This window comes from Puntigrus tetrazona, chromosome 4, assembly GCF_018831695.1.
Source record: "Puntigrus tetrazona isolate hp1 chromosome 4, ASM1883169v1, whole genome shotgun sequence".
Taxonomy (NCBI): domain Eukaryota; kingdom Metazoa; phylum Chordata; class Actinopteri; order Cypriniformes; family Cyprinidae; genus Puntigrus; species Puntigrus tetrazona.
The window spans coordinates 27,825,685-27,928,163 of NC_056702.1; the positions used below are offsets into that span (position 1 = coordinate 27,825,685).

The 102,479-nt window shown below is 37.7% G+C and overlaps 2 protein-coding genes across 5 annotated transcripts; both read left to right on the top strand.

Annotated features, from left to right (window-relative positions):
* The first annotated feature begins 7,155 nt into the window (after positions 1–7,155).
* On the top strand, positions 7,156–79,184 carry LOC122343426 (glutamate receptor ionotropic, kainate 5). 4 transcript variants are annotated; one of them, XM_043237887.1, is made up of 20 exons: positions 7,156–7,286; positions 43,013–43,186; positions 44,270–44,434; positions 45,631–45,728; positions 46,978–47,143; positions 48,855–49,033; positions 49,407–49,460; positions 51,985–52,146; positions 53,156–53,308; positions 54,726–54,830; positions 55,213–55,320; positions 57,136–57,318; positions 60,820–60,933; positions 61,994–62,103; positions 62,215–62,388; positions 65,734–65,899; positions 67,312–67,537; positions 73,062–73,190; positions 75,151–75,317; positions 76,302–79,184. In XM_043237887.1, the coding sequence occupies exons 2-20, from the start codon at positions 43,063–43,065 to the stop codon at positions 76,908–76,910; spliced, it is 3,192 nt and encodes a 1,063-aa protein (XP_043093822.1). In that variant the 5' UTR covers positions 7,156–7,286; positions 43,013–43,062; the 3' UTR covers positions 76,911–79,184. The 4 variants fall into 4 exon arrangements, with proteins under 4 accessions (XP_043093822.1, XP_043093823.1, XP_043093821.1 ...); XM_043237888.1 differs by having other exon boundaries at positions 57,136–57,339; positions 75,151–75,272; positions 76,302–79,183; XM_043237886.1 differs by having other exon boundaries at positions 57,136–57,339; positions 76,302–79,179.
* A 4,560-nt stretch (positions 79,185–83,744) lies between these two features.
* Positions 83,745–97,525, top strand: si:ch211-264f5.6 (carcinoembryonic antigen-related cell adhesion molecule 1). Its single transcript, XM_043237769.1, has 10 exons — positions 83,745–83,868; positions 84,077–84,130; positions 84,504–84,788; positions 85,321–85,602; positions 86,684–86,953; positions 89,515–89,793; positions 90,302–90,556; positions 91,386–91,506; positions 94,417–94,451; positions 94,930–97,525. The coding sequence occupies exons 1-9, from the start codon at positions 83,820–83,822 to the stop codon at positions 94,433–94,435; spliced, it is 1,614 nt and encodes a 537-aa protein (XP_043093704.1). The 5' UTR covers positions 83,745–83,819; the 3' UTR covers positions 94,436–94,451; positions 94,930–97,525.
* Positions 97,526–102,479: the final 4,954 nt, after the last annotated feature.

Sequence of the window (102,479 nt, forward strand, 5' to 3'; positions counted from 1 at the left end):
ACAGAAAGAGAGGGAAAATGAGACAGACAAGGGACTCACAATAACCAATTCCCTACAGGGCATCACTCTGAGCTGGAGCAGAGCGAGAGAGAAAACCGTGTGTGTAAATGCATGTGATTGAATGAGACAGTACATGAGAGACTCCTGGAGTGATGAGCTTAAAGCCACTACCTTACACGCTCAAATCTGAGCGCACGCTCTTTTGCATACTATTATGTTTTAAAAAGATCAAAATTATTATTTTATTATGGTTCTTCCTCAGTTGTCGTTCCAAACCTGTATTTGTTTCTTTCTTATGTAAGGACAAAATAAGACGTTTTAAAATAAATTTAATCCAGCTCATTTCGCTACAAGCATATTACGGTGCACGCTCCGGCTCCGAAACCAACAGAAAAGCACTATTAGCATATTATGACTTGTGCAATACATTATAAGATAGTAAGACTGTGTTAGGAACAATGAATTTAAAGTTGTGTTTTACTGAAAATAAATTCTGAAATAACATAAAGGTAAGGGATGAATTTATTATTTTTTTTGAGTGTAATGTTCCTTTACTGTAGATATGTGTATCTAAATTATTATTATTATTAGACAGTATTATTGATTTTTGAAGAAAACGTCCGCTCGTGCACATTAAATATACCATTGTTTAATTAAATATTAACTGCTTTAGTTAACTGCTTTAATATGAATCAACTCATTAAATGTATTTTCTACTAATATTTAATGTTAAGGGTATAAAACAAAAAATATACGTTTATAAAAACTAATCATTTAAATATTTAATGAAATATTACATATTATAGCACTATATACAGTAGTTATGAAACCTACTGGATGAGGATATTTAAAGCTTTGTGTAATAGCTGGCACTTGTGACTGAATGTCAGTGGAGCTGTACATGAATGTTGCTTCAGACTATTAACACTTAGAATTCACTTCACATTGTGACTGACATATTCCTTAGCCGTGGTAAATTCACTGTAACACACAGCGTCTCACGGCTTATTGATTCAGTTTTTATGTATGTGCATGAGTTACGTGCATATATCCATGAAAAGCTGCTGTGTGCATTCTTGAAGTCTTCCAGCTACTGTGTGTGAATGACGTGATTTTCAGGGTAAAGTGCGGTCAAACTAGACTTCGCACGCCATTGAATTCGTGCCGCATGCAAGAAAAGGGGAGTCGATGGTACTGTAAATTGTGTTGTTTATTATTTGTGATTTATTGTTTACTATAAACAGAAGCCCTAGAGCATGACATCACGTCTGGCTTGTTGTGTGAATAAATTCCTCGGCTTTAGGCTGAAAATACATTATGTAATTAAGGGATAAAGGTCACTCTCAAAAAAATAAACCCCAGCAGAGCATTCGAGAATATGTATCTGATCGTAATATTTTGCATAATCCTCAAGGTTTATTTTATGATATCCAGGTTTTTTAAAAGAGCGATTAAGTGACAGGTATTTGATCTGTTATTTATATTTAAATCATTATTTTACAATGTACTTAACGCATGGTATAAGATTAGGTTTAGGGTTAATTTCTAGTTATTGTAGTTGCAGTATACAGTATGTGTATGTGAGTAAAGTGCTACCTTTTTTTTTCTTTTGAACTATTCATTCAGACTGATTAATGAAGGATCACGTGACACTGAAGTAATGATGCTGAAAATTCAGCTTTTTAAAATGTATTTGAATAGAAAACAGTCATTTTAAATTGTAACAATGTCACAAGATTAACAGTATTACTGGACTACTTTTGTACAATATTACTGTATTTTTTATCAAATAAATGTCGCCTTTGTGAGCATTGGAACCTTTTTTTTGGTTCTTCCTGACTCTTACTGATTTTTATTTTTTATTTTATTTTTCAACGTTTTACTCGCATAATAATGCCAACTTCAAGGTTTATGAAGTTGACATTATTATGTGAGTAAAAAGTTGATTTTGGAAACTGTGTGCCTAAAACAGACAATTACACCATTAGATCATAGTTTATTTTGCTTTCTGTAATGATTTAATATTGTCAACCTCAGCAATGCTTTAGAATAGGAAAGACTTATTGACTATAAACTACGACTTGTACCTCAATAAATTCCTGATTTGCTGCTTATTAATAGTTAGCTACGTAGTTGTTAATTTTAGGTATTGGGTAGGATTAGAGATATAGAATAAGGGCATGTAGAATAAGACATTAATATGTGTTTAATTACTACTAATAAATGACTAATATTCTAGTAATATGCATGCTAATACGCAACTACTTAAAAGTAACTGTTACCATAACTTCTAAATGTTTCAATCTATCATTTCTACCAAGGATTGTAGAGTAGTGTATGTGGAAATCATCTTTGTCGTAGGGTGTGTGTGTTTTGATGGCGCATAAAGCTCAGGAGACCAGTCTGACTGTGATGAATGTACATTTCGATGTTTATTTTACAGTATTTGTCGAAGCGAGAGGTATGAGTGAGAGAGACAGAGAGAGAGAGAGAGAGAGAGAGAGAGAGAGAGAGAGAGAGATGTGCTTCTGATTGGATTGGAGGCAGTGCTGAAGAGGCACTGAGACACAACGAGAGAGTGAGAGAGAGAGAGAAAGAGAGGGCACGAATGCAGTTTACACATTAGCCCAGCTGCCAGAAATTACAGCAAGCTCAATTCTGCCGGACTGGAACAGGGGGGCGTGAAACGGGAGGATGGCAAGGACGCAGAAAATCAAGAGAACACACCATTGCATTCTCTTGGGAAATGATCTGTGGTGAATAAACAGAAACCGCAGAAGAGGCTGAGAGAGAGAGAGAGAGAGGGAGAACGGGGGGAAGGAGGAGGAGGGGAGAGCCTGGCGTCCTCTGAGGTAGCGCCTGTGGAGCCTGTTCATGCCGCTGCGTGCATGTTGTGTGTGTGAGTGTGTGTGTGTGAGTGCATGAATGCTGATGTTGATTTATAGCCGCATGTGTAATTCTCCAAGACTCCGATTAGCAAGTCGTTTTGCATTTATGCTTATGACCGGGACTGATGCGGCGAGCTGCTCGGACACTTGAGCTCCTCTGATATCTCCGTCTGATGTTGTTCGTTTTCTTTCTGGCTTTTTTTCTTTTTTGCACGCGTTCATAATATCAGTCCTTTTGGCATTCTGTTGAGGTCTATCTGATTTTCTTTCTCTCTCTGCCAGGGCAGTAGACTTACAGCGTCGCAAGTGAAGGAAAAGAGCCATGGGTGAGTGTGTCTCGCTTTTCTCGCTTGCTCTTCTTCATCCCCCTTTTCCATGCACGATGCACTATGAGTTGACCGCAATCATTTTCCTCACCCCTCTTTTTTCCCCGAATTCCCTTTTTCTGTTGTCCATCAGCCATTTTATCCCTTTTCGTCGTCTCCTCCTACTCTTTCTTTCTCTCTATCTTTCATTCTTTCTCTCATCTGTCACGGTCCCCCCTCCGCTCCCCCCATCGGTCCCCATCTGCCCATCCCTCAACAGCCATTAACAACTGTCTGTGTCACAGGAGCGCTCAACCTAAACCAATGCGCTCAGGTCAAACACATCCTTCACACATGCTTCGTGCAAACACACACACGCGCAGTACTCGTATATCGTCACGGCCGTATATGCGTCTGCCGGTGAACTCTGCTTGTATTTCATGGGTGAGGCAGCGTCCGTGCAGATTGATGGTGATTGTGACAGCTTACCCACGATGCTGTGCTTTTTGCTGGCTATGCTACCATTGGCTCCGAGCGTGTGAAGGTTATTTAACTTTAGCTCCTGGGAGGAAGGGGGAAGCATATAAGCACATATATAAAACGCTCATTTTGAATGCAGCAGCTTTTATATGCTGCACAAAGTTGTAGTGAAGAAAGCTCCAGAGGAGTTCTCTTTAATATCTCAGGAGGTTCTCTCAGAGAGACTAAATGGAGACCAAACGGAGAGTTTAAAAATCGCCAGAGTTTAAAAATCAAAAGCCAGGGATCTCAGGGTCAACCCAATTTCAATCAAATTCGAATGCTATTCACAATAAATGAACAGTATTGTCTTATTTGTATCAATTTTCTTTCTCCTCAGACAGCAAGACCTCCATTAAGACTTCTGAGCGATGAAAGAGCAACCGCTGAGCAATAAAACTTCCTGTCAGTTGCTAGTCTACAGTAATATGACGATCTCCCACCTCTTGACAACGCAGATATAAGCACAAGCTTTCCTAAACTATTGCGAAAAAATAACAAAAGTATAAAGCGGCGATGATGAGAGAGGCGATATACTGGAAACCGCTTTATCGCCCAAGTGACGTGATTCATAAATTACCGTGAAATAGAGTTGCATGATATCACGGGGTGAAATACTGTTGTTGTCTCTACCTCGGTGTAACTGAGATGATGCAAAGCGTCGGATTTATCAGGGAAATCTTCAGAGTTGTAAATCCTTTTCAGAGCCGCTATCTCAGACAGAGAGGGGAAGGAATAGAGGATGACAAAGCAGACCGAATTATGTTTCACTGTGCCAAGCGCGAGAAGTGCAAGAGAAAAACGAATCTCGTTTTCAACCTCTCACCTTCGCTTGGTTTCTTGGCACGATGCTCTGACTCGCTCGCGGAAGCATTAGATCACACAGAGAAAAGTACAGAATGTGATCTCGGCGCCCTTTGCTGAAGTCTTTGTTAATATGTGTGCCGAAGGTACGGAGTTTGATGTCTGCTAGGGCTCAGACCTATTGATTTAACATGACGGCTTCTAAAATGGTGTAATAAGGCTTTGAGTAGACAAAAATGGATTGGTTTGGCTCCACACACAATCAGATAATACTAACAAGTGTCTTGATTTACCTGTGATATGGCATGTTTTTCAAGGACAAATGCACTGACGTGCACTTGAAAGGGAATGTTTTCCCTAGAGAGAGACGTTTCGATTGTTTTCTCATGTAAAACGCATTGGCACAGCTGTCGCACAGAAACCAGCACGGCGGATCCCAAAATCTAAACAGATTCGTCCAAATATTTGTAAAAGTTTGCAAAAGCCAAATAAACTCAAATCGTGGCCTGCAAATACCTAATTATATTTGTTTCAACGAGTCAGAACAAATCAAATTTGACTTGAGAGCCAAAGCATAATGTATTTTAATGGCTTAATGTGTTTACAGCGTCAAGCACCGATTCTCATTCCATGATGTAGAAAGCATCAGCTTGTGAGCGTTCATGTTTAAAAGCACAGTAGATTGGTAGATTGGCAGATTTAGAAACATGGCAACCACTTGACCGGCTTCCCCTCTCTCTTTATTCCAGCTACGGCTAACAGGCTTACATAACGTTCAAGCACGCAAGGAGCCAGTGTTTCGCTAATATTTATCACAGAACATTTTCTATACGGTCCCTCGTAACACCACTTCACTCTGTGAAAATGTAATCGCAGCGATTGTTCTCTGTTTAAACCATTTGCATTGGCTTCTCACGTCATCTGAACAATCGGTTGTAATTACTTTTTATATAGCAAGAATTGTGCTTGAAGCCTGTATACAGTGGATAAGAGGCAAGACTGTATTGAAATATTAGGGTGGGAACAAAAGGGTGGGAATGCTGGAAGGAAGGGACTTGGGAAAGGTAGAATGTCAGAGGAAGGACATCACAGAGTAAGAGGTGTGGATGATGCGACTGCACTCATAAAATGAGCAAGTAATGGAAAAAGACCATTTCGGGCCACTCTAGATCCCTGGCATTACATCATTATGTCTTTTCCTGCTTTAATTATATGTTCCTAATTGTCTGTTCCTCCGGCTCCAGGCTGTTTCCTGCTCTGTAAAGGCCCATTTCTCCACCCTTGACGCGTCTTACCGCTCCTGCCTGCTGACAGCAAGTTCTTCTTCCATACATCCCCAGACGCCCTCAGAATGCACCTACTTTCCTGCCAGCAAAAGCACGGTGACAGGAGCACAGAGACCTAAGGATATCTGGCATTAAAAAGGAAGTAGGACCAAAAAGAAAGACAGAATCCTTGATTGGGATTTTTTAAAATGAAATCATTCAACGTTTACTACTCCAAAATCATCCGGCGTTTTAAGTTGGAACGGACCCCTGGGGAGCCAAAGGAATAAGTATCATCCAATCACACGAAGATCCTTTGATTTCATATCGCACAGAGAGGATCCTAAGCGATACCATTCAACGGGAGATAATTGAACTTCCTGCCTGGCAGGCAGCTGAAAATAGAGAACTAGAAGTTCAAGTGGTTTTTCTGGGGGATACGTTCAAGCACCCCGCCACTCAGAATCAGATTGCAGGCCAGCTCTGATGGTGATCTTCTAGCGATCTGTGGCCTTTGGTGGTGTTTTTCCATAAAACTGTTGTGTTGTATTAGACCTCAATCAGATCTCAACTTTTCAATTGACATTCAACAATTTTACTGTGTAGATCTAGAAAGAAAAACAAAGAAAGAGAGATCAGATAATGACAAGGCCACTCTCCTGCAATCTGGGGCAAAAAGGAGAAATGTATTACATTCCTTAGTTGCACTATTCAGATTCAGGTAAATTGAAAGACAGAAGGAGAACAAGACCAAAGAAAGCGAAAAGGGGAGGGAGGGGGCCAGATGCCACAGATCGTCGCCAACTCCTACCTTTTGATAAGTTAAGCTTCTTTTTCCATTTTCATCTTCTTTTCATCTTGAAAATTAGATTTTTTTTGTTCTTTTTTTCTTTCAGATGACCCTTAAGACTGTAGGGCAGATCGTAACACATTGCAGTGACTGAGACAGGGTGGGGAAAAGGAGGAAGAAGCTTTTTTTCCCCCCCTAGCTGAAACAGAATGTTCTGTTGGCTTCTTTTTTTGCAGTTTTAGGTATTTATCTTGTCACTCCATCTCCGTTTTTATCCCCCTCTCCGTGCCTCGGGGAGAGCAAAGGGGAGAATTGAGTTATTTCATCTCCGCTGGATTTTTTTTTTTTATTTGCCATCCCGACTGATTTTTCTTCTGTACTCCTGTTTACCCCGGACAAAATGCTGTTGTATCTCAAGTCAGAATCAGGAACCTGATAGCTTTTTGGCAAAAGATTCCACAAGGAGATCCAGGCAACAAGAACAAGAGACGGAAATCTTCTGAAGCCTAACCTCCGATCTTAAAAAAGCGTTGAGATCTGCTTTCGCCCTCCCCTCTCCACCACCACCCCCCCTTTCCCATCCAGTTTCAGAGGTGTCCTCGGATATTCCTTCCTCTTTTTCCCCGGAATCTGTCAGCATTCCCGACGGGACGCAGCCAGCTTGTATCCGTGCCAATCCTTTGATATTAGCTCCCGGTGTCGTCTGCTTCATTCTGTGAGTAGATCGCGCTCTCTCCGCCTGTCTGTGCGAGTGTGTGCAGTCATGTGTGCGTGTGTGTATTTGACTTTGGCTCCATATGGTGTTCAATCCCCTGTGTAGCTGTGCTTATCTATCGTCTGTTTATGTGTGTACGTCTGGGTGGGTGTTTAACTTGGACGTGTACGCTGCGCGAACGTAAAAATGAGTCAAGGTTAATGGCATGGGCTTCTTTGCTGGGCTACTCGTGCAAATAGTGCATAGCTTGTTTTCTGTAATGGACAAATATATGTTCTGCTGCAGATACAGTGTGTTTGTAGAAGCACGTATATAGCAGGTGTCACAAGCATAACGTTCTTGTGTGCACGCACCTTTTAAGCTATAGGGTGACACCAGACCGTGATTAGTTCCCGGAGGTTGTGCTCTAATGAATGCAAATTGATGTAGATATGCTCACTGGATGATAAAATTCTTTTGTGGAACGTCTTTTCATAAAACAAGCTCAACAGAGTGGCATATTTATTCTCCGTACTAATGCATGTGTCTTCAGCGTGAAGTTTACGTGACGATAGCTATTCGTAATAAATGTGACTGACAATGCCGTTGCGGCGAGAAATGATTGTATTTTTTTTCCTGCTTTGCCCCCCAGATTGAACAGCTGTGGTCTCCGTCTCTTCTCTCAGCCTTTTTCCCATCACTTGCTCAATCAGTGTCTGGACCTCACTTGGGGCCGGCCAATAATTGAAAAGCTATATTGATATTCTGCTCGAGGGAGACAGAGAGGAAAAATACACTTTTATTTACAGTTAATCACATGGAGTGCGATACAAAAAGCACTTGTGAAACACATTAGGGTTTGAGTATCCTTTCTGGTTAATTGTTTTAATGCTGTTAGCTGGGCTTGACAATAACTAGAAGGTTTTTTTTTGCTTTACTGTGGGCTGACCATGACTTGTTGTCTGGCTGGTAATAAGCTTTGGGGAGATGAAAAATGATGCTGACAGGGCAACAATATGGACAAAACTGGGGGTTTTGCGTGGTGGGCCACAGTTCAAGGAGGATGTACATCTCAAATGACAATTGAATTGAATTGAAAAAATGTTGCAATAGTGCTGATGTGGAGGTGTTCCTTTCAAAGAATCTGTTTTGGGCCAGAGATGTGATTCATTTGCCACCTACATTGTTCCTAATCATTTAAAAAGGCTGCTTTGCTCTTACAGGAAAAAAAAGTTTAGGGTTATAGTTTACGGATAAGCTTTGTAAATGTCTTCATTCTCATGCTTTTCCTGAGGAATGACACCTGTTGGTTTGCTGCATCCTGTTGAAAGTGTGTGGTTGCTAAAGTTATTGGTAATCTCACAGTCAGAGCGGGCTCTTTCCCAAAATGCCATGTGTTCCTATCTGTAGTCCTGGCACTGCACAGGTCAGCTGTTGCCATACCGGTCAACATCTGCTGCGCTCTTGATCATAGCAGGTCCAGGCTATATTGCTTGCAAATTGCATGTTGATATTTTGCTCATTCGTTCCTCTGCAGGAACTCTTGCAGGAAACTCTTCATGCAAAAGTAGACCTAGATATTGCAGTATACCACAGCACATAATAACGATCACAGAATCGTAACGTTTGCTCATACGGATTCTGAATCTGTGTAGCTCTGCCTACACTAAAAAAAAAATTCCAACTAGAATTATAATATTTCCACAATATCTAAAGTACTTGAGCAGTGATGTATTTTTGGTATGTGGTTGACAGCTGTAATAAAATAAAAATGACTTGTTATATATACTTCAGTTTATCTGTTACTGCCCACATATGCTATTTTTATAACTTACTTTAAAATCATTTGTGATTACTTTTTAAAATAAATTTCAACAATTATATACAGATTACACTCCTAAACAGCAGCTTAAAGCCACAAAAATTTTAAGTAGAAAATAATTGTTTACTATATTATTGTAACATTTTTTTTTCTAGTTTTTCAATGACTGTTTTTATAGACTTGAAATGTATTTATTTTTTTTCTTCTTTTTACTCATGAATGTGGCGTACAAACAGCTACCAGTAGACACGCTGGATGAATAAATCTGTCATCTGTAGCTTTGTGGGTCTTTTGGCCAGATATTCTGGTTTTTGTTGGAGGAGCAAATCTCAGTCAACAGTGTTCAATTGAGCGAGACGCTACTTTTTTTTCCTGTCGCCTGTCCTCTCCACGTCTTTCATATTCTCCATTTGCCTTTGCAGCCACCATTTCTTTATTCTTCAAGTCTCTTTCTCCGTCTAGCTTTTTCTTCCAGTCCATGTAGAATTCAGGGGTCAGAAATACACATATTCTTGCTGTGGTCACAGACTGTGCCACAGAGAGATGAGAGGGAAAAAGAGGGAGGACCAGAGCTTGAGAGCTAATCCATCACCGCAGTCAGTGCCGGGTCCCCTTGCGTGTGTTTGAATGAGAGGGAGAGCACACAGACACCATATGAAACAATGCTGTCCAAATACTAAAGCCCTGCTTTAATAAGCTTTGTCTGCACCTCCTGGATTTGTTACAATGGCGATTATAATGTCACACAGAAAAGTCAGTACTATAGTTTTTCCTCACTTTTCCATCAGCCTTGAAGAGCTTGCCCAAAAATGGAAATTCTTTATTTACAAACCCTCATGTCATTCAAAACCCATTCGGAAAAAAAAAACCCTTTCTTTCGCAGCGCACAAAAGAGCTGCACTTTAACGTACAATGAAAGCGTACAGTGACCACGAGCTGTCAAGCTACAAAAAGGAAAAAAAATGTACCATGAAGGCACCATAAAAGTAGTCCATATGACTCATTCCAAGTCTTCTGAAGCCATGCAATACAGACTAAGTTGTTAAAAAGTTCCCATCTGCTGCAGTTCTCAGATCTCATTTCTGTCCATGTTCGTTCTTGTACAGCATTCAGGTTTGGTATCTGTGACACCAAATGACATTGGGTCTTGTCTGGCTGCTCATGATATGCCAGGTATGAATATGTGGGCTAGCAAATGAATTTTGAGAGCTATGGCAGAAAAGACAAGGCAAGCTCCAAATGGTGTTAATTCAAATTCAAAGCATGTATATAAGATTACTTGGTTTTCATATTCAAATACTGCGCCTGTATTTAGGATGCCGTTTATCTAGCGAAAAGTAGAAACAGTTCTATCAATCAGTTGCTACAACTGTCAATGGAAAACAAGTCAGTGTTCAAACACAGGAAAATGTGTGTAAGATTAATACACTTTCAAACAACTGCTTTTAATCTCTGCAAATTGTATGTATAAAAACAAATGTAGTTCTGAAACCACATCCTGACTGTAGGTGTACAAAAGTGTTTTGGTAGATATCAAAGCACATTATTAATAATTAATCCTGCTCTGCTGGAGCTACATACTGTTGAACAATGAAATCTGCTTTAGTGCTAATCACCAGACTTTTACCACAAATGAAGAGTTATTACGCTAACTCTTATTCTAACAGTTACACTAAAGAAAAAATGGGAGGAATGCTGTGACTTATAGGTAGTTTACAGTAGATACAGTACTGTTTAAATGTAAGCTATTTTGCGCTATTCATGGCAGTGAATTGCTCGAGTCATGATATACTGCTCCCTTCCTTTCGTAGCATTTGAAATAAGCATGGAGAACTTTTATTGAGTGAGATGTTCATTGTCGAGTAGTCTTGAGAAGGCTCTCACATACTAAGGGCTTTGAATACAATCTTAGTGTGAGCTGACCTTACCCATCTCTCTGTGCATCCTCTTATTAGCATACATCTTTTATACTTTCAGCAAAGTTTGCCTGCAGTTTGAGTTACCAGTTGCCCAAATTCAACAGGTCTAGTCTCAGTTGCTTACAACTGATGGATTAAAAACTGCTATTGATTAAGAAGACACTTCTATAGATTTTCTCCTGACCTTGTCAGGTCTTGGTCTTCATATCTATATTTAGGCGCGTGCATGAATCTCTACCGCTACCGAGCCTTCACTTTTCCTCAAATAGCTCAGAGCTAGCATGAATCTTGTTCTTGGCGGTTTTTGGTCCAGTAAATGTACATGTATTTTTCTACAGGACAGGCACTAGGGTCCATCTCATTCACCGTGAGGCAGGCTGACTCCAGGCTTTAATTACACCAGAAGATCCCAAGGCTAAGGACAGCCAATCACAGGTTCATCAAAACCGGCCTTGGAGTGCAATTCATATCCATGTGTGGAAAGCAGATGGAGGGGGAGTAAAGGCCTTTTGGGATGAGCAGCACAAAAAAATCAATATGTGCTGTCTAATGTATACACGAGCAGGGAGACCATCCCCACCTACCCAGAGGCTTACGTTTTAGATCAAAGGACCTAAAGAGTCTAATGTTTCTGCTGGTTTAGGGTACGATGAAGCTGAGAAAAAAACAAGAGAGAAAGGGCGTAAAGCAGACAACAATACAGTGTCAAATAAAGTCAACGATATGGATTAAAATACCCCTATTATGGATTTTTGGAAATGACCTTCCATGCAGTGTGTAACACAGCTCTAAGTGAATGAAAGCATCCTGCAAAATAATAAATGAAAAAAGTTTAAATCTGAAAGAGCACCTTGTATAAAGTTATTGTCTCTCAAAAGAAAGAGTAGAAACGAGTCATTTTTACAATTAATCTTAAGTCATTTCATGTTGACATCAACATGAAACATTTGCATATTGCCCGCTTTACACAAAGCAGCACTGCGCTCACGAAGCCAGCTTTATCAGGCATTACAGACTTGATGAAATGAAAATGAGACAGACCAGGCCAATCACCGCAGATTAGCCTCAACGCAAAGGAGGGGTTTGGAAAAGGGAATCATTAAACAAATCACTTGGGAGTCGTTGAGTACGTAAAGTAAAACTAAATGCTTATAAGACAGTTAAACTGTTTTTTGAACTTGCATGTATTGTTGGGAACTCCCAAAATCTAAATATCCTTTCATTACCCATAATAGGGGCACTTTAACACTGCACTTCCACCATGGCTTGTTTTAAGATATTTTATGATGCAAGCTTGACACAAATTGTTATGTTAGGGCTGTGCACAACTTTTTATTTTTAACAACTGAATAGGTGTGGGTTGTCTTAACAACTGTCGTGGCTAATTGATATGGAATTGGTAATCTGTAGACTATCTGTGTAATTAGGCCAGTTTTAGGCTGAACACGTTTATTAGGAGGCGTTTATATAAGGACTGCGACCAAATGGGAAAATATGCAGGGGTCTCTAGAGGCGGTTTGAAAAGTTGGAGTATTTTTAGATTTTCTTAAAGATGCAGGGTTCTCAAGAAACCACGTCCGTCTGAACGAGCATGGAGGAAGTTTAAATATGCACAGCTAAAAACCACAAAGTCATCACGCTAATTAAAGCACCACTGCTGTCAAAGATAAAATAACATATATGATATAAATATCGTAGTAAAAAGGATTAATTTCTTATTTACAGCATTCGTTAATTGTGCTTCTGCACTGATGTTTGGCATTTGGTTGCATAAACATGCTGTGAAATGAAGTTTAGCGTACAATCTAAACAACTGGCCTATAAACAGCCTAATGGAAATAATTTGCTGCTAAAACCTGCAGGGAATCTCATCCTATTATAAGACTGTTAGGATATTAGCCTGCTATAACATACACAATTCCACCCGCCTAAGCATGTTCAGTGGACAATGTCATATTCGCTCCACCACAGAATAAAGAACCTCATTATAAAACACCATGATGGGTCATTTCACATCTATCAGCAATTTTCCAGCGTAAATGAATGCCTTCGGTGTAGGACGCACACAGCATTGCCAGCCTTAGATCGTTATAAAGTAAACCATGTGTGCTTTTATATCCGTTCTTTTCTCATATTATGTTCCTGTGAAATAAGGCTTGGATTATTTTAATTAACCTTCTGCATACATAACATAATTTAAGTTTCTACTCATAAACCCATATCTATAGGATGCGATTGGCACGCAGACACATCAAAAGTGCCTGCTGTTATCCAGCATAGACGCACAGATATAGAAGGATTGGCTTCTCCTCAGTGACAGCAGAGTAATTTGGGACGCAGACCTGAAGAATCAGGGACTTAGACCCGAGTCCTCCTGGATGATAGTCCCCGGGGCCCCATCTCTTCCTCCGTCTCAGCCACCTCAGATTTCCCATTGAGTTTTCGTACAATTTGAAAAATATAACAGGGATTGCTAGTTAATCTTTTGTTTCGTATTTTCTCATCTCCAGCTTTAGACTCATAAAGTAGAGCGTGCTCTGACAGCCCGCGGCACGCAGCTCTAATCTGGGGAGGTTATTCCAAGGATGCTCAGTACCAAGCGAATTTCCCAGTGGCCGCAGACCTCTTTAAGCCAGGGCCTGGCGGAGCCATGATGGCACCCAATCAAAACGCATCGATCTGCTGTCAGCTTGAGGTATGGGTTGGAGAATAAGTAGAAGCACCGGCCTGGGTGCAGATTTAGCTTTGCTTCACACTTAAGGACGGCATGATCGAAGACCACAAAAACTGTTCTCAGGTCAGGGGAAAAGGGGCAGCTTTCAGCAGGGGACTTTAAGTGCCTCCTCTCTTAACTTTATAGACTATCTACTGTACGACAACAATGGAACTTCATAAAGATAGTATGTTAAGTATGATTACATATAGACAAAGTGTTTCTTTCTTTTGCTACGCTTGCGTGAAATCAAAATGTCAGAGTACAACTGACAGTTCTTTCATGTAATTGTGCTCTTTAAGAGCTCTGACTAAAAAGGTCTGTCTGCACTGTAGAAACGGTACACTGTGACATCTCTTTGAATGTGATGTCTTTGTTCAACAATGTTTTTTTATAGCTTAAATCACTGTCGTAATTGTACAACAGTCTTCTGTAATTTTGCTGAGTATGAATGCACTGTTCAAAAGTTTAAGGTAAGATGTTAAAATGTTATACCAAGGCTGAATTTATTTGATCGAAAATACAGAAAAAAAATGTTCTGTTTGAATATGTTTAAAATATTGTGTATTCCTGTGATGAAAAACTGAATTTTCAGCATCTTACTCCAGTCTTCAGTTCTTCTCAAATGAATATGCTAATATAATTAACTTGACGATTGGCTGCTTAAGAAACGGTTCGTATTATGAATGTTGAAAACCATTGTGCCGCTGAAGAATGAATCAAATTATTTTTGTAAAATTTGGTTTTTCAAAGTACATTTTCCACTGCAGCAGACAAACCAGTGTTTTTTATGAGCCAAATAATTTTCTGAATCAAAAACATATTATATAGACCCCCTTTTATACAGATTTTTATCTTAATGATTTTATTTTATTCCAGTATGTTAAGACTACTTCATTTGGCAACAGATTCTCTTTCTTAAAGCATTCATTGAGCTTTCCCTGCATGTCTTTATCAGAAGTACTTCTGTTAAGGAATCATTTAGAATCTGAATGATTATAATTCCAGTGCCTAAATATCAGTGTGATATAGAGCTAGCATTTTTTTATGCTTTTAAGCTTTTAGAAGACGGTAGCATTCGAAAAGTAACTAAATGTACTGACTTATTAATTTTCAGATCAGATTAAATTACCGGGTCGCTGACAGCTGACATCAGGCTTTGCCAAACATGCATCAAACTTTGCTTGCCTTGTCTAGTTAATATGCATTAACAATTTAATACATTTACATTGCAGTGTAAATATGATTGGAAATGTTAATGAAGACAAAGTGATGCAACAGTTTAGTATGCATAAACAAGCCCCTTACATTAATGTGCGACACAGTTCGCGTATTTGCTAAAGTAATTGATTTGGTTAATGACGATGCCTACCTCTGATAAGCCACTGACATTTCATACTTGCTCAGTGTTAGTGTAATACTCAGGTTTAGTTAAAAGTCTGAATATAAGTCATATTTCTCAGCTGTTTCAGTCTAGCCTCAAGGTGTGATTACAAAGACAAGTTGAGACTGATATGTAACACTGGAAAGAAAATCAAGTGTTGCTTTGCACAGTGCTAAAATGCTTATTTTTCTCTTAGTTATATCATTAATTTGGGCTAAAAGTTGTTTGAAGCAAATTTACAAACTGTTACATGACTGTGTATCTGGCCAGAGCATCTGTGATCATTTGGCAGGCATGGTGTGGTTTGCTAAATATAATGCAGCATCAGATGAGCGCATTTTTAAGTTATGTGCTGTGCGCTGAGTTAATTTTAAGTTTGTACAATTTCATTCTGTAGTACGTACAGTAAGTATGAAATAACCCAGTGAAATACTTTTGGAGAGGTTATGTAAACACACAAGAGTGAAACAGTCATGTAGAACAGATTGACTAGATCTGTTGGTACAAAGGTACTGTAAGGCTCCCATGGGCGCTTCAGGCTACAACACAAGACATTTTATAGCTACAAGTCGCCTTACTCTACTAGTATGGTATAGTATTTTCCGTATGTGTTGTTGTCTGTAACATTTTGCCATAGTTTCAAAGTGTATTTACTGGTGTGGGTGGTAGAAACCTTGCGAAGAGACATGGCCGGTTGGCTCAGCGGGTTTCAGATTTGTTTGTACGTAATAAGGCACAGGGAGGACATCTTGAGAATTTTTTTTTTCTTACAGCTGGACTGTTCTTTGAAGTGCTCCATGTTGGGGTCTCATACATAAACATGAGCAATGTTTGCTTTTGGCTTAGAAGCAGCTCGCTTGTGTACATCACTGTTTTGGGGCTAAAACAAGATTTGGCACTAAAAAATTGCTGTATCGTTTTCGGTATGAAAAAAAAATCAATGAGGAGGCTATTCCAATTATTATTCCGTTGTCAAAATAAGTCAGTTAAGGCAATTTTGCATTGTTTCCAGTTCATTTTCAAAGGGCACTGACAGTGGCACTGCTTGTACACAAAATCCTGCTGCTTTTGTCGTGCATGACTATTAGCAGCACACACTGCCTAAGATAAAAATATTTTATTGTTTTACATCTCCCACATGTCATTGATCAATCAGAGGTCATTTTATGGCATTGTCCATTTTCAAATAGAGCAAACAGCCAAACTTGTTAGCAAAGGCTATTGTCACAATTGTCTTCTCCCACTGCTCTGATATTTTAACTTTAGTGCAAGATGCTATTTGTTGCGTTTTTTTATATTTTGCTAACAATATCTACCAGTAAGATATTTTTGAAAGAGGTTAATACTATTTTATTCAGCAAAGATGCATGGAATTGGTTAGTGTAAGGTTACAAAGGTTACTATAAAGACTTAGATCGTTATGTATCGTTAAGTAATAATGCTGAAAATCCAACCTTGCCATTAACAGAAAACAACAGTTATTTTATTGTATTGTATTAGTAATTAATATTATGGTTGTACTATAGTTTTATCAAATAAATGCTGCTTTGGTGAGCATAAGAGATGTAAGAGAAAGTACCCCAGACTTTGGAATGGTAGTGTAAATTGCTTCTCCTTTTACACACTTGCCTGGCTTATTGCTTTTTTATGGTCTGAAACAGCTTTAATAAATGATTTCCCTTCAGTATGTCTGTGCATCAGTCATTTAGGTCAGTTTCTGATTAATGTGGTTTTACTTAATTCATTTTTTCATTAGCTGTTACTTACATGCAAACCAGATTGCAATATTTACAGTAATAACCTCAATCAGAGATGCGGTGTGTGTTCATAGCAGGCAACATCACGCTTGAGCTGATGTGTGTACAATCAAATTTCAATAATGGACTCTTTCTCACTGAATATTCTGTTCACGTTCACGCGAAATTTGTCCAGATACACACAGTGTGTTGCACATGATTTTCATGCTGTTTTGAGAAATCGAGCATAGGAATGTAAAATGCCTTTTAATCAATGAATCATTTTCTGCAAGCTACGCTGATGAGAGCTACACCATCAGACTTGAGTCGATGGACATCACATCTTTACGAGATCATCTCATCTGCCTCACAAGATCTCAACTCATCCATGTGATGATCAGATCAATGAGCATGTGTAGTGGACGTTCTGCATTGATTCTGTTCAGTGGAAGAGCTTTTAGTGGTCTTTACAAACTCTGATGGCTTGAGTGGTTCATTGCGCAGCCAAAAGCAGAGTCGAGTCACACCCCCGTCGTCTCTAATATCTTCTATAATGAAACGCTGACCTCACCTCCAATCCTAGGGATCAGGTGTCTCGGTTTTAGTTTCTCTGAAGTGAAGAATCAGTGATAAAAAGTTTTTTTATTCTTCAGTAGAGATCTGAAAGCATAGTGATTTATGATGCTCCGCTGCCGTTCTGGTTGATTGGATCAATACGAGGGGCAAAGCTGGGATCTAGCCATTGGTTAGTCTTCATTTATTGCCATTAAAAAGGAAACCCGGTCTTGTGATTCTATAGGACTCTTAATCCCGACTTTAATCACATTAAAAGTGTGCCAAAGCTCAATAACCTCTCCTAACACCAGCAAAAATGGGCTGTGAGAATATGAGAAGGAATACTGCAGGCCTTATCCATCACATATGTGCTCATGTTGCTTGTCACATCTGTTATTCATGTACCATGCATACATTAATTTGAGTACAACAGAGGTAGACTGGAGCTTAAATAATGCGTCACACTCAAGGCAACATTTTTCATCCAGGGCCAAAAAAAATGCTTTTCAATCATAATTAAGCCTGACTTGAGATTTTATACAAGGCGATCAGCTCATAAGTCGGCTGTTAACACTGTGGAGGCGTCAAATGTCAGTCATTGTTCTCCTCTCACTAGCATTCAGACTTTGCAAGAAAATGAAACGCCAATTGCAATGCATTTAACTACATATTGTGACATTTTTATGTGAAAGTGAACAGAATGTTTAGCATGAAATTAAGTAGGCTGGTCGTTGATTTCTGTTATTATATCTATCTGTCTATCTATAGATAGACAGATAGATAGATAATTTCTAGTAGAAGAGTGGCAATTAATGACTTAAAAAACAAACAATATATACCTTTTGTATTGTGTGATAACTATTATATACTTTATAAATTTTTAAGTGGCATCAGTTATTCAACTATAAAAGTGTTTCGAAATCCATGGGGGAAAACTAAACTAGTTGCAGGAACCAGCAGTGGAGAGAATTGTGTGAGATGCTGTACAGTCTACAATGGCAAGAAATTCATTATCCGCACAATACTGTCTGTCACACACTGTTTTTGAATTATTACTTTACATGCTGTGTACTATATCCAATTCCCAATATAATCTGCCATGGCCTGCAGACCAAAAAAAAAAAAAAAAAAAAAAGCTGTTGTTTCCAAGCAAGGTTCAGATCTCCAAATGTTCAAATGTTTCAAAATCCTGTCAAGATAAAATCCCTGAGAGTGAAGACGCAGGATGTGACCAGTTGTCCGTAGACAGTTTTTCCTCCTTTTGTCTCTTTATTTTGTGAGCTAGATTCCTCTTGGCAGTTCCACCAGATTAATTGGTTGTGACATGACAAGCCACACTGAGACTCAATTTCAAGACAAGGCGAACATTATGAATACTCTAAAGCCTTAGATCTGATCTGAGGATTTGCGCATGGCAAAGCAGTTTTGAGAGGCTGTGATTCACCAGGATGACGCGTTTGTCATCACCTTTGCGTTCTGCATTACAATGACAATACAAATATAAATACATTTTCTAAAGAAAACAAGTGTGGCGCTCGCCTTTGAAAAATTTCCGGCAATGTGAATGGTTGCCAGAGTGCTGCTATGCCTGTTACCAGGGTGTTATATGTTCTGCTGGTTGCTAGGGTGTTTTAGATAGTTGTTAGGATGTTCTGATGATAGGGTGTTTTAGGTAGTTGTTATGATGCCCAGCGTGGATGATAGGGAGTTTAAGGGGGTTGTTAGGATGTCCAGGGTGGTTGATAGGGTGTTTTAGGTGGTTGTTAAGATATCCAGGGTGGTTGATAGGGTGTTTTAGATTGTTGTTACGATGTTCTGGGTAGATGATAGGGATGATAGGGTGTTTAAGGTGATTGTTAACATGTCTAGCGTGGTTGATAGGGTGTTTTAGGTTGTTACAGCGTTCTGGGTAGATGATAGGGTGTTTAAGGAGGTTGATAGCATGTTTAGCGTGGTTGATAGGGTGTTTTAGGTGGTTGTCATGATGTTGTGGATGGTTTTGGGCAATTCTTGGAATGTTTTGTTGGTTGACTAAAGCATTTTTAGCTGATTGTTTGGATGTTTTTAGGAAGTACAGCCCTATAAGTTTCAGAAATCAAAATGTACTCAATCTAAAAACAGTTTATATTGAAACCAAGCTACCAAAACGTCATAGTGAAATCAAATGCCTGCAGAAGAAGATCGGCACGTGTTTCTATTTGCACATGTTGTAGGTAAATAACGAAAGAGAGGCAAAAGCAGGTTTTCTCAGCAATTGCGAGATGGCTTTGAGGACAAGACGCTACGCAGTGCAAAGTTGTTGGAAAACATTAGGAAAGAGTGGATGAACTGTATTTTTAAGTACCTGATTGTGTCAGTAAGTACCTAGCCATTTGTGGACTTGTGAACATTACAAGTGGACCACATTTTTTACAATCCCTAAATCTAAGTGTAAGCAATCGTCAGTGATGGTTGAACCAATTTTAAAAAAAGAGTAATGTATTTTAGTTTAACGACTGGCCAATAAGACAAAGTGTGACGAATACAATGATTTTTTGGTATTTTACTTCAAAAACATTTTTGTGGCCATCATCCCAGTCTTTACCAGCAGGAACAGCTTGGGGTTTGTTCCACACAAATGACTGACAGACGCAATGTCTATGAGCGGACCTTTTTTTTTTTTTCAGAGATTCGTTGGCAGACTGCATTCGTGTGTGTGTGTGTGTGTGTGTATGTTCATGTGCACACAGGTCTAAAACGTGTCCGCTTTTGACAGAGCTGGCATGCAGCTTGTTGTCCTGGAGATATCTATTATAAGTCAGAGACAAGCTAAATCTGTTATCTTAATGATCAACACTGTGAGAGAGAGTGAGACAGAGAGAGAGAGAGAGAAGAAATGAGATTGAGGGAGGGTGAGAGAACAGAAGAGAAGGATTAACGCTGTCTGAACCCTTTGGGGACAGAAATAAAAATAAAAGAGAAGCCACATAAACGGATGTGAAAGAAAGAAATCAATGAGACTAAACTATGAGAAAGTAACTGAATGGAGCAATGCTGGGAGAACAGATGGGACAAACATAAATAAGAACAAATATGTGCTTAAACAAGTTTTTGGAACTGTATCAGCTCAGCAGGTCGCATACATGATGCTTTTTTGCGCTACCTATGCCGTAAAGTTTACTAAACTGGCTATATTTGAACAACATCTTTATTGTGTTGCATTCCCGCAGGCTTTTTCTTCTAACAGTGGATGCACAGGGCAAACATCAGGTCTAATTTGCAGTAATGAGCAAGCGTATTTGGATTCCCAAGAATTGTTTGCTTAGCTGTGTCATTGCAGATGCTTGTTTGTGGCGCTTGTATCATGTAGATGTTGCTCATAACAGCCAGATTGGACAGGAAATGAAACATGCGCACAGGGAGAAGGCCAGGAACTTCAGCTTGAAAGGGCTGAGCATAAAAGTACAAACATCAGTCGCTAAACAACGTGGTTTCCTTTGATTAATGTATGTAGTAACAGTCTGCTTCTCTCTTGCTGCAGTCAAAGAAAAAACAGCAAATATTTGACCCCCAGTGGCAAGGAGAGAAAAAAAAAAGTGTCATGTACGATCGATCCTCCATAAAAAAAAATGTTACGCTTTGAAACACTGACTGCCAATTGATGCGCTTAAGAAAGAGAGATGCTACAGCAGACTGAGGGTATTTTCAACACCATAAACTCACATATAAACACATGTGGAGACTTTTCAAAATCACACTGCTGTTAGACGCTTTTCAGTATTTATTGTTTAAAATGTTTATACATGAGACTCGTGCTGCCAAAATGAGTCAGAATGAGCAAATTTAAGAAATAAAAATAAAAACAAAGATCAAGAGCAGTGAGTGATTCTGTCTGTTTGATTAGCCTCGAAGCAGATCTATATTAAGACCTAACTGTAATGCATGGATCTAATATAATGCTACACTTTCCACAACCATTAACTATATGTTCATGGAAGACATAACAGATTATGTTTGTGTGACCATCGTCAAGACATTCGTAATTGTCTGTCAGCGCGATCATTTAGTTTTCATCTGTATTTCATTGGTTTGGACTCGTGTTATCGAGAATTCAGTATGAATATTCACAAAGCTGGAAAGCTGAGCATGCTGTGAGCAGTCGTACAGGAGTGAGCAGAGAAAACCTCCCAGAAAACACAAATAAAGATTAGTGAAACTGCCTGCTGTTCTTCAGAAAAATCCTTCAGGTCCCACAAAATGCTTTTACAGTATTTTTCTGTGTTTGATCCCTTGATAACAATGACTGTATGATTTTGAGTCCACACTGAGGACAACTGAGGCACTCATGCAATTATTACGGAAGGGAAAAAAACATGCATTAAGGGCTAGGGGTTTAAAACTTTTGAACAAAATGGAAATGTGTACATTTTTCCTTTTTTGCTTAAATGTCATGTTTTTTCATTTAGTACTGCCCTTCAGAGGCTACAGAAGATGCTTGCATGTTTCCCAGAAGACAAAATAAGTTATATTTACCCTGATCTTCACTTTTAATGCATGTATTCATTTATTTTTCCTGCATTTTTCTATCTGTTCAAGTCTGCAGTTGATTACCGCAACATTCCCTCGTTATTTTGCACCCTATCGTTCACGCATTTACTTACATCTCATACTCTGTCATGCTCTTTTGTCCCTTTCAGTGCATTCTGTTCCTTCTTTTATTTTCCCCTCCCTCTCTCTATCTCTCTCTCTCTCTCTCTCTCTCTCTCTCTCTCTCTCACTGACTGCTGCCGTGGCAACAGCAGACCAGAAGCTCGAAAGATGAGATTGGTGTCAGGGCTTGGCAGCTGTGTGTGTGTGTGGAAAGGAAGGGTGCAGCTGGATCATGGCAAATGTGTTTTTTGGTGCGTGTGTGTATGTGTGAATGTACCCAGCGTACTTTGATACATTTTGACCTTTCTCCTCTGTGTGCGTTATTGTGTGTTTGTAAGGGAGCCTGTTGAACATTCTGCCTAACCTTACAGAGCAAAGCTATAAATGGCCATTATCTACATCACCACCGTCTGAAACCACAGACGCAAAACAAACACTAGAAAAGGAATTGCTGATATAATTAGCAAAACTATAGAAATAGTTCTAACTAAAATTAGAACTGACATCATTTGCTCACACTCATGGCAACCAAACTTTTTGTAAGCAGAATGTTTGATTTTACCATGAAGTAGTGCAGAAGAATTTTGCACTACATTCCGACTTTGTTCATGGAGCGGATTACATTTTTCTTTTATTTACAGAAAATGTGATCTCGTTCAAATATAAATATAGCAAAACGGCTTGCAATGTGCCAGGTTGGATCTCAGCAGTCACAACATGTCAGTATGGATATGCGAACTTGCAAATGAGATTTGCAACATGTGGGAAGATTTTCAGAAACTTTTTCACTTAAAGCCTTCATGACTTCAGAAAACTTTGAACATGTTGTACGTTTAAGTTTTTTTTTTTTTTTTTCCAAGCTTGATATAGCACCTGTATTAAATATGTTGTGCTTCAAAGTACACTACTGTTCAGAAGTTTGGTAGCTGCTAACACTGAATTTTTAAAATATGTTTTTGAAAAACAAACAAATCTCTTATGGAAAAAAAAAACAACTTTCACAAATAAACACAAATATTGTGAAATATTAAAACAAAATTTAAACAAAGCAGCAATTCCTCAATTTCTCTTTTTACCCTTTATAAATCATTATAATATGCTAATCTGGTGCTCAAGAAATTGTTATTATTATTATTATTATTATTATTATTATTATTATTATTATTATTATTATAAAATGTTGACAACAGTTGTGCTGCTAAATGTTTTATAAAAAAGTAATATCTGTCCCTATTCTTTGGTCAACAGATATTTCAGATGAACAGCTTTTATTTAAAAAAGATTTTCTTTTCAACAAAATAAAACACTTAACTGTCCCTTTTCATCTGAAACGAACGTATCATTTCTACTTCTTCAAAACAATATAAAATAAATAAATAAAGAGCAATGACTCCGAACGTTTGAACGAAAGTGTACGGGTTTGAAACGCGAGGATGAGTAAATGAAAATTGAACTCGGGCTTTTATCTGTAAGCGTTACCTTCTCTTTCCGTGAGTCTGAATATCTAAATTCAAATAGAAGAGAATTGAGTCATCTGAAGTGTGTAATTACACTACAGCAGTCGTGTAAGAGTCCAAAGTTATTATGCATTTATTCTGCTCATCGCTGGATCAAAATACATCATCCACTCACGACGCAAAAAGGCCAAATATTTAATGTGTGTATCCCTATATGTGTGTGTAGCATTTCTGTCTAGGCATTTTTGTCACATATAGGCTGTACTGAAATGAACTAGAAACCTAGACGGCAATTTTAAACATTCAAAGATGCCCAAAAATATCATCTAGGGAGACAGCTCACTAGGTGTTGAACCACAGCCATATATTCTTGGAGAACAAGGCTTTGCTGCAGCACTCGGATTAGCAGAGGTGTTGCGGTGTGGAACCGTGTGTTGGAGTAAGATCCATGTTTGGGTGTCCTTATTTATTGATCCATTTGCTTTTGAAATGCACTGCTCTCTGCCTGCTCGGCCTGTGTAAGTGTATTAAAGAGAGATAGAGAGGGAGCGCTTGGTCTTGAGCCAATGCAGGTCTGTACTACAGAAGTGTCCTACTTTATGCCTGATTTGACAAAAGGTGTCGCATGGGAGTGTATTCTCGCAGCCATGTAGTTCTGTGCGTGCATGTACGCTGCGCGTGTGTGTGTGTTTCGACACAGAATCTCAATGAGCCGTCTGCCGCCTCTGCTGCTGTGTGTCTGTGATTCAGCACTTCTCACAAACCTCCGTCCGCACACATACACATGCTTCCCGCATCCCGGCAAAGGCCGTCCCTGGGGACGTCTCTCAAGGACCCCCTCCCCGTTTGATCAGAGGTGCGTAATACGGATCCTGCCAGAACAGTAGACGCAGCACAGAGGCCAGATCCTCACATAAGAATAAGATAATGAGACAAAGAAGCATAAAGTGACCCTTTCATTGTCTAACGCCGTGATGTTCGTTGCATAAGAGAATAAAAATATCAGGATAATAGACTGAGAATGTGGGAAAGAGTGTTTTTGGGAGCAGATCCGTGCTCAATTGACCGAAAAGTTCCATTTTAGGGCTTTTATAGGAACTTGTCTTTTCTGTACAGATTTAGTTTTAGTTATATTTTAGTTTCATTTTTTTGGTGTTTGTCCCGGACAAGTGGATTAGTTTTGATGCGGTTTTCTGGATTTAGTGTGATTTAAGTAACGTACTTATCACAGAAATAGAAAGACTTTTAATCTGACTCTGAAAAGTGATTTGTAAAAGTAACAATGATTTTTTTAAAGCCCTTTAATTTAATTCCAGTTACTGTACATGTTACATACATTTTTCAAAAACATCGGTATTTGAGCGTTGAACTATAAAGTTGTTAAAAAAAGAACTCCTTTTGTAGGTGGATGAACATAATCCTTGCAAAATTTCAAGCCTGAAAAAGAGGCTGCATTTATTTGATTGCAAATTCAGTAATTATATGAAATATTATTACAGTTTAAAATAATATTTTATGTTAGTCATGTAAAACTGAATTTTCAGCATCCATTAATTCATTCTTCAGTGTCACATGATCCTTTAGAAATCATTCTGATATGCTGATCTGATGCTTAAGAAAAATTCCATATTAATATCTTTGTTGAAAACAGTTGTGCTGCAAATATATATTTTTGATATATTTTTCAGGATTCTTTGGTGAATATAAAGTAGAAATCTTGTGTAACATCACTTTAACACATCAATTTAACGTGTTCTTCCTGAGTAAAATCCTTTTCTCAGTTTTCTCAAAAAAACAAAATGTTAGTGACCTTAAACTCTTTCTGTTGCCTTTGCACGTGTCATGCAAAATTAACCTGGTTTGCCGGCTTTGACGGTTTTACGTTGTCATGACAACCAACTTGGAAGACTGGATATAATGCTACACAGACAGTCAGCAAGGCTAGTAAGCAAATTTACGTCATGTTAGCACATATTTTAAGGCTTGTGGCATTTCTGTTGGAAACTGTCTATTTAAAACATTTTATTATGTCCATGTGTACTTTTCCAACAGCCAAATAGTGCGACGTGAGTTTGTAAAGTGACAGATAGAACAAGAGTGAGAAAAATCCTTTGTGAGATTTAGAATTGATTAAAAGGACTGCAGTGGCTTTTTATTTAAACAAAGGCAGTGTTTAAACAGACTGAAGTGATCTGACAGTCTGTGCATCATACGTCTGACTGACGGACAGCAAAACTAATTACATCATGGCAGTAAGTCTAATAGCGGATGCTCAATCACTGGTCCATCGAGACACCAGTCCACGAGACATTTCGCTGCAAGAGCTCTGAATGCATCCGCTTGCATAATATTGCAGCAAAAGCCTGACCCGTGATCAGTCATGATTAACCCCTGAAGATAAACATCTCTGCATTGAGGATGTTGAAGGCCACTCTTGTCTGTATTTGTTCACTAAGTTCTACAATCTCACATAATGGCTCTTTGTTATACCTAGAGCTACAGCAACCGTATCAAATTCAGAACGCATTTTCATCTTCCCTTTGCACTCGGCAGTCAGACACCACAAGCCACGATCAAAAAACACAGCCCATCTCTACATTATCATTCACCAGGAATCAATCTTTCTTCTATTTTCAAGGAACATAAGCTACCTAAGCTGTAAAGCAGTGGGTTGAGCTTTCCATCCTCCCTCTTTGCTTTTCTTCAGGGATATCTGGTGATTTTGGAAAGGAAAAAATGGTTGTGGCTCACTTACAAATCACATTGAGGAGGCATAAAAATGGAAAAGTTAAATTGTAACACTGGGTGAGGGAGAAAAACACAAAGTCTCTTTCTAGCACCCTCTCTTGCAATATGTACTTGCTCAAGAGTAATAAAACAGTGTAGTTCTGATGTACTCAATTTAAGTAATGATCTTACTCATTATATCTGTGTAGTCAACAAAGAGCTTTGTGAAGCTAGCCTACATTGCATTAATATAATTTAATACACAAAGGCCATAAAAAGACATTAAAGTAGCACTTCATGATTGAATATCAAAATTAATGCATTTTAAACAATTACTATATATGTGTGTGTGTGTGTGTGTGTGTGTGTTTAAATTTGTTTAAATTATGTTAAACTTAAATGTTCAAATTTAAGCCCAAAAGTGTTTAAACTACATAGGTGAATATATTTTTACTTAAATTTACGCAATACTTAGTACCACTATATACAAAGAATTTTCATAGTGTTATGCTGTTAAATAATTTCAATGAACATGCTATAAGTGACATTTTATGTTTTACCGCTTACTGTAATTTGGGAATGCATTGTTTCCCATTTTGTTATAGTGTGTGTATATATACAGTGGAGATCAAAATTACAGAGCAACCTACAATCTCCTACATTTCGAGGCCACTGCGTAGTGGATATATAATTATATAAATATATTAGAATATTTCATGACATGAACCAGAGTATAAAAATCTTGCACAAGCTTTTTGAAAAAATAAGTAAATAATATAATTAGATAACACTTTCAAATACCTCCCAGCTAGTGGTATAAGTCTAGCACATGGTGCTAATTTCCTTAATTAACTGGCCAACAAACATTTTAGTTCTCCTTCAGTCGGTCACTCCGAGTCATGTTGGTGACCGACAAATTGGGATCTTGCTTAAAGAGACCAATCCACTTTGAGTGTAATCTAAACAAGCCAATGCACATTGGCAAGCGATAATTGCATCCAGCTGCCGCTGATCACAGCGTGAGTGTAAGTAGGCAGCAGGTGCAGCACATATTCAGCTTTTCGCTTCGGAGCCAAGCGATCACATTGTTTAGCTCCTGACTACTCTACTGAGAGAAGAAGACTGAACAAGTTCAGTGCGCTCTTTTGAGCTCTTAGTGTAGGGGTACGGTGCATCAGCGGTGGTGGATTTCCCATGTCGAGTGGATTTGCACACATCAGGATGCACTACCCCTTGCTTGTGCTGCAGGTGACCATCTCCCCTGCGTGCTTCAGCATGCTAAAAAAGTTATTTCCATAAAAGAGCATTCTTAGATGCGTCTTTTAAAGACGATTTTGCATCTTGTAAACTTGAAGTTATTTCTCGGAAGACGATGTGGGTCTGCTTGATACAACATATCTCACGTGCATTTGATGTAGTCGTTACCTGGCGCTGGGGGAAGGTCACAATCACTGCTTTCACGTGCTTGGGCATTAAGCAGACTCAGGTGGCTTTTGTGGATGATTCATCTTCTCATTGCGGGAAGATGATCATCTCTGGGTTGTGGGCCAAGCTCTGTTACTCTGAAAAGGGCGGGAGCTTTAGCCATGGCAATGCCGCACTCACCAGGTCCAAGTCACACCGACCTGCCACCAAACCCTCACCTTATGGTCAGACATAGAAGAGTCTCCAGACATGCTGTGTTTTACATGGCTGTCTCCAATCTCAGGGGTCTACACATGGAACAACTCGGCTGCCACTTCCTCCTCTGGAGTCAGAAGTATCTGAAGTTGCTTTATGCCATTCACATTCTGGGTCTTCACAACCATGCAGCCAACGTGCTGTCACAGTCTGTGCTCCCCAGATAGTGGAGACTCCATCCCCAGACAGCCCCACGAGGTAGTTGACACCATCACTACAGCAAAAGTAACATCCACGAGTCATGTTAGCACCTTGAAATAGAACCTGTTCGGCGAGTGGTGTGCTTCTCACTGAGGGATCAGGTTGTGGGATCAGGTGGTGAGCCTGAAAGCACTGCCCCTGGAGGACGCAGGCCCAGCCCTAGCTTTGCTTTGTCCTGTCTGAGTCCTAAGAGGCTATGTAGACCAGACACAAAGCTTCAGGACCAAGACCAACTCTTTGTTTGTCACGGAATCTGGAAAAAGGGGAACACCATCACCAAGCAGAGGATGGCCGACTGGATAGTGGATACTATCACCCTCGCTTACGAAGCACTGCCCCCTCAGGCTGCAAGCTCATTTAACTAGAAGTGTTGCATCCTCCTGAGCCCTGGCTCGTGGCACCTCACTGGCAGATCTGTATAGCTGCAACTCCGGGCTGGGGAACCCCTAACACATTTGCTAGAGTCTATAGCCTTCTTGTGAAACCGGTATATGTCTGTGTTCTCGCGTCAAATGGGTAGAATCACTGAGTGGCCCTAGATCTGGGTAGGCTTGCTTTAACCGACTGAAAGGGAATGTGTCTGTAACGTATGTAAACCTCATTCAGGGAACAGAGACATCACGTCCCTTTGCCACAAATGCTGTACCACCTCTGAGCAGCTGGGTCACCGTCTTGGCTCCTCAGCGAATATGCACTGCACCTGCTGCCTCCTTATACTCACACTGTAATCAGCAGTCATCGCATGCCAATGTGCATTGGCTCATTTAGTTTACGCTCAAAGTAGATTGGTCTTTCTAAGTGAGATCCCAGTTCGTCAAAGAGTTACATACGTTACTGAGATGGTAAGCCATTCTTAAGTAAACGAAACCCTCAGACATTTATTTGTGCAAATGACGGACAACAGCAGCCATAGCAAGAGAAGTTGGTCTATTTCTAGAATATTACATCTTCACAATGTCACTAACTCAGTCCCCCAAAAATGACAAAACGAAAGGAAGTTTAATTTATTTGGGTGTGATTGGAAACATTTTGTATGACCTCAAACCGTAGAAAGACTGCACCCAAAGTGTGTGAAGAAGTCAGTGAAAGGTGGAGGAGGAGGTGTCATGGTTTGGGGGATGTTTTCTTCAGCAGGAGTTGGGCCAATACATGGCAGAGTGAATGCAAATATTTATCAGAACCTCTTTCAGCAACATGCAGTTCCTTCTCCATATTTATTGCCCAATCAGCCAGCAATTTTCATGCAGCACAATGGCACCTATCACACGGCAAAACAGGTAAAGCAATTCCTTGAGGCTGAAACACTGAAATAATGAAATGGCTGGCCCAGAGTCCTATTCTAAACCTGACTGAAAATCTATGGAAAATCCTTGGCCATAAAGTTATGGACAAAAAACCTACTACAGTCAGTAAACTATGGAAAAGACTTGAAGACCAAGATCGCACAAGAGCAGTGTGAGAACTAAGTGAGGTCCTGTCACTGCATATATGTATAGATATACTGTATATATGTACACGCACAGTATATGTGACAGTGGGCCACAAAACCAGTCAAAAGTGTACATTTTTCGAAATTGGGAATCTGAAATTTGAATAGATCAGCTTTCTTATATACACACACACACACAAGCACATACGTTCATTTTAAAAACCTAAAATTAGAGGCAAAAAGAACTGATCTCATATGATTTAAAATAAACTCTTTCATAAGGCTTAAGAAGAGATTTATTGTCATGTTTAGAACTTCCTTAAGCCTTAAATCTGATGTATATCTATTGTAAAGGCTAAACCAGGTTGGCCATACGTCTGTATCACTTGTTCTGACTAATCAGTGTGCTGTATGAGTCATTTGCCTCCTTGGCTTAAGGCATTAGCTAATTAGTCAGATCAAATGTTGTGCTGCATGGGTGGAATGAATAATCTGCAGAACCCTTTGCCCTTACAGGACTCAGTTTAGTAGCCATATTTTAAGACATAAAACATCTTGGGGTCGTTTGTGTCAGCCAGGAGGTTCAAATTAGCATAAATTATTTTACTCTGGTAAGTGATAATGTTATCTTTGAAGTCAACATGCTGCTGCATTCACACAATTTATTCACAACCCAGTGACATGTATTAAGACAGCGAATGAGGTCAGTTTTGATTTCATGTTGTCTGTAATGATTCTGAGCAGACGGTTATACAGGAAGGGGCTATCAAAACCCCATCAGGTACTATAAATGTCTGGAAGCTGACCTCATCTTTCTGTGGAGACTGAGCATAGTGGAAAAAATGCTTTACTGGAATTTATCGCAAGCATCACAGGTTAAGATGAATTTGAGGCTTTGTGCTGCCACTGCAGCATTTTGAAACTCGCAATATTCTCTACTTCTACACATTTATGATGGAGATTTTCCTTTGAATAGTGAAATATCACCTTCATAATCTTCATGCTATAAGAGCAGTTGAGATATAATAATAATGATAAAAAAATCTTTTCCCTGGTGTGTGTTAGTGCATGCTATAAGAGATGTTTTATGCCACATCTTTAGTGCTAGCGACTGACATTTAGAGTAAAAGCCTCAGGGACAGATGCATTGATCAGTATATTAACCCTCTTTAACCTCTTTGCTGAAGGCACGTGCAGGTGGGTGCTCAAAAGCTGTCGACTATCTCTTTCTTATTCCTCTAATGGTCAAACGTAACAGGCAATTAGGAAGACTAGGGTACATCAGGTGCGGCTGCGTTCAGGTTGCTACTGGAGACAGGATGACTGCGAGTTAGCACGAAAAAGTCAGTTATTTACTCAAAATCTAATGAGCTGCCGTTTCATTTTAAGCAGCATTTTAAGGCGCCATGCTGTGCTTATGCTCCCAAATTGAAGCATTTACCGAAAGGGCAATAGTTTGGCTATTTTAAAATTGCCTGAAAAAAGTGTTTTTGGTGTTATAATACTTGTATTTTCTTTACTTTCAATGTGTTCTAGCAATGCGCTATATTAAGACACCTAATGCAAAAAATAAAAATAATGATTATATTGAACTTTATTTACAAATCCACTAAAGTTCCTTCACAAACATGGTGTAATGTAGGCTAAATATATATTTCTTTCTCTTTGTGTTTTTATATCAGCATGGCACAATATTTTCGCATTTAGCTAAGATTACTTAAATGATAATATTACCCAATATTCAGTGCCATGTCATGTATATTTTTGTCTGTTACGTTGTTAACTAAGTGTCCCATGTGTTTTATTGTATGACGTTGTAGCCATTCAAACAAAAGACAAAATGCTGTGCTTTACAGCGATTACACCATGGTTAAGGCTGTCAGGTATGATGCAACAGCTCTTAACAGCCGTTAGGCATTATGATGGCATAGGCAGTGTGTTGAAAGACACAGATGTTCATAGAATAATTAAATGCATTATTAATGATAGTCAAGACAATAAACGATTCTCCCTCTAAGTAAAAAAGTTCATTATCTGCAGACAGTTGCCAATCAAACATCATTCTCTGAAACTCTTGTTCAGTTGATGGACTCTTCAACCTAAAATGGAGCTCATCCAATCAAATTTTAGAGCCGAAACTGTCCGTTTTATAATTTGCAATTAGCTATAAGGCCTTCATCACAGCAGCGACTAATAAAGGCATAGTCAATTATGCAGCTTCGCCTCTGGAGTACACACAAAGCGATTTTCTGAAGAGCAGAAACATTTAGATAAGTACGGTGTGATAGGGAGAAGGGTTTGACTTCAGGCGTATATGAAGCTCGTCAGCGCCACTGTCAAAGTGACAAGTGAAAATAGCTGTGCAGGACAGAGCTAGATACAGCGCAGACAATTTTCAAAAGAACTGCACTGATTGCCTGGCAGTTTAGTGCTTATTGGTGCAGTGCTCAGAAAATCACAGAGCAGACGCACGAAATGCTCCAATCTTCAATGCATTATTTATTTACAACACATACCGTTGATATGCACTTGAAAATGTCCACTTTAAAAAAAAACAGATACGGAAGACTCAATTCAGTCGCACAACAAGCAAATCTAAATACTAACCAGAAGCATTTGTTTAGTAAAGTGCAGCGTGTTCAAGGAAGTGAGAGCGATGTATACCACACAGACACAGGCGGCTCGCTAAGGCAGAAGTTATCAGCGAGCAGCATCGGACCTCAACACCACCTGCTCCCAAGAAGCGCCGGGAAGCAGTATCGACAGTGTCTCGCCTGGCCTGTATGACCTCCTCCTGTCACTGCTTCCCCCCCGGAGCACCCTGTTCACACCTTTAACACCATACTAAGAGACAGAGAGAGATAGACAAATTGAAAGAGAGAGTGAGAAAGCAAGAAAACAATTGGGGAATGGCACAGGTGAAATGATGGAGAGGCTGATGTTAATCAGTCCAACAGCAGTTTTGGTCTAAAAGAGGCTGCACTGATGCACAGATTTGTACAGATGACAGGGCCGGATTTAGCAAGGTGCCGGGGTGGGTTTTGCCACCACAGATTTTCCTTCACATGCTTCCAGCATTGACGTTTTTAAGCATAATTTAAATGCAGTGTTCAAATTATTATTCTGCTCATTTCTGAGTGGTTGACAGAGCTTTACGAATGGCCAATTTCTCCTTTTTCATCCACATCTGTGATTCATCCACCCAGAGCTACACTTTATATATATACTGTTTTATATATATATATATATATATATATATATATATATATATATATATATATATATATAGTCACCAAATTGTCATCTTTTCTTAATCAAACTTATATATTCATTAACGTATATGTTATTATGATTTAAAATAGCTGATTTCTATTTCAGTATAGATTAAAGTTAATGTTATTCCTGTGACACAAAGCTGAATTTTCAGCATCATTACTCCAGACTTCAGTGTCATATGATCCTTCAAAAATCATTCCAATTTGCTGGTCAAGAAACCTTTATTAATCAATATTTTCGGTGGAAACTGGGATATATGTCAGAATTCTTAAAATTGGTGCTTTTTTGTTTGGTATTATTACTTTCCATCGGTGCAATACATCCTTGCTGATTAAAGGAGTTTTCCCCCAATAAATAAATACTTATAAATGAATTCTTTCTGCTAATGTAGTGCTTTTAATTATTCTAAGACATTTATAAATACATATATATATAAATGTAGCTCTAGGTGGATGAATCACAGATGTGGATGAAAAAGGAGAAATTGGCCATTCGTAAAGGTTTTTTTTTATATTTATTATTTTTTTTTATTTATTTATTTTTTTTTTTTTCTCCAGATTTGTTTCTGTTTTCTGTTTCTTCTAACAATGACAGATCATCCCCTCAAAAATCATAGCAGGCTAGATCTGGTCCTGCATAAAAATAATATTAAATTCCAGTGATTTGGATGAGAGCAGACAAGAGCAAAGAAAAAGATGATATGAGATGACAAGTTAGTAGTGATCAAAAAAACAAAAAAACAAGATATACCACTTAAATACTACCGTTGTCTCTTTTTGTATATAGATGTTTAAGGCTAGTTTCTCAGCAGAAAAAGATCTACTGATAACATACCTTTTTATGTAATAAGACTTCACTGCTTAAGCCTCCAAACAGCCACCGATACTGAAGAGTCCCCGGAAGTTACTCGAAATATATATCGCCATCTGTTCTAGAGGTTTTACAGCAAAAAGACCCGAGCTCAGCAGGTGCCCTACTGCCCTTTGGAGTTCTCACTAAAAGGTCCGGGGAGGATTATCTAACCGTGTGAGTAAGAATGAATATGAGTATGAATAGAAATCTTCTTTACTGACTCAATTTCTTTTCCTTGATATTAGGACACAGCCTGAACAGAACAATAACACATCAGCGTCATCGGTCAATCGATGGTGTATTTCAAGCACGTCCTTCATTTCCACTTGCAGAAACCATGGCATTACTCGATCACAAATATAGTACCAGGATGAAGGTGGCACAACAAAGGGTTCAAATTATGAACAAACCACGGAATCCATCGCTTTCCACCACCATCGGAAATGATAACGTTTGTAGGTAGATTTAACAGAGCTTGCAATGAAGCCACCTCTTGGAAATGTGTTTGGAAAAGTAATCTGGCTTAATGTCGCCACCTCGGCTTTATATTTAGTAATCTGGCTTTATGTTTGGAATCCGGCTTTGTTACCTGGGACTCGCTGATACATGTGTAATCCACAATCACGCTGCTTATCTACTGTTGGTGTCGTAATCTCGAATCCTACACCTGCAGTCTTGGCAGTGTGACTGCTAAGAGCTAGTGCATCTGTAGCGTGCTATCATTACCATCTGCTTCTATCGACTTCAGGAAGTTGAGTCATCAGACAAGATCGGTCATGCTTAGGGTGGTATGGCCGTAAGCCATACTCTAAAGAGTTGATATGAAGGGGATGTTTACAACACACCCCGCTGTGGTAAACCCACTGATTTCCCACCAACAAGTCAACAAACATCTCCAGTTCTGATTAACGGCCAATTCTACACAGCAGACAATTTATACAATCTAAAATGATGACAATTTGTACCTGCAAAATAAAAGTTGATAATGTTGATAATAAAATCAAACAATAGGATGAACAATATATAAGTAGCCTAAAGGGGTAGTTCACACAAAAATAAAATTCTGTCGTGACTTTGCACCACGTAGTTCTAGGAAACTCCCCTCGGGCCGTTTTTCTGGCTGCATTGAGTGCAAAAAATCCTTTCTAGCCAATGTTTTTTTGTCTTGTTTCCAGACAAAATATCTAGAAATTCTTAAATGAAATTTGTCTTTTTTCAGAAAAAAACAAGTCAAAATTAAGTGGGTTTTTACTCGATACATGCAAAATAATCTGCTAATGGGATAATCACAATAATCTTGTCTTCTTGCTTTTAAAATTTTTTTTTTATATTTTTTACTTACCCCATTTGACAGTCACTTGTTAAGTTGTTAAGTCATTTAAGAATTTAGAAATGAGAAAAAAAAAGCATTTTGCAGTGTTCACACTTGCAGCAAGAACTCTGAACTCTTCATCAATTAGGTACTTTTATTTTGCCAACACTTTTGAACCAGTTCTCATATTAACTAGTTGCTTACTAGCATGCATATTACAAGAATATTGGCTGTTTAAAAAGCACATATTAATTCCTTATTCTGCATGGCCATTTTTATTCAAATCTAAACAATTACTTTCTAACTATTAAAAAGCAACAAATTAGGAGGTTCATTCAGGGAAAATGTGTTTCCTGTTACCTTTATTTTTATTTATTGATATGGCCATGGGAAAGTGTAGCGGAAATTGCTCTATCTTCAGTTATTAACTGAATATATTAATACTGACAAAACAACTGACATTGAACAGAAATACATGCATAAAGTAATAAAACACAGAATAGATGCAATGAAGTCAATGCAGTCCAATTCCAGTGAAATATCTTTACAATTCTCTATTATGCTTCATTATGCTCTATTAAGGCCGTCATTATGTGTGTGTTTTGAAAAGCAGCTTGTCTCTGCAAACGATGAGGTTGTGGGATGTGAAAGCATTTGGGTAAAAATACACTAATCATTTTAGAGTTGCAATGTGTCTCTTCCATGAGTTTAAAAACAATTATTTTTATAATAGCGCAAAGTAGTATGAATTCTTTATAACAGTAAAAGAAAAAGTGATAAAATGTCATGGCACAGCTTTCATGCTTCTTTTATTTTCTTTTTTAAACGCTACTTGGTGGATAAAAGGAGAGAAGTGTCCTTAACCGAACAGAGCTGGTCAAACATGTTAAAAAAAGGCATGATTGATAGGAAACTAGTTTAAAAACTAAAGTTAAGACATTTTAAGAATTAAATAATTTACCTGTTGAGGTTGTGTTACAATCATTAATGTAATAAAACCAGTAATGATGCTTTGAAAGTTTTAAAGGATTTGAAAAAATAAATGGAACTCTTATTACATGTAAAAAAAAACTTTTTGTGAAGTGTTGTCTATTAATAAGACATATTGCATACACAAGGGGTTTCACCATGGCAATAATCTCAGAATGCCCCAATATTGGCCTTAAAATAGACTTTTTTGCATTTTTCTGTTGCCATATTTTGGGGTTGCCACACTCCAGGTTTGCCTCTGGAGTTTTATTTCCTATACGGGAGCTCAAACAGCAGGGCATGTCGCCTGCAACGCCAAAGCCATGGGTTTAATTCTCAAAGAAACTGATAAAATGCACGCTTTGAGTGCAGCGTAAGTCGATTTGGATAAAAGTGCCTGCCAAATGCATGAATGTAATTACATTTTATCTGTTTTCTCTCCCGATTAATGTACTGTATCTCTCTGATAATGGTCATATATTTGCCTAACTACAGGTTCAACAACATTAATTGCAAGCTGGATAGAGTCGATTTCAGTTGTAAAAATTGCCCGTTTCGGTAACGGGAAGAGAAGGGGAAACAATCTTTATCTATTTTGTGTTTTATAGATGACTCCAAAGCTTGACTTTAAAAGGACATTTGCGTGTCATAATTGCAGCAACAATGATTAAATGCGCAGCTGGCATTTTGCAGAAATATTTGACTGTTTTGGCAAATTGAATCCTCGCAGGAAGCAAAGGGAGGACATTATTGCTAGGTGGGAGGTTGAATGCTTTTCTTTCTTGCCTCCTTTGCTAAATTTAGTCCCATCAGCCTCCTCCTGACTTTGCTCAAATGAGGGAGGCCGCTCGTTTAAAAACTTGAAACGGGGGCTCCCACTTCGAATTTTTAATCATCCGTCCACCTTGGGGATTATTAATTGTTTGAGAGGAGAAGCTAGCCGCAGGAGCACTTTCTAGAAATAAAGGAGCAAAATAACAAGTTGGACATGCTTTAATGCTATCCATAAATGCTTTCAGCGCTATCAGAGATGAGCTATATTGTCTAATCATGTCATCATTTATGATAGTGGGGTTGAAACATCCCGTTATTTTCCTGAGGGAAAGTTAATTAAAAGAAAAGGATGTCCTTGGCACCCCGGTGGTTGTCGTTCCCAGAACCACTAATTGCCTCTGAATGTAAATATTTAATGTTGAACAGCTCATAAAATGGTATGACAACAACAATGTTGAACACAGCATCTCGGCCTCAAGTGCTTTATGCTGTCTGTTCTTTGTCTTCGCAAATCCTTGAATGCTGTTGTTCTGAAATGTTCCTCTTGCCCTCTTGCTCACCCTTTTCTTCCTCATTTTCTGTCTTTTATCACGCCACTGTGATTTTGTGATTCACTTATCAGGTATGGGGACGTGCACAAAACATGGAAATTATGTAGGAAATTATGGTTTATTTGGTCTTTGCGAGGGGATTCAAGCATTTTGAAGGAGTACTAGTGCATTTTTGAAAAGTCAGTTACTTAATATTTACTGCAGCGTGTGATTTCTGTAATAGTAGAGCCGGTATATTACAGGGGCTATAAAAAGGTGAAATTGTGAAATTGTTATGCTTAATACGGGGCTGTAGGAAGTAGTTGTGCCATATAGTTAAAAGCGAATCACCTGTTTGTTTTCTCTTGAATGCACCGATGTTATTGCATTTTCGAGAACGAAAAATGCTGTACCTGCATGACTGGAAATAGCCATTTCACAAATGTGGCCGCCGATTGAACCGACTTGTTTTAAATGCATTATGCTTAATGAATCCTCGCATACGATAAGTATTGTCTGCTCTTTTAGCACTGTTTAGATCAGCACACAGTTTGCCCAGTGTATAAATTTCGCTTTGTATGAAAACACTAGCGCATTTAAAATACCGCATTGTCAGGTTTTTTATAATTAACTGTTTGGTTACCAATGGTTTATTGTGCATTTAAATGCACTTATTCTCATCTCTGCTTTCTTTTCGGTTCCAGGTCATGTAATAATCCACAATATATTAGGTTGAAAATGCAAGTGCTTGCTCGAACCTGCTTGATGTTCTTGCTGCTAAAGAGGTATTTAGTATTGAAATGGTGGTTGGTGCACAGTTCGGATGCAGTTTTAAAGCCGAAAAGCCCACAATTAATCTTTTAAAATTAAAAAAATTTGAATATAAGATAAAAGCTGGCAGTTACTTTTAGAGCCTCTGTAACAGAGGACAGTTAGTTGGCTTGCATGGGTGTTTATTTTTAGCATCTGGAGGGGGCTTGTTTGTGGGAGAGTGCATGGCATGTGTAGCCTTGAGCCGACAATTTGTGAAGGTGACAAGGAAAAGGTCTGGACAGAAACAGTGCTCGAGAGTGAAGAAGTAGGGTGAAGTCACTGTCAGTTTGTGTTGGGACAGATGATGGCTCCTTTCACAACCCGAGATGATGGTCACGAGCTCAGGCCTGAGGCACTGGCTAAATAAGACACACACCCTGTCTGCACAGACCGCAGAACTGTGCTGAAACACGAGCGGGGTCTAAATCTATCTCTCGAGGTCAATGACAAACTTATTCTGTATTCCTCTTATAGTCCTTTATTTGTTTCTCGGCGTCTCTTCTTGTCAAGATACTCCCCGGCTGACTTTCTATTAACTGAAATCTGTGCATGAAGACCAAATCAGCATTTTACTGGAAAATGCCTTTATTATTATAATTGCCTTTATTATTATAATTTCAACACTAATAATTAAGTAGCCAATTTAGTAGTTGCCACAAAAATGATTTTTTTTTTCTATTATATGTTTTTGTAAAAATCAAGCAAAATATAACTTTGTTTGCTAGTTTTTCCCAGTATTTGTTCTACTTTTTTCCCCCATGAAAATGCTTACATGGCATTAAATAAAATATACCGCTGCTTAATGATGATAATAATAAGATTTTTTTTTAAAAATATTATTAGATAGATTTTTTTTTAGACTGAAATTCAGCTTTTCCATACATTTCTAGAATATTTTAATGCAGTTCTTTTAAATTGCAATAGTATTTGACAGTACTATTTTCCATATTTAAATAAATGCAGTCTTGGTAAGTATAAAAACATTCTAAAACATAGATAGATAGATAGATGGATAGATAGATAGATAGATAGATAGATAGATAGATAGATAGATAGATAGATAGATAGATAGATAGATAGATAGATGGATAGATAGATAACTTCAGAAGACGTGGCATATAGTGCACACGCTTTAATGGTTTGTTTTTTTGAAGCTTGAAAGCTTCAGGCTTATATTTTTATATCATCCCTTTCGTTCAACGAGCCACCAAACCCTCTGTCCAGATGACACTGTGTGTTTCTGTCTATTTCTGTCACACGTCCAGTCATTTCAAGCTGTTACCCCTTCATCTCACTAGTGTTCTAATGTTTGTTCTGCTGCTGCGTTATGCACCGTTTTACACACAGACACACACACCTCGCCCATCACAAAAAGAGAGCGAAATATATCCCCTGTCTGTGGCTAAATGAGAGGATTATCCCTTCATTATAGTATCCGAGGCAGCACGGATGCCATGCCACTGCTGCCTCTGAGGCAAACAAACCTTTTTATTTGCCTCAACCTCACAGGATGAGCCGCGTTAATGTCCCGAACGCAGACGCATTACAGTGAGGGTGACAGGCATATTAGGAATACTGTTTTAACATTTTTTTTTTCTTCTCCTAACAGCCTGTGGTGAAGGATCACAGCCAGTTGGCTTGGAGTGGCTGTTCCAAAGTAAATCTGAATGAAACCGCAGGACAGCGTTTGAGGTGTAATGTGAGAATTAGGATATTGGATTTGACAGCATGGGAGCACTGTCTGCCTGGAATATTTTCCACGGTTTTAGTCTTCTTCAATACCTGACAATTTTTGTAGTTTTATTTTGTTTGAGACTCTTGGTATTTATTCTCCCAAAAGCTTTAAAAGCACAGTCTTAAGTGCTACCTTTGCCTTCGATCGAAAGCCAAGCAAGGTCAGAGCCTTTCGTTCTTCTTAATTTTCAACAAAGCGTCTAGAGGCGTCACTAAAGTGTCTTGCTTTAAGGTCAGGAGACAGTAGATGTATGGAGTTCCTGATGCTTGTTCACCGGCCTGATGCTAAGCATTTGTCACACACCCATCCAAGAACGGGATTCGTTTCTAGTCATATGCACCTTGTTCCATACGAGTCAAATACTAACCAAAATACCATTCAAATGGGTTTTTATTAAAGCTTTTTGTATTTTTACCGAATTATTATTTATTAATTCATTTGACTGCTTCTGTGTTTGAATGCACATAGTTTTCTTTTGTACAGCACCTTATGTGATACTTAATAATTTAAAAAAGCTGAATGACTTTTGGATCCCATGCCACTGGGCCAGTAAGAAGATGGTTTGTAAAGGTTAACAAGGTGTGAATGACCACGCATCAGTCTTAGGATGTGTTAAACACATTATATATTGTTATAGAGAGGGAAAGCAGAGCTCCATTGATTAGGTGAGTCTGCAGGCAATTACATTGACTGTTAAATTCAATGCAGACGGACGGAAAAGCTAAGAGTTAAATAACTGAAACAGCCAAGCTTGAATTTTTGCCCATTCAGCATGCTGTCTCCTCATGTGGTGTTTACTTGTGTGTGTTAATACTTTGTTTTTCTTCCGACCCTCTCCCCCTCTCACTATCTCCTTCGGTTTACTTTCATCTTTCTCTCCACGCTATTCCTGCTTTCTCTCGAGCGCTATCTCGTCCCGGCTGTCTTTCTTCTGTCCTCTCCTCTCTTTTGGTTAGCTCACTTCATTTTGGTTCCATTCAGACTTCAATTTGAATGCATTCAAAGGGCCTTATTGGCAGGAAAGATAAACATTTACTTCATGGAGCCGGAGAAGGCCAATACAAATCAAGCTGTTGACAAACTCCAACAGAGGCAGCCCAGGATTGACGGCGGCTTTAGGGATGAGGCTCTTGATCTTTAGGTTGACTTGTGTCTCTGTTTTGTGCGGCCTGTGCATGCACACTCACACACACATACACACACACACACACACACACACACCAGACCGGAGTCTTTTTGGCTCTATTATGCTGCATTCGTCAAGCGTTCAATCTTTCTCGCTCTCCTCTTTGTCTCCCAAAGCCATTTCTGAGTCTGTTTCTTCTGGCTGCATTCAATTCTCTCGGCTTCTCTGTATTCTGTTGTGGGTTTTCTTGTGGTGAATTGTTTTATATCACAGCATGCGGCCTGTGCTGAGGTTGCGGTACAAATAATCATTATACGTCACTTTGACGGACTGGGTTGTAAAATTTCTGTCTTGGTCTATTTTTGATTTCCCTGGTAATTCGTTTACTGTTCGGTGTACGTGCTCATTTTTCCACACATGCATCTCTTTTGAGATTGCTTTATCGGTGAGCAGCATATGTGAAATATCACGCACATGGTATTTTATTCATGCACAGTAATAATTTAGGCCTATATCAGTCCTGTTTAAGTCTACAGTGACCTGAACACATCGGAATTGAAAGGTCTGCGTTTATTTTTATTTATACGCTTTCCTCCTTGCCTGAGAAGTTTTGGAAAACCACTCTTAGCAAGCTCATCTTATTCTTCAGTAAAATATATAGCATCCCAGAATCACTATGTAAATCAACGGTAAGTGTAGAAACACAACAAACCAGATGCTTTAATATTTTATCTTGTCAAAATGACCATTTTGAATCATCCATCATGGTTTTAAAAATATAGTTTTCGGTTTCCAGTTAACAACCTTAACAAGTCACTGCAACTGCTGCAAATATGTTTTCAGGTGCTAATAAACAGCAATGTACACTTTGGCAACAGTCCTGAATATTTTATCACATCATATCCACAGCATCTTGTGTGGCTTATATTACAGCGCTGGGACAAGTTAAAGGCATTTGGATATATCTCCTTTCTCGATGTGTGGATAGTAATATATACCTGTGTTGTGTGTGTGTGTGTTAGTGAAGGTCACTGAAAAAAACAGACGTATTATGTTTAAAAGTGGCATGTTTGTGCAGCTTGAAAACCAAAATGGTCAACGAGGAAGCCTTTAATAGCTTAAGTGGGTGATGCAACACACGGACAGAGTGGTGTGGACAACAGCCAAGTTAAACAAAATCAAGGACTATGCTTGGAATGGAATAATGGCTGCTTACTGCAAGTTGTGCAGTATGCTGAATATTTTTAATAGTATGCATTATACAATGCGGTGTCTAGCAGAACAGTTTTCACGCCTCGCTATGTTGCAAGTTAGCGCTGAATATTGGTACAGTGTTGCATGCAACTTCTAGCATCCTAGTTTTCTAGGTTGTTACTTGGTTTATTTTATTTTATTACGTTGTCATTTTAATGAATGCATAGTGCTATTCTTAACATGTCATTTTGGGATGCACAATTCTGTGTTGGATATATGTAATTATGCATACTAATTTCTCCAGTTGTTACATTTAAAAGATTTTTATATTCTATACTCTTTTGTATTCTTCTATATATATTCTTCTCATCTCATCTCTCTCTCTATCTCTCTCTCTCTCAGTTTGATGGTAATTTACTCACTACTACATCTTGGAAAGCCTGTGGCTAAACCATGGGTGGTGTGAACCTTTTTGGTGAACTCTGCAGTACCTTTAGCATATCGAGAGAAATGCTGATACTGCCTTTTTCTATCTTTTTGAAAAACAGCAATCAAACAGTTAAACTCCAAAATAGTAACTGTTAAAGCAATATTAAAAAAAAAAAAAATCTCAAAACAAATTTGATACGTATATTTTTCATATTGTACATTTATGATCTTGTGATGTCTAAATTAGCATTTAACATGATTTTTTTTGTATTTGTATTTCATTTGTATTCATCCGAAATAGTATGTATTCAGGCATAATAGAATTTCAATATCAGCTCATTGTTGGTTACTGGTTGGTGACGAACGTGAAAATGATAATCTGCTTTTCGATATTAGACAGAGTTGAAACATCAGGCATCCCTAGTTTCTCATTTCTGTATGTCGGTGGATGACTTCTCATGCATAATTTGGTACCTGCCCTCCAGGTGGCGGTGCAGGCAGCCAGACGACCTTTCTCCATGAGGAGCAGTGGAAGATGCCGGCTCTGCCAGCGCTGCTGCTGTCGATTCACCTCCTCTTCCTCCTCCTGCTGTTGCTTCTGCTGACCATGGCCCCGTCCTCTCACAGCCAGGCACCTGCTCTCGCAGCCGTCAGGATGGGTGAGCCCACCGCTTCCTGATACAAAACACACGAAATCACATCATATCATCTCTCTGTTTCTAAACATTTAACCCCAGCTGTTGGTTGAAAACCACCCATTAGCTGGGTTTGTATTTTATAGCGTGATTGCTTTGCCGTGAGATCATCTTGCCTGTTTTATCGTCCACCCAATGCAATAGTGCGTTGCTTAGAGAATCCCCTCAAAAATCCACATAATTTCAGGTATCGTTCATGTCAGTAGAACAAACGGTGTTGGTAAGTTGAATATTCAGGGATAACGCTAATAGTGTTAACTGGACTTGACTTATGCAACTGCACTAACCTCATTATAAGGTCTAGTTCTGCCTCAGTTCTTCCAGCTTTATCTATAGAGATCATGTGAAAAATAAAACACTTTTTACTTGGAATGAGCAGCAGTACAGTCTCCTGATAACCCAAATATTTTTCTTGTAATGGAGGCAGCAAGCATCAAAGTGAAGCCCACATTTATAGTGACTACAAAGCTTGTTCTAGACTTAATGTTTTAAACACCTCTTCTGATGTACTGACCTCCTACTACGCCTAATCTTTTTTTGCCGAAACACCTGTTATGCAGAACAGAGAGCGTGAAGCGATAATCTCAGATACGTACGTTGGGATCGTTTTGCTGCAGTTTTTTTTTTGTTGAATTATCAAAAATAAGATTAATCCGTTTTGAATCCGTTCAGAGCAGAGTTCAGGCGAAATTAGGCAGTATTATCGGATTCAAGCAGGAGCCTTTTTCAAAGTGGCTTGTACTTGGCTGTTGCTTCACAGCATGTGACTGATTGCTTCAAGCATCAGCATGTTCGTCTTGATTATTGCGAACAATAAAGCATCAATTAATCTCTGGCAAGCCTCCAAAGAAATAGCGCTCAATAGCACAATCTAATCAGTTAAAATCACAACACGCGACATTCGTTGCAAACTTGTTTCTGTTCAATCTCGATGAGTGACTCCATCTTTTTGCAATAACAAACGCAACTTCAATTGACGACATCAGAAAACTCAATTAAATTCCAGAGCGGGAACAAAACACTGAGCCTTTTTCTGTTGCTCTTCAGCTGCTATTTTAGATGATCAGTCAGCGTGCGGACGCGGAGAGCGGTTGGCATTGGCTCTGGCCCGAGAGAACATCAACAGTGTGATGGAGGGCCCGGCTCGAGCCCGTGTGGAGGTCGACATCTTTGAGCTGCAGAGAGACTCTCAGTACGAGACTACAGACACGAGTGAGTCCAGCAAAACCACTAGACGCACACATACTGGTACCCACATCAAACGGCATTCACAATTTCACTTCTGTGATGTGAAGTATTTTGAATGAATCCTTGAACAGTTTGAATGAAAATCCAGCGACAGGGTTACAATGAAAGTTGACGCTTTTTGAATTAAAGTGAAAGTCAGACTTCTTTTCAGAATTAAATCAAGCAATGGCGAGATGTAATGCTGTATTATCTATAATATATTTTATTATTGTTATTTTTATTAACTTCCCAATTATTGCACTGTATTAAAAAAGTGGGTTTAGAGGATACTTTCTGAATAGAAAGCCAAGGTTCATGGTCAAGTATGGATGATTTCTTTCTCAAATGTGTATTTAATTAAAGTATTATTAATTAATACTTATTATTAATATGTTATGTTATGCTGTCATTGTAATCTATTTCAAATGAACTACTGATAAGATTTAATGCTGATTACCTGCAGCAGCCTTTAATCTTTTTAAAGCGTTTGGCTGTCGCATAACATTTTCATAACAATCTCCTTTGGAGAAGGTTATTACATTTTGATGAAAAACTTTTTTTCTTTAGAATATGCACCGCTGAGAAGTGCACAATAAAGCCGAGAACATCGGTGGAAAAGAAAGAAGAAAAATTGTCAATTCAAGTTTGCTTTAGCCATTGGACTGAAATGGACCGATAACGCGCATTCACAGCATGTGAATGTAACAGGATAAAAGATTTTCATTTGATGCTAAATGAATTACATACCCATGTCACACATGCACAGTGCCCTGAACATTTCAATGCGACATAGTTCAAAAGCAAGCAAGAAAAAAATCTTTTCATCTAAATATACACCCTGTGTGCTCTCTCCCCCTCGTTCTTGTGTAGAATTAGAGCAGCAATCTCCTGTAGGCAGAGCATAAATCTGTGTTGTGCTTATTGATGTAATTAATCAAAAAGAGCTTTGCATTGACTCCTAATTTGATATATCATCTAGGAACAGGACACAGAACTGGACGGCGTCCAAGACGTTGGCTTTTTCTCTGCCCACTGCAATGTCTGTCTCTCTCTACCCTGTCCCTTTCCCATTCAGTCACTGTCTTGCTCGATCACCCTGCTCTCCGTCCTCTCTCTCTCTCTCTCTCGTGGTACCTCTATTTATCTGTCTCTTTCTAATAATATATCTTTACCCCTCTCAGTGTGTCAGATCCTGCCAAAGGGAGTAGTCTCTGTCATTGGTCCAGCCTCTAGTCCTGCTTCCGGATCCACCGTCAGTCATATATGTGGGGAAAAAGAGGTGAGAATGAAAGGAAATGCCTTTGAGTATGTGTCTGTGAGAGCATTTCTTGAAATGATAAATTTACACTGCTCCTCAGCCACAGGCCATTATTTCCTGTGTGCCTTTGCTTTGCTGCTTGAAAAGCATCTCCCCCTCTGACCTAATTTCCCATATTTTTTTTTCTCTCTTCTCCTTCCTTACGGTGAGAGATACTGTGGAATGATACATCAGCCAGGATGATTAATTGGCCGATATCTGGCCGTTTTGGTGCCCACTCAGGCAATTAACAATTTAATATTGCGTAAAATGAATGTGCATTTAATTTCAGTCATTTTGTGTACAGCTAATTTACAGTTATTAAACTGCATTACATTTAGGCTTCAAAGAAAAAAAAAAAAAAAAAAAAAAGACAATCATATCTATCAGTCATTCTGTCCTTCACTTTTTAAACTATTTGCTAAACAAGTATTTAAGCAAATATTTAAAGTCTAAATTCTTGCCAAATGTTGATTTTATACTAATAATTGCATTTTTTTTTTACAATTGCAGCATTCAATCAAATTTAAAAGAATTCAGTTCTGAATCTGAGCACTAATAAATAGCCAGTATTCTGGTATAATGCATAGTAATAAGCAACTAATAGGTGTAAAAAGGTGTAAAGATTTTTTTAAACAGCCTACATTAGTTAAATAATTAAGACACCTCTAACGGGTGAAGTAAAATATAAGTATGTAGTCTAATAATTCTCAAAATGCTCGTCTCCAGAGTTTATTTCTCAACAAATAACGAGCTGTAGACACTGATGACTTGCCTGAGGTAAATGAAACACTTTGTTTACAAGCTGTTTCAATGACGCATATTTCTGCTATTGAAACACTGATTAAGTTACATTTTTTTATGAGCATAGTATAATTTGTATACAAAGATATTGATTCCTGTTTTTGTTTTTTTTAAAGATGATTCTCATGCTCAAAATAGCTTAATTTATTTAATAAACAGATGGTAAAATTGTTTAATGCTTTCAATTAATGTTAAAAGGTCACATGCTCAGGTCGGTTAATGGAGCTGCTTCAGCTGATGTTCTGAATCAGTTGTGCTAAAAAAAAGAGAAAAGAAAAGTACAAAATGTACAGTCCTGTTGGTCCCCTAAGACCAAGCTTGAAAACCTCTGCGTTAGATATTGGATATCAGCCATGGAAAAGCCCATGTTAGTCAATCCCATCTATTCTTTTAAATCTTCCTCCTTATTCTTGTCTGTTCCTCTCAGATCCCTCACATCAAGATTGGTCCGGAGGAGACTCCGCGCTTGCCATATCTGCGCTTTGCCTCAGTGACGCTGTATCCTAGCAACGAGGACTTAAGCTTGGCCATCGGTGCCATCCTGCGCTCGTTCAGTTACCCGACGGCCAGCTTGATTTGTGCCAAAGCAGAGTGTAAGTCTGCAGGGAAAACACAGACACTGTCAACTATGCACTGGCCATTCTGTCTTTTTTCTGTTATAGATCACACCGATCCTTTCGTTGTGCACAGCACCCTTTATTGCTCGTTTCACAGTAGCCAATTCACACCGCAATTCATTTTATTTTTAACATAAGTGCATTATCCTTAGGCTTTGTGCCTATTATTAGACTATTATTATTAACTTCTATGCCGCCGCTTCAGCAAATTACATGTTTTTATAAGATTAAACCTCTTATTAGCTTTATACGTGCGGATTCATTTTTCTGCATGCTGATGATAAAAATGACATTATATTCACCAAACATGTTGGTTTTGTGGATTAGCGCACACGCGTAAGCAACACGAATTTGGTTTGCAACATCTTCCAATCATCTAAAACTAGTAAAAAAGTAGAATAAATAAAACCAATGCTATGGGATTTTACCATATAGTCACGGTCGAAGGGATTTGAAACACTTGAGTACTTTACTTCTTGTTTAAAAGGCGCATCTGGCTTTCAGGTGATGTCAGATGATTGTCAGTGAAAAATATGTTTTTCAGATAAAAGTGCTATCCGGATTTCTTCCGATCCGAGGGACATCGCATTAAGGATTGTGTCAACAAGCATGCAAACAAGAAGAAATATTAATTGTATTTGTTCTACTTTGTTGACTCAGCTTAATGAGAAGTAGTTAGCGCACTAGAGTGAAACGTGTGTGAGCCGTTACGATGCCGACTGCAAGTTGATCTCTCGTGACTTGCTGATGCGAGCAGCTCTCGCTTGATTGGTGTGGTCTGGGTAATGGCGCTTTGGGTTTAGGCACCGCTGTTTACTGCTGTTTGCATACCTGCATTTATCCCATTCTTTTCCATATAATTATCACAGTCTGTGCGCATGCTAAAGCGCAAGCGAGCGTTTGACTGTTTAAGATGCAGTTCTCCGTGCGCGTTAGCATGCATGGATGTGCTCATCTGCACATTGGTTCCTTACCCGTGTGGATGTGCGAGAGAGCATGGATACATGGTGTTTGTTTGGTTTTTTTTGAGAAAGCAGTCTTTCATCACTTCACCCAGTTGTTATCGTTAGCCATGCATCTTGTTGACTGCAGTCCAGAATCAATGAAGTCACCATATGGATTTTGTGGTGGCTTAGAGCACAAATTTATGTACATACGGAATTAACTTTATTGGCTCTCAAAGTCACTTAATTCGATAGTCACTGACTTTAATACGGAGGAGCAGGGTGGAAAGAAAGGTAAGGTTTATAGCAATTGACAGTTTATGAAAGTTGTTAAAAGGTTCTAGATGGATACATGACTTTTATTTTAGTCAAAAGCATCATATTTATGCTGAATGTCCATTCTAATATACAGTCATTGTAAAAGAATTCTAGTAATATTTATGAGTTTTGCAAAAGTCATGTTGCTTAATTGTGCGTTCCAATTAATCTCGATGAAACCGCAGCAGGGTTTAGGTTCAAAAGTAACTAAAAAATACAGCTTACTAACACAATAAAGCACAATAAAAACATGATAAACATAATACGTAAGTAATGCGTAAAACATAGTAAAAACCATGATTTTGGAAAAAAATGTTAAATCTGTTTTGGCAAAGAATGTGTTCATATGTTGACAGTGGTTTTTTTTGAACGTTTGCACAAATGAGTTGTGTAATGTTATAATGGGGATTTATGCTACATCTCAGGCCTGCTGCGATTGGAGGAGCTTGTGCGTCACTTCCTCATATCCCGGGAAACACTCTCAGTCAGAATGCTTGATGAAAATTTGGACCCCACCCCCCTGCTGAAAGAAATTCGCGATGACAAAGTCGCAACAATCATCATCGATGCCAATGCATCGGTGTCAATACTAATACTAAAGAAGGTGTGTGTGTGTACATATAGGTGCATATTGTACATATTCTTTTTATATATATATATATATAATATTTTTCAATTTTAGTAAAAACAAATATTGTATATTCACAGTATATATTTCATATTAATTTGTTCTTTCAATATTTTTGAATTATATTTGTTGTGTATAAGTGTATATTGTATAGTTACATTATATATAGTTTAATAAGGTGTAATAATGTTTTATCATAATTTTAAATGCCTTATTTGTTGTTCCAGACTTTTATATTCAAAACCACTGACAAACAGATGACATATTTGACTCAGTATATAACTCATAGTATGAATTCCGATTACATTTCTGATATACAATCTCTTGCTGCTTCTTCCTCTCTCTCCAGGCCTCAGAATTAGGCATGACGTCAGCCTTCTACAAGTACATCCTCACCACAATGGTAAACAAACTCCCTTCTTTTCACTTTCACCAATGACACATTACCCTTTCTTCCCTTAACCCACTTTCATCCAGTAACAGTGACGGCAGGCCTGGCCATTGACCAGCTCATCACAGATGCACAGCGCATGCATGCCGTTTATCATCATCATCGTGGATGAGGTGGATTATGTCCTTGTTTTGAGGTCGCATATGCTTCTGTTGTGAGCTTAGGATTTTAATACGACTCTTACAAGTTGAAGTGAAGTAGGCTAAAGCGTTTGACCTTGAGAGGCAAATTAAATTGTGGAAGATAAGATTCGAGACTGTTCAAACATAATGGTTCTTGTGGCCTAGCAAATATTTAATATTTAAAACATTTAGCCATTGCATTTGATTAACTTGCATTTTTGTGAAGTTTTATTTATTTTTCTTTTTGGAATTGGGAGGAAGCCAGAGTTCACTCTGCAGCAAGGCAGCAATTTAGCTGAGAGCGTGCCAACTTGAAAAAAGTCTAAAGGTACATGAATAGGAGAATGAACGACGAGTTGAATTACGTTTTATTGTCAATGTTTTAATTTAGTAATGCACCATTATGGCATCATAAACAATTTTCTGTGCACATTGTTTCATAATAAAATGAAATTTAGTCTTTTTCTTTCTTTTCAGCCTTTTTTAAACTCAAGCTTACCCTTTTATGAATCTGACTTTGGCAAGCTTTTCTCAAAAAACGGACAAATGCGGACAATACTGCAAATGTATCTTCGATTCCTTGGTGACTGTTGAGTGATGGCTTTCAGTAGCAGTCTCTAAAATTAAGTCTGCGTCTAGAATAAGGTCATCTTCTTGTCAGTTTCACATTGTCAGCAATCTAATTGAGGGCAGACAGAAGATGAAAGATACTTGCCATTATCAAGCCCTTCAAAGGCAGTACCGTTATCTGTCATACCTCCATTCATAAACTGTTTGACATGCATCCTCAGGAGGAATCAAAAGGTCTACTCCAGCTGAAGGGGTCAATGACAGAACAAGGACATATGGCATGGCTTGAAATGCATCTCAACTCTAGAAGGCCTTAAAGTGTTGGGAATCTTCTTGGGGATCAATGTATGCAGACATATTGGAAAGCTCTTCGTGAAAACTCAATGCGTTTCTTTATACAGTAGGTGGAGTTGGATCCTCCTTCAGCTGCCATGTAGATGGCAACCATTTGTGATAAATAACCTAAAAGCTGCTTTGCTCTGGCACCAATTGATGGATTCACCAATAGCTTCCCTACTGCTGCTGAACAGCTATAGAAAAAGTCTTAGTTGACTTTACCATTGACAAACTCACTGCTTACTGTACCTCTCGGGATTATCCACTTGCCAGTAAATAACAAAGCACAAGAGCTGATTGATTTGGTAGACAAGGTGAAAGCCATGGTAATCAAGGACAGCTAAAATAATCCCTTTTTCTAAAACAATTTGAGCCAATTTTTAATGTTTTCCTTGAACGTTCCCAGTGGGCACCACTTACGTTGAGTGGAATTCTAGCTGGGTTGAATATCGCCTTCAGTAAATGACTATTTATTTATGGATGAGGGTTTTCCCAATCCCGTAGGGAGCAGCAAACATTTGCAAAAACTGGCGGGGCAAATGTAGCTATCTACAAGACCTTTTTGAATGATATGTAAATACTGAATTTGAATGAAGCACACATTTATTAAATCACTATAAATGTGTATTTGTAATTTCATGCATGTCAATGTAGTTTTCAAATCAGTTCATTAGTAAATAAACTGGTTAAAGAATTTGAGTTTACTTTAAGAGCTCATATAATCAGCTATACATGTGTTGCAGTGTTGCTAGTCTGAAATTTTTTATATTCAGTGATTAAGTTATCGTTTTTTTCACAATATAACCCCGAACGCCACTAAATTAAGGATAAACCATATATTATCGTATTACAGCAACTTCTTTACTATATTAATAATGCTTTTAAATAATATACAGACCTAGTTTTTATCAGTAAAATGGTCAAATTAAAATATTTATAGCGTTAAAGCGGTGCTGACAAGAATATGCTAGGTAACTCACCTTGGCTCACGCTAACGTCATGACAGCAGCCAAACTGGGCTGAGCAGCAGGACTTGTTAACTGTTTGACAAAAACTACAGTTTATACTAAATACTGTATACTGTATACTAAATACTAATTTGTACCTTAACTGTTAAACACCTGTATCGCGACACCGGTGTACAGTAAGTATATGAGCACCGATAATGAGGAAAGGATTACAAAATACCAAAAATGAGCACTTTTCTAGATGTTAAATACAGCGCTAATTAAACTATTTTCTAAATACCAAAACGCAGCATTCTGTCCACAGTACTTTTTGGTAACTCTTTCGTTTTGAGGCATAGAAAAATATTGCGCTGGACTGAAATTTGTGTATGTTTTGTTAAGCGATTTAAGTACATTCATGTGAAATTGTTTGTATTGTTTCGATGTGATTTTTAATTAAAACGGTGTTACACTCTCTATTTTTCTCTCCCTCTCTTTTAGGATTTTCCTCTGTTGAGGTTGGATGATGTGGTAGATGATCAGTCAAATATCGTTGGCTTCTCCATGCTGAACAGCAGTCATCCTTTCTACCTAGAGTTCATCAGGAGTCTGAACCTGTCATGGAGGGAAGGTTGTGATCTCAGCCCCTATCCTGGTCCAGCGGTGAGCTTACAAAGATAAACTTACTAAATAATACATGTGACCCTAAATGTGAACCAGTGATAAGAGTCAATTCTTTTTAACATGAAAGCTGAATAAATAAGCTTTTTATTGATATGTGGACTTTCATAGGATAGGACAATATTTGAATGAGATGCAACTATTTGAAAATCTAGAATCTAAAGGTGCATAAAAATCTAAATATTGTGAAATATTGTCCAAATGAAGGTTCTAGCAATGCATATTTCTTATCAAAAAAGTTTTTATATATTTATGGTAGGACATTTATAAAATATCTGCATGGAACCTGATATTTACTTAATATTTTAATGATTTTAATGAAAAATCATTTTGATCCATGTATTTTGTGTTTTTGATGTATTTTTGGCTATTATTGCAAATATACCCATGCTACTTATGGCTGGTTTTGTGGTCCAGGGTCACATAGGAGAAATATTACACTTTATACATATATTAATCAGTGCCAATACAGCATTAGGACACAAACCCTTGTGCGGTTGCGATTCTGTTAACATTCTTAAATCAAGCAATTAAAACTTTATCTGTCAGGAGATGCATATGAATAACAGCGGTGTATCTTTTGTTGCGTCTGCACCTAAAAAAATGCTTTTTAAATTCCACGAGCTTCATAATAATTCAGTAATATGATTGGCATTCCATTGCATTATTTAAACCAGATTTTGCTTAGATGGAGAAAAACCGCAAACCGTAAAACCATAGTAACTACTAAATCCATGGAATAATGAGACGTTATTTCTGCCAGAAGGTTTTTTCGAAACGTGTCCAAATAGAATGTGTGCCGCGCAACGTAATTTAGGAACCTCTGTTAGGAAGACAGTTGCTGTAGGGCCCTAACATACTTGAGGTCTTCTTGCCCCCCTAATGACCTCATTTGCTGTCTTCCTCAATTCTATGTTCCTTTATTCTTTTTCTCCTTCGTTCTTTCTATTTTCGCTTCGGCGTATCTCTCTCGTTTCTTTCATGCTCTCAGTTGTCATCGGCGCTGATGTTCGATGCAGTGCATGTGGTGGTCGGAGCGGTGCGAGAACTGAACCGCAGTCAGGAGATCGGAGTGAAGCCTTTGAGTTGCACGTCTTCGCTCATCTGGCAGCACGGCACCAGTCTCATGAACTACCTGCGCATGGTACGTGTCGCCATGGCTACCCCGTTTGCAGCCATTTTCTGACTGCTGCGTTTGATGACTTTAGTGTTTAGTCTTTACAGCTGTTGTTACTGTATGTCACTTCGAAGCCATCTCATCCTTGCACTCGTTTTAATACCGTTTTTACGTTGACGTGATTCCGCGTCCAACTGCTTATTGGCTTTTGCAGGCTCTGTTAAAGTCAACATGAAATTGAAATTGGCCTTATTTACTTTCTCAACATACGTTTGAGGTCCCGTTGTGCACAGTTTATCGGTGCATGCTATGGAAAATAAAATCACTGTAGACTATGCACCAGCCCCTTGGCGCCGATAAACAAGATTCAGAGAGTTTATGACGGTTGCTTTTCAGTTTACTCTGCAATAAATCTAAACCTTTGCTAATGCGTTATTGTGCATCGAGTGTCGCCGAGCATCATTTAACATCATCAAGAAACATTCAGCACAGTTCAGCGCTGTGAAACTACGCAGAAAACGGCAATACAGCAGCAAATTAACCAACATAAAAAATGTTTATAATTAAATATATCACTAAATAAAATAAAACGAAACCTATGCATATTGATGACACGAATTACAAATTTAATTAGAAACTTACTGAACTGAATTCACAGGCCTCATAGGGCTATGCTACTATAACCACAGAACATCTTTTAATTTATGCAACAAATTAATTTGAATTTAAAATTATTTATTCCCACGAGTAGGTGGAGTGCTTAATGGGCCGCCTTTGTCATAGAGCCCAGGACAATGTTCCCGCTTGTCCCGTCCATCGACAGGCCTGATGATGACCAATGCAGTATGACTTTTATGTCCTCTGTGATGATTATACCCAGCCACAGTAATTTTACAGCTGACATTAGTTTCAGAGCAATTATAATTGTGCCCTTAACACCAGATGTGCAATGTTTATTGCAACCTGTCTGAAGGCCTGCTTGTATTTGATCATTTTAATGCAGTTATTATACCCTGTGAGATCCTAGACGGTGTTTGTGTTGTCTAGTCACAAGTGTGCTCTTTCGTTCATTGTGTCCCTCCATCTGTTTTGCAGTTTGTCCATCACTCCATCATTTCAGCACTCCATTTGGCACCATCTCAGCACCTCCTCTCGCCCGCCATTCTCGGTTTGTCTCCATAACTCCAAGTGTTTACCTCCCTCGCCAATAATAATGAAAACAGTCATTATTTTTGCGATTGCATTTGGTGACGCCAGTGGAGCAGAAGCGACACTTCACCTTAACTTTCTTAATCATCTCAAAGTTTGTCCTCTGCCTGCCTCCATCTTTTTCACAGCCTGCGCAATAATTCCTACCTTAATATTGTAGGTCAAAATTAATGCTATTCGTCTTTCTTGTTTGTTACCCTTGGTTTAAATCCCCTCTCTCTCTTTTTCATTTTAGGTAGAGTATGACGGCCTAACAGGCCGTGTGGAGTTTAACAGCAAAGGCCAGAGGACCAATTACACGCTGCGTATTCTTGAGAAATTCAAGGGGGGTCACAAAGAGGTAGCGTACACACACACACAAACTCATTCTCATGAACACTAACTCCGCATTTTATCCAGAATCACGGGAGAGGTTGTGAGGTCTAATGAATGGGTGGTAGCTGGAGTAATCACCACTTCACTCCTCTCTTATTGATCATAGTATTGATCCCTTGCTTCATGCTCTTTTATCTCTCCTTCATCCCCTCGTCTTATTCGCTCAACTCGTTTATTCCTGCCTGTTTCCCCCCCTAAGAGATCAAACATGTTTTTTAATGGGTCGCAAATGATTTCATATGATTTAGCTCTTTCAGTGCAGATTTGTTCACGAAAGTAGTTCTAACCGTGTCTTCTTTGTTATTAAAGCGAGGCATCTTTTTTTTTTTTTTTCTTCACATGTGCAGATCGGCGTCTGGTACTCCAATAACACACTGGCTATGAACTCCACATCTTTAGACATCAACACGTCTGAAACCTTAGCCAACAAGACGCTCACCGTCACCACAATACTGGTAAGAACCTCTCTAGATATGAGTCTGTGGGCTTTGTGGGTTTGGCAGCACACAGGCAGGAGCAGCTCAGGCCAGAGAAATTGCGAATAATAGGGTTTTTACTAATTTGGCACTCGCTTTTAAAAGCTTTCCAGATTCAAATCTTGCACATGGGCAGGCAGAATCTTTTTAGAGCGCCTCTCTAAACCAAATCCAGCATTAAGGTGTCTTAAATGTCATTATGAGCTCTACAGATGTTTGTAAAAGTAATGCATTATTTAAATCGGGGAATATATGAGATCATTCCGAAGCCTTGCTTGCTTACACGGAGCTTATACAGTGTAATATTGTTGTTTCTTGAGTTTATGATTGTAGAGAAGAGCTTACTAGAACGAAAGTTGCAAATCTCAAAACAAAAATTAAAGGGATAGTTCACCCCAAAATGAAAATTATGAAAAGCAGTGACACAATTTGTATTTACAAGATATAAACATTCAAAACTTGCAAATACCGATTCAGACACTGTAAATGTGCTTTCGATTGGGGCAAATGAGGTCTGGCGTGATTGCACAGAGCGAATCATATGCACAAGTCAGCATATATTAAAAACTACACAGCCTCAGCATGATTATGATCACTATTTTGTTTTAGTAAGAGTTTCATATTGAATCTAGGGTAATCAATTAGACTGTGGCTGTCAAATGCGGCTTTACCTAGCTTAACGGCTCTGGCCAGAGCAGATATAAACAAAACGCAGTTGAGGTTTTTAAAAAGGGTCTTCCTGTTTCAGTAGAAATGACATCACCGTATAGAATAACGCTGCGTGTTTGAAGGCTCTTCAGGGGACCTTTAAGACTATGTTTATTCATGCCATCACAAAGTATGTGTGATGCAAACCTGCAATTTAAGCAAACCTATGTTTTTCTGTCGTATTAATTATAAAAAGTAACACTGAAGATCAGTATCAAATCAAAATTGATTTTATTTACCTTTTTAAAGGTATAATTAACCTTCAAGCCACTTCTGTGAGGCGGAGACAGTCGGAGATGTATAAACAAAGCGTTTGTGTCAGAAAAATAGCCATATTTAAGACTTTATAAACCACTAATTCCACTAATTGTTGTACGCATTGTTTGGATGACAGTGGAGAGCACAAAACAAAACGCCAGTTACAGTTTCTATACCAACTTTCGGGCCTTGTTCCATTCTGGAATATAACACTCTTGTCGCAGCATCCAATAAATTCCAGATGGATAATTGCCTTGCATTTTTTATCATTTGTGGATAATACCACAGAAGATCAAAGCATAAATTAAAAACAACAGTTGATAGTTGCAATATGTTTTATAGTACCTTCATTGATTGCATCCATATTCACTGCTTCAATATTCATTGATGTTGCTTCGAGGCAAAAAACGCATTTAAGCAATTCCTGATAATATATAAATGTATTGGACTCTAATTGTTTTTAAATGTTTTACTGTTTGCATTTGTTCATCTCATGGCGTAAGTCATCCCTTCATTGTTAACCATCTTATTTGCATCATGTGCTCGCAAAATGAAGAAAATAGGTTTGCTATCCAGAGGCGACTACATACTGTAGAAGAAATAATACATTCAAACCAGGAATCTGCAGCCAAATAGGAACTTTCACATGTCAAGGGCAAGCAAGCACCGTTTCACTGGATTTTACTGCCATTTCATGGCTTAACACCAATCAAAATGCCACTTCCACTGTATGGCTATTGACTTTCATTGAGTTTATGGAGCTTCACTGTATAGAAACTGAGAGTGGAATATTAGAGCGTTAAATGTTACCTTCGTCCGGTTTTATAGGAAAATCCATACGTGATGCGCAAGGCAAACTACCAGGACTTCCAGGGTAATGATCAGTACGAGGGATTCTGTGTGGATATGCTGCGGGAGCTGGCAGACATACTGAAGTTTTCCTTCCGGATCAAGCTGGTGGATGACGGACTGTATGGAGCTCCAGAACCTAATGGGTCATGGACTGGCATGGTGGGGGAACTCATCAACAGGGTATGCATGTCTGCGTGCACGAGCGTAATTAAGCTCCGAGGATGCATTACGTATAAAAAAGAGAGACATTTCAGTCACCCTGACCCTCAATGAAACTCTTATATCGGCTTATTATAATATGAGTTTTTATTTGCTTTATATCCACTGGAAAGGCACGTTCCATGTTTCTTATTGCTTTAATAAAAATGCAGCAACGGGAATATAATAAAATCCACCAATGTTCAAGTAAATGCATTTATTATTTAAAATAATAGATTTGTTTTGTATAGCACCTTTCAGCTTGACTTTCTTAAGGCTCTTTACACAAAAGCAAGCACGACATTTTAAAAAACAATACTTAAGGTGTATAAATATAAAATAGCACAGATAATCAAGTAAAATCCTGGATTAAAATATTTTAATAATTATTAATTAGAATAAACAATTATTTATAGCTGTCAAACAACTTTTTTTCCCCAATACAGCTTGTGCCATCTAAATGTAAAGTGAAAAACTGTTTGTTTAAATGATCGCTTATTAAATCTTGTGAAATAACCTTCAAACATTTGTATATATATATTATTATATAATGAATATACTAGACATTGTTCTTCTATAATACAGGTTTTATTTGCTTTTATATCCATTGAAAATGCAGATGCCTTGTGGCTTATTGCTTTACTAAAATTGCAGCAACAGGAATATGATAATGCAGCAATGATTAATAACAAACACAAATACAAAAAAACATTGTACAGCTTGTATAATCTTAATTTAGTGGTAAAAGCTATTTGTTTAATGTAATTGTATATTCATCAAAGTGAAATAACCGTTTATATTCAATATTATGTTAAATATATTAGAATGCAATGTATAATTCATATAAATGTATAATATTTAATGTTAAAATCTAAACTACAGTTTCACAACACGTGCCTTTATTGCTGTAATAAAACTGTAGCAATATGATAAAGGTACCAATGTTAAGTAATTAATCAAATGGATTATTACTAACTCATTAATAATCTGAATCATTTTTTTTTCAAATTGTTGAATACTGCGTGTCCGATCTGAATTTGCAGTTTAGTGTAATTGTATGTTCATTCATATGTTCATTCTATTTAATATATAATATAATATGCATAATATATAGAATAAAGTACATAGTATATATAGCTAATATGTTAAAATGTATATAGTCAGAATTCTCAAAGTAAGAGAAATATTTATAAAAATGTGTTTTATATGCTGGCATGTTTGAATGCAACTAGCAGGATTTCTGCACTGGACCTTTGACGGCTGGTGTTTCCATTAGAGTAACGCTTACTGATATTAGCGCTAATGCTAAAAATAATGGTGGCGGTAATAAGAACGGTAGTGTCATTCTATTAACCCCAGTGTGGGCAGGTCTCGGCGAAGCCCTTTTGAAATACGCCAACACACACACATACTAATCAGTTCCTTCTGTGTTTAATTATCCTGTGTTGCCATACCATTAAAGCTGCTAACACTAGTGTAGCGCTGGCACTTGTTGACATATTGTGTGTGTAAACCGCATGCGCACACATACCGCCCATCTTTCTTCACGGGCACGCACTTCAGCTCTTGCGTTTGATGGTTTACAAAGCTATCTCTCACTAATCAATTAGCCAGTAATTAAGCAGATTGAGAGATATCTGGGGTGCACTTGGGTTTTTTAAGCAGAATGAACTGCTATCGATCACCCTTATTGTTGGGGAAACAACTTCACTTGACAAACTGCGAGCTACTTGTTATTTCAAGTAGTACAGTCGACAAAGGTAGACTACCGGCTTTTGATGAAAGCAGCTCATTTCATTACAGCTATATCAAAGCTGTTTAAAGGAATAGCTTGCCCAAAAATTTTAATGTAGCATTAAATGTTCACACGTTGCATGCACTGCAGTGAATGGGTGCCGCCAGCTCAGCTCAGAAAAACATCACAATAATTCATAAGCTATCCACTCCACACCAATCCAGCAATTAATGTCTTGCGGAGAGACGGGTCCATTATTAGGAAGGTTTTAATTTTTAAAGCATTGCTTCTGGCTAAATCTATAATGTTGTGTAATCCAGAGGAAGAAGTCACCTCGTCTGAATCTGGAGAGAAACATACACAGATCAAGCATCATTTAACAAAGCTAAAACAGTTTAAAACACATAATGTTGGTGGATTTTGATGTGAGAGGACAACAGGGGGCTTTTTCACCGGAGAAAGCATTGTCATGGATTTTGGGATCTTTTTTTTCCATCCCACCTTAAAAAAACATCACTACTTCAGAAACAGTTCATCTATTATAAATGCAGTTAAGTTAGTAGCCTCACTACTTTTAGTTAGTTACCCCCTAAAACTGCTCCCCCCCTCCTCCTCCTGGAGGAAGGAAAGAAAAAGGGCAAAATAATGCCACAGTGGGCTTTTTTTTATTCATTATTGTTCTTTTCCTTCCTCGGGAACTTTCACTCTTGTGCTTTTTTATTCTCTCCCCCTTCATTTTTCATGCGTATCCCTCGTTCCCTTCATCTCTCAAGGGCACAATATTCCCTGTGTCCTCGCTGGAAGCCTGTCTCCACCATCTCTCTGTTCTTAACCATTCCTCATCGCCCCTTTCTGTATCTGTTTCTTCTCTCAAGGACCGTCGCTTCATTTCTCCCCCTCGCTCTTTCTGTTTTCGTAGGGCTGTATGGCACTCTTTAGCCCTGTTTTTCTATCTCTCTCCTTCCCAGTAATAAATAAATCTCTTTCCTTTTACCCAAGGACTCTCATATCAAATTCTTCCATCAACCCAGGCTTCTTCTAGTGCACTTACATCCCTTTATTATCTGTCCATTCATCCATCCAGCTGTCCAACCTTGACTTTCCCCCTTTTCAGTTCTTCTCCCATCTCTTTGCTCCTTCTCCTTGTGCTAAATATCCTTTTTCTTTTTTTCCCGCCACTCCTTGTCTTCATCAGTGAAGCTGAGATAATGTCAAAGGCTTTTCTTCTCAAGAGCTTCTTGAAACCAAGGTCAATGTTTAGCGTGGGAACACATGCACCAATAGTTTGTAAACAAATCCAGTCAAGCATTTTACTACCGACACAGCAATATGCTGATGAGCGCTTTGCAACATTGCTAAATTATCACCATGACAGAGTAGGGTTGATTGTATCTGTCAGTAAAAAATTGAACAAAACCCTGAAGCATACTACAGGTGATCCGGAAGTCCATCGGGTTTAATATAGGTCATTTATAAAATATTTTGTTCATTTAGTTTTTAATATATTTCATTGACTGAAACTGATTGAATTGGTCTCAAATTATAGAGGTAGTACATGTGTGACTGATTTTACTCAGTAAAGACGTTTGTTTAAGATCATTATGGGTGGCAAAGACCTCTGCAAAAGTCATTCTCCAATAGTATTTGTTACCGAAAATGTTTTTTGCGTGATGCATTGTATCAAACAAATTACTGTTAATTCTCTCTTTTTTTTCTGTTTGGTACAGAAAGCAGATCTGGCAGTGGCTGGATTTACTATCACATCCGAGAGGGAGAAGGTCATCGATTTCTCCAAACCTTTCATGAACCTTGGCATCAGTATCCTGTACCGCGTTCACATAGTAAGACACATTTGTTATAAATTGTTTCATGTGCTCAAATAGCTCAAAGAGCGATGTTCAGTTTAATAATAGTAAATTAAAAGTTTATTTCAATTTCAATCAGCTTAAAACAAAATTATTGCAAACACTTATTGTAAAAAAAAAAGAAAAGAAATAATAATTAAATAAATATTTTTTTCAGTGTATAATATTAATATTCTTGGCTCAATATTACATTGCCACTAATTTTATATATATATATATATATATATATATATATATATATATATATATATATATATATATATATATATATATATATATATATATAAAAGTATATTCTCAAAATACATACTGCATGTATGTGTATTTATATATATACATAATAAATATACACAGTACACATTCATGTATAATGTAAATAAATACTTTAATTTTGAATACGATTAATCATTTGACAGCATATATATATATTTACATATATATATATATATATATATATATATATATATATATATATATATATATATATATATATATATATATATATATATATATATATTAATATTGAATATTGCAGTCTTTATTTCTTCCCTCACAAACTATCACGAATATGTATGATTATATATATGTATATATAACAACATTTTTTATTTTACTGATATTTTTGCTTAATTAGGTCGTAATCAATTAAACAATTCATTTAAAGGAACAATTCAAATAAAAACACCAAACCTTGCATTCCTGTAGCTCAAAAGTAAAGCGTGGCGCGCGTATAACGGCATCTGTTACCCGAGAAGACGTGAATTTATCAAATGTAGGCTACACCTTGAATGCACTGTCGCTTTGGATAAAAGCACCTGCCTGATGCATTATGCATAAATGCACAAATGAAAAATTGTGCATAATGTTTTGTCCGTATCAAAAACAAACTTTTACCCAATCTCTTCGCGTGAAAGCGTGCACTCGGCAGAACAACAACAAACAGCGATCGTATCAGGGAAAGCTTTCAACTGCTCGGAGAGTCTCTGGCTGGAGGAGTGGTAAAAGCATTGTTTGTATTGTTATGTGCTCTCTACAGGGCAGGAAGCCAGGTTATTTCTCCTTCTTGGATCCCTTTTCGCCAGCTGTCTGGCTATTTATGCTTTTAGCCTATCTGGCCGTTAGCTGTGTGCTCTTCCTGGCTGCCAGGTACTGCGCTGTCACTCAATACACACACATCTAGTTTAAATATCATTATATTCAGAGTCCAGTGTTCTTCTTGAGGTAACAGCTTCTTTCTTTCTGTCTTTCCTGCATCAGGCTGAGTCCGTACGAGTGGTACAACCCTTTCCCGTGTTGGCGGGACCGCAGGGACCTGCTGGAGAATCAGTACACGCTAGGGAACAGCCTGTGGTTTCCGGTCGGTGGTTTCATGCAGCAGGGCTCAGAGATCATGCCCCGGGCTCTGTCCACACGCTGTGTCAGCGGCGTTTGGTGAGTGTGGCCGCGTTTTGCACTTCCTTTGAGGTGTAAGAGTGTGTATCTGTGAGCATTAAAGTCACTTCTTCACACCGAGTGCAATATCAGTATCGACACCAGCTGGCTCTGCGCACATGATCCAAAAAGCTTACATGTGTGACAAGATCGCTGTAAACTGAAGATTGTAAGCATACTTTCGAGATGCTTACAGTCTGGAGGAGTTGACGCTAGTTTTGAGCTGACAGATTTCATAGTGTATGAGGGGTTTTTTTAGATTCAGAATTTGAGCTGGAGGATGTAAAACGTGCCGGTTGTAGAAAAAAGATACACGAGGTTGGTGTGATTAGAACCATTTTAATTTTAGATTTAGAAAGTTAAAACTGTTTAAATTAAACAAAATTCAACTCTAAATAAGTAAAAAGAAAATCCATGCGCTATGCGTGTATATATATATATATTACTATAAATACAAACACATAAATTACTAAAAGGTTTCATTAAAAATGCATCTTATTTCTTGTCTTATGTAGCGTAACGCCACAGTCTGCGTGAATGGTGACGTAACATGCGCTTCGGTCGTGTAGTAGCCTATTGACGAAGATTTTGAAAAGCATTTGAAATGCCAGTATGAACGAGGATCGTTTTTCGTTTTTAAAACCAAAAGTCACCAGTAATACAGCCTTCCAAGGGTGCTGGGATGCTCTCTCATTTTTATCTCTGAGTGTAAACTAGGTGTTTTTATGGGAACCCAAATGCAGGACGAAACAGCGCTGTGTTAACAGTGTAGCCAACTTAGCGACTAGATTTAGCGGCATTTTTCAGAAAAAGCGACAAAACAAGCGAGTTCTTGGACAAACCTTAGCGAGTGTCTGCGCTTGACTGGTTCTGTCGCACAAGTACAAATAATAATGAATAAATAACACTAATACAAAAAAAAACTGTTATATTGAGAATTTGGCTGCATTAAATGCATTATGTGACCACAGAGAAGCAAGAAAATACAATGGGAATTAACGTATGACGTCTTTTAGCGATATTTAGCGATTTTTCTAGCGGGCTTTAGCTACTTTCCATTGAAAGAAGTTGGCAGCACTGGGTACTGTAGAGTTTGCGTCACACTGCTAGTTCCGGTGGCTCTAGCAAACACGTTCTTAAACCCTTAAAAATTTGGTACCGGACGTTTTCAATACTCGATGGTATCGAGGCAATTCGGTCAAACTCGATACCCAGCCCTACATATCAAGTGCCTCCAACTGAATATCTATTTCTATCATATTTGTTGGAAGGCGTTTTTATTAATTTTTTAGCCAAGCAAAAAAAGTCCTACTTGGTGAGAAAATGTTTCGCAGGACAGATTTTCACACGTGGCGATGCATTATTTCAATTTAACATCGACTGAAAATCTGTTCTCTGTGTAAAGAGACCATTAAGAGTGTGTATTTCCTCACTTAAGTTTGTTTGGGCATGTTTGTTTTGTGTGGCGACATACATTGTGTGCTTCACTAGTGTATTTTTAGATTAGTCTCCCAACTCGAATCATGTTGCATGGTTCATTTTGCTCTTTCTGCTATCAAGTCAAGCTGTCTTCTGTTCTATCTCTTCAATTTCTATCCATGCTGTTGAGGTCATTTAAGTTGAACAACCACTTTTAGGAAGAGTAACAATGGAGTCGAAATGATTCGATCTGTGCATGCAGTGGAAGCCGAATGTTTAATCATCTGTGGTGTGAATAAACACAATAGATGCGACTTTAATCCCACACAGGGGTGACCCAGAAAGCGGAGAGCTGGCGTCTATCTCTGCTGCGTCCCTGAGCACGACTCTGACTCTGTGATGCTCTGGGGGACGCGTGTCTGCAATTGGCGCACTTTAATATTTGATAAAAAGCTTTTATTTAATGACACATAATCTGGCTGTTTGTGTGTTTTTGGATGCCAGTCACTAAAAAAAATGTTTCAAATGCTTCACCGGTCTCATGAAAGCTCTGAGGACTTCAGGAGTTTCCTTTCATCTGGCCGTGATTCACCGCGGTGAAGAGCTCCGTGATTGTGTTGGGAAGGGCTCTCCAGCTTCCTCCTGGAAACACCTTGGACTGCATAAATCAGCACTCACGAACGCAAAGAACGCGTTATTTTGCTCGGGAATTGTTTTCTTTCTAAAGAAATCAATGCTTTTACGCAGCAAGGATAGATCAAAGTGATCAAATGTGATAGTTTTGAAGACTGGAGTAATGATGTTTTGAAATTCAGCTTTGCATCACAGGAATAAATTGAAAACAAAATCTATGGAATTTTAAAACTGTTATTTTATATTGTAATAATATTTCACAGTATTATTGTTTTTACAGTTTTTTGTTAAATGCACAACTGTAGTCTTGGTGAGCATATGATCTATCTATCTATCTATCTATCTATCTATCTATCTATCTATCTATCTATCTATCTATCTATCTATCTATCTATCTATCCTCTATCTGTCTATACTATCTATCTATCCCTCTCTCCGTCTATACTATCTATCTATCTATCTATCTATCTATCTATCTATCTATCCCTCTATCTATCTATCTATCTATCTATCTATCTATCTATCTATCTATCCCTCTATCTGTCTATACTATCTATCTATCCATCTATCCGTCTATACTATCTATCTATCTATCTATCCCTCTATCTATCTATCTATCTATCTATCTATCTATCTATCCCTCTATCTATCTATCTATCTATCTATCTATCTATCTATCTATCTGTCTACACTATCTATCTATCTGTCTATCTATCTATCTATCTATCTATCTATCTATCTATCCCTCTATCTGTCTATACTATCTATCTGTCCGTCTATACTATCTATCTATCTATCTATCTATCTATCTATCTATCTATCTATCTATCTGTCCACCTGCCTGTCTGCCTATCTATCTATCTATCCGTCTATACTATCTATCCATCTATCTATCTATCCATTTATCTATCCACATACGTGCACACACATTATAACAGTGTCTCAGAACTCAGTTTACCAGCTTAAATTAGGAATGACTAGATTTTTGCAGATAACATCAGTTGAAACATCTGTCATAAATGGTTAATGTTAACTTATGCGTTTCATTTTTAATGTGCATCATGCATTAATTGATTCACATTACAGATAATCCCACAGAGTTTGTAAACACTCTTTATCAATTATTTTTTCATAACTTGCTTTTTCGATCATTTGATCAGACAGGTCGATCTGTGTTTTTCAGTATGTCACTGAATGACGTTTTGTAAGCTAGCAAATCTGCACACAGACGTGTCCAACATAAACATCTGTCTCTAATGTATTTCTGATGTGTTTTCTGTGTGTCTGAACCAGGTGGGCGTTCACGCTGATCATCATTTCCTCTTACACGGCGAACCTCGCAGCGTTCCTGACGGTCCAGAGGATGGAGGTGCCGATCGAATCTGCTGATGACTTGGCTGATCAGACCAACATTCAGTATGGGACAATTCAAGGAGGAAGTACTATGACCTTCTTCATGGTACGTATGTCCTTGTTTGTGTGAAACTGTGAGTGTGTGAGATTTGTTTCACTGGCCTACCATGTGTGCACATGTGATTTCATAATGCGTCACTTCCTGTTTATAGCGGCAGTTGGACCGGTGACTAATGTTCAAGCCCACACAGAATCTGTGCCAGCTAACTTTCACAAAAGAAACATTGTTCATTCACAAAATTCTATTCCCTGCTTGCATATATAGATAGGTTAATACTAACATTATTAAAATGTGTATTAATAATAGTTATAATATTTATATGCTACCATTTGAAACATTCTGTAAGATTTCGTCTCTTGTGCTCACAAAGGTTGCGTTTATTTTATAAAAATATTTATACATTAAAATCAATATATAAAATGTATAAAAAATACAATAAAAACTTACTGTAAAAAAAAATCTAATGTTAACTACAGTATAACAGTATTACAACATATATTGTAAAAACATAATTGTTTTTTACTTTTTTAAAAATGGAATTTACTCTGATGGCAAAGCAGATTTTATTCCAGCCTTTAGCGTCCGTCAGAAATAATTCTAATATGCTGATTTTCTGTTTTTCTGACTGTTGTTAAAGGGATAGTTCACCCAAAAGTGAAAATTCTGTTAATAACTAATTGTTTCAAACCTGTGAGACAGCAAGGATACCTAGATCAAAGCACCCAAATGTAGGAAGGACATTGTTAAAATAGGTCATTTTTGGGTGACCTATACCTATAATGTCGAAACCAGTTTCTTCCCAAATGTAAACTTTGACCTTTTTTCAGTATTCCGACTTTTCTTTAGAAATCTTTGTAACATTCTAAATATAAAAAAAAACAATATTACTAAACCCAAATCTTTAAACATCATTATTTAAATATTACTAATTTACTACTAACACTAAATAATAAAAAAAAATAGAAAAATTCTAAAATTCATATTTAATGTTTGTTTTTTTAATAATTCCAGTATATTATAAAAATATAAAAATAAGACCAGTCAAAATGTTGTCATCACATATAAAACAAGCGCAGGCAAAACCAAATGGCGAAACCGTTCCTTTAATTAGCGGTGAAACGGCTCGACTAGTCTATGCATGTGTCATAATGCATCATGTCCTGTTTGTGGCAGTAAGCAGTTGGCCTAGTGACTCACAGCTACATCCATATTCACACAGGAGGCCAAGTTCACCTCCCCATTACATTAATAATGTATTATCCATCTTTCTTTCCCTTACGTTCTCGCTTTCTTTCAATCCTTTACCTTAATCTAGTTCGCTCTCAATGTCTGCCAATAAAATGCCTCTTTATTCATTCACCTGTCCTCGTGTCACTGCAAATATAATTCCGCCTTCTAATACGATATCTGCTTCACCTCTCTTTTCTCTCTCCATTTACTTTCATCGGCGCTCTCAGAACTCGCGCTACCAGACGTACCAGCGCATGTGGAATTACATGTACTCCAAGCAGCCCAGCGTGTTCGTGAAGAGCACGGAGGAGGGCATAGCCCGGGTTTTAAACTCCAAGTACGCCTTTCTTCTGGAAAGCACTATGAACGAGTACCACCGACGCCTCAACTGCAACCTCACGCAGATCGGAGGCCTGCTGGACACCAAGGGCTACGGCATCGGCATGCCTCTGGGTGAGTAGAGCGGAACAGAAAGACCTAGAGAAATAAGGCGGGATATAAAGGTTTAAGAGAAACCAAAGTCTGATTCTAACCTTCTTATATAAGGAGAACTACTTCTGAGTGTCCAGCATTGGGAAAGAGCTAGCTATTAGCAATCCTATTCATGTGAATGCAGCAAACAGTGGAAAAAGTCTCACAATAATTTTGACTATTAACTGTTATTATTGTACACTCACAGCCTCATTTTGGCATTTAAACCGAGTACTGGTTTATGCTAACCGCGACCCAGTGACATCCAGACATATTCCCGTTTAGAGGTGCAGTATGTAATATTGTCAGGTAGCAATCGAGTTAATTAATTCCTCTACCACCTCCTCCTCAGACCATGCTCACACGGGTTGCCAGGTACCACCAGGAATGTGGGCAACTGACGATGTTAGGCAACAGACCTTATGCTGATCAGTTCATTAAATCAACTGTACCTTTTTCGATGGTTTTCGAAAATGTTTAGGTTGGATACAGTTTGCAGTCACTGATTCATATTGTTTGCTGGTTTCCATGGTTCCAATACGCAGTGTTTTCAGTCATCTGGCAACCCAGGGGACAGTGGGCAGAATCACACAGATCAAAACCAAACAGACTACCTAAATATCTGCAAATGTATTATAGTATTTTTATCCTTTAGTCAAAAAAACACATACATCATTGTTAATGCCAAAAGCGCTCCAAATGTAATGCGTACAGACAACTAAAGTAACAGCAAATTACTACTAGTGGCACAGAAATTATGCATTTTAAATTTGCATTATTTCTATCAATTAACCAAACAGTGAAACAATTTATGTTTTTATTTTTCTGCAATAAATATGCCTACTAAATATAAATATGTATTCTAAATAAATTCCAACATTTGTTTATATATTAGGTAAAACATCCCATTTCTGTGTAAGTTGGGTCTCAGATGTGGATTAGCTCTGATACGCTGAGCTTTGTGGCACTTTCTGAAGTCGCTCCTCCTTTTCCTCCCTAAAAAGATTTCTCGTTCTTTCTCCATTATCCCTATCCCTTAGTCCAAAAGTAAAACCAAAAATAAACATGATGGTGGACAAGAGAACATGTCACAATGATAGCATCTCTTCACGCTCTGGCATTGCACATTTCTTTCTCATTTTTTTCCTGGATAGACGGCTTGCCACTTTCACTTGATAAATAGCAATTCTGACTTTGTCTTTGACATTTGGCATTTTCAGCAATTACTCTTTGACAGACAGACATATGAGGGAGGGAAAAGAAACAATTTATGGCATACGTGTTTTTCCATTGAGGGCTTTAATACTCGCTAGTGGGTGTTACAATGAGGAAGGCTGGAAAAAGAGAAAACGTGGGGTCTTAATCGTGGGTAAAGAATTGGGCCGGTGAGATAATGGCCACTATTGAGCCACTGTGTGCTCTGGAATAATGTAGAAGGGTTTTCTGGACTTGAGTGCAAAGGGGCTTGTCAAGTCAAAATTTAAGAAGCTTACATCCAGCTGTGAAAGTGAAATAGGCCGTAAAAGTGTTATTGGCGTCATGTGGTGATTTCGCACAGTAGGCCTACTGCTCCAATTCCCAAAGACGTCTAAGCAAGCTAATAGTTCTCTTATTTTTTTTTCTGCGTTCTTTTGAAGCTAATCAGCAAATTTCTGCAATGCAAAATGTCTTTGCTTCTGTTGTCAGCACAGTTAATCAAAACACGGAAAAATACTAAGCTATTGTATTGCTTTTTGTCTTGTATTGGATCCCCACCAGCTTCTTTTGGCACTTGTAAGAACGGAGACGGGGGCTTAAAATATGAATGTTCTGAATTTTAATTAAAACTATCACTAGAAAATTACAAAGAATCAACTGCATCATCAGAAGAGTACATTTTCCGCCGTTTATACATTTTAACTCAGACATTAAAGTGCTATCAAGATACTATTTTTATTCATGAAATAATATTGAATTCAATGAAAAAAAAGCTGTATTTTTATGAAGCTTTGAGTCGAAGGTAGAGCTGTCACCAAATGCTTTTGTTGCTCTTGGCAGCAATACATATCAAATTTCATGTCTCTAAGATTAGTAAAGAATTGTTTCATGTCTTTGACGTGTTACACTTGAACAGTGTAGTATATCAGAAACCTTTTAATAGCTCTTTTCTGACATGGTCTGTGGGTTTTCTGATGAAATCTGATGAAACCTGTAGGAGGATTAGAAATAGTGGAAATCTAATTGGACAGAAATTGAAAACACTGGTAGCAATAAAATATATGAGAATTACATGCCCAACACTGTGATTTTAGTGTGCTTTATATGTTTTCATGGTATTTTAAATTAACCTAAATTTATATGTTAGTTTTTTTTATCACTTGTGTTTTTTACATTTCTTTTTCATTTTAATTTATACTTTATTCAGTTTTAGTAATTTAAGCTTATTTTATTTCAGCTGGCTGCAAAGGCAACATTTCTAATCTTAGAGTTTCGCATGTTGTTTTTTCTATTTTGGTTCGGCTTTATTTTATCCAAATTGTTTTACTTTTCGTTAATAATATATATTTACAATAATTAAAAGGATAGTTCACAAAAAATTACAATTCATGTACTCATCTTTTAAGTTGTTCCGAAAATATATGAATTTCTTTTAGCTGTTGAGCACAAAAGAAGGTATTTTTTTAAATGTTGGATAACACTTTATTTTAATGCATCCTTATTACACATTTTGCATGTAATTACTATTATAAGATTAATTAATATTATAATATTAACCAGAACTATATAGTAAGTGCATGTAGTTAATATTAACCTGAACTTAAATGTATAGTTATACTGTAACAAGGGCACCAGGGCAAACAGTTGATGGTAGCCATTGCCTTCTATTCATTTTTCAGAATATAAACAAAACATGCAATGTTTCACATTAAGTAGTCACGTGACCGCAAATATTTAGATTACCCCTTAAAAATAAAAAAAAGGTATGTGAACAAACTTCACAATTTGGCAATTTGCAATCAATTTTAAGCATTGTGACAAAACAAAAAGTGTCTTCATATATTTAAATCAGTAATATTAAAATAATAATCATTAATGATGCATAGTTTATATAGGAAAGCATGAGTAAATAATGATAGAATGTTGATTATTGGGTACACTGTCCCATTAAGTTATAAGGGCTGCCGTTGACTCCCGGGATGCATGAAGAAGAAGAAAAAAAAATTTGAAAAAAGAAATGATGGCTCAAAAAAGTCTTAATCGTGGCTTAAAAGATGTAATGAGGACAGCTAAAATGCTGGGAGTATGAGAGTATAAGACAGGACAAATAAAACCCTGATGCTTGCAAACATCAGTGGGAAACTTGTACCTACAGTAGGTTAATAGATGGAGTGAGAAAATTACCAGTGCTGCTTGCTGTTTTTGATCTTCTGTCCTCCAGGAAGATCAGGCCAACAACTTCATGACTACTAGGCTAAACTGCCCTCCAAAACATCACCATACGCTCATAATCGCATGATCCCGTAAATAGATTTGAAATGAGAACCCAGGAGCAGCATCCGTCTTCAAAGACTATCTCCAGGTCATAGAACGTCTTCCAGGAGCTCAAACATTCATTCCCTCCTCCCGGTTCTAACTCATCTCTTCAGGTTGCCTTCCAAAGTTCTGGTGCCAAGTGATAAAATCCTCTCTTCCACTCATTCATGAAGAGGCCGGTCACCATGGGCACCACACATCCACTTCCATAGCAACCTGGAATGCAGATGGTGCCACCACAGAGTCCTTAGACTTGGTTAGACTGTCAAATCAAACTTGACCTTTCAAGCAACTAGTTGATAACAACCATAAATACATTCCTTCTGTCACACCTCACAATAAGGTTCAATTTGTTGAAGACTAGATACATAAACTATGAAAAATATTCAAGCATTTATTAATGTGGTATAATATTATTTTGAATATATATAGATGTTATGAATATATAGATACTTTTGTGTAGGTATCTCATAAGGATATACTTGTACTGTATGTGCTTTTGTGGTGAATAGTCAGCATCAATAGTAAGGTTCAATCAGGACATTTTCAAATAAAAAAAAAAAACAACAACTAATATTTAAACTTCTCAAAACATTTTAGTGCTGGAGATGAAAGAAATTCCTTTATAACCTGAGATAACAAGCTTAGAATCTAATTACAACCGAGCAATGCAATATCCAGCTTGTGACCGTAAATGCCATATTTATTCTTGTTGCAAACAATTTCTATAAAATACAAAACAATTTTCAAAATAACATAGATCAGTTGGAAAAATGTGCCTCTGCCTACCTACCACAAAAAAAACTACATAATTAACTGCAGTTTCCGTTTTTTTATTATAATATTTTGTAAAATATTATTACTTAGGCAGATTATCAATTTAAAAGACCTTGCATAATTCTATGTTGTGATTCCAAAACACCATAATGCATTTGTAAACCATTTTGATGTTTGCATCGCATAATTACCTTCATAATTAGCTTTTCAAATGTAAACTTGCTTAGTAACTCACCTGGTACAGGGATGCAAAGTGCTCAGAAAGGGGTCCTGTGAAACACGAGTCAATAAAACAGCACAGAGACTTGCTGAAGTAATCTAAAATGGCATTTCAGATCAAATTGAGCATGTTTTCCGCACCAATCACTGGACATTTCATTAAAAGTAGAGCAAGAAACATGAAAGAAGCACAGGTAGGTTTTTTGTGGTGAGGTTGAAGGTGTTTTTTAAAGTTTGCTCATTTCTTAGCTTATATGACATGGGAAATTTTAAACACGGAGCTTGATGTAAGTAATATTGACACATAAAATAAATGTTTTGTGCTTAAACTGAGGTGCAAAAATGTGCAGTTACAAGGTACTCTACTTTCACAGCCTTTGAATGAAAAATGAAGTAACATTCGGTGACAGTGGATCCATTCCGGTGCATATCTGCAGTGTTTAATGTGAATTAGCATCTTTTAATTTGATGAACACATCCTTTCACGTCACGTCGTTATTAGCGTGACATGATTAGCTGTGATACACTAATGTTTAATGAAGGGCGATGTTATTCTAACAAGTCAAATAATTTGGAATTAACCTATCATAACATTCATTTTCGTTCTGACACACTGGCTAATTTAACTCATTTGCACAACATCAGTCGACTTAAGACATACTCGGTCATGTCCTTGCAGTTAGCGTATGTGTTCTGACATTCTGGCACGTTAAACCAGAGTGCTAATGAGGGCAATGCTGGTTTTGGTCGTGTCTTATAAATGTCCCTGTCACTACGGGCCAAAACTGTTTACTTTTGTGTAGCACTGCTAACCTTAACATAGCATTGCTAACCTAGCATTGCTAGCTTTAGCTTGTCTGCACTTTTGTAACTCCAGTCTTAAGGGAATTAGCTAGTTTCCCGGCCTTGCGAAGGTTATAGATCAGTTTTGTACAGTAATCAGCTGGGAAACCAAGTTAGTTAACGGGCTAAACTAATTTCAATCACTCTCTTGCAGGTTCACCGTTCAGAGATGAGATCACATTAGGCATACTGCAGCTACAAGAGAACAACAGATTAGAAATCCTAAAGCGTCGATGGTGGGAGGGTGGAAAGTGTCCTAAAGAAGAAGACCATCGAGCCAAAGGTGAGTGAAACGCTGTTATTATACTCATTAGCACCTCAACGTAACATACCGTTCTGTTACTGTACGTCCTGATAGCAGCAGTACTGGCATTTTCATTTATGAGTTCTGGTACAACCCTGAATATTAATAACCTGAAGTTTGCATGTGAGTATTAGAGCAAGTCCGCTATTCTCACAGGGATAAAAATTATTTATTCATTTTGTCCTGTAGTTTTTCGTCCTTTAGAGGAATACTAAAACCTGATGAATGTCTTTGCAAAGAAGACAGCTTTAAAGAAATGCAAACTATGGATGAGGCCAGGTTTAAAATTCTTGCTTCGTGTTGTTGACATAGTGCAAATATATTTATTTTATCTCTGATTCACTCCTTAAATCAGAAAATGTAGTCAACAGTCATGAAAAACCTAAATACATTTTCACCATGTCTTTAGGAATGAAATGTTATATAAATCAGGCAACTGATATGTGCGCAAACCTCTCTACAAAAACATTCAGAATATAGATAAAAATAAAACTGTCATGTTTGCTGTACGTTAGTGTTATTGAAATGGAGATTTCTTGTTTAGAGCATGAGAAAAAAAACTTATTTTGAGACAACAGCCTTTACAGACAGGGACAAATAGATAAAGCATCATAAAATAAAAACTTAATGTGCATTTAGGATGTTTTATTTTCACTAGTCTGAAAGAAGGTGTTAAAAAAGCTAAAACCTCATAATACACCAGTGCATGGGGAAAAAAGAAGCATCTTGCCTTAATATTTTATGCCTAAGAATACCAATAGTTGCATTTCTGTATTAGAGATGGACATATATTAATATACAAGGGCTCTCTCAGATCATCCTGGAATTTCAGAGATTTTCATGTGTTATTTCCAAGTGAAAATAAAATCTTAATTTAATTTTCTTCCAGATAAAGTCTTTATTTGGTTATAAATATTTGTGAGTTTAATATGACCAAAGTGAGTATTCATTATTAAACATGGATAATAGAAATGAATTGGTTATAAAGTGTGGGAATTCTGAGTGTAATGTTTGCATGGTGTTGTTTGTTTACCTAGCCTACCTAAGTATATCTGCTCTACAAATAAACATCAATTTGTGTGAAATATATAAAAAAAATGAGTTCTGCTCAAATCACACGAACATTGGCAGTGTGAATATTTGATTTCCTGTCGCTCTCTATATTGTTATAATATTGCATATAGGATGTACTACATCCATCTGATTCAAATGACAGATGCCTCACAGCTCTGCTAACACTGTGAGTGTTTATTTATGTGGTCTGGTGATATTTGCATTCTGTGAATTGTAGACTCATGCTGGCCCAGGGGAAATGGAGGGAAAATGGTAGCTATTTGGTGCGCAGGCATGAACACACATGTGTGCCCGTGTGTGTAATTTCTCCAGTGTGGTTCGCAAAGCCTGTATGTTCACCAGAAAGTGACATTTACATTCTCTCGGGGTTATTTACAGATCTGCGAGAAAATGTCAAATAATATGAGCCTCTGTTTTCGCGGTTCTGCTAAACCACAGTTATTGTGAGCTTCCTCCTATTCTTGCGCACAAAAAAGTTTTTTTAGTCGGCGTTGTAAGTGAACGACCTGAAGCCTGGTTAAGAGAAGCTGAAAATGTCTCTTCTTAGCCGTTGTTGCTTTAGGATTCAACACGCAACAGAAGTTGATTATCATAAAAAAAATCTAAATCAAAACAAAGTTCATGTTAATAGAAATTAATATTATTCTAATCAATTTGTTTAAACAAATCATTTCAGGAATGCATTTTTACAACCTGGCTTCAATTTTCTGCAGGAATACCGCCTACACACACCTACATCTCCGAAATTTAGTTTATTAGGATCCCTCTGGAATCCTGCGGGAATGCAGATCTCTAATTAGATCCAGTGTATGTGTGTGCATGGATGGTTTTGTATGTTACTCACACTGCCGTGTTTTTCCTTCAGGTCTAGGTATGGAGAATATCGGCGGGATATTCGTGGTGCTGATATGTGGACTCATAATAGCTGTTTTTGTAGCCATTATGGAGTTTGTGTGGTCCACGCGCCGCTCGGCAGAGACAGATGAGGTACGCCCTCACTCCTGCCCCGTCCGAAACCACAGACACTCACGAGTAGGTCACGACTCCAACCAGTCAAGCCGTCTGTGTTTGTGGTGTAACTGTTCCATAGCTTTCACACAGTCTACCGAATGGAAAATGAAGCAATTTTGAGACTGAAGACCAAATTCTTATGTGCACAACGATGCATCACAGCCTTTAGTTATGAGTTTTAGGACCCTTTTATTCATTGTGTTTTAGACAAATGGAGAAAATAGACTTGTTCTTGTTCTGAAAACTCTACTTTGCACACGATATTCAAAGCAGGTTATTTCTGGAGGTCAGGTGCAAAGCATGCCATTAGCAACAGCAAATGCATTTACTCATATAATGTGTCTCTTGAATGCATTGCACATTGCTTTGGATACAATTATCTAACAAATGCATACTTTTAAATTATTTTTTCCATTAATTTATTACTCCAGCATGTAGAATAACCCCTAACTCAACCAGTGGGCCATGGTCCACTATGGTTCCTCAGCAAACTTCCAAGGTAGCCTAAAGATGATAAAAAGCAGTTGAAACAGCTAAAGCTCAAGATATTTTATGTATATTGTATTTTAATTCACCCCCTCTTTGAAGAACCAGGATTCCTTTTGTCTTAAAACACAAAGATATATGATGTAGCCTAATTTAAAAATTTTAAATAATGTAAATGTATGTCCTTACAATTCCAAGGGTATTTTAATATATTTTATAATTATACATTGATGCCATGCTCAATATATTTTAGAACTTTTAGTTAGTAAAAATATTATCTAGTAAGCTGTAAAAGTCATTGGGCCTTCAAAAATGTGCTGTGCACAATGAGGGCTCTTGAAGTGAGAAAGCTGCCCTTACTTTCAGTATGAGATACTATAGTGATGCCCACATCAGATAATTGAGCAAATGATGTTCTGTTTTCACTTTACTCCTGTCCATTTTCATTTCGCCTTTTCCCTTATATATTTCCTTCCTGACTCTCTTTCCTCTCTCTCTTCCTCTTTGATCCTCGCTAAGGTGTCAGTATGTCAGGAAATGATGACTGAATTCAGGAACGTTATCTCCTGTAAAAAGAACTCTCGTTTGCGGCGCCGACGGCCCCTCTCGTCCCAGGGCATCCTTCGGCACCCCGCCCGTGTCCCATTAGGAGCTCCCCGTCAGATGCGGCTCGTGAGGGAGATGCGTCTCAGCAACGGCAAGCTCTACAGCGGGACGGGACCCTTAACCGGTGCCGCTGCAGGACCGGGACCCGGCGGGGGCGCTGCGGAAATGGGCCCCGGCCCTCAGCGACTGCTGGAGGACCCTCTCAGTGCCAGCGTCCCCAGTAGCGCACCCGCTCTGGTCCCCACGGCGGCGCCCCGCGGCTGCACACACGTGCGGGTTTGCCAGGAATGCCGGCGGATCCAGAGCCTTCGCTCCACGTCATCTTGCTCGCGCATCTCGCCTCTGGCCTCCGCTACATCCTCTCTCCCGCGTTTGCCACCACCGCCCTCCGCCTCCAGTACAAACACCGACAGCGAGGGAGGAGGCTCGGGCAGCCCACGCAGGGCCAAACCCACGCCCCCTCCAAGGCCGCTGCCGCCCACTAAAACTCCCTCTACCGATCTCCTCTGCAAGCAGGACTGAGACCGAGAGTGAGGAAACTTTTGTCGGGACGGGAATTTAATGTAAATGAGTGCTGGAGGACAGACGGAAAGACTCTGCCCACGCCTCCAGTCAAAGTGACCTCTGGGATACTGCAAATAAAGGCCATTTTTGGATGCAAAATTACATTAATGGACACTGAGTGAGAGAAAGATGATTCAGCCAGCCGCTTGCTGTCCAAGTGTCCGGTTTTAACACCACGTCTTGCAGCGGTGCACAGAAAGCCAGTGAGGTTTGGCATGCTGTTGAGACTATGTAATGCATATCCCGTGAAAGTATGCTATGCAACATGTCATAAAGGAAAAAGTGGAGGAAAACTATAAGGACAGCTGTTAGTTTTGCATAGAAGTTCGGATCTACGCTCATGTCAGAGGACGATGGAGTCTTTACCTAAAATGTGTGCACGTCGAACTGAAATGACTTTGGTGCAAACTTGGGTTTATTTTTTTCCTTTCCTTTAAACAAGGAGGGAGGGTTACAGTTCATTTGTATTTCTGAATGTCTCTTGCTTGTTTTCCTTTCTAGCCTTTTCTTTGGTTTCGTTCTTTCTTTCTTTTTTTTGAATATGATACCCGTTTCCCACTTAATTATTAATTGTTAATTTCTCTGAGAACAAAGTATATAGATTTTTGTAAGTTTTGCTGGGAGGTTTTGTGGTCAGGATTTGTTTTTCCTCTTCTTCAACCTCTTAAGATTACTCACCTGGATTTAGTCTCTCATCTTCCGTCTTATAACACCAACCGTTAAAGGTTAAAATCAACATGAACAGCATTAAAAGCCCAGTTTACTTCCATTGTGTGACATATTTCCAGGTTAACCAAGATATTCAAGGAGGAATATGCAGGGTGGGTTTCCATCCATCAGCAGTTGATTGGATCTTGCAAAGTGAGCGTTCCAGATCTGAATATCATTAGACCTTGAGAGCATCAAAGCAAATGCCAGCGGTAACACCGCTTTCCAAACCTATACTTAAATCTATGCTTTATTTGCTATTTTTGCCATAAACTTTATTGTATTATTGTTAACCGTCATTGAATTACTGTTAATTATTGGCAAGCTTTTAGAAAGGCTGCATTACTGTACTTAATACAGTACTCTACAGTAATACCAATTTGGCTGTTGGTTAATACTAGTAGCCGCACAATCTCAATGATGTCAAGCGAACAGGAAAGTTATTTCACAAGCAAGAAAATTACATTTTTAGCAGTTTTTCCCTAACACACACTGGTGAATCGTTCACAGTAAGACCAGGAATGCGCGTAAAGAAAATGAATAGGATCGGCTTCGATTTCATGTTGACTTTAACAAGCTGCCCGTCAATATTTGCAATTCGCGAGGACACCAAGAAACATTTTTCATCCCTGGAACAATGACAACAACAAGACAAGACAGAAAACCCTTTGTGCACCTGAAGGGGCATTTATCTGATTATGTGAGAGGACAATTAATGATGTTTTTCATTACAGAACTAAATGAGCCTCTATCATGAATGGTTTGTTGAAGTGCACTAGAAGTTGCTGTCTGGGTGCTTGTGAGATGCCAATATCCATTTATATCCAAAGTGTAAACATAGCAGCCCTGTTTAGAATCTGCAGCATTATAGCATTCGTATGTTGGTGCTTTATGATTGTGTGTGAGAGTGAGTGCGTTTGTGTCAAGGGAGATGGAAATGTGATAATCATTTTTTAATCAAAGCTGATTTTTTTATTTCCCATTAATTTTCAAAGATTTCTATACCAGTGCTTGAAGAATCACACCCACAATTGAAAAGAATAAGGCAAATGATTCAGATTATATTGTTATTAATATTCCAATAAAACTGTGGGGTAATGTAGGAGGGCTGTTGCCCTCTTTCGTTAAATATATAGACACATGTTTGGAATAAAATGGTGATTCAAACTGTGACTTAATGGATGTTTCTGTTGATAGCGAGTTAGATAACTAGTTTGTCTTATTTATAATACTTTGTTTGGAAAGTCTTACATGTGTCCTAACCAGGTGTGACGCGATATGTAAATTAATTTTGATATAACAGTTATAAAACCTTGTAAATAAATGTTTTGTAAAAGCACTAACCTGTAACCACGACGTGCGATGAATGTCAGGACATTTTTTCCGGTACTTGTTTAATGGCTGCATCTGCGAGAAATGTCTGATATTCATTATACTGCTTTTTTTTATCGATAGAAACTTAATTATATATTTAAAAACGTATTTTCGAACGATTTCACGTATCATTCATTACACCAACCGTCGAGTTTCGGACGCAGCCAAACTGCCTGAGCGCGATAAATCGTGGTTGCTGGATGTAAACAAACCATCATGGCGGAACGTATGCTCGTTTACAAAAAGGTCCTTACTCCGCGTTTATTTGAGGTAAACAGAGGGAAAACGGCGCTTATAGCAAGAAAAGCTGTTATACCTTTAACACCGCACCCGTAGAGGCTGCTATTAGCACTTTAAGCAACACCTGGGACTAGAACCATATATGTGTAAGGAACGGCTACGTTGACCGGAAGTAAGCTGTTGCACCGCCGTAGCCGGGAACATAAAATTCATTAAGCAAGCGTAAACAAGATATAACATATATTTACATGCAAACGATGGATTATGAGGAGGATGTTCAGGCAATGATTACATTCGTTGGCTTCACATATCTTCGTGCAAATGAAAAGTCGTTAAAATAAGCTTGAGTTTAAAACATAATCAACACAGATTAGATGAAAGACTAGTGGTAGAATCGTACACCGATTGAATTAGCTGGTAAACACCATAAAACGTTTAGCTATCGCAAACGCGCATTGTGACGTCGGAATGCCTTAGCCGTTCCTAAAGCGGAGGCTGCTTAAAACCCCTATGACTATAATGAATATTGAAAAAAAAATGTTTTTACGGGCTATGTGCACGGAGCTGGGAGAGCATCGATGTAATACGAGTTCGACTGATGTTCAAATGCACTTTCACGGGTAGAAGGTTGGAGAGAAACACGGGTTACCTGTCGCTTGAAACGCAGCGTAACGCGAAGTGAACGCGCTGATTGCTTGCTTTTGTATCATGCCGTGCGGCTTTTTTCCGCTTTCTCTGCAGATAAACAAGTTCCTTGCGTCTCACCTTGTTAGAACACAGTTGTTCTGTTGAACGCCATAGCTAATGGCTTTCAACATAATGGGCATTTCTCGAAGGACGAGCACAGGTGAGGAAAGGTGAGTCACGCTTAACACGTTATTCGACAAAATATAAACTTCGTTCAACAGGACAGACCGTATTAAAGCAGTCTCACGCGTGTTCTCAAGGAAACATGACATTTGCTTATGAATTACATAAGGCCAGCCAAAGGGATGTGGTAAAAATGACTAAACGAGGCAGATGTCCTGCTTTTTGTGCTTTTGCATGCAACAGAGAAAATATGGTGAAATAATCTGTGCAAAACTGCCTTCCAGTGGTTGACAGTAGCATTACCCCGAGGACAGCGGTTCATGGTGATGTTCAGTGTGTTTTCTGTGATGTTCTGGGCGTCTGGGGTGAAATTAGGGCAGCAAAATGAGAAAACGCGGGAAGATGCATAGACTGTGAGTTCAAGTGAAATGAGCAACACTGGCTTAAAGGAAAATACAGAATAGGACAAAATGAGAATCTATTTTTAAACATTGTCTTCTAGTCCTAGTGAAAGGGTCAGGATGTTTCAGAGAGAGAGACGCTGTAATCATGCATTTAAAATGCTTGACCTCAAATGTGCTGTGCTCAAATGGTCTCGGACGTTACGGCCAGGAGGACGTTTCAATGAAATTCCAAAGAAAACTGAAAGGCATCTTTTTTTAGGTAAAATGGTGAAATGCCGTGGCAGAAATCATTCATGTGCGTGTCTAATTAAGCTAAAAAATTTAAGTTATGAATTCATAAAGACAAAGCTTCTCTCTTTCAATCAAAGAAGATGCGTTTTTTTTTTATCTTCAATTATTTTTTCACAAAAAAAGAAACAATAGGCTTAATTTAGGCTTAAAATGGAGTAATTAAATAGTGTCTTCCCTGTTTGATCATGTTGCATCTTGTCTTGGACACCAAACGAGCCAGAACCGTCCCTAGTCCCCCGTCCAAACATAAATGTCCCTAATGTACACCTTTTTATGGTACTTCAGTAGTTGGCTTTTCTGAATATGATATTCAGTTTTGTACAGTCGGTACTGTCAGGATTTTCTCATTGTTTGAATCACGATTCGTTTCAATAACGTAAGAAAATCTTCAATTTGAAACAACGATTTTTCAGTACAAAGAAAAGTCAGTTAAAGGAGTAATTTCTCATAAATTGTCCCATTGCGTTATGCCTTACTCCTTAAACCAGCTGTAGTAATAAAAAAACTTACAGCTGAGCAAGAATTTACCTGAAGACAAAATTATTATTAGTCCGTACCGACAGCTTTCAGCGCTACATTTTTCAAAATATGTATCGACTTGATCGTTTTCCCCCTGAAGGGTAAAAAACGTCTAATTTGGGACCCTGTACTAGATAAGAAAACATGTGATGGCAAGTCGGTTTGCTCGGTTCCCATATGCAGCACCCCTGGGCAGGTATTAGTTGGAGGTAGACATAAATCATAAAATGCTAGAAAAATGTGTTATCTTAAGTTAATTGTTTTCAGTTTGGGCTCGCTCTTGAGCAGCGGTGTTGTTCCACTGTCATTCAGCTCTCCGGGGAATCGTTGTAAGAAGCGTGAACACCTGTAAAGCTTCATAGACGGCCGTGTATTTCAAAGGAATCTGTCTCTGTAAGGAGTTCTTGCAGAACGAGAGCAGCGTTCCTTCAGTGCTCCTGTGCAAAGACTAGGAAATGTTCGTTAATATCTCTAATATCACATTTATTCGTATCTTGAGAGCATGTTCGAAGAGACAGCTAAGGGTAGAAGACTGTCAACTTTTTTTAGTAAAGTAGCATGTTAATACGTTTATCTTTTTTGAGCGATTACAGAAGCACCTGTTAGCTTCTGACAATGACTTCTCACCAATTTTTCTAATTTTAACCTAGTTTTGTGCTACAGCCATGTGCAAGCATGAAGTGTCTCGTTTTGACACTAGGAGTCAGTAGAAGCAAGAAATACATATCTCCATCCTCACATTATACTAGTTTAATGTTGTCTGTAAGATTTGGTTTTTTAAACAAATTATCTGTTTTAGTTTACATAATTAAAAAAGAAATCTATTATTTTTTATGTATTATGCATATATATATATATATATATATATATATATATATATATATATATATATATATATATATATATATGTGTGTGTGTGTGTGTGTGTGTGTGTGTGTGTGTGTATACACCACCAGTCGAAAGTTTGGAGACGGTACAGTTGGTCTGACAGTAATATTTTAAAGATCTTACTTATGTTGCATATATGCTCCATTTATTTGATCGAAACAGAACAAAAATAATATTGTGAAATATTTTTAGCATTTAAAATAATGGGTTTCTATTTCAATATACTTTAAAATGAAATGTATGCGATGCAAAGCTGAATTTCCATCAGTCCTCACTCCAAGTGTAAAGTTTCACACAGTCCTTCAGAAATCATTCAAATATGCTAATTTATTATTGGAATTATCAGTGTTGGCATGGCAAATATTTTTCTGGAAACTGCAGTAGTTATTTTCAGTATTATTTGATAAAACGAAGTACAAAAGAACAGCATTTATTCAAAATATTAATGTTTTCTAATAATATTGCCATCACTTAATATCGATTTAACACATCCTAGCCGAATAAAAGTTTTATTTTCTTTCAAATAAAAAAATAACAATTTTCCCAAACATTTGAATGGTAGTGTATATGGTTAAAAATGATAATGTAAAAAAATCCTCTTCTGTTTAACTTTTATTAATTCAAGAATCCTAAAAAAAAAAAAAAACAGGTTCCAAGAAAACATTAAGCTGCACTGACAGTAAATCAGCATATTAGAAGGATTTCTGAAGGATCATGTGACACTTTAGACTCCAGTATAGTATAATAAAGTATATTAAAATAGAAACCCACTGTTTCACAATATTTCGTACATGCTATCTAGCTATAGAGTATACCTGAAGTATCGAGGTTATATAGTTAGACAGCATGTTGGTGAAGCCACGTGTTTGAAGGTCTGAAGATGAATGAAAGGTTGAAGGTTTAACTTTATAACAGTTCTTCTATTGCACTAAATTACAAAAACAGTTAATTTAATTGTTTACAGGTATTAATACCTAAATAGTAGAGAATGATGATTGAATCTACCCAAATGGAAAATAGCGATGACTCGTTTTGCGACTTACTGTAAATGTATTGCAGTATGATTCATTTCATTCATAAAGGCATCCGTGCACTGACTGGTAATCAAAATAGCAACCCACTGTTTCACAATATTTCACAATATTTCTCCTTTTTTTCTGTATTTTTCATTAAATGCAACCTTGACAAACATTATGCACTTAAATATTTTTTATTATGTTTTAATTTTTTTGTCTGCATATATTGCAGTGTTAACACGACAGCCTGATCTTGTCTCTACTCTATTTTTGTATTTGATGCTCATTTAATAATAATAATAATAATAATAATAATAAAGGTATTATTTATACCGACAGTTTGCTCACATTCTCTGATTAAGTATCGTACGCAAACGATCAAATACCGTGTGCTTTCATATGGTAAGAATAAAATGGCAATGACGAATGAAGTCTAGGGGGCAATATTTCCCCTTAATGAAGCGCGGTGATGACACGGGATGGGGAGGACAGGTTGAAAGGGGCGGGGTTTCAGATAAAGCGCTCGGGTGTGTCGCGTTAACTTTCTCAAGTTCTTCCAGAGAAGTCACACCGTCTCGCATTCCTGTCTGTCGCTCCAGGGACTCACATCTCTCCATATGGATTTCTTTAACTTTAGGCTGCCTTTGCTCATTTTGGTCGCCCTTGGTAAGTTAAAAAAACAAACAAAACATTAAAGATGCAATTAGCTCAAGTAGTCTTTTATTTTTATGTAATAAAAAAATGTATGAAAGCTCAAAATCGTTAAACGCTTTTTAACAGCGGTTTTAACATGCATAATGTTTTATTGTGTAGTTTAATTATTCATGCTTAGATTCACCTTAAGCGTCCTGACTGAAAATTGTTCCTCTTATAGGATGCTATTCCGAGGGCAGCCCGCTTCTCTACGACAAAACGAACGGCGTTATCGGTGAGTCGGTGTATGGGTTTATTTATTCTTTCTTGATTTAAAAATATCCAGAAATCTTGAAAAGAGGTGCTGTCGGTAGTTTAATCATTTAGAAGTTTTTACGATGTAATGCACTATTGTATATTTGCCAAATCAAACTCGGCGTGGTATAATTTAAGCCATTTTGTTGCCACGTGACAAGAACCCGTTCACACGTATTCAAGGTGTAAGGATAGAATCGGAGTAAAATTTCAGTAGATGGGTGTACCGCCATTTTGTTCATTAAATCAAAATATGAATTAAAACGTGTGAAGCTAACCATAATAGTAGACACTTTTCTGAGTACTTGGCAGGGGTGTTTTCATTTGTATTTCTCCTTACCGTGTTGAACCAGGTAAAAATGTGACCTTCAAGACAACAATCACCTCAGCAAAGGATTTTCTAACCATAACATGGAATTTCAACAAAGGTTCAGAAATTGTACCGATAATGACAAGTGTCCTAATGACAAACACCGATAACATAGAGGAGACGTACGCCAACAGAATCACCTACAATAAAACGACGTGTGAGCTTCAGCTCGGGCCGCTGGTGAAGGAGGATAAGGGGGAATATATTCTCACTATAGTGACTCTCAAAGGAAAGCAGCTGTCCGGACAGATTGATCTTAATGTTCTTGGTGAGTATCGGCTATCTTCAGGTATGCTCTGTAGTTAGACAGCATGTTGGTGAAGTGTTTGAAGGTCTGAAGATGAATGAAAGGTTGAAGATTTAACTTTATATCAGTTCTTGTATTGCACTAAATTACAAAAACAGTTAAATTATATGTTAAGAGTTAATAATACCTAAACAGTGGGTTTTAGAGAACGATGATTGAATCTACCCAAATGGATAAAAGTGATGACTCATTTTGTGACTTACTGTAACTGTATTGCAGTATGATTTATTTAAAAGGCATTCATCCATTGCCTGGTCATCAGCCTGATTAGATCTGTCTAGCAGACTTTCTTGATGTCAAATGTGTGTTGTCAAATCTCAGTGTTGGTTATCCAGAGGTTGTTGGTTGGATCGCCCAAGAAGCAAGTCATGGCCTGTCGCTATTATGGCCTTTAGCGAGGCACTTAACTTCGTTTCATTTCTTGGGAACGTTAAGCAAGAGCAAAGATGTTTAAGAATGAACTCGATTCATGATTATTTTCTCTCTTCTCCAGAACCTGTAACTGACGTCAAGATTTCGTCCAATCTCTCCGAAGCTGTAGAGCTCAACAGCACCGTGGTTCTTACTTGCTCTGCCAAAGGCTCCTTTACTTACAAGTGGCTGAACGGCTCAGTTCCTTTAGCGGTGGATGGCACGCATATAAAACAAAATGCAGTCGGCAATGAGCTAACTATCTCTGAAGTTTACCGTACAGATCTGCGAGGACCCATCTTCTGCGTTGCAGAGAACGCGCTGGAGTCAGGGAAGAGCGCTCCATTCAATCTCACTGTGAGCTGTACGTACCTGATCACACCCACACGTTCTTAGTCTATGAAAAATGCCTTTAAAAGAACAGTTCAGCATAAAATTTGTCATTGATTACTCACTCTTGTGTTGTTCCAAGCCCATATGATGTAATCTTTTATGTTTGTCATGAAGTGACAGTTCATAGTGACAATGTCTTTCAATCTAGAAAAAAGGCACTATGAGGGGTGTATACAATATTTGCACTATATATTAAGGATTTTAAAGCCGTTCAATTGACCTTTGTGCATAGAAAATGGTATTGTCGAAATTTGTGTGAAAATTGAGTGTCATTTGTAGTAGCATGAATGCAATGTACTGGATTGTTTTGTTTTTTGGTTTGACTATGGGCTAAATATAAGATTATCAGAGGGGTATTATAAAAATTGAGGTACATCAATTTCAGAGGTACAGTCTGTTCCTCAGCTATCATCTGAATTCAGTTGTTTATTGGTGCCATTTTCATGTAATTATAACAACCCTGTTTTTACAGCAATGATTATGTGATTCACATATTGCAAATTCACACAATTCTGTGCATATAAGTGCTTACAGTAAAAGTTGCAAATTTCCCACTGCAGCACTGGTGTTAGTGGAGATAAGTTGAGATTGTCTTTTTGTTTTTTTACTATCTGCACTCTGTGTCTCTGCAGATGGTGTGCACTAGAAAGCACACATGACAACAGAGATCAGAGACTTTCTAGTTCAGACAGGTTCTGCTGCAGGTGCAGGACAAAATGCAGGCTGAGTTTAGAGAAAATATGGTTGTGAATGAGCCTGTGAACGGCAGGAAGGATGTTTTAAAGAAGTTTGTGCATGTGTGCATTTACAGATGCATTAAACTTTTTGTAGTTCATGGTGTGGTCATAAAGTTAATGCACTGCAGCATAATCTCTTGAATATTAGACTATCAGTACACTCCCAGATACTCAAAAAGCATCCCCTTTATTTATAGGTTATCATTTACAATATCTTGAGTATGTGTTATGGTGTATTGCACTTCATTAACATTTGCTTGTGCCTTTTTTTTTTTTTTTTTTTTTTTTTTTTTTTTTTTTTCCTTGTCTGTCTAGATGGTCCAGAGCAAATCGTCATGACACAGAGTCCAACAGGATCGTTCCTTACGAAAGGCTCTAATTTAACCTTCACGTGCTCAGCCCAGTCCGACCCTCCTGCTCAGCTCCAGTGGATGTTTAACGGCCAGGCGATGCCTCAGAAGACCTCGCTCAACATCACCCTCGCCAATGTGGAGGAAAAACACAGCGGAAACTATAGCTGCGTGGCCTACAATGCTAAAACCAAACGCTTCGTTTCCTCGCAGGTCGCTGTGGTGTCTGTTCTGGGTAAGTCAGAAAATTAAAGACATGTACACTGCTTTGAATACAAACGGAGGTTCCATCGATTGTGCCTGGTTTCTCTAGTACAACTATTACAGCAGTCTGAGTAAATGCAAATACATACACTCCATTAAATAATTGGTTATTCCAATAAGAACCAATGAGAATTATAAAAAAAAAAAAAAATTGAAATCAAACTGATAACGATTGCTTGATAAGGATGAAAGTTCTAATCATGCCAGCTAAGAGGCTTTTGAGTATTTTGTATTTTAATATGCTTATTTGTGTATGGTTGTGCTTATTTTAGAAAAGCCTATTGGGAGGTCCTAATCTATATGGTGCACTATTGTTTTTAAGAGTAAAGACATCCGTTGAAATCTTTTGATTAGCACTGGAGCAGTACAGAGATAGACATGCTTTACCATGGTGACTTCATTGCCAAGAAATAAGATAAGGATTAAAAAAGTCTATTTGCTTTGAAAAGACAATGGAAGCGAAACTAAAATGAGATCTGAGATGTTGAAGGGGTAGTTTAACTAGAAATGGTAATTCAAAGTCATTATTTACTCATGTTATCCCAGTCCCGCATGACTTTGCTGCTGGTTGCACTTCTTCATTGCAATTTCAATGAGTGGGAAATGAGGCCTTCAAAAAGGACACAAAGATAAAGCCTAAAAATAAATCTCATGCACTACATTTCATACATATATCTTCCCAAATCCTACAATAATGAGAGTGAGGAACCGATCACTAAAAAATAAAAAACCTTGGCATTTCTCTCAGTTCTTAGTGTGTTTAATGGACCTTTTCAATTTATTAATCGATCTGGTTCACCAAACCTATTTAAATGATGGCTTTAATTTCAGTTTCTCACAAAGCAATCGTATAGCTTCAGATGATTTAGAATGCAGTGAATGCCATATGAGCTGCTTTCATTATATTTTTGAAGATGCATTTTCATTATGTGAAAAGCTGGAAGCTTCAGGCTCTCATTCATTGTAATTGCATGTAAAAAAAACAGGGTCGGAATGACATTATGACAGAATTATCATTTGTATGTAAACTATATTTGTAATATCACCAGGCAACAGCTGTTTGTCCATTTGTTGTTATTCAAAATGGCTACCTGACTTACAAATGCATTTTAAAAGATGAACCTGTTCATCTGCTTTGCTCCGAGGTCTGCCTCGGCTCATGTTAGCGGGTAGAAGTTTCAGGAATGTTCTGTTTTCTTTGATTGGGGGCAGATTGATTGTACATGGCTTCTGAACCTGTGGTCTCAGGCTCTGTGGCTTTTGTAAAGAACAGTGCCTTCCCCTGAGGTGTTTCCACGTGTGTGAAACCCGCAAACTAAAGAAAGCAGAGTACAAACTGTCTGACGTCACATACTGTTTGGGCAGGTACCGCTTGGCTTAGGTTTCAGTCACAGAATGCTGGAATGACCTGTCAGTCAGTGCAGGGTTGATCTCGAAGTTCTAACCGTAATGCGTTTTTTTTTTTTTTTGTGTGTGTCATTGATTTTTGTATAAAAATTTAATGCAAACTGTTTATGCAAAACCGATTTAACAAGATCTAATATAAAGAACTCCAGTTGGGTCACAAATGCATTTTTTCGACATGATTTTGGAGTTAATTCGCAGCTGTTTTGATGCGTCTTACCCGAAACTAAAAACACAAGCAGTGAGGAGGAAGACGATATGTACTGAATGATAGAGTTGCAGGTATTTGGTGAATGCAATGAGTCTGAATCAGACTGGAACATTCCACAGTAATGATGTCTGAACAAACAAGAGAATAGTGCCAGAGAAGAAGGCAATGGTCAAAAGTAAATGCTGTGGTGAATGAAGCTGTTGAGAGGTTATCTCATGCAGCCAGATTGCAGGGTGACCATAGCTCTTGTTTTTTGCACACACGTCCTGGATGGGATTCCTGAATTGATGTCTCTCTTTTAAAAGTTTTTTTTTTTTAATTGACATGCTCTTTGCAGTGCTCATACAAGCACATATTTGCATTGATTTGAATATTCCCTGTAGATCCTGCCTTCTCGATTTTGTAGAATGCCTGCACGCATGCTATTGGTCAGACCACTTTACAGTTAACTTCAGCAGGTCTGAAAACGATGATAAAACAAAGGTAATTTAGAAATAGTCTTCACATCTTTTTTTTTTTTTAATGAAGACTTACTAAAGGCTACCATCTAAACAAAATTGTAACTAACGTATACAGTACTATTCAAAAGTTTGTGCCACAGTTTTCTCTTTTTATAGAAATTAATACATTTTATTCAGCATGGATCCATTAAGTGTTTTCCACATAAATCTGTTTTTACAGAAAATAGGAAGGCTTTCTTGAGCAGCAGGCCAGCAAATAAGAATGATTTCTAAATTATGAGTCTCTGGAGGCTGGTGCCTTATCATAGGAAGCTTTACATCACAGAAATAAATCACATATTCAATAAGATGGCGTCTCAATATTACTCTTTTACTGTATTTTTAGTCACTCTCTGAAAGCTTTTTTTTTCTTCTCACCACTTATTTCTTGTCTTCTCTTCCGCTGTGTTCTCCTAGAGGCATTATCTGGAACAAATATCTCCGGCTCGTCATCACTCCTCATCGCTGGTAACAGCACGGTCAACATCACCTGCTCGGCAGCTGCTGGAAAAGCCGAAAGCGTGGAATGGCTGAAGGACACCAAACCTGTGACTTCTGGTGACCGTTTAACTCTCTCGGCTGACAAGAAAACTCTGACCATCGTTAAAGTTGTTAAAGAGGATGCTGGCAGCTACAAGTGCCAACTGCAGAACAAAGTCAACAAAGACGAAAGCACCTATGTGATGGTGATCAACTGTAAGTATTCAAGAGAGGAGAAATTCATTGAAATCCTGTTTATTTCCACTATTATTGCTTATGCAGTAAATGTAGTCCTACATAAACCTTTGTCGTGAATTGAATGCAGCGATTCATTTTAGAAGGGGTTTCATTAATTAATTTTCTCTGTGACCCAACCAGAGTAGAAGTTTAAGCCATTAAATGCCCATATAATGATTTGTACTAAATGGTGACAAGAATGTATATTAAATAAATGTAATTTATAGCCATAGCTGAAATTAAGATTGTTCTGATAGACTGAGATTTTATAACTGTGGGCACTATTTCACTTCGGAGGACAGAGACACTTTTTGTGGCAGCTTTTGACTTTGTGTATCACTTCTCTTTTGTTGTCTTGTGTAAACTGTCGCCAAAACAGCTTGTTTGCAAATTGGGGCGGTTTCCTTTCTGCTTGTATCATTACCTTTGTTTACTCTGATTTAAATGTAACCTTCCTGATTGAGCCGATCTCTCTGCTGTCCCTCAGATGGTCCAGAAAGTGTGAATGTTAAAGGAAAGAATGCAGTGAAGTTTGACGAACGTGCAGAATTGAAATGCTCTGCAGACTCTGTTCCTGCCAGTAAATTCTCGTGGAAGCTCAATGGTACAGCGTTGAACAACAGCCTGCCAGACATCGTCATTGAGAAGGCCAAAGCCACGGACAGTGGCACGTACACCTGCGAGGCATTCAACCCCATCACAGGAATGACCAAAACAACAACTCACAAATTCGCAGTCACAGGTAAACGTGCCAGGTCAAGAGTTCATTCTCATTCTCGGCCCACGAAACATAAAACCCACATCTTGACATTTTAAGAGTATCGGTATCGGTATTATCGGTATAAAATTGGAATACTGATATATTGGCAAGACTTCTTAATTAACATGAAATATAACTTAACATATTATTAATTTACGATGCTATTAGATTATAATAATTTAATATGTCATTATAAATGGTTAATATAGGATTATATATTGCATTTATTATTTTAATATTATATTAGTTGTATTTATTCATTATTTTGCAACTGTGACATGATCGGCATAGTGTGCCTACTGATTAATATCAGCTTTAAGTGGTAATTCATATCTAGATTTAGTCAGGCGAACCAATTAATTGGTCAATTTTTGTCAAATTTGTGAATAATGAATTATCTGTGCAAAATTCTGATTATTTTAGTTCAAAATGAGCATGAAATGCATTGAATATAAAATAAAATGTTTATTTAATGTCAATAATAACAATTAACAATAATAATTTTGTTAATGATATTAAAAATAATAATAATAATATACAAAGTATTATTTTAAAATACTTTTTATATTATAATGCAATTTCTTTATTAATTTAATTCTTTTAAATTCGGCTAGATTAATGCTAAATAATAAATACTGTAAAAACTGCCAATTTGTTTGGACTGTTTTCTTAAAATAATGCACAAACGATTTCATGGTGGTAAAAATGATTCATGGCCGGTGGAGGGGTGATACAGTATGCGTATTTTTATATTTATGTTTGTTGTGTTTGTGTTTGGTCTATCATAATCTAAACGCCTCCTGTTTTGCAGAGGTCGGTGTGGTAGACGAGGGCCTGTCTGGTGGAGCGATTGCTGGGATTGTAATTGGAGTTCTTGTGGCCATAATCATCATCGCTTGTATTATAAAGCGCAAGAAAAAGTCAGGCACAGAGTGAGTCCAAAATTCATTCTTCCACCCTCCCGTCACGTTCACGATAACCTCCATTTAGCCTCAAGAGCCGTCACCCCCGTCCTGTTCTTCTCATTTACTTCTATCCTCAGACGTTTCAAGCTAATAATTAGGCAATGACATTATGACAGTGCATTCAAATAACCTCACCACTTAACATTTTGGCCTCACAGGATACGGGGGTGGTTTTGGTAACGCGATGCATGACGGTGTCAGTCAGTAAACCTTCAGCCCATATGTGTTGTAAGAGATGATTGTCGTAGAGGATATGATGTGTTGTTACTTCCTGATTCCATTCCAGTCACACAACTGCCAAAGGGGCAGTTTAAAATGAAATGAAGTGATTCTTGCTCTTTCGTAACTCCAGCCTTTTATAGTGGTTTTAGAGCGATGATACAGCGCTAATAATGTGGCAATATTGTTCAGTCTTGTCTGTGGTATGTAACTCCGAATTTAGTTGTAGCACCTGTATTTGATAATGTAATCACGTGTATTCATCCAAAGTTTATGCGCTAATATTTATACCCAATGTGTTCATCAAAGCTAAATTTATTTAGGAAAAATACAGTAAAAACTGGAATATTATTTCAATTGAAAACGCTGATTTACGGCACAAATACTGTAGCATGGGCTGTCAATGGAATAGTTAACATGGAAACTGACAAATCTGTCATTATTTACTCAGTCACATGTTGTTCAGAAACCTGTTTCAAACCCAAACAGGGAAAGAGAAATTTAGTTGACTTGTATGACTCACATATTCCATATCTGAAAGTTCAGATATTTTTTTATCTTTTGTTTTCCGCAACGGTGTGTTCTGAATGTTTGAAATAATAATAGATTTTTTTGGGATTTTTTTACTGTTGCTCTATGGACATTTTATTGCCTTTGTGCTCTGAAATCAATTGTCTCTTACTCTCTTCCCTTCTTCAAATCCTTCACCGCCAAGCGGTGAGGTCAGTTTGCCAAGCTTTCCACACCCAACCCTTCTACGCCTGACTGAAAGCAGCTATCTCGTGCAGAGATAAAAAAAAAAAAAAAGACAATGTTGTTGGTTTTAATTTAGTCTAGAAAAAGTTTGGCATTCATTTTATCAGATAGATGGTAGTACAAGGTTTAGACAAACTTCTAATCGCTACAAGAAGAGCTTTATATCATGCTGATAATTTCATAGAAGGCCCGCGTTCGTACAAAATGGATTTCGATCGCATATGTAGCAGATGGGAAGGACAGGAAATACTGGAAATGCAAAACTAAGCTTTGAGGGATATCATATGCAAATGCGACTGATTAGTCTAACAGAGAGATGTTTATTTGATACGAAAACCAGCACAGAAATACAAACGCACACACTGCGTGTAGAACCATCCAGGCGTAGGCAGCGAATTGCCTTTCTTTGTCAATTTTTATACACGCTTTAATTTCCGAAATGCAAAGATCTAAAGAGTTTCGCTACCAAAATGTGCAAGAGCTTTAACTTGAAGTTGCAGTTCGAGTATTTCCATTTGTGACAAATGCATCCTGGGAGGGACGACTCCCCTTCATTTGTTTTTCTGATGTCTGTCATAGATAACATCTTCTCTCAGACCACCTGTGCATTGCATGCTTTTGTCAACGTTTCTTATATATAAAGTACGCATTCAAACACGAAAAAAGACATATTTATGAAGAACATCACTTCTTTTTTGTTTGAGACTGTCTAACTGTCAGCTTCTTTGACTTTTCTATTCGGGTCAATAAAAATAATGATGAAATGACATAATTGCCTACATTTACCTGTTATATAATTATCTTTCAATCGAAATCTCTGGTGCATCTCGATGTAGGAATCAGAAGGAGAATTAAAAGGAGATCATTGAGGAATGTCGGTCATGTCCGCACACGTCTCGCTGTCTTACCCTTGTGAGCGTTTCTGCAGCAGTTTCAGCCTTGCACAACTGTCTGTCTCGTTGCTTGCTTGTTTCTCTCTTATATGTCGTGCATGTCAATGAAGTCTCACTAACACTATGAGGGCTTGACCTATTTGTCATAGCATGAATTGTTCAAATATCTTTTTGCTCCCTAGAACAGAAATTTAGTTTGCAGGAATATATGGTTCACGCTGTAATTACTTTACCAGACGGGGAACGTAATATGTGTCATTTGTTTGTAACTAACAGGCTTTTGATGCTTGTGCGACAGCGTATGTAAGCAAATAACGTTGGCTGTTTTCCAAAACATTGTAAAGAGACATCGCCATCGTGTGCGCTCTAAACATGTGCTCGCTTCTAAGTTACCGTATTTAATTCGAACTCGTACTTTGCGGAGAATGTAATGCCGGAATGAACTGAAAGACCGAATCGTGCAAAATTGGGCAGGAAAAAATATACGTTACTGTTCGAAAAGTGTTTGGTCCATAAAAGCAAAGATGAAAAGATGACAGTAAATACATTTACAAAAGATTCATATTTATAGTATTTATCATTTTGTGAAACTTTCCATTCATAAAACAAAAATGGCTATTTTGGTCTGCATTAATAAATAAAAAATAATAATTATTCATTTATTTATTAGTATTAATTTTTACCAAGCCCAAACTTTCGAATGGGAGAGCAGTTAGATATCGAGTACAGAAATAAATCAATAAAAATAGTTAAAGCTCATTAAAAATGGGCCTTTACCCGAAGTTTGTGTGTGTTATTTATCTTTATGCTGTGAGAGTAAGTGGAGCTTTTATTTTAGTTATACAGAGTCATTGTTTCTGTGTTTACCTGTAGTGACTACACCCCATTCTTTCATAACCTAGTGCTTTATTAGTCATTTATTCCTCCATATAGGGAATAACGTAATATTTTCATCTTGTAATTACTTCATTCTTTCACTTATTTGATGTTTTTCTCTCTTTTTCTTTAGCATTCCATCTCCATATTAAAGCGAGAAGCGACCCGGTAAGTGCATAGCATCGTTTGTTAATCGCTACCATTATTTATTTAGCTTTATTTCTTGTTGTTCTCCATGCTAGCTCTATGCAATGTCTCCAGGCTGTTGACTTTCCTGCGTGGTACTTCCGGGCTTTCAAAGAATTGCTTATCGCATATCAGTATCGGTTTTGGCAGCACGTTTTGATTAAGTGCTTCGCTCTGTACACTTTCGCAAAGATATGCTTAAGAGAAAGGAGGCATATGCTTCGATCGAAGGACTAACAAAGGAGTGGCTCTGCTGTCGCAAGAAAACTAGTTTTCGTGTCTGTGCATTTGGGTGTGGGAAGCTTTCTGCAGTAGAAGCCTGTTTTGCTCTTGCTGGGGTGTTATTTTAATGGCGAACGTCTAATATTATTTGTGCTGAAAGTGTTGTCGGTCGGCCTGCTTTTGCTTGCACTCACAAATCCATTACGTGGGTAACCAGATATGTGCATCTCTTCCTCAGAGCGCATCTTCAAGACCGACCCTTCAGCCATTTATCAGTCTTTTTATCTGCAAATGCCTTCTATCAAGGCAACTGGAAAAACTGCCCTCACGAGTGACTTAAACCTGAAGGTTTGGCCCTTTCAGGAGCTTGACGTGTTTATAAATGCCCATTGTTTTTTTTCTGTTATACCCTGTGCAAACGTACCCCAATCTAAAAGGAGTCAACGGCAAGACCTTATCTGCATCTCTTCCATTGTTCTTCAAGAAACACGATTCGGCCTCCATCGCCCTCTCAATCCTTCACCTGACCCTAAACCGACAGCTCGGCTCGACGTCACGGAGGTCCGTTTGAAAGAGCTCTGTTTTGGGTAACGCAATCCACCCTGATATGCACTGAGGGGCGACGAGACGGTCACAACGCACCCACAAGGCACTGAAACATCGGGAATTTAAGACCTGTTGAACATGCTCTGCAGTCCCAAGGCGATGAAGATACGCATGGCTGACTTGACTTGCAGCCGAAGGCGATGTCGAGCTGTCGACGGAAGGTCATTCGTGGCGAAGCGTGCCTTCTTAAAGATGCAGGCTTAAAGCTTCTTACACCTTTGCCGTGTTTTTGCTCCACTTTTTTTCTTTTTTGAACCCTTCATCTCTTCCTCTTCCTGTGTCTCTTAGCGAGCCGTTCACATTGTATTTTAAGAGCAAGGCAAGATCCAACACGCTTCAACTCCGAAGCGGGAAAGAAAAAAAATGCATTTTTGCGGACAGCGACATGCCACAGTTTTGCAGCGAAATTGCTACTCTGTCCTTGGGCGTCCCCACAACGGCTCGTCCTGCTGTAATCAGGATTCCAATGGATTTCTAAAACAGGCCTGTTTTCAAAATCACCTTGAGTTGACGCAAAACATACTTCATCTGAAGTTTGAAACTGAACAGTGTTTGTATTAATGCGTTTGTTGATAATTGCGTTCGAGTTGTTCTTCTTTTTAACTGATGCTCATTCTTTCCTTCATTGTTTAGTTTTTCTCTTCGACCAAAACGGTGATCTTGAAGATCTAGTGATCCGCTTGATGTTGCTCAGATCTGTCTAGATAGAGATGCAGCTGTGTTGAATCTCAGCTTGTCTTTATTTGTTTGTTTGTATACGGTGGCAAAGCAGACATTTTACCTGGCATTTCCCATCTTTTTAATTGCTTTTTTTTTTTTTTTTTTTTAAATCTTTATTTAAAGAGGTATGGCTGGAAAAAAAAACAAAACAAAAAGCCTCTGCTCCTGAATGGCAAATATGTTCAAATATATTACAAATATATAGTTTAAATTCTATTTCATAATAGACAAAAAAGGCCAAGTTAAAAAAATTGCTGATAAATTTGCATAAATATATTTTTCTATACGTTTTAGTTTATTTTAGCTTGTTATATATTTCTGGGCCTTTTTTCATATTTTCAGTCTGAATATATTTTTAATGTATATTATATATTGTCCAAAATATATATTTGAACTAATGCATACACCAAAAATTAAGATTGGACATAGTACATACTTTTTTTTCTTTCTTTTTTTTTTTAATAATATATAATATAATATATTTTGCCATTTGAAGGTTTAAAAGGAATGTGTTTTTAATTAGAAAAATTAAATGTTTTTATTTTTCATTATATAATAATACCAATAACAACAATAAAATATGTATAATATATTCTTAACATATATTTAAAATATGTTTTTTTGCCATATGAGTGAGCAAACATCCAAATAAAATGTCCAGCGTCCACTTCAACAAGACCTATTGGGCGAGCAATATAATATTCATGAGTTAATCTGATTTGTAACACGTCTTTGCCCACACTTTCTTCTAACCCTAGATATGCGCAAGCACCATTCAGAGCCGTCTCAATATGTATGTATGTGCAAATCGACTACAAAAACACTAACACCTTTATTAAAGTTGTACTCCTCTTTAGCATTAAAACACACGACTATCATAAAACGCTGAGCTTTATAACTCCTTGCAACTCCTGTAGACAGTTTGATCTGTTTTCAGTGGTCTGGGCTGTTGATGCGGAGAGACCGGTAATCATACGAGTCTGACCACAGATACACTGAATTAAGGGTTAGTTTGTACTGTACCACGCTGTGGAGACAGACATCACTGAGTCATCATTTGACAGGGTGCAGATGGAAGCCATAGCTTATTTTAGGTGTTGTATTGAATGTGAAATGTTTTTGTATAGGATAGATAGAATTTCAAATGCAATTGGACAATGTCAAATTTAAAATGGAAATTGTTTTTGTTTTTTTGGGGTTATTCTTGCACAACGAATGCTGTTGAGTGCAGTAAAGTTTTTTTTTTTTTTTTTTTTTTTTTTTTTTTTAAATAGTCAACAAACAACATCTGTCATTTGCAAAATGTTCTCAGGTTGTTTACAGGGTGTTTATATTCTCTTAAAGTGCAGTGCATTCATTTTTTTATAATCTCAATGTTTCTTTTAATATAATTTATTTTCAGATGTTTTGCCTTTTTATGTAACTGTTGTTATGTGTTTAACTAAGAATGTTTGAACTGCCCCACTTTTTTGTGACATTCATTGATTAAAAAGAAAATAATACTTGAACTAATTTAATCCAGTTTTTTTTTTTTTTTTTTTTTTTTTACGGAAGCTTGCATCAGCCTCGGAATATACAATAAAAATGGTAATTGCCAGTTTTTTACAATTATGACTTATTTTTCTCACAGCTGTCCTGACATTTTTCTCGCAGAATAGTATTTTCCCCTCATAGCTGTGTGAACATCTTGAAATTTTATCTTATTTTATTTTACTTTTTTTTTTTTTTTTTTTTTTTTTGCAGTTACAGTTAATACCGTAGCATTATATTTCTAAATGCAATTCTATGTTTATTCTTGCAAATTCCATTTTCATCTAGCAATTCTGAGTGCATCTCTCAATTCCACATTTCTAGCAATTCCACATTTATATCTCTACTGCAATTATTTAAATTATTTTATGCTTCCGTTTATATCTTGCAGTTCTGATGCAGAATTGCAAGAAAAGGTCAGGATTATGAGAGTATTTTTTTTTTTTTTTATCACATTGATTTGTACTAGAGGGTGAAAAAAGGTAGAGAGATCTCATCCGGATGAAAATGCACAAAAACAGATCATAAGATTGGAAGCTTTTTTTGTCCATTTTAATGCCATAGAAAAACTGTAAATGTTAAACGCTTACAGTATTTGTGCATAACCATTTTTAATTTGATGGGTTTTACATCATGTTTGCCATCATAACGTTATATGCAGTTTTTTTTTTTTTTTTTCTATTGAGGACGGTTCTTTTCTTGAGCTGGTGTGAAGGAGCTGTGTTGAATTGCACAGGTCTCCTTTCATATGTGACCAGTTGAGCTGGTTCATTGGCCTTAAGTCAACACAAAGATCCTTAAAGCTGAGGTGTACTTAATACCTTACTCCGCTTGAATGCGTGCACCCATTCAATAAATGTAAATGTCAAAAAAGAAACAAATGTCCATGAATTGCGAGAGCCACGCCTGTCGTTCTGTTTGAGGCTTTTGGTGTTTCTCCAACACTGAAAGTGTGCTGGAAACCAAAGAATGCATGAGTGCTTTCCCACTGGCCATACAGCACAGTTTATCATCTCCTCAGAAATCTAATCCAGCGAGGCACAGGCCTGAATGAGTATGTTTGTACAGTATGCTGCTCAAACAGGTTTCTTTTTTTATTCTGAATGGTGAAAAAAATGCCATGGTGACCACAGTTTATGCCAAAATACACTGGGGAAAAATGATAGTCGATTTTTGAAGGTATGTGGTTGCGAACTTTTCGCTACATTTAAATATAAAGTTATGCTGAACTAAATTGGTTCAAACTAAATTTGTTTAACTTGCAACCACATGCTTGTCTTTTACGTGCATTAGATAAATAACTAGGAAAATGTGGTGTTTGCTATTGAAAATAGTAAAACAAAAGATTAAAAAAAATGTATAATTAGAAGGTTATTAGTATGTTTGGCAATAAAATGTTAATTCTACTTTTAAAATGTCACGTTTATTTACTGTTACATGCAGTTTCTTTATGACGTTTACTAGCACTGCATGAAAACTGCATCAAAGTACTGTAACTAATGGGAGGGGATTTTTCCAGTAATTTAATTCGATGCGTTTCCTGTCATTTATTTGTAATTGTGAAATGTACTATTAATTCCTAAACGTACACCTACACCAGACGCAGTACTAGGGTACATCCATTTTTTTCAGAGCTTTTTTTTTTTTTTTCTGGTTTACGGTAGTTATTTTAACTGTGGCGAGTGGTGTTTTGATATACTCTTTATGGTTACCATGGTAAATTTTTGTCATGGGTGTAACCTGCATTTCAATTTGCATATCCACAGATGAGTTTAGGGGCGTTCACTTAACCAATATGTATTAAAAAAAAACGCCCAAACTGTGATACGGTTGGGAAGGTGGTCTCAGTTTGCTCCTTTGACCCAGACCCACCCAAACAAATGGTCTTGGCGCTGGTTGTACAGTGTGTGTGTGTGTGTGTGTGTGTGAGAGAGCGCGGTCACCGTATTTTGGTTCAGTAAACAGCCCGAGGCTTCAGAATGAAGTCTTTCGGGTTTGTATATTCTCACCCCTCTCTGTCCTGGGCTTCACACAATAGCTCCCCTCCCCTGACGCTCTCTCATTGTGTCTCCCTGGCTTCTCTAAGTCAAGCTTTTAGGGGGAGGAGATATCCTTCCATTAAGTTAGAAACCTGTTTGTCTGCAGTGTTCTGTGTGAACCGGTAATTTAGCTGCAGCGTCTCCGAAGAGCATGACACGCTGTTGTTGTGTGTGTGTGTGTGTGTTTTTTTGAATACCGCTGTCGAAACATTTCGCCAACTTGCTTGTGCAGGTCCCAAAGGCTGTCATTACCTTTGGTGGATTCCAAGGGTTAGTTTTCTTAGCACATAACTGCGTTAGTTTCATCCTGATTGAGCGGATTTGTTATTTTAGGTTCTAATAAATGCACGATAATTAAAGAAATGCATTTTATAATGTTGGACTTTTTTAATTCAAGCGTTACTAAAGGTAGTTGACTTCAAAATGTAAAAAAACTTCGTTCTTGTGACTTTCTTTTGTGGAATACAAAGGAAGTTTTAATAGAAGCTTCTTTTTTTCACCTGAAAACTCTCTTTCATCACCATTTGACTTTATCTTAAAACTCAGCCTTCTCTTCCCTTAATCTCTCCCTGTCTAATATAACAAAGCCCGAAACCAAAAAAAAATCCACATTTATTTGCCTCTTTCGCTACTTTCGATAAAAGCGTCTGCTAAATGAATGAAATATAATAAATCAATGGGTGCAATATATGTTGAAAACCGTTTTTTGAGAGGGTACATTTTTGGCTTTTTGGGGCCAAGAAAATGTAAGGAACAAATGGAAGGGAACGAGGAAAATTCAGCAAAATAAAAAGTTTATGATAAAAATGTGAACAGATGTAACGGATATAATTGCTTTTTCACATATTTGTAAAAGACAAGTTGTTTAATTGTTACATTTCCCAAAAACAAGCATTCATACCTTTTATTTTTACTTTTTACCTCAAATAAATGCATCTGGATTTTTCTAAATGTTAATGTTAACTTTTTTTTTTTTTTTTTTTTTTTTTTGAGGTTTATGCAACATTTAATGACATGGCTTTATGAATTTAAGGCCCTTAGGACCTTATTAGTGAGTAAGGTGAAGTAAGAACTATATATATAAGCTATTTCTTCTTTTTGGGTGCCATTAAGTAATCTTAAATATATGTATAACTCCCACACCTATGATCATTTACAGAAAATGCTTCTATTTTTAATATTAGACGTTTTTAACGGTTATGGTGAATGTACTGTTGAACAATAAAAACGGCAAATAATTAGGATGCATCAACTGGGATATTGTGTTAGAAATAACCCATCTGAGTTCATTTGGGGCTCGCTTCATTTTCAGCTTTTAAAACCTTAGGCGGGTTTGTACGAGTATTATAGGCGCTCCTTATATGTATTTGTTCAGTGTATGATATATGGCGAAATTAGTTTGAACATGCACTGACTTCCCGTCATGAACACGCAGAGGCCGAGAGACGCTCGTGTTTACCTTCACAACTGTCTTTTTGCTAGCAGACCCAACAGGAGCGCTATATAATATTCATAACATTTTTTTAAACTAAATATATTTTACATTTCAAAAATATTTCCATTGAGCTTCACTGACTACTATATAGATTTAAAATATGTTTCGGACTTAAACAATTGCCAAGGGAATCTGGAACTGAACTAGCATTTTGGAGATATGGATTCCCTCAGGAATGCCTAATGGGTTTTTAGATTGGCGACTTGAGATTTATGAGTGAAACAAGGTCTGTGGTTAAAATTATTTAGATGCTTTCTCATTTTGTTCTACAGCATAAATTGCACGCAGTCAGCCCTCAAACATAAATTTTGTAAACAGTTATTTGTTAAAGGAACACTCCACTTTTTTTGGAAATTCAAATTCTCTAGAGTTTTGATATTTTTCCTATTTAAAACTTGACTCTTCTGTAGTTATGTAGTTTACCAAGACTGGCGAAAAAAGGAAAATCGCGATTTTTCTAGGCTGATAGGACAAAATATCGAAACTCATTTTAGAACATAATGCTACTGGTCTAATTGGATTCAATGATTTATGCTAAGCTATGCTAATAGTGCCGGAGATCGGCCGAATGGATTCAAAAACGGTAAAACTCAACTTATTAACTCTGGGGAGTTAGAGGATGAGGCTATTTCCAAAAAAACTTAGTGTTCCTTTTGTTAAGCATTTGAACTGATTCGTCTGGTAGTTGTAGTCCTTGTTTATCAAAAAGAAAGGAATAAAAACAGACTAATAAAACTGTTGTTCTAAAAACGTTTTGGGGAGGGAACCGATGCTTTCCATATTTGCCTACAAATTGATGTCATGATGAGCAGCTCAATTTACTGTCACTTTGATCTTAGAAGGAAGCTGACTCACTTTTATGCTATTCGTTGTGTAAGGATCTTAAAGTTGACTGGATTCAGCAGATTTACTGGAAATGGTTCATCCGTCCTTTTATTCCATGAAAGATCTTAGTCGACGTTTCGTGAAAGTACAGCGTGATTATTTCGGGAATTCAGTTGTGAGGTTTGAAGTCCTGTGCTAACGTTGTTCGTGTTGAAGTACGGAAAAGAAAACCGATGTAACAAAGAACCGAAATACTATTATTTCATTTAAAAAATCGAAATCCATCCAATTTTAATCCATAGATTTGGCTTCATTTTTTGGACCGTGTTTTTAAAAGGCATCGTTCAGAAACGTCCAAAACGCATTCATCTCTCATATCCATAATCCTAGTGATTATGAGCCTCTTGTGTTGCTCTGAAGGCACTCTTCTAACAGCGAGTCTGCGGCGAGCTCAAGTGAGGACGCTCCTCGTGATAATGAAAGCTTTAAAACAACACCGCATAGTGATTCGAAAAGAGACGCTATCAGCTGCTTAATTAGGAGTAGTTGATTCGCAGAACCGACATGCATCCC

Excerpts from the sequence above, each read along its gene's own strand:
- LOC122343426 (XM_043237886.1), top strand. The coding sequence starts at position 43,063 with ATGCCGGCTCTGCCAGCGCTGCTGCTGTCGATTCACCTCCTCTTCCTC. Across the intron at positions 55,321-57,135 it reads TCACCGTCACCACAATACTG|GAAAATCCATACGTGATGCG; the intron begins GTAAGAACCTCT and ends CCGGTTTTATAG. Across the intron at positions 73,191-75,150 it reads AGAAGACCATCGAGCCAAAG|GTCTAGGTATGGAGAATATC; the intron begins GTGAGTGAAACG and ends TTTTTCCTTCAG.
- si:ch211-264f5.6 (XM_043237769.1), top strand. The coding sequence starts at position 83,820 with ATGGATTTCTTTAACTTTAGGCTGCCTTTGCTCATTTTGGTCGCCCTT. Across the intron at positions 83,869-84,076 it reads GCTCATTTTGGTCGCCCTTG|GATGCTATTCCGAGGGCAGC; the intron begins GTAAGTTAAAAA and ends TTCCTCTTATAG. Across the intron at positions 85,603-86,683 it reads ATTCAATCTCACTGTGAGCT|ATGGTCCAGAGCAAATCGTC; the intron begins GTACGTACCTGA and ends TTGTCTGTCTAG.